This window comes from Ictalurus furcatus, chromosome 22 (genome assembly GCF_023375685.1).
Source record: "Ictalurus furcatus strain D&B chromosome 22, Billie_1.0, whole genome shotgun sequence".
In the NCBI taxonomy this organism is placed as follows: Eukaryota; Metazoa; Chordata; class Actinopteri; order Siluriformes; family Ictaluridae; genus Ictalurus; species Ictalurus furcatus.
The window spans coordinates 10,804,186-10,931,510 of NC_071276.1; the positions used below are offsets into that span (position 1 = coordinate 10,804,186).

A 127,325-nucleotide genomic window follows, 5' to 3' on the forward strand; every position below is an offset into this window, starting at 1 on the left:
TGATTCCATGTGGAATTTTAAAAAGTTTCTCCAAATGTAGAAGATATGTAGAACATATTTTACACCCACGTTTGCAGACAGATATTCGATATATGATGTTGGAGGGCTCTGCATGTCATGATTCCTCGCGCGTTTGTCCCATGGCTTTCCCCCCCGAAACCCGTTTTGAATGATGACATTGTGCTGCAGCTTTCAGTCTTGCATTGCAGAAGACTTCTTGCTACACTCGCAGCAGCCAAAAAGAACCAAGCATCCACACAATATAAGCAATAAATCAGTGTTTATTTTACCCCTACTTCTCCACCTGGTAATGTTCCATTATTTCATTCTACATTAAAATTATAGAAGAAACATGCAAAATAATGACGAACACATATTCACTGATGCAAGAATTATTCTGAATGACTAAGAGAACAGCAAATGTGAACGTTTACAGGTTATTTTGGACACTTAGATCATCCAGAATGATCTGGCTGACTAGTTTATAAGCACTATTTGTTTCACTGTAGTCAGCCAATTATAAAAAAAGTTATATAAATAAAGGAATAATGGCATTACAAATAACTCACTGATTATGTGCATTGATCCAAACATTTTACCAGTTTATAACGTAAATGATTGTATTACCTATTCATGAGATATGTAGCTAAGTTAGAGTCCAAATTTCAAAATCTTTATTTATAAAATTGTGTCAAATTAAGCAGCTCCTAGATGTAGTTCCTTGTTTTTACCCCCACAATAAGGTTTCATCATGTTTACATTTCTGTGCAGCAACGATGGGGGTGTGCCTGTAACATGATTGACAGGAGGCATACAAAGACATCCAGTGAGATCAAGGTTTTATTTATTTATTTGTTTGTTTATTTGTTTATTTTTTAATTTATGTAACTTTTTATGAAGATCCTATTCATGATGAACTCTGCATTTCTAAGAGTTATGTTATATTTTTATGAAACTGCATTCCATATCTTTATTATTAATTAGTAATTGTTAACATAATGCATGATATAAATAATGTTCATAAGTCATTATTTCATCACATTAAAGAGAACGAGCCCCTATACATTATATGTATAGTGTATTCTGAGACCTAGTTTTATGTTGTTGTTTTTTTTTCTTTAATTAATAGTACTAGATGAATTATCAAGAAATCATACTATCAAAACTTTACAACTTCTAAATGAACTTTTGTTGTTGTTGTTGTTGTTATTGTTGTTGGCATAAATTAGTGCAGAAAAAAATTATACAGAACTTCAGTGTAGTTTTAGATTTAATGAAAATATGAGTAAAATATGAGTAAAAAATATGAATAACAAATTGGAAATGGTATTTTTAATAAACAATTTTATTTAAAATATGCCTCACTTTGAGCTCACAAAAAACTCATAACATTAACAATATATAATTTCATATGTCTCTCAATAATCGACATTCAGTTGCATGTTTTAAAAAATAAATCTACGAATGTTACAGTGGGTCTACAAATAATCCATACAGCAAACTGGAAATGTATTTCCTTGATAGTAATGATATAAGATATTAGATATAAAATTATAAGATAATTATGATGCATTATGTTAACAATTTAGAAATGCGTTATAAATAGAGATAGTACCACTTTTACTTTTTCTGTATCAGATATTTAAGTCTTGAGTATCAGTCGATAACGATATTTGATGTTGATATTGATATATTGATTATTGTTATTTGATACTGCTTTCTTTAAAAACTACTAAACTTTGAAATATTTTTAACTGAAGCACGTCATGGAGAAACTCTTTCACACAAATATCACTTACATAGTAAATATAATCAATTAAAAAAAAAACTATAAAGTCAAATATAATAAAATCAATCCTAACAAAAGAAAAACAAAGTGTCTTTATATGTAAACATTTCCACATCCAAAAATACATTTCTTTTCCAAATTCAATTAATTTATGCTGTGATGCTACAGGATCTGATATCCGATCCACTATTTTTGCTGATATAAGCCCAATACTGATACTGGGTATCGGATCGGTACCATCTCTAGTTATAAACGTTGCTATAAACTGTAAGTCCTTTGCAGAAGTAACAATAACAATGTGTACAATGCTTCATTAAAGAATTCTAAACATATTGCTAATGTATTGATGGGGTCATTATATATACATATGGCCTTCAAAGAAATTGTTCTTTGAAATTGTTATTTTATTTGATCAGATCGTTTCAACAATTATGCTCATGTTCCTTAGATGTTTCCACATTACTTGGAAAAGTAAGCACTATAAAAATATTGACCAGTGAACCTTTAACAGATATACTGTGATACCCAGAGTGACTATTGTGTTCGGCAATCCTTGAAAAAGTAAAAGAAAGCCAAATTTTTGTGCTTCTGAACTCTTTTTCTGCACATTACCTCTCCTCCAGAGAGAAACGTCTGCCAATGCTTTGACTCTCCCCATTCTGGGCTCATTACTAGAGCAATGACCGTGACTTTGACAGGACCCAGAAGGTCCAGACAGTAGGGGAACTCATGAAGCGGTTTGAATGGCCTGTGCACGTTCCATAAAAGCCACAACTCAGTGTTTTGGCACAAAAGATAGCTGGCTCACATTAACCAGCCCCAGTCTAAATTATCTTTAGACCATGAAGAGGTCCAAGGAGATACGCACCAACGCTACTGAGTGCACAACACAATGAAGGTTCACTGCAGATGGCTTTGGCACAGCAGCAGCTCCACACTAAAGCTCGAGATCTGGAGCTCAGGGAGATTCAAAGGGGTGAAGTCAGAGGAAGTGTTAATAGGCCGGACGTCACCAGCGTTGCTGGCCAGCTCCTAGCAGGGGGGAAGCAGGCACGCGATTGGAAGCTGAGCTAAGCTAATGGTGTAGGGAGATCAGGGGGCTGGAACTGGAACAGGAGCTCCTAGCCAACGTTAGCAGGAGGATGGCTGCTCGCTGTGGTTTCTCAGTTGCCGATGATTCTAGTTTCAGGTGACGTGCATCATGCTCTATTAGCGCTCTCTTCCGACCACAGTTTTCTTTGGCACGGCCAGCGGGTGCTGGAGCTCCAGGCAGGATGCGCAGCTTTTCCACATGCACACACATTACTTCCACCTACAAATTCAAAAGACAGACCCACACACATAAACTTAGCTCCTCTTATTTCATTTCAGTCTCCACACCAGCACACACACACACACACACACACACACACACACACACACACACACACACTGGACACAGAAATGCCCTTTTAAACATCAGGCCATCGTGTGGGTTATTGGAACAACAAAATAAAAGTTTGGATTATTGACATCTAAAGTGAGATCTGTAATGCAGTAATATCTGCTCCAGATTCTAACTCCTTGAGGTATTTCACAACTTTCATCTCCATGGACACAAATACAGCAACGATAATCCTGGAATAACACAACCGTGCAGTATATGTTATTAAAGGACATGCAGACAGTGTCTCATGTCGAGATCTGCAGAAATGACTTGGCTCCTTGTCTGAAACCAAAGGACAGATCAGATGTTGGGTGTATTTCTGCTACATTGTGATGGCATCCACACACTATGCTATGACCAGAAGATGTGGTCAGATGGTCTGGTATGGGATACCCCTATCCTCCTTTTCACTCTTCAGAATGAAGGAAATTTCCTATGTGAAGATGTCATGTTTGTATTTGACATCGGAACCAAATGGCCGTAGACAGCCAGCCGCAGTGGTGTGACACTTTCCAGCTAAGGGCATGTTGTGTCATCAAAATGGACAACATGGAAATTTACAGAAGTACAGAAATTATACTGATACTAAATTTAGTTTAAGACATTTTACCCAAAATATATTTACTACCTAAGCAAATATATGCAAGCTGCCACAACACCTAGGTCCCTGGTTCAATCCTGAGCTTTAAGTTTTGTTCATCATTTTCTGGTTTTCATCCTATCCAGTAGTGGACGAACTACTTCCTAGCTGTGAATGAGTGTCCAGCAATGGACTGACATCCCATCTCATGTTCCTACCTCATATCCAGTGTTCCCTGTATAGGCTCTGAATCAACCATGACCCTGAAAAGGTACACAGTGAGGAATAATGCTGCATCTGATGTGAAGTTGCAACTTGTAATTCTTTACCTACAACTGAGGCCCCTCAATTTGAAATTTCAACTCATCAACTTAGTCAAGGCGTAGTCTTCTTAACTACCAGTTCTTTCCCTGTTTACGGAGTGGCATCAATCAACATGGCCGCAAACACTACCATATATAAAGTGTCCCTTCTTTACTTTTAAATTAGTTTATAGCAGTATTGGCTTTAGACCAGTTATTATAAAGACACAGTTCTTTTTTTTAAATCTATAACACTGACCATACTTATAGACAACATCATAAAATGCTGTATTGAAAAGGTAATCGTCAACATTAGAATTATCACCAACATTAGCCGGCTAGTTTTTGCTAATGCTACATGCTGTTGTCATCTGGCTAGCCTGTCGTTAAACTACTACCTACTATCTTCTGTTGTTTCTGTACTGCAATTTCAGTCTAAAATGTTGTATGAATGTTTTAAGTTCACTATAGTAGAACAGCACCAACAGCCACTCAGTCCTGTAACTGTAAAAGTGCGGAGTAGCTTTTTATGAGCTCTGACAGAGTGAGCAAAAGACATGCTTTTCTCAAGGCGTCCATGTTTTTATTTTTTTTTCTTCTCCACTTTGCACTTCGAACTTGTTGAGGTGGGAAATGTCATTATTACAACCTGGAAATTACCACTCACAAGGCACCACAAAGACACGATAAGTCTGGAACTGGTGACAGGTCCTGGGAGTTTAAGGCTTAAGCATCCATTAATCTCAAGAATACACTTAAAAAAATAACAAAATTAATTGTGTCGATTATAAAACAATGTAACGATTGTATTAAATAGATCTGTACTATAGGAAACGATAGGCATCAAAGCATCAAAGGTCTGAACAGTACATATGTTAAAGTATTCGAATACACATGGACGCGGAGTCATGCAGTGCTGCAAAAGTAGATCATATGACTGACATCAGCGATAAACCAAACTGGGATGAATGAACCCAGTGGAAAATCTTTCAATTTTTTTGGGTTTAAAGTGACTGCAACGGTTTTCTGGGGTAGCATGTAGCGTGTCTGTTTACACTTGTCAAACTCAGTGCTTATATATTCTTACCAGGCGTGTCAAGAGCAATAAATAACATGGCTGTGACAATCTAAGACAGTTGTCTGAATGGCAGCATGTGAGATGTTTGGTCAATACACTGCCTCCTTAGCAACTATTTCTGAGGCTAAATGGAAGTGAATTTCATGCTCTGGCTGGATCCCAACACTCACAGCCGGGCACGACTTCATTGCACCAAGCATAAAAATAATTTATCCTGGTTGGGTTATGTTGCCAAATCTTTTAATCACCATGAAGTCCTTTTTATATGGGCTGTATTTCATTTTCCTTTGGATATCTCATAGCAGGTTTTTACGATATCCTCCTTTTGCGCCACACATCTCAGTGATTTATAATAGACATATTGACATTTGAGTCCACAAACCAAGATGATGATTTCCAGTCTTATGAATCATACCACTGCTAGACAATTTATTTTTGTTTGCAGGTTATTTACAGGGTAACCCGTGTGGAATCTGAATTTTTTCACCGGAGGATATTTTCATACGGCGTGATCTGATTTTAATGAAAGTTGCTGTCAATCTGCGAGCGCACTTTGTGCAATTTGGTTTATTAACTGTAGCAACTTGCGACTCGAACAAGTCTCATAATGTTCAAGAGAGACGCTACATTGACAGGCGGCCCGTCAAGATGTTGCTCTTGGCTGAGCAAGCGTTTCTCTCTGCTTGAAACGCTTCAGCTCCAGGAGAAGTCCATTCAGAACTTCAGCCATGACTGTTAGAAATAATGCCGCTCTGTCACTTCATTTCACACTTCTTATATTTCTTCCTATATCCATTTAGCAATATTGCACACTGTATATAAGTTCACACCTTCGCTTTGCATGCATGTACGCTGATTTATGAGACGTCTGTCTGTGGGGACGAACATAGTGGAATATGGAGTGTATGGAACATGTAGCATTTACGTATGTAATTTAGGACGTATTTGAAAAACATATCTTGCACTTATTTAGGAAACGTAGTCAAAAGGCTCTCAGTGCTATTAAGTAGCCTTACATTAGGCACTGGCACTTGCTGAAATCACGTGATTAACGTGGCACATATTATTTACATTCACGCGGCAGCCATGGTGTTTGCTGAGAAGGATAATTTGACAGTCCGATAAACCATCAGACAGACAGATAAACACTCGGCCTCATCGCCACAGAGATCTCCCTGTCAGCCTTACTGAAGCCCTTGTTCTCGGCTCCATCCCCACGGCCACGGGGCAATATTTAAGCAGACAGGCAGAAGACTTCCAAATATTGAACAACATTTCTTTTTTTCTCCATCCGTACCTTCTTTTTCCTCCCTCCTGGCTCTGCTGTTTTTCCCTTTTTTTGGCCGAGCCCACAAATCCCAAACAAACAGGACGGTCGAGGAGCAGGAGAATGGGCTGACTCATCAGAGAGAGAGAGCGAAAGAGAGAGAGAGAGAAAAACAGAGAGAGACCTCTATGCTCTGAGTGATTGGCTCTAGACAACTCAGTGGTGACTATTATTCTATACAGTACTAACCGTTACATCATAGGGGTTAAAGAGGTTATACATTAATATATATATATATACACACACACATTCGTCATGCAAATATGTAATGATGGAAAGTTATGGTTGAACAATTGCTCAAATGCTGAGGGACAGTCAAAGATATGATTGCAAGTTAGCGAGCCAAAAAAGTCAATTATGGCTGTATCAAACTATCTCTTTAAGGCTGGCTTTATGTTGTGTGATTACACCATTTTTTTTTAAAGATGATTACTTTTAACAAAACATAATCATCCAGCCTGAAGTAATATGGTGTTCTATCCATTAGTATATTCATTTAAATTTTTCCATCATCACTATCGTACTTGTAGCTGTTCCATGAGTTCATTAACAAGCATCATAGCAGTGGAGGTTTTAACCAGATCCATCCATCCATCCATGCATTTTCTGTTCTGCTTATCCTACACAGGGTCGCAGGGAGCCTGGAGCCTATCCCATGGACTTGGGGCACAAGGTGGAGGGGACACTGGACAGGGTGCCATCCCATCACAGGGCACAACTGCACACCCATTCACACACTACAGATAATTTAGAGATGCCAGTCAGCCTACAGCATGTCTTTGGACTCGAGGAGGAAACCAGAGTATCCGGAGGAAACCACCAAAGCACAGGGAGAACATGCAAACTTCACGCACACAGGGTGGAGGCAGAAATCAAACCCCCAGCCCCAGAAATACAAGGCAAACGTGACAAGCACTAAGCCACCATGCCAACAAGATTTTAATCATAAAATAAAACCTACCACAATTTACCCTGTATTTATAAATATAAATATTTATTATATATATGCGGGCAATTTCAATACATTTACCTCAGTTTAATATTGCACAGCATTATACCGCACATAACAACTGGACACATCTGCACTTTATCCCAATTACAGTCGGACTGTTCCTGTCACCCATCCTTGTATCCTTACATTATATTTTTATACCTTTTAAAATACTTTCCCTTTTTCTAACTGTATACAAGTAAGTTCTGCTCTATTTAAATTCAGACAGTCATAACAAGCATTTTCACTATGTGTTGTACCGTGTATGATTGTGTGTGTGTGTGTGTGTGTGTGTGTGTGTCTGTGTGTCTGTGTGTGTCTGTGTGTGTGCGACTAATAAAATTTGAATTTGAATGTTGTCGTCAGATATTTTTGGTTGACATGGCACTGATTGTGATCAAAAGTTTTCATTATATTTCAAACCCAAAACAATACAAGCATGTAGGGAACCATCACATCAAAACAAAATAGGGGAATGGGGCAGCAGACATATCAGACAAGATGTTGGATCAATAGAAAAAGAGACAAAACCATTCCAATGCGTAGGAAAGAGTATACTCACTGCTAAGTTATATGTGTAATGCACTTTCTTTATAAAGTCCAGTATGAAAAGAATTTCCAGGCTTCAATAGTTGCAGGTTCAACCATATTAAGTAGTGCTGTTGTACATTTAAGATTCACTATTTTGAGGAGACTATGGATCCATTATGTGGTGTAAATCAATTTTGCAGTACATTTATATATATATATATATATATATATATATATATATATATATATATATATATATATATATATATATATATATATATATATGCACCCCTGGAGCAGAGAGGATTAAGGGCCTTGCTCAAGGGCCCAAGAGTGGCAGCTTGGCAGTGCTGGGGCTTGAGCCCCTGACCCCTGATGTATGTATATATATATATATATATATATATAATATATGTATATGTGTGTGTGTGTGTATATATATATATATATATATAAGTATGTGTGTGTGTATATATATATATATATATATATATATATATATATATATATATATATATATATATATATATATATATATATTTTTTTTTTTTTTTTCATTGTGAAGACATCAACCTGTATTAGGAACATAATCAATTTGAAGCAAAAAGGCTAAAACCGAATTTACACGAGTCCACAGATCAGAAATAACCAGACATTTTTTAAAAAATAACCAAAACCTCCCAATCCTAACACACAACCAAAGAATTATTTTACAATGTGGTTTTTTTTCAAGACAAACAGTGTAAACTGTGTCTAAGCAGGAAACATTTTTAACAGCGGAAATTATGGGTATCGTCCCATGTCGTCCAGCAACGGTGATAAAATCCACTGTATATTTTTTCTAAAACTCATTGACATCCATGTATCTGTCACCTCTTGTCACCCACTTTAAAGACACTGAAAGTATCACTAGCAGAACCCCAGTGAGGGCTTTATTTTCTATATAGAATAAAATATCGATTTCGAGCTTTTGACGTGTTTCTCTGAAAATCTAGCTAAACATTTCAGCACACATGAACCTAGTAACAGGCCTTGGATTAAAATGCACAGTGGGTTTTGTAAAGCTGAACTAATCAGTACCAGGTGGTCTGGCTAACGAGCTCTATACGCTGCATGCTGCTTACAAGGAGACGCTTTAACCTTTAGCTGTGAGGAAGGAAAATCAGACGCTTCGACAAAGAAACAGGATCCGTAATGTCTTCACTCATCAGTCACACATGAAAAAAGTATCACCATGAATGCAATAAATATATATATTTATTGTAATGCTTGTAATCACTAAGTACTTTTACAACCTCAACCTTATTGAATAATGCAGTTTAAATCTAAAGTAATATTTCAAATATATGAAAAAAATATTATCTAAAAAAAATTGCGTAATTTTTTTTTGTGTAAATTATCTTTCAGGTGGTACATTTATTTAAATGATAACATTTTAATGGCTTTATGTATATATTTTTAATGTTTAATTTCAATATAACGAACACAAATTTCTGCACATTCGGTGCACTGCAGTTTTTGCAGTAATTGCTTGTCTGTTTATTTAGGCATGGATGTCACTGCTATTCTTTTTTTTTTTCTTTTCTTCTCTTGGTCTTCGGGGGAAAGGCTAATATCTTGTGTGTCAATTCACAGCAGGAAAACTTTTCGATCTATATAAGGTGATTCATGTTGGAACTTCTTTTCTAAGAGAAAAATAAAAAGAGAAATACATTATTTATGAAGATATTCCCAGTCCAATGGTTAATTGTTTACATTTTCACAACTGCTTTGAAGCGTCTACTGTAGCTCGATCTGTATTAGAGCAAGTTTTCTTTCCTTTTCCTGTAATTTTCACTGCTTTTTATCTTTTGTGACAGAGAAACTGTGCAGTGATATAAAATGCACCTAAATAGCTTCACACTATTTTTTTTTTTTTGGCCCTTAAAAAAAAAGAAGAAAAAAGAAAAGAAAGCGGTATCAGCTTTGATTAAGGTACTTCAAAACTGTAGCCACCTTTTATGTGGCTGTAAACTAAATGTTCTATTTCCAGCGGCTGTGTGTAAAGTTTTTCACGTTGAAACGCTCCTGGGCTGGGTTGCAGGTCCCTAAGTGCACACTCAGCCTTTTAGCAAGCAGTAATGAAGTCAAAACCCACAGCAGAAGTCGAATGAGAATTAAAGGGCTCAGGAAGCAAGAGCGGACCGAGATCTTTGTGCACACTGACAGCAGACAGAACTGGAGGTCTCTCTGCAGGATGATGGTTGTTGGACAACTATTTTGCCAGGACATCTGGCCAGTATACAGCTGGCAAGTAAGGAGATATTATAGTATATGTCTGCAATATACTGCTCCATCTATGTGCTGCTCTGTGTGCGAGCAGATTTTCCTCAATGTTTCTTTTATGTATGCTGTGGACCACAGAATGTGAACAACATCCAGCTAAATAAGCGTCCACGATGCACGGTTATAGTAAATACATTCAACTTTATGTTGCCTTCTGTTTGTTTGAACAAGATTTTTATTCGAGACAAAATGTCTTGGTTAGGTAATGCGCATAAATAGAGAGCTATATTAAATGCAGAAGCTATTTGCATCCGAGCAAAAATAGACAAAACAAAGGGCACTAGATTTGCACCCTGTTTAGTCAGTCCAAATTCCTACACCATAGCTCAGTCTCCCTCTATTACATGATAGCCACCAATCTGCGAGCATGGGAGCTAAGACTTGTTAGCGAACTTGGATAACGACATTCATGTCATGAGAGAATTCAGAAAGACGTGTAGGCTACCCCTTATTTTGTCTGGCACTCTTAAAAAATAAAGGTTCTTCACTGGTTGTTTACAGCACCATAGGTTCTGCATTTTTCATTGCATAGGGTTCTTGAGTTGAGCTATATGGTTCTTTTGAGATTAAAGAAGTTTTTTATGGTTCATTATAGGTTCTTCAGATCAGTGTATTGGTTCTTCAAGGTATCATCTCTTAACAGGTTAAAGTAACCCATATAAGGTTCTTTGTGGTCCTGGCATCACTCTTAAGAATCTTAGTTTGGTTCCTTAAAGCACTAACTAAAAGAGAACTTATGATAGTATGGTTCCTGGTGGCACTACTATGAAGAACCCATTTATGGTTCTCTAATGAACTTGAGGGGAAAAATTCCTTTGTGCAAGGGTTCTCCTATTGTATCAGGCTGAAAAAACCCTTTTCGGTTCTAATTGGAACCATTATTTTTTAAAAGTGTACATTCACATATTAGCATTCATGATCAGTGATGGAAAGTAACAAGCTACTGTACATGTACTCTCGTTACAGTACTTGAGTACATGATTTACTGTAATGGTGCTTTTGGAGTATAATATAATCATAGTACTTTTAATTTTACTTATGTGAAATGTTTTCTGTTAAAACTCAACACTTCAGGCGCTAAATAGTTAGTCAGCAGCAGCAATATCTGAGACAGTAGAGACAGATGAGCACCCCTGACCCATTTTATAAGGTGTCTTTAGTTTTAAATGTATTAAGGGAAATATCATGATAATTATCTGCAAATTATGCAAGTTAAACCTGTGGAGATCAGCTATTAACTAACTGAGTCTGCTAGACTAGCTAGCTAGCTCTTTTGACATCTTACAGTACAAAAGCTCTGTATTAAACTGAACATGTCTCTACATTGTTCTGTAGCGATTGCCTGTTATGTCAAATACATATCTAAGTGCTGGTACAGCCTAACACTCAGGATAATGTATGTGGAAGGGGCATCTTTGCAAGATAGCTAGCGGTGTAGCTTGAAATATGTAAAAGTTAACAGGAGCTAGCTAGGAGCTAATGAACATCCCCGAAACCCCAACAGCATTTGGCTAACTAGCTAGCGACCTAACTTTGTTGATGATCTCGGTGGCTTTCACTTCAACATAGATCATTTGGTTGTTAGCATAGTTGTTCAAATGTGCATTCAGATACAGAACATTTTTGGGATTAGTTGTAGACATGGAAAAAGTAACTGGTAAACACTCAAGTAGTTTTTAATCAGATGGCATTACAATTATTTGCAAATGGTGCATTATCATAACGCTGACTAGCCTGTGAACGAACCTGGTGTGGTGACTTAGTGGTTAGCATGCTCACCTCGTACCTCTGGGGATGGGGGGTTGAATCCTACCTCTGCCAACGCGGAGTTTGTATGTTCTCCCCCTGCTTTGGGGGTTTCCTCCGTAGACCAAACACATGCGTTGTAGGCTGGTTGGCATTGCCAAATTGTCTGTAGTGTGTGAATGTGTGTACAATTCTGCCCTGCGATGGGTTGGCTCCACGTCCAGTGTGTCTCCCGCCTTGTGACCTGAGTTCCCTGGGATAGGCTCCAGGCTCCCTGCAACCCTGTGTAGGATAAGTAGTATGATAAATGGATGGATAGATAATGGTCATTGTTAACTATATTATTAGCACCTAGTTTTAATTTTGTGATTCTTTTCTCATTTGTGAGTGTGTTTGTAACAATTAAAAGTCTTAAGAATAAAAAGTATCTAAGCTAGTAAACTGACTAAAATGCATAATAAAAATGAACAAGTAAAAAAAAAAAAAAAAAAAACACAGTGAAAAGAACCAGTAAATGAGAAATGAAGGAGTAATAAAAATATATATTTTTTGTATTCAGTCGGAATTTTAACTAACCAGATTAATGCATTGCATTAATGTTTGAGGTTTTTTGTTGTTGTTGTTGTTGTCATTTCTGGGGATTACATATCTGCATGGTATTATAAACATCTATAATACTAATAATAAAAATAATAATAATAATATTAATAATAATAATAATAAGGTAGAAAACTAAAACGGTTAACACAATATATCTTGAGCTTCCTCGACAAAGAGAGAAATCTTGCCAACACTTCTCCAGACACAGCCCTGAGGCCAAATCACCCTGAACAGCAGCTTTGGAACAATACATGTGATCATGGTTTGCCAATGCTGCTTTTCGTGTAGAGAGGAAATGCAAGGCCTCTAGGTGTGACTAAAAGAGGATAGCATGCTCCAGAGCACTCAAGACCCCAAGTTTATAAACCCCAACCCCTCTCCCATTTTCCAGCTCCCCTCTGAGATATGAGAAACACGCACACACTGCTGCTATCACTGTTTGATTCCTCCTCTCGCTCCTTTCCTCCTTTCCACTTCTTTCATTTGTCTGCCTGAATTACAACAACCCCCCCAACCTCCCCCCTCCATTTATGATCTCCTTTAGGTCGTCTCACTATAGTGAAACCACGGGCTCCCGACAACCAAGCAAGCATTGCCACTTTCTCTAAACGCAGTGTCTCATTAAGGGGGAATGTTTGCATAGGCAAAGTTAGTATTTTTAGTGCATTTGTTTGTTTTATGCTTTCTGTGTTCTCACGGCAGAAAGATAGAACGCGGGCTTTGAGCAGCGTCGTGTTAAAGTCGGAGTCCTTTTGCGTTTTCATGGCACTGTAGGGAGGAGAGTTGGGGAAAAAAAATGTTTTCTTCGCTTCTCATTATGAGTGTTTCAGAGAACTGCAGAGAACGCCACGCTGATGGCACGCCTTTGGTCGCTTCCAAAATTACCCCTCAGTGGGCTCTGTGATGTGGCGTTTTCCTGTAAACAGGTTTGAGGATGGGTGTTCCATAGGCTTGGAAAAGTAGGTTTAGTGCAAACTTTCTCCAGTATGAGAGCCAAACTTGCCTCCAGGCACTCCCTGCAAGGCAACAGTACCCTTCTGCGAGGGGCAAAGAGCTGAAGGTTGTTTGTGACCCAATGAAGTCAAAGCTGTTACTGCGATAACTTCTGAGCGCCTTTGTGAGAAGTGAGAAGTCAGAATGCTTAAGATTGGCATTACTCAGTCTGAAACCCAGCTCATTGTTGAAAAATGAGTGTGTGAAAATGATAAAAGCCATTTGTAAGATAGTAAACTACAGACAGTGATGGAAAATATTTAATTAATTGTATTTTGCTGCAAAAGCAATTTGCGATTGCGAGTTTTTTGTGCTTTTTTGGGGAGAAATTGCACAAAATTGTTTTGCAGTCGTTCGCAGTGATGTTTGTTGGTAAATGAAACCTTTTAACTGTACTCATGTTTGACGCATGTGAATCGAAGGGGGTGATGACGTCACATGGCGCGTTGTGATGATGTCACATGGTGCCCAAATCTGACGAAAAGCTGCTGTACATTAAAAGATTGCAAGCTCCTATGAATGTTTAAAAATTATTTTTAGACCTTCAAAGTACTTACAGATCTTGAAGGTTTCTCATCTAATCAATAAAATGAGCTTGCACACCTTTTATATACATTTTTGTTTACAGCATCTAAGTTGTAAAAAAAAAGCTACTTCATTGTAAAAAAAAAAAGCTACTTCATTGTAAAAAAAAAAAAGCAACTAAAAACTATATTCCAATTTATCATCTAATGTGACCTTCTTATATTACACAATGTAGCTAATGCTATAGTTATCCATATGCATTTGAACATGGATAAGACTGCATTATGGATCTTGAGGATCAGCGGCCCTAGCCCTATCTCATTAAAATATTTCAATATACTGGAGTAAGCATACAAAAACCAGAGGGTTTTTTTGTTGTTGTTGTTGTTGTTTTTTTGCCTGGTTTCAATCAACAACAAAATTGAGAATAACTGGCTATACACTCACCATCCACATTATTAGGAACACCTGTATACCTGCACATTCATGCAGTTTTCTAATCAGCCAATCATGTGGCAGCAGCACATGCAAAATAAATAAATAAATAAATCATGCAGATGTGGTCTTCTGCTGTTGGTTTGATGTGTTGTGCATGCTGAGATGCTTTTCTGCTCACCACGGTTGTAAAGAGTGCTTATGTGATTTACTATAGACTTCCTATCAGCTCAGATGAGTCTGCTCATTCTCATCTGTACTCTCTCTCATCAACAAGGTGCTTAACTCCAGCGTAGACTAGCATCACTTCCAGTAGCTAACGTAACTGGTTAGGCAGTAATTCTAGTTAATATTAAATTGATTTATTATTCTATTATTTACATGATATTTTACTTCTGATTAATTCAGTAGCAACTACATAGTGTTAGCTGTGCATATGCCAGGCAGACTTGGTGTTTTTAGGCAGCACTTGCTTATAACAGTTTTAAATTGATAGTTTTGACATGAAAACAAGACATTACTTAATTTCACCAGTTAAAAACATTTATATTTTTACTTTTTAAGACTTGAGTACATTTAAAAGTTCCTAGTCCATTTTGACACATTACCTATACTTTCACTTATTAGTATGTTGTTGTTTTTTTACCCTTGACTACAGACGTTCTACAGACAGTAGGTGGCAAAAACATAAATATATGAATGAATCTAATTTGAATCCTGAGACTGTTATCATGAAAATACATGTAATCTTGCAACTAAAAGAGTGTTAGTTGCAATATCTGTTCTACTTTCAAGCAATGCATATTTCAGATTCTTAGCATGGCCTTCACAATTATAAAATTTATTTTCAACAAATATGAAAACAATTGCTGTTTAAAAATAGTCTTGCCTACAATATCGAAGGACCACAAGTTTCCTTATAGTACATGCAATTTTGAAATAGTGGATCTGGTCATTTATGACAGTTTGTGGTTCAGACAAGTAGCTCTTTTTCATGTGAAAAATATGTTGTGTATCCAGTTGTTATCACCTGATCCCATGACAACATGATCATATAACAAGCCAAGCCTAATGAGTGGGCCCCTGGCTTCAGGATCAGAGGCTTCTGGTCTAGAGGTTTGGTCCCGAACCATCCGCAACATGAATATTTTACTGCTGACCCACTTTTCAGACATGGCGACCTTCCTGACAGAAGTACATGGCCATGTCCATTCTAGAGCCAAGTGCATGAGTCACTCCAGTAGACACTAAGAAAGTCTGGGTGGACTTTAGTGGCATAATAATTAGAACATACACTACAACTAGACCTATTTTCTCAGTGGTCAATTGTTCTTGACTGCCGTACCACGCTCCCATATGTATATAAACGTGTAACACTAGAACATATACTTTATATGTAAAAACCATAAACGTTAAAGAAGAGAGATAATACATCCTGAATGAACAGGAGCCTTTCCAAGATGCTGAAGGCTTTTTGTGGGAAGAATCACTGCATTAAGTTGATCCAGCACGATTCCTCCTGTAGTGAGGAAACCACAAGTGATCCATGTTACTCTGGCTTCGTTTGCCTATGTGTCTATGCAAGTTTACTCGGACGCCTGAAACTCAATGGGCCAGCAGGCTTTTACTTCGCATTTGGTAAATGAATTCCATTCCTTTAGTTCATACCATCACCCAACCAAGGAGAAACATATCGTCTGTGTGGTGTAGCTGTGCAGGCGCCCCTGTCATTGGTGAATCAACAAAACAAAACAAAAAATGATGCAAGTATATAATTACTATGTAAGTTATTTCTGAGCATGTAGATGAAGCAGTGTCACCCTGCTTTTCCTCTACACTGAGGCTGAAGAAAGAACAGGTCATGTTGACATTTTGATTTTGGTTACACAAGCCTTGATATAAATGACACAAGTACACACTAAATAGATGCCCTACTATTAAATGTATTGGGGACACAGTCTGGGTCTGTGGATGTTGTGCTCATTCGGTTTTCATTTCAAAATGAAAATGGGAAACAAGGTTTCCGTTTGATTTTTTTTGTGTCTGTGTTTCTTGGTGCACAATAAATGATGGAATTAATTAATTTTTTCCACTCAATTAACAAAATAATTAAATATTGATTTATGTTTAACTGTTTCTACAGATATCCCCAAAGTCACCATACATAGGGGAAATTAAATTGTTAAAATTATTCATACTTATGTAGTTTATATTATATATATTTTTCAGATGGTCTTTAAGAATGACTTTGACAAAAGAAGAACGAATCGAAATGATTCTCATGGCTGGATCGAGAAGCTGTCGCAAGGTTGCGATGGATTTTAACAGGAAACATGGCAAGCACATCACACATGACATTGTTGCCAAACTTAAAAAGACTGGACGTGTTGTGGACCAAATGAGAAGAAGTGGATGTCGACGAACATCCACTGACGAAGACACAGCAGACGTGGTGCTTCCAAACATAGCCCTCTGTGTATGGAGACTTTTGGGACACCCTGCAGTTGTACAGACTAAGTTCGAAAAATTATTGAATATGAAAAAATGCCCACTGTAGTACCATGTCTAACAGCCCAAATCCTTATCCTGACCAAGATTATCCCTTCAAATAAAAGGAACAATTATTGTACCATTATAGCTCTCACAGTGTTATAATAGGCATCATGATCAATCATTTTTGTTTGCTTTTGTTTGCTTGCACAACTCTACTGGTCTCAATTTAAAATGAGGCTGAGGGTGGAGGTCAGACTCTGCAGTGTGGTTACATGAACTCTCTCTGAACCCAGTGATGAGCTCTAAAGTCAGGCGCCCACCTTTCCTTATGTGGTTACCTTGGTGCACTGAGATCTATCTGAAAGGAACACACCAGTAGGCCACTGAGAACTGTCAAATTGCATGTTATTTTGTAGCATTAGTAGTTATCTACAAGAATAGTTCAACATCATCATGGAATAATGAGTGTTGGTGGCGTGTCATCATTGGATCAAGGTAGGGGAATTGTTGCAGTTTATGAGAGTATTATAGTGTAGATTATGGTTTAGGCAGGTTGACCTAAATTTAGCTGACATTACAAAGACATCGATCTCATCAATGGATGTAATGGTTGTTGGAAGGAACGTGGCTGTGTTGAGTTTGTCCCTACACACAGTCTCTTATTTTTCACCTGTATATCTTAGAAAGAATATGAGCAGTGCACCTGATTTGGTGAAAGTTAGACAAGCTGTTCTGTGCCTATTGCTATGTGTCCTTGAATTTGGCCAGTCATTGAGGGCCGTAGGCGGCCTGTTAAACGGGGGTGGTGTGGATCGTCCCAGCAGGCCATTTGACTGGACAGAGCCGCCTCTCTCTGGCCTGAAGCTGTGCTGGCCTAGGCCGAGGGGAGAGGAGCGCTCGCTGACTGATTATGTCTCTGGGAGAAGTACAGCCTGGGGAGCCTATTAGAAACACTCGAGCCAATGACAACACAGACAGACGACACACCTAGACTACCACCCTCTTCCATCACCTTACTAGATGAGTCCACTTATCAGCCAGAACATTTGTCGTTTTCATATATTTCTGTTGTTTTCGAACTCTCCCTTTCGCAAATATTCGTAAACGCATATACAAGGACTCCAAAAGCACTTATTAAGACATTTTCTCGAGCAGATTTTTAAACTGTAGATTCTGTGTTTGGTTGCCTAGAGGAATATTATGTACCCGGCCCCTTCCCTCTCACACAGTAGTTCCTGTGGCAATGATCACACATTGTGTCTCTTGTTGTAAATGTAATCAGGAAACACTTAAACAATAGGCTTCTGCCCTCCCACATCAGCAAGCGGTAAAAGAAGGCGCTTTGTTTCTAAAATAAGAACCGTTTGACATTTGAAAGTCAGCACGGCCCATCGCTATGAAGTTCGCCGGCGGCTAGAACATAGGCCGGAACCCTGCGAGCTATTTCCAGCATCTCTGAAAACCCGTTATTGTAAGCGTGTAATTACAGGCCTTGACGCTGCACTTAATTCCCAAACAATATGGTGTACTTATACACAAGGCCGTCAAATTACGCTCAGCCCATCATCCAGAAAGAGCTGTCAGGATGTGGATGTTGGAGCTGCCTCGCAGTGGCCGCCAAATCCACACCACCACCCTCGATTCTGCTTTCTCATTATCCCAAACCCTGCTCCAGGCCTAATGAGGATGATGGAGAGGAGGAGGCCTCAGCGAGACCACAATGAATTTCACAACTCTAACAATGTCCTGTCTGCAAAACAAGGACTGGGCTGAACAATATGGGTCGTTGTTTGAGATGTTTGTTGTATTTCGGGTGATAGTGATTACACAGAAATGTTGTTAGTTGGAAAAAGGGCTTTGCACCTGTTAAAAAAAAATGATAAACGAATAGAAATTGTATTAAAAGAAAGAGTCACTGCATAATATAAAATCCCCACACATTTCTACACACAATAAAATCTCACCTTAATAAAAATCTACAGTAACCTCGAACAACAGAGTTTTTATTTGTTTAAAAATGAATGCCCCCTGGTAGAAATAAGCATCATTCCTCAAGGGACTCATTTTTAACAATGCATAGGAGGACAGTGGCAGTTTTTTTAGGTTCTTTTTCTCGTCTGAAAAGTCAGTTAATGTGTTTACTTTGGAACCCCCACATCATTTTACCCTTCACTTGCTCAACTGTCAGGCAAATGGAATTGAGTCTCCCCCAGTCCGGAGAGGAAATGACAAATAAGTACTTCCAGCAGACTGGAAGAGGCAGCGAGAGCAGGACACGCGTCAGTGGCTTCAGCACAGGAAATAGGAGGGACACATTACAGTGTCACACAAAGGATAGTGTGTTTCCAGCACAGTGCCATGTGCCCAGCTTGTGCGAGGCAATTGGGACGAATCTTTTTTTTCCCCTCTTGTGTCTTTTCTTTCTTTCTTGGAAGTTGATGAAGTTCCCAAATTGCTAAGTAACCAAGCAACAAGACCCTGTAATTTCCCCCCATCCTCCGTTCTTCATCAGACTCTGGTGTCCCTCAAGAGACTTTTTCTAAAGAAACTCTGTTTGACAAGGCCACTATTTTATTATTTTTTTTCCTTGGTGCTTGATGCTCATTTTGGCGAGACAGTCACCTCTGCGCTTTTAATTGCTGGAAATGTTAGCAGCATCTGGGTCTGGTGTGCGTCGTGCTCCTTTGGCTCAGCCCATGTCCGTGCCACAGAATCCAAAAAGGCTGCCACTCATCATTAGGCCCCGTGTTCCCAGAAGAGGTGGCCATTTCACGCATACAAGAAATTATGCTGAATTTGATAATATGATTATTTTCTCCACACACCCTCAGGGAAGGAGAGGAGAGGGGACTGGTGGAATTATATGCTATGTTAACTTTTATATGCTGAACCCATCTATATGGCTGCGAGACATGTCTGAAAGCCTTTTTTTTCCCCTCTCCTTGCACAACGGTTGCTCCATATTAAGATAGAATAGGGGGAAATAAGATCTCATTGGAAACTCGTTCAACTTAGTGCCTTCGCTCTTCTGAAAATTGTCCCAGTATAATATTCCTTGAGGTATTTGAGTATGTCATGTATTTTCAGTGGTATCACACCAGAGCTCCCAGTTTCTTACCATGGAGGTTGAAGGCTGAATCCGCAGTGTTTTTCAGAATTTTCCGAAAATTCTGTGAAATACAGAAATAAGATTCATTCATGGAAAAACCAAATAAACATCATCCAAATGATTGTCAAAACCACTTGGTACACCTTGGTTTTGCACGCACAGGGTAAATATTTATAATTTCCTCTATAGCGTGTGATTAAATTTGGCATCATGATCTGATTACATAGTAGGGGTGGGGGAAAAAATAGATTCTGAGAGCATTTTGATTCTTTTTTGATTCTGCATGGATTTATAGATCTCCATAATCAGATTTTTTTAAAGATATAAAATATAATTCAAATACAATGTGAATCAAGTCTAAAATAAACATATATATATATATATATATATATATATATGTATATATATGTATATATATATGTATATATATATATATGTATATATATATATATATATATATATATATATATATATATATATATATATATATATATATATATATATATATATTTTCTTGACACAAGTCTAGATCTTACCATAGGTCTAGTAGCAAGCTCCATTGGCCACGTTCTCTGTGTAGGAGGGATGACATTCTCTCTCACCCCTGACAATCACAGTGACATTAACCAGTTGTAGGAGTCTCATGTATATGGAAGAGGGTAGATAGCACTTTCCTCTGAGGGGGTTATGGTATCCTGTGAGGCAGTAAGAGCAGCAGTTTGAATAGATGCAATTGGCTGGCTTCATTCGTCTCAGAGGAAGCATGTGTTAGCCTTCATCCTCCTCAGTTGGTTGCTGATGTTTTATACAGGAGAGCTGGGCTGATTGATAAAATTGGGGGTGGGGGCAGGGGTTTGGGGGGGAGTATACTCATCAATCATCATGAAGCAAGTGCAAAATTTCCACATAATTCAGAAAGGGCAATGTGAAATACCAGGTCAGGTCATTGGAGCCAGAGTACATCATTTTACTTTATGCTTTAAAAATAAACTGGTCACAAAAAAAAAAATGCAGACTCTAAATACATTGAAAACCATTTCATAATCGCATGATTTAAAATCGCATTAAATCATAGGCAACCCCTATTACACAAACATAATATCTCAAAACATCCCCATCATTAAAACAAAAAAAAAAGACAAAAAACACCCAATCACATTCTGACCTGTTTTTCTGCCACCAGAACCGAGGGAATATCCGCTTGGCAGGCCAGTGGTTTCTTTACCGTTAATATGCGGATAGGAGGACAGCAAGAGGCTATATGTGGATGCCATCTTCTGTAGGAGACCACACAAGACAGCAGCTGTCTCATGGAGATCCAGCAGTCAGATGACTGGCCGTGGCCATCGTGATGCCATGTGAAGGGCGCTCGCTACTTTTTGAATGCAGGCATTCAAACGAGGATTCCAGTGGGTCCAGCATCCTGCTGCCATTTCAGCAGCGCCAGGGACTCTTCAAGGAAAACATGAGTTGCTGCCAAAAAAACTTACAAATGCATGCAGGGAAGTATTTCTAACACTTCCTTCTGAAGCATGTACTGACAGTGATGTCTTGATTTTTTTTTTTTTTTTTTTTTTAATGGTTTTGATTAGGCGGGAGATTGTGCTGTTTTGGACCATTTCTTATGCTTTTTAAAGATGTATTTTAGAGTAGACTGTTGCTTCGATAAAGTGATGAGATTCCTGGGATCATAATTACTGTGGCTGAAACTGTCAATCATGACCAATTTTATTTGTTAAATATTGACTAATTAAAATCAATATTTATTCAGAGGGTCTTTATATTCAGTTAGAAGAGAAGATATTTAAAAGTAAAATAATATAGCCTGCATGCATTAGGACTTAGGACTTATTTTTCCTTGCATTGGGAACAATCATGTGTAATTGCTGTATCAACATTACAGAGTGCTCAAGGAGAAATGAAACCACATCACTTTTGATGTAAACTCACTGGACATAGCTTTCTTATTTAGCAAAAGCTACTTAATACACATTTTACATCAGCTGTTAGCCTGGGGCTAATACCCTAAATAACTAAATAACTCTCTCCAAATTGTGTTAATTTGTATTGTTTGTGATTTCATTTTGCTTGATGTGTCTTTTTCCCCCTTGAATTCGCATGTATAAGGAAACTTGGGGATCCAATAAAGGATGGACTTCATATTTTTAAATGATATCACATTTTGTAGTGTTACCTGATATGTTTTTGATGAGTTTGCAACTACGTACAGTGGAGAGAGCAGTAGGGAAAATGCTTCTATTATGCATTCTTTTCCAATTTTCATTACAAAATATATCATCAGCAATAACTCGAGTGAAATGAAGAAGTTTAGAATTTCTTAGTATTTGGTATGCCTCCAATTTGCTTGACAAATTGACAATGTGCACTCGAGTATGGACTCCACAAGTTTGTGTACACCCTGATGAGCCATGTTAGATCAAATCCAACAAAGTTTGCTTACATTTATATAGTGAAATTTATGTATATGATTTATATTTCCTTTTCATTTATATTTTCCTTTAATTTAATTTTCCTTTCCTTATTATTTTTTTTTTTTATGTTCTGTTTATTTCCAGTATTAAATGAAAAGACTGTATGCCAATGTATGCCTGGTCTTCTAGTACCTCAAATCACAGCTATGGTTCAGACAGCATCTTCCTAGTGTGCAAATGAGTGCCAAAGTGTAAAGTGCAATGAAACTCACACCAAGAAAAGTTGAAAACATACCATTGTGTATGTCCCTTAAGGTAAAACCAGGTTTGGACTTCCCCTACACCAAAGTTACATGAACCTCACATCTGAATAATGTGGCTTTTAGACATGTTTTCACATGGGGACTTTTCATATATATACACACATATGGTATAGTGCATGTGTTTTCATTCACAATTAATTTATTTTCACAGAGGTAGCACATGTGGGTTTATGTTTCAGATTCTTTTTCATATGTGATCACATATTATTCACATGATGTCAAAATGTTCACATGTGATGCATATGTGATTTTTCCATAAGGGATCATGTAATATCAAAGCTGTTATTGTGCTATCGATAAATCAATGTTCAAGCCAAAATGACCAAATAACCAAATACACCTTACCTAAAATAACAAAAGTCAGCATACGGTAACACTTTACAATAACAGTACATGAATATTAAATGCATTAATAATTGAATTAATACTTACTTAAATATGAACTAATGTTGAGTTAAGGCATGTACTAATCTGAAACTAATGAAGAGCTAACCTTAACTACGATGTGATTCTTATGAATTCATACGCGAATTAAGACTAGCTTAAGTATGTTAGTACATGGTTTTTAAGTAATTATTAATGAACTAATTAGTTAAGTATTAATTAACATTGGGTAAACTAAATCAAACATGCTCTATAAGAAATAATATGAAAAGCAAACAAAAAATACAGTAGATGCAGTAAAGCAATCAAAATAAACACAGCGACATCTGGAAAATAATCTTATAGAACACTGGTTTTAAATGTTAATAGGTAATAGTGTCTGATAAATGAATAAATTTCACCCTTTCACCCTTGTATAATTTCACCCTTGTGGGTAATAGAGCAGTGACCTCAACACCCAGAGCACGTATTAGTACTACAGTGGGATTTGAAGAGAAATGGATGGAGAATGACGCAAAATAGGTTGAGATTAAATTATTTGTGTCGACTATTAGTCTTTCTATGTTCGATTGAGGAGGATCAATGTAAATTATGAAAGTAATCCTTCACCATCCAATGATATTTGTGTATGCAGCTGCATATGGTAAATTCTATAAACAATTTGAAATGATGCACATTCAATTCACATTCTTTCTTATAGAGTGTGTTTGATTTAGTTTACCCCCTCCATGTTAATTACTGCATTAACTAACAAACATGTACTAACATTCATGTCGTTATACATGCATGAATTCATAATCACACCTTAAGCTCTTCATTAGTGCATGCCTTAACTCATCATTAGTTTACGTTTAAGTAAGTATCAATTCAGGTATTGCATGGTTATTCATGTACTGTTATTGTAAAATCGTATCCTATCTGGTATACCGTTAATTGTGGGAGGAAATCAGAATAATGCTCATCAATTACCTATAATACACTTAATTTCTCATTTGCCAAACTGGCTAATGCACTGAGTGACACTGAGGAGAACTGACATCAGCATTGTCATCTGAGGCAAACTTTTGCGCAACAAAAAGGTCTACACAAGACTATGGAGAAGACAAACAACGCTGTGGAAAAACAAACAAGACCACATTGTGTTCTGGCTGTGCGGCCTTATCTCCATGTGTTCCTGTTTGTTTGTGCTACTGATCAGAGGAATGTGGGTAAAATGCCGTGAAATAATAGGTGAGACGCTGTTTCTGCTGTCTGTTTCTGCTGCGCTGTTGTTACTGCACAGCACAGCTGTTATGTTCCTTATGGTGCCAATGGGATAATCTTGTCAAAGTATTTAATCTTTTTTTTTTTCTGAGGCATAGTTTATCATTGAGTTCTAATGCTGAGAGGTTTGCAGAGCTGATTTGGTAATGATTGTATGGGCAACAAGTAAAGGATTACAAGGAAATAGGACGTGCTTTCACATTGCTATAACTTTGTTAACTGATCCTAATCATGAATCAGTCTGATCTATAGCGACCATTTCATTTTATCCACCTTATTTTTAGATGCACAAGTGATTCACGTGTGTGTGTGTGTGTGTGTGTGTGTGTGTGTGTGTGTGTGTGTGTGTGTAGACACAATGATTAACAGAGTAACAGTGTGACTTTTTGGAATTAATTTCCATGACATTTCCTTACAGGGGCCACAGTGCCTTAATGGTTAGTATGTTTGCCTTGCACCTCTGGGGTTGGGGGTTCGAATCCTGCTGGGGTTGGGGGCTTCCTCCCCAGGTCTAAAGACATGCTCTGTAGACTGACTGGCATTTCCAAATTGTCCACAGTGTGTGAATGTGTGTGTGAATGCACCCTGCGCTGGATTGGCACCAAGTCCAGGGTGTCCCCGACCTTGTGCCCCAAGTTCCCTGGGATAGTTCCAGGCTCCCCTGTGACCCTGTGTAGGATAAGTGGTGTGGAAAATGGATGGATGGACAGACAAAAGTGGATGTTTAATATCCCATTAACTATTTTATCTACCTAATGCAAGTCTTTCAAATTGTATGTTTACTTAACTTTTTAGGCAAATGGTTCCATTTTGAAAAGGGGTTTGAATAAATTATCATTATTGCCATGCTTAATTTTCTGTTTCTGTAGCCAAATCTGAAGTGGTGTTCTATTTAATGTGCTACAAAGGGTCTATAATTCCATTAAGCAATGAACATATAAGTATTGTTGAGATGGAGAGATATCAGTGACAAGAAAACATAAATGATTCTCATCCATTCTCATATATATATATATATATATATATATATATATATATATATATATATATATATATATATATATATATATATATATACAGTATGTGATATTGCCTTCTTGTGGTTTTCTAATGTTTGCTTTGTCTATAGCAACAAAAGAGACTAATCAGGTTAAGTAATATCTTAGTTAGCAGGTGATATCAGCTCTCAGTTAGCATGTTGGCTGCCAAGCTAAGGTATGCTAAGGTAAGCTAATTTTAAAGCTGTTTGAAGCGATTATTTGAAAACACTGACACAAATAACTAAAAAAAAAAAAAACACTTAGCAAGAGTTAGCTAACAGTTATCAGCAGTTATTAAGCCATCATTTCCAGTTGTAATTTATCATTATTATTAGTGTATTTTCCAGTTTGTTAACTTTAGAGAAAAAAAAAAAAGAAATCTTATATTTGAAATAAACAATTCGAGTACATCAGTATGCTGAAATGATAGCGAATAAATAAGGATTATCAGCTAACTTGTTGCTAATCTGTTGCTTGGAAACAGATCCGACGTTACTCATTTTATATCCAGAGTAGAACGTAACCTAATCAGTATTATTTTACTCTTAAAACATGCTCACTGACTTACATAAATAATGCCAAGAACGTTGAATTAAATGAACTCCAATTAGGGCAAATGTCACACGAGTCTGAAGATTTCAATTTGATGGCAATTGAGTCCATGTGATAATCACTTTATGGTGTGATTGCACTGCAGATACAAGTAAACATGGGAAAGGATTAAGCAATGCTTTATGGTTGTTGCATGGGGTACACACTTCATCAGGTGAAACAAGCGATCAAGAGAACCCAAACATCTGCCTGCTGTGGCACAGTCCGTGCACTCCAACATTAATCGAACATAATTGCTGCTTAAAATCTTAATTTTTTTTATTATTGTGAGATCTGACAGCACTGCTCAGAAGCAAATTGGGATCATCTTCCATGACCAGCGAGGATTTGCAGATTTAAGCCAGAACTAAGTTTATTTCCTCCATGCGCTTTTCATCCCCGCAAACAAACCGTTTAAAAGGATCACCCGAGACACCCGCGATAACCACATTACTGTAAGAGAGAAATAACGCCGCCCGCATGAACATCCTCATTGGCACACTCCCCCTTCCTCCTCCTCCTCCTCTTCACCCCAGTCTAATTGTGCCGAGGTTCCCGATGGGTTTAGATGTTTGACACTGCGAAATGCTCTTAAATCTTCCTCGCTCTTCTCTCCCTTATGCTAGGCCCTATCTCTGCTGAGAAAAGGGGGCTGTATGTCGAATTTGTAAATTTATCGTTTTACAAAATGGCGCGTTAATTGGGTGCAGACACGGTCTGATTCGAAATGCTGACTTAAGAAAAAGAAGTTCTGATTTTTAAAATGAGTTTGGATAGCTGCATGAGTACCTCCTCCCACCACACACACACACACACACACACAGAGGCCCATCATCCACCCTCCTCTCCTTTTTGTCCTCTCTTAAGGGAACTGATAACAGGCATTCTCTCTTGTTCCTGTGGGAAGATGTTTGCCTCAGTACCCCACTGCTAGGATTTACCAGAGCAACTTATTCCATAGCAACTCTGGAATCTCACGCAATCTGTGATCGGTTAATGACTGATGCTTAGTAGTGCCTACTCAGCGTGGCTCAAGGTCCCTTTCCAGAACCTTCACACTAACTGTCCCTCAGTAGTGGAATGCACTTCCAACCTCAATCTGGACTGCAGAATCTGTCACTATCTTCAAAAAATAGCTAAAGACCCACCTCTTCCGTGAGCACTTAACTAACCCCTAAAACGCCAACCCTCACATTATCCTTTAAAAAATAAATAAATAAATAAATAAATGGAAGTTACTCTGGCACTTACACCTCTACTCTGCACACTTTGCTTTTCCAGAACTCAATTAAAAAATCTTGTATTGTAGCACTACTTGTCTTGTTTTCCGCTTGATATATCGCTTTGCTTGTATTTCCTCATTTGTAAGTCACTTTGGATAATAAAGCGTCTGCAAAATGAATAAATGTAAATGTAAACAACTAATTCTTCTTTATCGGCCAAAAAATCTTAGAGATCAAACAAATACCATTCGTTTTGAATATAATAAATATCCAAACCTTTACATACTCTATAAATACTTTGGAATAGTAATAAATACCAACATCAAGTACTGTATTAAAGCATTAAATATTTGATAAAAGGCCAGTATGTCAGTGTCTGGTTGTCTATAGCCTAAGGTACACTGAGACGGACACGAGATTGTTCCCGCACTCAGTCCGGCACAGCCGAGAGAAATCAATTAGGCCTACATCTCTGTAGACACAGCTGGACCAAACCCAAATGGTGTCCAGAGAACTCCCAGTGTGGATGAGACAGCATTTTTGTTCAAAAAGGTACACTGGTACATCAGACACTACATCTGTGGGCAATCAACACGAGTGCCACAGTCAGTAACGATTGAACTGTAATCACTTATACTAGTGTGTTGCCCTTTCAGTCAGTTAAATACCGTACCGTGTAACGAATGAAAAAATACCCACCATAAGTTTTTATTTATGAGGATGCAATAAATATGCAGATAAATGTCTTTCACAAATGTGATGCATTTTCAGAGATTTCCTCCAATGAAAAGAAAGGAATTCTTAAATGACTTATTTGGATGATCAAATGAAGGCATCCAGTCATATCCAAATAAAATGTTTGGATAGACTGATGGATAGCTATTATTATTTGTATTTTTCAGTATTAAAAATGATTAATTTCATGATTGAATTATATCTTATAGTCTACAGTTATAGAGAAATTAGTGTCCTAAATCCATACAAAGAATTCTTAGTGCAACTTATTGGGTTGAAGACAAAAACATCTGCTCTACCTTCCCCTCGAAACCTCTTCTAACCCTAACTTGTGACAGCAAAGCAGTAAAAAGTGTAATTAAGTGACTGCCAAAGAATTAACATACTCTAGAGATCCTTGGCATTGAACAGTTTTGATGACAAGTGAAACCTAACAGCTCATAAGCCTGCTTTTTTTTTCTAATGTCAAAACACTTACTCTCACAAAAGTCATCACTTATTCCTTTTTGTTAATAGCGCTATTCATTTCTTATTGCGGTCCTTAAAACATACAGTACAATGTCTACCAATGATGTTTCAGACGGCTTGGCAATAGTATGCACAGAACACACTGCTAAGCCTGTCTTGGACCTACACCACTGCTTGCATTTCTGTACAAGGTCATTTTGGACATATAATATTGCTTGTCTGGCAAAGCAAGGGCAAAATCAATGGTGTGTATAATGATATAGTGTGTAATCCATGTCCATTTGATAGTTATCACGGCCCCATTAAACTCGAAGACATAGCCCACAGCACTGCGGCCGGAGAAGTTGCGCAATGCCCGGGATTCTGTAGCGGCACCTTTCCATCCTGAGTAAACAAGCCACAATTAATCGCAGTGTGTAAATTTAACCGAGAGGCAAAAAGGCCACCTAAAGCCTTGCCACTAGACACCATATTGGCACATCGCCACACCTTATTTTTACTCTGACCTTTTCTGTGATTAGCAGTAGTGAGATTCAGCTGGCAGCGCCTACAATTCAGTCCAGAGCCAAGCTGAAAATATCAACGGTTTCTGTTTTCACTTGAGATTATTGCAATCTTCGAGCATTTCAATGTTTCTGTTGAGTACAGCAGGCATTGTGATCATATGACATACACAGGCATGTATATTGATAGCTCTTCAATGTGTACTTAACACATTAGTGTCACTCAGTATAGTTGTGCTTGGGTATTATGAGATTGGCCTCCACTTTACAAGCCTGAACATGTCTGAAAGTGTTTTCGCCCACTTGCTGGTTTGCCCGCTTCTAATTTCCCATAAGTCCTCTATGGACAATATGTCCTAAGCAAGTTTATGAGAAAAGTAGTGCAGCAAAGCTAGCAAAAACTTCAAACTATGTCCTCAAAAAGCTGATCCGGGCATCTGGCCCCTTGTGCAGGCATTGGGGACTTAAATCGGTGCAAACGAACTGATTATTTAAGCGTAAAATGTGGTTTGGGCCAGGTGTGCGCTCTCAAAAGTGTGGCAGAAGAAACGAGTCAAAGCACGATTGCGAGGGACAGGTCGTGGCTGCGGTGAATGGGGTCTCTGAACCTTCCAGGTGCACAGGAGTGTTGACTGATGGAAGCAGGCTTCGGCACTGGCGTGAATTCTCTACAAGAACCCAACAGGGCCTTATTCGCAAGGGACGCTCAGCCACACTTTGACTTGTTTTTTAAGAGCACATGTTTCCGAACATTTTTTTTTTCTTGTGGCAAGTTTTGTACGAAGTACCGCATAGCGTGTATGTGTGTGTGTGTGTGTGTGTTTAGAAACCATCCAACGGGGTCTTATTTGGCAGCAGGAGAATTCAACTACATCTTTAGCAAGCACCCGTAGGCGAGTTTGCACTGTGCATCTCTCTGCACACTTGTAACCGCTCCCACACTTGAACAAGCAAGTGTGTGTGTGTTCGTGTGTGGAAGTGTGAGCATGTCAGTGTGTGAATCCCACTGGGTTCCATAGTCTGCGCCGAGCTCCACTTTATCCCTTGTTGTTTTGTGACTCAAAGGCTGCCGTCCTTGTCTCTATTTATGCAGTCCTCGTTAAAAAACCAATACACCCTCATTACGAGCAATGCACGGGTACGTCAGGCTTTCAAGCAGGTTCCACTTAGGTGAAAAGCTGGCTGATAAGAGACGTAAAGCTGGTTAAATCCATGTATACAGCACTTGCTCTATGTGCATGAGTCTCACTAGCTCATTACCACATATTGTGAAGATCTATACCTTCAGAACGAGTCAAATTTCACAGTTGGTCTTACAGAACCCAGGTGATGCCACTGAAACCTCACCAGGAATGTGGTACTCCAGCAGAAGGGATCTCTTCAGACCAACTCCGAATGATATTCTACTAGGAATGAAAATGAAAACAGAATCTTTTATACTGTATGTTCAGGACCAGAATGTTAATTTAAAATCTCTGTTATCAGTAAATAGCATTTTCCTTGTATCACAAAACAAGACACTGAACTAGACTATTATTTATGTGTTAGCGCCAAAGCATGTCTCACCTGCTTTCTTGCTTTCTTTCTGTGTATCATTTTATGCACATTCATGCTGTTCAATGAATATTTCTTCAGAGAGACTTCCTTTAAAAAAAAAAAAAAAGGAATAGTAATTACTGTGCAATTTACTGCTCCATGACAGTAAAATTAAACAGTAAAAGTCTGTGTGCGTGTGTGTGTGTGTGTGTGTGTGTGTGTGTGTGTGTGTGTGTGTGAATAATACAAAAACTAAAGGTCTAAAAGCATATTACAACTTATTTTTTTTTAATTGTTTAAATATGTTTTTTCTTACCTGTTTAGGAATGTAATATTGTGGTTGGACTGTTTTTTTTATCTTCTCTTTTTGAACTCTATCAGGATGGACAAGATGAAAAAAAGAAGAAATGTAGATAAAGGAAGGAAGAACAAGATACAGAGGAAACCTTAAGTGTTGACCTCTCCATACTTTTCCTCCTGCAGAGCCGTCCTTGCCCTGGAGCATCCCACCACTCCTTCTGAGGGTGCAGAGATCAGGGGGCAAAATGTTTCCGTGTGTTGTGGTGTTGCTCGCCTTGGGCCATGCTGTGATTTTCACCTCAGCCTCCTCCTTAAAGCTCCCGCCATGTCTCTCCAGCAGATATATTCGCAAGCATCTATGCTCGTAGCTTGATATCGTTTCAAGAGCATCGTGCTGCTTCTTGTTGTTCTTGTTCAAACCGCTCGGGATTGTTTTTTGCCAGATGTGAAGCGTAGCCCGGATTCAAAGACAAGCAGCTGAAAGGAAGTTGTTTAGGAAGGAAGAAAGGAAGAAGAGATGTGTGGAGGAAGGGCTGTTCATTGGACGGCTGTCTTGCTGCGAGAAAGATGCAGGTTAAGTTACAGGATAGATCCATAATCAGTGAGACCAGAGACAACTGAATGAGGGAATTAGAGGCCTGCTGTGCTGCCAGCACGTCTTATCTTTAGCTAAGAGACATGTGGAGAGGCAGCATGCTAATTGCTGTATTTTACTTCCTGCATGAGCAGGAAGCATTCATTTAGACAAGTGCAGTGTCCTTTAAAAGTGAAGAAGGGTATGTGTCTGATTTTAAAAAAACAAAACAAAAAAAAAAAACAGTGGTGTGGACTTGGGCGTTTTTTCCCCCCTTCTTTTAAGTAAAGTGCAGTCAGTATGATTGTGTTATCACTTACACCTACAGTATGCAATGATTTGGAGCTCATTCATAATTAGGAAGAATTTATGATACAGTTTGGGATATTATTTGAACAGATAATGTGTTCTAAACAGAGATGAATATAGATCAAAATATAAGACACACTATAATTTTTTAACATTATTATTATTATTATTATTATTATTATTATTATTATTATTATTATTACTACTACTACTACTACTACTACTACTATATTTATTTATTTATTTATTTATTCAGAAATTTGCCAGAAAGGTTCACAGGGTCAAATATGAGGCTCAAATAAAGATCACAGAGGTCCTTACACTGCAAAAAAAAATCTTTTGAATATGGACAAATACATCTAATATTTCTTATTTTGAAATTATTATAAATCAACTACTGTACTGTACTGTAATGCTTTTTAGATCTTCATTTCTAGCTTTACATTTTCTCAATCTTTCTAGAAATAAATGCTTAACATTAGAAAATGTCCTGCCAATAGAACAAGACTATTTCAAGCTTGAAATTAGTAAGGAGTGTTTTGTTTATTGTAATCTAATAATAGGAAATACTAGATAAATTTGATCATATTTTTACTTGTTAAGAAGTCATTATTTGCAGCATAGGAACTGCCTGGTCATAGTGGTTTAAATTAGGCAGCTAATTTATTTTATTATGGGAAATAGTACCACCTATCCATATAGCCATCCATTTTCCGGACCACTTATCCTACACAGGGAGCCTGGAGCCTATCCCAAGGAACTCAGGGCATGATGTGGGGGACACCCTGGATGGGGGCCAGCCTATCATAAGGCACAATCGCACACACACTATGGACAATTTGGAAATTCCAATCAGCTTACAACGCGTGACTGGAGGAGGAAAAGTGAGGAAACCCCCGAAACACAGGGAGAACATGCAAACTCTGCACAGACAGGGTGGAGACGGGAATCAAACCCCCAACCCTGGAGATCCGAGGCAAACGTGCTAACCACTAAAAATAGAACTGCGTGAGCAGAATTAAAAACAGTCCAGTGCTGATCTCTATTTGAGACTAATTATGATCTCGGGTGATGAGGTGAGGAAAACTTAGTGAGGAGAATGTACACACCGTTCTAATAGTGCTGGCATTTCTACCCCAGCCACGCCCACTTCTGATTAAAATCCAAATCCAGATATGAATATTTGGAGCACTTACACATGTATACAAATACAGATTTGTATGTACCATTACATTACAGGTATACCGCAAAGGGGTGAAAATAATCTCGGTTTAAAGTGTCATCTGTCATGTTTATGATCATTGGTTGTACACTTGGTTGCACACACCTTGTGTTTCATAGCCCTTGTGTTTCTTTTGTGCCTCTCTAGCCATCACACTGTCCCTGTGACATCTGCCAGAAGGTCTCCAGAGTGTCATCTGGTTCTACTTTACCTGTCTATGGCCTACAGCATGCCCAGAAGCAACATTCAGAAACTATTCTCCTCTGCAAGCTAGTGGACGTTCTTGTGAGGATGTCAGCACTATACTCCTAGAAAGATCATGGATTGTAGACGGATGGCTCACGTCAAGGCTGATTTGTGCCCAATCCCAGGAGAGCCTGGCCTCGAGAAGCCGCTGTTTGCTGTCATGATAAAAGCAGGTATGTCATCAAAGCCGTATGGAATGTTACAACTGGTTAGGTCAGCATCTATCTCAGAAATTTCTCCTAGCTACACTGGATAGAGATATCACAGCTTTCTTCCTCTGTCAAATGAGCTCCTATGAATATTTGTTTGTTTCCCAGGAGAAAAAAAAAAATCTGGAAAATATTAATCACCCTTTTCTTTGGATGCTTCCTGAGGCAAGAAATGGTATACATTAGAGACATGATATGCCTTCCCTTTTTATTTATCATCATTTACACATCATATTTAATAGAAATGAATGACAGTTAGAATGAAGCCCAATCACCAACCATTTTTGAACTTTATGTGTAGGAGTTTAACACACATAGCTCTGCTAGTGCAAACCACTTATAATAATAATAATAATATAATAATAATTATATATATATATATATATATATATATATATATATATATATATATATATATATATATATATATATATATATGTCATTTCCTTGTTTTGGCATTTGTGCTGGCGTTTGAGAGGCGAGCGTTTTAATTCAGGAAGACATAAGTGTTAGTAGGATTATATTTACATACTCTACCCAGATTACCAGTGGTATGGTTGTCACAAAAGATTTAAAGTAATAAGACAAAGAAGTAATAAAGGATGTAGTTTATTTTGCAGTCAACTTAATAAAATCCAGGCTTGTCATTTTTTATTTTATTTATTTATTTATTTTTTTTTTTTGCTGCTGCTGCAGTTTTATGTAACTTATCAAGGATTTAACATTGAATAGTTCAGGTATTGATTGTGAAAACAAGAGCATTTCTTTTCATTTATGTGTTTGCCATAAGACATATAGAGCATAATGTTAACTAAACTGCACTCTAAACCGTCCAATATTTTAATTACTCCAATTATTCAGCAGCTATAACGCAAAATTAATTAACACCAAATGTTATTTAGGTTATCCATTCCCAATACTGTATATCCTGCATACTAATGCTTCATGTTTCCATACTTTGTTGCAATTTAATTACTTGAGTAATCAAGTATCACTCATTAAATAAGTATCATTAAATGCAACAAATTCACTGGCTTAATTTGGAAGGATTATTTAAGCCACTTCTGAGCCTGTGAATCCCCTATTCGTAAGTGGATTAATTAATTTGAATCAATAACTGCTCTCTTGCTTATCTGTAGCTCTGGAGATCCAAACGGGAGCTTCTTCTACTCAAGTCAGTCGTTAGGGTTATTGGTGCAGATGTTGTTGTTGTTTTAAGTCACACAATTAAACAATATCAAGCTACCCCTTTGTGTTGTGAAATAGTATTTCTGTTTTATATGAATAATTGTCACGTTTATTAAATTGCAGGCTGCTTTTTTTTTTCCTTCATGCAGGTTATTAAGCCGTTTACAGGATTTCAGCCCAATACCATGCAAAGTGCAAACATCTGAAACGATTCTCATTCAGAAAGAATGTGTTTCTCTGCTGATCAACATGAAAATGTGGAATAATATTTATGTAATTAGCGAATGCCAATATTTCATTCAGGCTTTGTTTACATATTAGGAAATGATGTTTGCCGAATGAGGCTGGACTTTCTGAGCGAGGATGTTTTAAAGCATATCAATCAGAAAATATATTGTATATATAATAACTTTGTTCTCTGTCTTTCACTGTGGCCATGGTGAGGAATCTGTGCAGATCGAGTTGCATTTCTGTTTGCATTTTTCAGTGTGTTTTACTAGTGCACACATGGAGCACATGTGCTGACATAATGATCTGACCCGGCCTTCGATCCAGAGCTAAAGAATGGCAGCACATCACTTCCATTTATTATTTAATAATTTCCACTTTAGAGAAAGTGCACTATTTCTTTTTGTATTATTATTATTATTATTATTATTATCATTATTTAAACTAAAGTGATCACATTAAACGTCACAATAACACGTGATGCAGTTTTCTCACAGACAGCTGCTTTGTTAATGAAAGCTTCAAATAATTCACTTTATTCATAAATTAGCACTGTGCTGAGAATATTAACCCAATACGAATTGCCAAGCAAACTGTCTGCCACCTCAGAAATTGAAGGTGTATGATAGAAATCAGTGAGGATCACATGCCTGTACTGATATCAGAGCTGCCCAGGTAGAATGACACTAAATATAATTCAGTGTGCCACTGAAAGGATGGATAACAGATGGTTTACAAGATCCAGTCTGTGTTTGCAAGGGTTTATGTTATTAAGTTGTCACATCTGTGCAGGACGGCATGTTCTGTGTTTATCGCTGGGAATCAAACAAAGTGTTTGTGAGTGAAGAGAGCATGAAAGATGACAAAAGTAAAGGAGATTGTGAGGTAAGATGTGTCCATGATATTCACAATATTCGCAGTCTGTGCCTTGAGTTCATAGCTAGTCCTTCTGCCATCAGTACTGCAGTTCATTTGTGTCAGTGAACAAGCAAGAGGAAAAAAATATCCTCAGACAATGTCATGAGATTCTCCCACAGTGTTTGGCCTGGCAGCTGATCGCATGCCCGAGTCGATGGCTCGGAACAGGTAAACTTGCTGAGAAACCAAAAACAGATGTTGTGCTTTAAAACCCCTGCTTAGATGTCTAATGACTCCTAAAGTTAAGGGCCATTGATCTGGAACCACTTTGATTTGCCAGCAGAAATGGGGCATCGCGCTCATAATGAGAGGCATTACCTAATCACGATGGGTGTCGTGGAAACAAGAGCTTCTGAGACCTCCTTTATGTAAAGAATAAATCACAAGTGTTGAGTGTGTGATATGCAGTGCAGAAAGAGCTGGCAGAAGAAAAGAATAGAGACTTGCACATATATTTGTGTCATCTCTAAGCAAGAGGGGAGTGTACAAGGCAAATGAATGTGGTTGAAAGTGTGTGTATAAGAACATAAGATCATAAATAACCCCTTTATTATAGCACTTCAGAAAGAAATATTGGTTAAATCTGGCTATCCAGCTAATTAGCTTCTGTGTAGAATTTACTATCGTCCACTTTATGTAATACTTATCCTACACAGGCTCATGGGGGAGCCTGGAGGATATCCAAGGGAACCCACTGCAGGGCTCTATTGCACACCCATTCACACACTACAGACAATTTGGAAATGCCAATAGGCCTACAACGCATGTCTTTGCACTGGGGGAGGAAAGTGGATTACCCAGAGGAAACCCCCAAAGCATGGGGAGAACTCCTATGCAAACTCCTATTTGGTAGAGGTGACATTGGGTAAACCTAAGGTCCAGTCAGAGTTAGCCATCTGCTTTCATCAGCACCAACCACCAACACTGAAATGACTTATTTCCTGCTCACTCGGCCTCTTTGTTTCAGAGCAGCTGTAAGGGAAACTGCATCTAGCTAGCATTTTTTAACATACCACCACAAGATATTTGTGCACAGACAAAAGTGTGACCCAAATTTCTAGCCCTAGTGCAGTGGGCCAGTTCCTGTTGCCAGGATGATGACTGTCAATCAGTGTATGAACGGACACGCCCACACAGTTCTGATCAGGCAGAACTGTAGGTTTCGTGTGTGAATTATGACTACAATCCCGGACATACTACATCCGCCATGTTAGCATTGTAATGTGACCTTCGACGTCATCATAAACACAAAAATTTTAAACAAGTGAACAATTTATTTGAGTGTTGTTAAACAACCACTGTTTAACCAAGGTTTAATACTTTAAAGAGCCGAATGTCTTCCGCCATTTTTTTTTTGATCTCGTCCGCACCAGTCCCGTAGCATCATGGGATTGTTTGACTCGCGTAGTGTCCATCGGTTGCGTACTGCAAAATCTCTCTGGAAGCAGTACGCCATCTGAGTATTTCTCACCTACTGTTTCTCGCCGCCTGAGAATTCGGACATACCACCCCTCTGGCCTACTGCTTTTCACCTACTATACAGAAGGTAAGTATACGGTTTCGGACGCAACCAAAGTCTTCAGGAAGCTAGATCTCTAGGAACACTGTTCTAAAGGAACTTTAAAAGGTTCCGTTTAAAGGGGTTGTCCGGTCAGAAAGTGTCAGCTGCACAAAATCAAGCTCCCGCCCACTAGTCTTGGAGTTATGTGAACTCTGTGTCGCAGCTGCTCCATACCCCAGGAATTAAAACTCCCAAAATCCTCATCCTGTAGCCACACCCACATCCCAAGGTCCATTCTTATCACCCTGTTCAATTTAGATTTTTTTGTCATTCCTCATTTATCTCATGTTCATATTTATCTCATTCCGATTAACCCTTTGCTAAGTGTTTGTTGTAGTCACCTAGACATTCTGTATGATTCTCCATGATTCCTTGTCACTTTTGTTTTCTTGCCCACGTTTATAGTTCTGGTGTTATAGTTTTAAGACAATTTGTGCTTAGGTTTTCATTCATTTTAAGCATATAGTTTACCCAAAACTGCAGCCAGGTCATCTCTTTGTAGTGCCTCTTCTATGTAAATGAGCTGATAATGATCCACATCTGTGCATTTTGATTCACATTAACAAATTGCATTTGATCAAAAATGCCTATATTTCACTATGAAGATATTGTGATTCTCAACATTATTTGGGATTTTTATTATTTGCTATACTTGCTACACTTGCTACACTTTGATGCTGATATTAATTATTCAATGGGATGTTACAAATTTAAACATGCTCAGACCAAAGGTGAGTTGGGTCATCATGCAGATACGGCAGTTTCTCTTTATCTATAATATAAGGTTATCCTAGTATGTGGCTAGATAGCAAGACTACAGAATCGTTTTTGATTGTTTTATGTATACAGGGAAATAAGCAGGGTATAAGGTATAAGTATGAAATCAATTAAAATTAAATTACACACACACATTCACAATCATTAGCTAAGCCCATTGCCTGGCCATCATAATAACAATGCACTGTGAGGAGTAATTATTCAGTTATAGCTCTCCAGGTAAGAAAATCAGACATAAGAGCTGGAGTCGAAAAGTGTGCATGAGCATAATTTCAGAAAATAAACTTTCCCCTCAAACTCTCAGCAGTCAATTGACTAGGTGACCTTTAAGTGTTGCCACTGCTGGATTTAAAATTGACAGCGTGAGATGTTAATTGTTTGGAGAGGAGAAGCTGGTGAGCCCAATGCAGAGAAACCAGCATTTTCTTTTCTTTTTTTTTCCCTCTTCTCTTCTTTCTATGGTGTGGTGAATTCATGTAGATTTCTTTCCATTTGTGTAAGCCTTGGTCAAGAAATTACAGTCTGCTCCCCTCACTGTGCAGCATGTTTTCACAGATTAGATATTGTGCAGAAAGATGCATTATAGAACAAGTAACACACGATCTCCACCCCCGTATCTGCCTTTGATCTCATGATGCGCTTCAACGAGAAAGCTAATGCAATTATGGACTAACACATACACTTTTCAACACAAAAATGACTACAAAGTGCACGCCTGTGCAGGTGCTTGAAAAAAAACAACTAAACTAAACAGGACTGTTTCTCAGCAAAACAAGACATGATCTTTGCCAAACCAGTCCCTACGAGGTTTTTCAAGCACCAGAAAGCATACTCCCACTGGTTTTTCTGTGCTGAACAGCCCCCTGTGTCCACTCTCTCTCTCAGGAATCATTTGGTGGTCACATTCTGCACATAATAGCTAGCCCTTATAACAGGCTTTTAGCTATTGTGCGATTTTTAGTGACCCTATTTTTCTGTTTGAGTGGCAGACACTTTAACCTAACAGACCTTAATGCTGGTACCCTCCAGGGGAGGTAATTGCACTCTATATCCATCTGCCCTGACCTCTTTCACCCTTGCTGAGCTCCACCAAGAGCTGGCCTTTTAGCAAGGCAGCTGGACCAAGGTTCGGGCAAAAAGGCAGAAAAACTTATTTTATACAATGAAACATGACGAGCTCTGTACTGTTATAATTCTAAAACCATGAACAGACTGTGTTGGAGTTGAAGAACACAAAATGTCTTCAAGAATCTATAAGAAAATGTTCATCCTTTAGGGTTTTCTAGACATTTTTATTGAGCGGGTTTTAGATCTGGATTTAACCCTCCGTTACAAATCCAAGGTGCAAGCATAAGTTCTTGATATAACATTGGTATATTGCTAGTTTGGTTGGTCTGGTTTGGTTTGGTTGATTTTGAACACATTTTGGTTCCAAAAAGTTACCAGAACGCCTTTTTGGCCAGATGCATGTGTAAAATGGTATCTTCATGACTTGAACTGAACCCTTAAAATTCCCGTCCTGTATTTTACAACAGGTTTTTTTAAGGTTCACTTACACTGCAAAAAAAGTCATCTTAGCAAGTGAAAATATATTGAATATAGTCAAATTTATCTAGTATTTCGTATTACAAGATTACAATAAACCAGATATGAGATCATTAAAGCTATTTCTGGACATTATTACTCATTTCAAGCTTGTAGTTTTCTTGTTCTATTGGCAGATAATTTTGATAATTGGCAGATAATTTTAGATCATTCTTTCTAGAAATAAATGCTTCAAATGAGCAAATTTATCTGCCAACAAAACAGGACTATTTCAAGCTTGAAACAAGTGCAAATGGCTTGAAATAGTTTTAATAATCTTATATTTGGTTTATTGTAATCTTATAATAAGAAATACAAGATAAATGTGACTGTATTCAAGGTATTTCCACTTGTTAAGATGTCATTTTTTGCAGTGCATTCTGTTGCCCCACTTTAAGAAAAACAGGGTAACCAACAACTAACTAAATACAACACACAGTAGTTCCTAGGACAAGCAGAATTTGTGCCAGAGCTTTACTTATATATTGCCTGGTGGACAAGAAGGTTCAACAATAAGAAAATACATTTGGTTTGTATGTTTAAACTTAATGCAGTTCATGCTGATGGGACACACCTCAATGGTTTACCATACCTCAAACTATCTGTCTTAATAGTTAGTGGATTAATTAGTGTGCATGGATTCAAAATCAGGAACAGGCAGGTATGTGGAGACACCAGTGGCTAACACAGCACCCAGTCACATCATGGTTAAACATATGGAGAGTTTACCGTATAGCCAAAATTTTGACCAATTACTTGGTGCCTTTTTGTCAAGGACACAATGCGATCACACATTAAGAACTTTATTAGAAGAGGATAATGATAATGACAATAATAATCTTTACACTTAGTCTGTAGTAATGAACTTAATTAGTTACTAATATCATCTTACATTATTACATTATGTTAACTACCACTTTTTAACCTAGTCGGTTAGATTTCTGGACAACCATAACATGGGTCTAGGAAAGCACGCTTGAGCTTTTAATTACTTGATAAGCTTGAAAATGCATTTATGATTTTCTATCACACTCACACCCGTGTTGCAATGTTGTCTTGTTTTTGTGTTTGTATTATGATCATGAATATCAAGCCCAGAATGTGGTAGCCTTGTACAGTATGTAGACTGAACAGCAACCAATGTGATGCACAGATCTAGCATGGGCTTAAAGCACTCTTGATCCACAGGTGGCAATTCTGAGTATTCTGAAGACATGAGAGTGAAAACTGTGCAGCTGTGACCCTCCTGTTCGTGTTTTCCACCTCTCCAACGTTCCTAGTCCCCATGCCTTCATCTGTCACTTGGGACGCCTGCCGTGCCAGCGTCACGCCAACCATGGCAAGATTAGAAAATTGCCTAAATGGTAGGGTGGAAAGGTATAATTGAAAATGGCAAAGGGGGCTTAATGGGGGCAGATGTTTGAAGTGAGCTCGCTACACTGTTAAGTATTGCAGAATAGAGGCAAGGCAGGCCTCAGAGGGCCACTGCGCACAACGATTACTCTCCATGTCAGGACTCCAGGACAACGGCATGCTAAGAAAGCCTGGCAGACAGTGCGCAGACAAACAAGAACGGCGCTTAATCATGGAGATTACTGTGCCGCCACTGCTGCCATGACAGGAACTAATTGAGGGAATGCGAGACACCTTCTAATGAACATCTAATTAAAACCAACTGCATGTTCCAAGAAAGAACTTGAAGAACTTACTTAGGAAAATAAGACAGGCGGTTTCTTTCATCGCTATTTATTTACTTATAGCTTGAGCTGAGAAAGATGGATGATGTACAGTAAAGGAACTGCTGTGTTTCTTTTATCTTTTCCGAAAGAAATTCTCCAGTTCTGACACTCATTTAAGCTGAACAGCCAGTAATTTTTTTTTTTTTTTTTACGTCTGTCCCATAATTTTTTCCACTTTTTCTACTTAGAAGTTAAATATCCTCATGGTTCCATAATGATTTGTCCAATATCACTTTAAAAAGAGCTGACAGTCGGGTCAACACCCTAAATCTCTCCAATGAGTCCTTTGTTATGTCAGTGCTAGTATGGGGTTCTGCTAAACTCAAACTCTATAGTTAAATTATACCATAACTGAACCTCAAATTCCCAAAACGCAAAAAAATGAATCTGCTCTCTTTGTTTTCAGTTGTTTGTATTGGGATTGCAGGGACTGAAACTTCAGCCGAGATCATTTCCCTGATTTATGTTTGTCTGTTTTATTTGTCTTCATGGAAAGGTGTGCTGACGATTGTACTTTTCCCCCCATTGATTTCCATTGACTTTGCAGAATGCTGGTGTTGGAATTTTAGAAAACCTTCGTTTCATTCCATTCTATTGAAAATGGAGGTTCACACTGGATTTTTCTACACACTTTCTCTTACACTCTCTCATGGTTTTTTTTTTCCTTCCACTCATCAATGCCAACGCTGCAGGAGCATCTGAATTGCATCAGAAAATGACCCTTTACAGCCAGGGCATGTGACAACATTATTAGGAACATTATAATGTGAAGGGGATTTGGGGCTAATATGGATGGCACTGGTGCCCATTTAACTGTGAAAGGTGGACATAACAGTACCCACTCTGGAGACATGTGTTAAAGACGCGTGGGGTTCTCTAACTGACAATTTAGTGGTTACTTCTCCATAATTGGGATATCACCATGCAATTTTCCTCAGAAAACATGTCATAGTTTGGCCTGGTTATCGTTTTGCTTGCCAGAGCCTTTAATGCCCTCTCAAACAACTTAACTCTTGCATATTTTGCTTGTGTCAATCTGACCTCCACCATTTACTCTGGTAAATATACTGCATTACAATGTGCATAACTTTGTTACAATCTCTATTACTTGTTGTTCGGCAAAAGCATGTGGTGTATAAATATTTTTTCTTTTAAAATCAATCCCAAACAGAACAACATACCTCTTTCCTGGCCACAATTGAGTTTCAGTGAAATGAAATATATAGAATTTTCCATCTTAAGCACGAGTTGTTTCTTTGTGTTGTGGGACTTTAATTCAAGGGTAGGCTGTTGGTCTTGACCACTAAATATTGGGTTTTCCCATCTATTTTTCTCGAGTACAGTCCAAGACAGTTAGGGATACTGCATTCTCTATCATTTAGAATAATCTGCAGACAAAGAATAACAAAGTCAGTCACTCTGACCTATTGATGTGGCAGTAAGTATACTCTAGACCTCATTATAAGGAGAAAATTTACACACAGAACATCATTAATAGTATATTATTATTACTGTGTGTAATGCTTAGTGAATTTCTATAATCTGTGATCAGTAGTAGTAGAGATTATTTTGGCACATGTCACAATATATTTACTCATGTTGTGGTCAATGGCTTTTGTAGATGTAAACCCAATTCTTCAAAGTAACCTTATAAAAATACAAAATAGTCTAAACATATAGAAGCCTATAGCCTCATCTGATTTTTTTGCTCTACACAATTTGATTCATTAATACTGTTTTATATATATATATATATATATATATATATATGTATGTATATAGTAATAGGCTTAGGGTAACAAATCTAACCAGCATCACATTTAAAGGATCTAAATCTGTAAACAGTATGCTATGTGCCTGGAGTTTGTAAATTTTTTGCTAATTGTAACCTGAACTACGTATCTGCTACACTGATTTAGTGAAAGTTGGCAAGTAGCCATTAGCAGAAGCCTTAAGGTCTAAATCCAATTTTAATTTCACACCACAGCTGCTTTAAACGATGACTGACACTGCTAGTGTAGCTATTAATTGATAAACACAGAAATGTACTTTTAAATGAGACTTGCTTAATCAAACACTTTTCGAATTTCACCCTATACTTAACCAGCTAATATGTTTGACATGTCTTTTAAATCAGTAATAGTTAGGGAGGCTGTGATTTTAAAAAGGATGCCTGGAGCCGTTCTCTTGCTGGTTGGAGAGAGAAATAAGCCTCGTGAGTGATGTCTGTCTAGAAGTGTCCGCTGGATTGAAAGCTATTATGGGAACATTTATTATGACACCTAAATTGTCAGATGCAAAGCATGGCCAAATGCACCATGAAATGGACCTGAGAAGACCTCACTCTTCACACCCCATCTGTTCTCCCTGCCATGCGATCTTCTGAGCGAGAAGATAGAGCTGCCAAGAGTCCAAGCTGGAGAGAAGCTGAAGGCTTTACATATGTGAAGATGCTATATACTGAACTTAGCTGAAAGTACTTAGCCAATAAAAGTAAGTTGAAGGGAAAATACTGTATATTTAGAATAAAATTTGCGCTGTGTTTTTAATGATAAAGTCTTCATCCTGCTATGTGGATTGGATCATTCCAGGTCAGGATCTATGTTTTTTTTTAATGATTTTATTAGCTTTTACTGAAGATTCCTTGGATTCATCTCTATAAAAATCTCCTACCTGCTGTAGTATGAGCACATTTTGCCCAATTATTATTATTATTATTATTAATTTTTAAAATCTAGTATAGCTCAACCGACACCTGCTTCCCTCCTTTTACCAAATGTAACTCTTAGCATATAGACCAATCCAAACCGGATTTACGGCTAGTATTATTTTCGGAAAAAAAAAAAACTCCATTGTCGATGAGTAATAGATGGATTGATGTTCAACGTGATGTGTAGTTGATTTGGTAAATAGAAGAGCTGGCATGCACTGCGGCACATGTTAAATATAACTGCAGCCATCCTTGCTAATTTTCCAGCAAGGTATTGCAATGCCATGATTTTGCTTGTTTTTCTGGGTATTAGTGTTTTATTATAAACAGTTCCAGGTGAATCACAAATTCTACATTCTAACCAGTAGTGCTACAAAAGGTATCTTGCAATTAGAACGTTGCTCTACTTAACGAAACATATGTAAAAGTTTAACTCATCATGTGTCAGCGTGTGCACATTCACGTGATTTTGTGCATAAACTACATGATATATGTCAGTTCAATTGAATTCGAATCACTAGAATCAATCTATGATACAGAGATGACCTCAGGGGCAGGCCCTTCACTCATTCCCCTTGTCTAGATGGGAGGTGAGTGCCTCCCATCTAATTAGGAGATAAAAGCTGCCACTTACCATGGGCTTTAGGGCTTGTTCAGACGCACATACACAGATACAATCGGGTTACCATGGCCACTTGCCAGTGCATCCAGATCGCAGTACATCTCTATCAGGACTAAAGGAACTGCATCTGCCTCGCAGCATTATGCAGCCAGGGAAAGGCGGTATTTTTAGCATGCATTGTGTTTTCCTCTACATGCCTATTTAGGTACTTTGTGCAAAGCAAGGGATATCAGCATTAAAGTCATGGACAGCCCTATTAGAGGTGATAAACATAATATTGCTGTTATTGTGTTCTATAATCATGAATACAATGATGAATAAGATTTTATTAATTAATATGGTTAACTGTTGATAATGTATAATGTCAGAAGTTGACATTTTTACCAAAGGCTGTATTTTTTTTCTGACATTAAAGAGAGAGAATCATAGCAGAGAGAGAGAGAGAGAGAGAGAGAGAGAGAGAGAGAGAGAGAGAGAGAGAGTAGGAACACTTCCATTCATGTAGCAGCAGGAAGGTTGTCATCAGAGAGAGGATCTTGGTGCCAGCTTGTGGCTGTCTGTGGATGCTGGCAACTGGTGCAGTAACGAGGGGGGAAAAATAGGCCGAGCCACCAGCAATAATCCTGCCTTCAAAAGATCCAGATGGCTAACCTTTCAGTCAAAATATTGTTTTTGGAGGGAGGTGTTCAGACTCCCACCCCTCTCTTTCTCTTCTCTCTCACTTTCTCTCTCTCTCTCTCTCTCTCTCTCTCTTTCTGTCACTCTCACCTGCTGGGCTTTATCAGATTTTGGGGTACTCCCCAAGAAAACAAACAGTACTCATCCGAATGTTCTGGAGCTCTATGGGTTTAAGTGGGAAAAGTGTATTTGTTGGGGACAGTGTGTGTGTGTGTGTGTGTGTGTGTGTGTGTGTGTGTGTGTGGAGGGGTATATGGGCTCCTCTCAGTCTCCTGGGCAGGACACACACAGAGCGACTCTGTGTGGAAAAGAGGGCCATGACACAGCTCACACCACTCATGGATACACTCCATGGATAAAGAGCTCTCCATGGGCTAACACACACACACACGCACACACACACACACGCACACACACACACACACACACACACACAGATCAAGCAAGAGAGAGAGAGCGAGAGAGAGTGTGTGTGTGATTGAGAGAGAGAGAGAGAGATGTTAGTCATCCTCAAGAATTAACCATTGTTCATATTAGCCATTGTTCAGCAATTACTATATGTCTGGAATAACATCAGTATTGCATTGGAAAATTCATGCCAACAAATAGTTACAAACACTATGTAATATTTTGCTGCTATTTTTAATAAACCCAAGCCTCCCAAACATTAATAACCAGCCAGATTTTAAGACATTATTTTCAGTAGAAAAAGTTGCCACCAGGTTATATTGTGTTACACCACATTAACTTGGCACTAACAGCGCTGTTATAAAAACAGTTGTAAATCACGCTAGGGTCCACATGAAGCTGTCATTGGCTTCATCAAGATAATTAGTCCTAATTTGCTGTTGATGATCTAACTAAAATTCGAATTGCACAGGAGGCGTCCTCTGGAGGCATGCCGTTTTGGACTTCCTGTTGCTCCTGTGTCACCTCCATAATGGTGGTCAACCTTGTGCAGCTATAAATTATACTATATGAGGCTGTACACATAGACATACACTCACACACACACACACTTATACACATACACACATGCACACAAACACATATATATAAAAATTATGTATGCTCCCCCATGCTTACACTCACGCACAAAACAAAACCTGCTCTCATTTGCTCTCCTTCTCCCCTCGAGCACACACAGGTCGAGTCAGGGTGCTCCACTGGGGGAGCCGCGGTGGCTCCTGTGGTCGATGGCTGGGGCGTCTCGGCCTGTTGTGCGTTGCCACAGTCGCTCTCGCTCCTCCAGAGCTGTGCAGACAGCCAGGCTCCTGTGAGCTGCTGCAGTTGCTGTCCCTCTGAGTGGAACACACAGAACGGACTCACAACTCCTTGACTGTCATGCTGGCCATAACCCTGACCAATTACAAGCGCAAAGCGACGGAAGGAAAGACAGAGCTCTCCACTAACAATGTTTAGCAGAATAGAGCAGAATGTTTTCTGAACGTTATGGTTTTAGAAGCGTTCGGTACAGTGTTTTCTGAGTTGTTGTTGTTGTTTTTTTTTGAGAATGTTTTATATATATATATATTCCTCCAATGTTTTGGTTTAGTTGTATGAACATTAACACTAAGGTTTCCATGTCTAATTGGGAATGATATATGAGCAGCATTCTAATAACAAGCAACCATTACCGCAGTAGATGTTTTTAGAACATTGCAAGAATGTTATTTTGGGAACATTGCATGAATGCTATTTTGGAATGTTATAACTTGTTAAATACGAAAAGATTAATAATAATGTTGTCTAGCTGGGTTTTAACTAACCCAAGGATATAGTTAAGACAGTTTATGGCTCAAGGGTTGCAGAATTCTTTTTCTCTCTATTGATATGCCTTTCTCTCTTTCTTATATTGGTTATAAATAACGTACAGGGCATGAGTTCATGCTATCGACAGAGCATTTCAGATAGAGAGAAATAAAGGGGAAGACAACACGGCATTTAGGATAAAGAGCCTTTTTACCATTGAAACCTACATTTTGTTAAAAAGAAAAAGAAGGTGGAAGGGGTTTTGAGAAATGAACGTTTAAGATTAATATCACTGAAATCTTGCCTGCTTATCTTCAAAGATTCCACCTACAATCCTGTCACTTCCTAGAGCTGCACTCTGTCCCCACTGTTATTACAGTAACTGTACAATTTCATGCCTTTTTGTCCTGCATTTTACAGCAATTACATCCCCATTACACTCGTGTAACATTAGCCACCTATAACAACAATGATTCCGTCATACTAAAACAAAACCACCAATGGGCTGAAATCCCTTGGACACTGTAAATACTATTACTGGGTCGATACAAATAGGATGGTCCGAAGAGAATGGGATTTCCCGGACCCACTGGGAATTCTTGTTTGATGCGGGAAAGGCGAATTCCGCGCGGTTCTGCTATTTCGGGGAAAGCTGGACTATAATGAATATTCCTTTGGAAAGTGCATATGAAGCCGATGATAGGAAACAGTGTAAAACAGTAAAGCATGCACTTTCAAGGGTAAATAAACGACAACCGATCAATGTGACATTGGATAGTTGTGGTTGGAAGGTTGGCATACCTAAAACGTACAAAAATAACTAGCCATATGGTAACATATTATAATTTAATTGGACTAACACTGTCTATCAACCTTTCTGAATGCTGAGGATGAATCATACACGTATCCTGGTTAGTGGATTTCACAGAATGTGGATTTGTTTCTTTCTGGCATGCTTTCAGTTGAAGTGGGATAGGGGTGAGCAGTAATCCTGGGCATGAATTCCACTAGTGACAAAGGTCTGGGTGATACTGATACCTCTAAAGTACTAAATATACCCTTTGGCCTGGAGTGGCATGAGCAGGTGGAGAATGGGCATTGCCAAATGCTTGTGTCTCTAGACCCCAAATCTTACAGGTCGCTTTTTTTGGCACAGGGTGTGTGTTTTTGCGGGCTGGAGGGTGGGGGTATGGTCTTCATGTCGAAGTGTGTGTATGACACCCTGTTCAGAGGCGAAAAAGGATCAGGGGAGACAACCCAAATCGGGTGGTTACCGTTCAAAGCCAGCTGGTCTGGCTTAATTAATGCAGGACATTTTTTTGTGTGTAAAATATTGTGTAGTCTAGTGAATGTTTGATTAACCTGGCCCACAGCAGGAACTGGAGGGTGTGACTTCCTGGAAAAGCACAAAAACGACACGGGTGAGTTTTTCTCCCCCAACTTTCCCTTTCCTCCTTCCACTTTAGTTAAGCAAATTGTGCCCATGGAAAGTTTTGGGACTCTGTTATAGCTGGTACAGTTATGTTGATAGTATAATTACTGGTATTTTGTCATTTAAATATTATTCATATTTAGGATTGTACTGCTGTGAAGCAGATGCTTAAACATATAAGACAAAATAGGTATAGGTACATCAAGGACAACATTAAATTATTCAGTGCACTGATGGGATGCCATGTCATCATATATTGGGGTATGTTATTATATGTTATAAGTATTCAATGTATTAATCTAGCATGGATTTTGCATATTCTGAAGTGAAATGAGGCACAAGACATACCACAATCATAAAACTTCATTAGCTTGGAGAGAGAGAGAGAGCGAGAGAGAGAGAGAGAGAGAGAGAGAGAGAGAGAGAGAGAAACACATGAGAATATGAAATATTTATGAAAAAGTGTAATAAAATGGAATCACACAAGGGATCTTAGCCTACATTTGTTGTATCTAACATGTTCTAGGAGCCAGAATTAAAACTAAATTAATGTGATATTCACACAAGGATCTCTGATCATCTAAGCGTACAGTATGTCTATGATAAGATTACACTTTTTTTTTTTTTTACAGTCTTGAAAAACCTGCATAAAATCCTTTGGTGTTTTTTAACTTTAGAGTCAATTAGTGTGATGATAGCAGCCTCAGTGACTGTGGCAGAATCTGTAATATTTTATATTCTAGAAAGTTCTGTGACATGGAGCGCCAACCAACATCGAAAAATATATTATAACTTATGCTTAGTGTAAATATCGACACGGATAAGTCCGAAAGTATTTTGGAAATAGAACATATAAATCTAAAAATAGGTTTCTGTTACGTACACATGTGCGGAGCACAGTATTGTTCATTGTTCATAGCATCGAACATTCTCTAGTCTTTGTATTTCAAGGAAAGCTGTTGAAATAAACGTTTAGGAGTGGTAAGAGTGGCCTAACATGATTTTGTGAACATTTCTGAAGGATTTTAGGAACGAATTAAATGTTTGTAATATACTGCACTATAGCAAAATCAGTGAAGTGTTATGAATGTTTCTTTTCTACCAGTTAATAATGGACTTAATTTCATGTGAACAAGTGATGAAATGATTAAATAGTCTTCATGCCAAAAAAGAAGAAGAAATGCAATTAAATAAACTCAATAAAAGTGTGACAATGAGTTATGATATAAATCAACAGAAAACAAATATTAATATCAACCCACCCTCCACCCCCACAATCATACATAAGATTCATTTACAATCGCAAAATTATATTTCTGATGCAGCATTTTTTGGAAGAAGTGCCACTGACGAGATCTCTGTCATCTAATCCCTCTCTTCCTGGGTGTTCAGGCAGTGCCGTGTCGCTTCCCCTAGGAGACTGAGGCAAAGCAACTATGACCCAGTTTACAAAAGCTCCCCTGCTCCTCATTTGAAAACTCCCCCTTCCCCGTCACACAAATCTTTGATCAGAACGGTGGCTGGGGAAGAGCGCTGTTGTTTTCTTACAACAAAAAAAAAGGTGCACTCTTTGCCGTCGAATCCTTTCTCGGCCCTTTGAGTCACTATCTGGCGCCTCAACGGTAGCTGTGTAGAAATTTTGTTTGTGTTTGTGTGTGTTCTTACCATTTTCAGAGCTCTTTTCAGGCTTGTATTTTCAGAAATTTTCAGCGACTGAGAATGCTTTACTAGAACAATAGTAGTTCTAGTATTAACTACTGATTATACAAGCAAGTGACCAAGACAGTAAAGCTGTAGTGATTTCAAACTCTGAACTAAAACCTGTCCTTTTTGAATAAATACACCATTAATCATGAAACCCTGTTGTTGAAACAGAAAGGAACCCCCACGTCTATTTATATTAATCCTAGTCGGCGTATGGCTTTTGCAGTAGTGACCATGTTGCCTTTTGCAGATCCAGAAGCCATCTTCTTAAGTTACACGGCCCATATTATAGTCTGTCAAGTAAGTATTTCATATATAACATATTTAAATTTCTAGTTAACTATGACATATTAAACACATTGAAACAGTCATGGTGATGAAGGGGAAAGAAAAGTAACTTTCTTCCATAGTATTGTAGTATGGTTGCAATGACAGCCATATTACTGTAATTCTTTTGTCTCTGTGTGTTCATTCATTCATTTATTAATTATTTCATTCATTCATTCGTTCATTCAATCATCACTAACCACTGGTCAGGGTCATGGTGGATCCGTAGCCTATCCCGGGAACACTGTGGAGGCAGGAATACATTCTGGATTTGACAGCAGTCCATCCCAGAGCACCATGTACATATACATTTATTCACACCTAAGGGCTATTTAGAGTCACCAGGATGTTTTGAGAGGTGGGAGGAAACCAGAGAACCTGGAGGAAACCCACAAACATGGGGAGAACATGGGAAACACCACACAGACTGTAGTCCCAGATCAGGATCAAACTGGGCACCGTCCCACTGCCCTCTGTGTTTTTTTTTTTTATTTGTTCATAATTTAAATGAAGCATTCCATGCCAGTGGTATATCCTAGGCCCCAAGTTCTTTCTTTCTTTCTTTCTTTCTTTCTTTTTTACTTCTTTATTTCATTCTTTCTTTCTTACAGTTACAAAACATGACACTTCAGCACCTTTTGATCTCAGGCTAATCTCTTTACCTGCCTGATGTCTGATCCTGTTTGAATAAGAATGAGTCTAGGGTGATTCTGATGCCACAAAAGTGGTTTAGACGGCGCCTGGTTCCGTAAATCTGCACTGCACTGCGTAAAGCATGTCTGACTGCTATGTCACGACATGTTCCCTATCCATCTACGTTCACCATGGGAGAACCTCTGTCGCCTGTGTGGGAGGAGAGTTGAGTTTTCCTAGCAGCAAATGGTCCCAGATGGCTTTAGATTCTTATCGTTAATCAAGGGTGAGTGGATCTCACCGCAAACACAACTCCAATTTATTTGAACAGCAAATTATTGGACCTGGCAGGGTTTCGTAAGGAAATCCAAAGAAAATCTTTACAAGTGAATTAAAAAGTACCTGAGTCGCTAGAACAAATACACAAACTGTCATCGTAAAGTCTGTGACCTGCCATGCTCATTCTGAGCATGCCTATTAGCGGATGGCTCAAACACTGTTAAACGTGCATTACATGCAGAGAGGGGTTGTGTTATAATATCCAGTGCCATGAGACTCCCTGTAGTACATACATTCCAGTCTCACGGGTCATAGGGAAATAAGGGCGCAGTGTCATGGCCTAGCAGGACTTAGGGCTCAAGGTAAGAGGAGCTACATGAGACTGGCTCTTCACCATAGACTGAATTATTTAGCAGAGGAGTTTTCTTTACCACCTGAAGGGTGTTGGGAGCAGCTGGGTTAAAGCAGCACAATAGCTCCTTATATACTGTATTTCACTGCTATGCTTCTGCGGCCAGCCAAAGAAAGGGAGAAAAAGAAACACAGAAAAAGCAGAATAAGAGGTAGACAGAGAGAGTGAAAAAGACATGAAGGGAGGGGGGAGACTCAAATATGAAAAAGTAAAATAGAAGCAAAAGCAAACAGAAGGAGGGTGTTACACATGTTTAAATGTATTATAGCTATCATTCAAATGTCAGACAACAATAAATGGCAAATTATTAAAATCCTCAAAGCAGCGCGTTTGATTTATTCGAAACAGTCCATTTGCCTTACTGTGGTCTAATTTTATAGCACGCATTCCATATATATACTGTCTGTTCCAGTAAGTAATGTATGGCCAGTTTTGTCTATTTGCCAGGACATGTAGGTTTTTCCACTGCATGTCCATAATACACAACATCTGTCGGGCCGCTGCACAAGCTCAGGAAACACCGGTTGGCACCCAGAGTCTAGAGACAGAAAAATGTGGCATGTTGGCATCTTTTTTAGTGCCACCATTATGAAAAGAAAAAGAAAAAAAAAGAACTACTGACACAATATAACAATTGTGCAGATTTCACCTAGCTTATGACTTTCCAACCATTCAAAAGAGGAAAAATCATTAGAAGCGTTTTTCTTTTTCTTTTTTTCTCCCTGCCTTTCTCATGTGAAGCAATCAACGGACAAGGGGAACTTTGAGTCTCGGGCTAAAATATACAAAGAAACCACCGTACTACACTGAGAAGAAGGGGAGGAACTCAAGAAGTTGTAGAAACTTTCCTTGGGAGCATTTGTATGTCTGGCAGGGTCAGATTTTTGAGAGTGTGATGCGCAAGGTCAAATACGGCAAAGTAATATTGCTGTTAACAAGACGTTTTTATTTACTGGAATAGCCATAATGCATTAAAGTTCCATAATTGCAAGAGTTTGGATATAAACTGTACTTTTTGGCCAAGCCAGTATAGTTGCATTTAAAATTACTTTCAGTCTATCTTTGTTTGGTTGCGTCATTTCCATTGGTCGTAATACTAGGCTGAAACTAAGGGTTGGGAAAGCACTGCTTACATGACAGTACCTTCTCTCTTATCTTAGAGACTATCATATACTTGTAAACATTAAACAGATTAGCAGTCTGCTGTATTTTCATAAAATCGTAAGGACGGCTAACGAGCCATCATCGAATAGTAACTGTAATTTTACAAAATATCCAAATAATTCAGATGAATAGCTATGAATGGAACAGCCGCAGGACCCGAGGCAGTTTTGGGATGAAATGGAGACTGTCTAACTAAGAGAACTTCAGACTTATTTGCCTGATGAACCCAGACTTTCAGTCTCCATAAACACTGGAGTCCTCGTGACCTCCTTTTGCACTTCAGAGATAAGCTGGAAATAGATACATGCAAACCTACCATCTGGACCAAAGTTAAGGTGAACTCAAAGTTTATATTAATATATTAGTTAAGACACATCAAACATAATATTCATTCAGCATACACATTCAACACATTCAACATAATACTCAATAGGAGTGATTATCACTAGGTCAAAGTATATTTGTGCAGTTTTATAAAGGTTTTAAATGTAAAGTTTGACTTGGATGTCTTCGAGAGTTTCCATATGCATATATTAGCCATGTGACAACAGCAGCAGCAAATCATTGCCATCATGCTGGCAGCTCTCAAAGAACAGTGTTGTCATGAGGCATGTCCATGTTTTGCCAAGTGAAGGACAAGCACTGATTTAAAGAGTGGTAGCCTGAACGAGCTGCCAAGACAGTGATCGCAATGTGATTTTATTCTGTTAATGAATTCACCACTGTGCTGCTAGTTCTTTGTTTATCAATAGAGACAAACTGTAATGTCATTGCTGCGAACCACTGTTGGCTATAATGGCTGGCAAAAGGGGAAAATTGGGAAAACAGAAGTGCTACTAGTTGAAAAAAAAAATAGGCTTACATTATTCATTCATCCAAATCTTAACCACTTTAACCCAAACAGGCTGGACACAGAATCCTATATATTTTATCCATGCTTTAATAATTTGATGATGTTATTTCTTAATCCCAAATAAGGCCCCGTGTTTGAAACCCATGGTTACATTTCTCTTTTTACATACTATATATATAATTCCAAAAAAGTTGACGCTATGTAAAATGTACATAATGCAACAACGCAAAGATTTGCAAATCTCATAAACCCATATGTTATTCACACTAGAACATAGAAAACATATCAAAGGTTTAAACTGAGTAAATGTACCTTTTTAAGAAAAAAATAAGGCCGCAACACGTTGCAAAAAAGTTGGGATGGGGGCAACAAAAGGCTGGAAAAGTAAGTGTTACTAAAAAGAAACAGCTGGAGGTTAATTGGCAACAGGTCAGTAACATGATTGATTATAAAAAGAGTATCTTAGAGAGACAGAGTCTCTCAGAAGTAAAGATGGGCAGAGGTTCACCAATCTGCGAAAAACTGCATCTACAATTTGTGGAACAATTTCAGAATAATGTTCCTCAATGTAAAATTGCGAAGACTATGAATGTCTCATCATCTACAGTACATAATATTATCAAAAGATTCTGAGAATCTGGAGAAATCTCTGTGCGCAAGGGACAAGGGTGAAAATCAATACTGCATGCCCGTGATCTTCGGGCCCTCAGGTGATACTGCATTAAAAACAGGCATTCTGTTATGGGCTCACTGCATGGGCTGAGAAACACCTCCAGAACTCATTGTCTGTGAACACAGTTCACCGTGACATCCACAAATGCTGGTTAAAGCTCTATCATGCAAAGAAGAAGGCATATGTGAACATGATCCAGAAAAACCGCTGTCTTCTCTGGGCCAAAGCTCATTTGAAATGGACTGAGTGGAAGTGGAAAACTCTTCTGTGGTCAGATGAATGGAAATTTGAAATTCATTTTGGAAACCATGGATGCCGTATCCTCTAAACTAAAGAGGACTAAAGAGGAGAGGGACCATCCGGCTTTTTATCAGCGCTCAGTTCAAAGCCTGCATCTCTGATGGAATGGGGGTTGATTGAACTAATTAGTTGCAAAATGTTTCTTCAGCTGTTAGTAACACCTACATTTCCAGCCTTTAGTTGCCCCGTCCCAACTTTTTTGAGACGTGTTGTATCCATCAAATTCCAAATTACCTTATTTTTTTCTTAAAATGGTACATTTCCTCTGTTTAAACATTTGATATGTTTTCTATGTTCTATTGTGAATAACATATGGGTTTATGAGATTTGCGAATCATTGCATTCTGTTTTTATTTACATTTTACACAGCGTCCCAACTTTTTTGGAATTGGGATTTTATATATATATATATATATATATATATATATATATATATATATATCCTGATTCTTAAAATTAGCTGTATCTCAAATGCCATGGAAGGAATAAAACATGTTGCATGGATTTTCCTCTTATAGGAAAATAATTAACAACAAGGTGGTGTAATGCAGTCCAACACGAAGCGGATGTGTTTTAATACTCTTACACCACAGGAATTTGCCAACACTAACAATTTTTATTTATTAAAGCATAACATGTCCTACGTTGTAAAATTACATTTTAGTGTTCACAAAAAACTTGTTCCTAACCTATAGCAGTTACAAACACTGACCCCTTTACCAGCCTCTCTCTTTTTCTCTCTATTGAATGTAATAAGACAAAATAAATGCAGCTTCTCAGTGGCTACGTTTACATGCACATCAAATTCCATGTAAAGTCTATATTCAGGTTTCAGCCGTATTCTGAATATGATGTTTATATGCGTACAGGCATCAGAATATTCTTGTATACACCTTTGATGTAAGTATGTCTGAGTTGCCATTCCTAAATACAGGGCCTACAGATAAGCACCTGTTAGCACCCACAATTCCTTGCGGACTGAGCATGCGCATATATCTCCTTTCAGTGGATTTTCTGAATAAGGTGTTTACATGCAACAAATTTCCAATTAAAAAAAGACATATTCTAGGGTTGGGAATCATAATTTGTCTTAATCTGATAAAATATTGCCAAATTCCGATTAATATCAGAATATTGATATGCATTTAAATGTAGTCACTGTTACTAGTTACTCAAAAGAACAAAATCCTCTGTCCTGACGACTTAAAAAATTGCTTAATCTTTCATGGTTATAAAGTGTGGACACTGGAGACTCCTTTCATAAAATGTTAAATAAACAATTCCTTACAAGGAATCTTGTATCTTATAATACTTTAATCCGTTTGTGGAGAGCCTGCCATACAAGCCGTTATTATAAATAAATGATGACATATTACTATACAGTACAATGACCACATTTATATAATCCTGTGATCTTGCATCTGGTTATACTGTCATTTTAATGCAAGTCATGCTCCATGTTTTGCCAGTCACCTAGTATTCAAGTTTCTATGAATTTGCCTCCAATGATGATGATGTGTTCTGAACTGGCCATGGATTTGGAATATTAGACTTGGAAAGGGCTGAATAAAGAGACTTCATCCAGCTGCTTCTGGCTGCTGCATGTTACAAATTGGGTTTCAAAGGCAATTACACAAAATGTATATTCCCATAAAACATTAAAGTTTAGGTATGCTATTTCCTAAATACAACTATACTACCTGATTATAATCCAGAATGGTTGCAGTTATTCTTCATTTTGTTGACTACTCATTTTTGTATTCAGGGCACTGTTTATGAAATTTGAATGGGAAACACAATCCCTAACCCCTTAAGCGGTCTAGAAAATTTACTGTCAGTCATAGCTGCCACTATATTTTTGCTATTAAGTACAAATGAATCGAGAAGTCAGGTCACTGCACAACAGGAAGTGCAGCGATGCTCTTGATAACTACCAAGATTAGACATGATTAGACATGTAAAAATGAATACATTTAAATGCATCTGCATATAAATTTGATGGAGTATCTTATATTCAGTGTTTATTAAAGCATAAAACATATTAAATGCTGCTTTTAGCATTAGAAGAGAAATTACCACATTATTGAATGTACTTGAGGCTGATATTAATTAAACTATTTGCTTTTCTAAGAGGTTGACTTGATAGACAGCATTTGGAAAGCTCTAGACTGCCCCTTCTGGCTGAGGTGTGTATTAAGCTCTCGGTCAAACATCTTTAACTCATTTAACAACTCCCATAAGACAAAGACTCCAAAAAACACCATGTATAGATCCTGGGCTTATAACAAGTCTAAAACTTCTGAAATTTGGGAAAAAAAAGAAAAGTGTTTTTATCATTGGGTCTAGCTGTATAGTGGCAGGGTCTTGGGGTGAGTGGGACAAAGCGCAGGTGTACTGACAAGGGAGATAAAGACTTCACAATTGTTCAGTTAACTAGAACACCACAAGACTTTTATTTCCCAGAGCCTGAAATGAGAGCGACGACCTGAACAAAAGCGTAGCTGGTGTTGCAATGCTCATGGTTCATCTATAATGAATCAAAGGGGTAGTATTGATGTGCTGTTTGCCCAACAGAACATGTAGATTACCAAATTGCTCTTTTGAGTTATATCATTGTTATGAAAGTACAACTTCATCAATCTATCTATTTATAAAGTGGTTTAATTATTCAAATTATTATCTAAATTATTCAATTTAAAGGAAAGAGCTACAAGTGTTAAGCTGTGGAGACAACCCCAGGCATGATTTGTGTACACTTGCACCCTTGGAAAGAAGAAATACTGCAAATTAATAAACAATTAATACACTGATCACCTTTATCCTGTGAAGAAACATTTCTATCCTGATGGGAGTGGTCTCTTCCAGAATGACCCCGCCCCCACCCACACATCACAAGGTATTTTTTGAAGTATTAAAGTGATGTAAATCCTATGGCTTTCATAGTCACCGACTCCAAACCTAATTGAACACCTATGGCAGATCTTGGACCGACAGAACTCTCATAAAAATAAATAAATAAATAAATAAAAACCACCAAATCATCATCATCACAAATTGAGGGAATATCTTTTGTAAGAATAATGTTCATCTCTCCATTACAGGTCCAGAGACTTGTACAATCTGTGCCAAGACCTGACACCTTAACAAGACACCCGATGTTGGTTTTTCCTTTAATCTGTAGCTGATATAAGAACAAGTGGGGAGGGGGAAAAGGAGAGAGAGACAGAAAGAGTGAGATGTGTGATCTGGCCGTTCTCTCCTCAGTGCTGCACTGCTCAGTGTGAAGACTCTGATTTGAGTGCTTGACAACATTATCAGCTTTGACAGCCAGATTGCTTTTCACATGAGCAGATTATACACATGCACATACACACAGTGCAAACACACGCTTGATGATTTCTGTTTGCCAAGAGAAATGCGCTGATGTTTATCATGTTCTAAGGAAATAGGAGCCTTGTTCTTCTTTCTTCCTGTAACAAAACCCATTTAGAAATGTGATGTTAATAACACGCACGTGATGTTCGACGACTGCTCGGCTGAAGAACAATGCAATAAGACAGTAACACCTCCAGTGGTTCACAGTGGCTAGATCTAATATAAAAAACGAAGGCACTTAAATATGATATTTTAGTCACAAAATGAACAAATGAATGAATGAATGATTAAGAGGTGTTAAAAAAAGGATCGTTCAAATAACATTTGCCATTTTTTGGTCACTGGAATGCCGGCTGAAATCTCACATGATGTTAAACAAATGCATCGGTGTGTAGAGTAAATGTCTTATTTAGTATCAAGATACATACAGTATATAGGTATTAATAGCATATGAGACATACTATGTGGTGTGCAATTCATAAGCATATTTCAGTCTAACAACTGGGCCAATTTCAATATTTAACCAGATCATTTACTCTGATACTACAAATAGTCTAAACATACAGGCATGCACGACAAAACTGGGTATTGTTTACCTCGTTTTTATTTTTTTAGTGCAATTTAGATCAGGGTTCACCAATTTAACAAATCCTACATTCTGCAGGGCATCAGATAAATGAGTAAGATAGACAAAAGTCCACAGACCTGACCATAATAAATCTGTACAAATTTTGTTTACATGTACATGGACATTTTTCATCCCCAAAAGTAGAAGCACCCGAAGCTTGACAGTGAGCCACATTTAGGCTACATTACATAAATGTTCCTATGAGAAAGATACATACCAGAGTACTCATAGGAATCAAGGCTCTGATGTAGGATCAGTAACACATAGTCCACACAAAGAAATATCTAAGGATGTTAAATCTGATCCCGTTTTTAAGGCTTCCCAAGACTTCATTTAAAAAAAAAAAAGAAGAAAAAAACAACTGGATAAATAGATCATAATTGTTTGGGCATAAAGGTAGTACAATATTTATCTCTCAAGTGTACAAGACAGCATGTGTACACAGAAGAACATCATAACACTTGACAAAGCATGTTGAGTCCAAATTGTGAAATTTGAGCATGGCAAACACAGTTCTTCTCACATTGATTCCCTCTAGGTCATTCTCACCTCATACATATGCATAAGACAGCTCAGCATTTTTTTTTGTAGTCCCCTCTCGATGCTGAGCAACCTGAACAGCACACTTTGGTCCTACTACAGAAACATGTTGCAGGCATAAATGAATTTGTTTTGTTCCTCCTCTTCTTTCCATCTCCACCAGATGCCAACCAAGACAAGCGCGAGCGCACACTGAAATCCAAAAGGCGTTTCTAGAGTGGCTGCATGCGTGATCATCTGGAGGAGTGAGTGATTGAGCTGAAGGAACTGCGAATGTGGTGGGTGAGACTTAAAGTTTCCAAACTTGCAGAAAAATCAACTAATATCTGCCTTACATCAACGCCTGTGCTTTACAACCCATGAAACTGACAGAAATGTCATTAGCATTAACACTTCAGGTATACATTATAAGTCTGTTTTCATTATTGTGAGCTTTAAAGCAGTTCTGTAGATGCTGCAACCACAGCCCATTGATTTGAATCGCGTGAAGAACGAGACGAAATGCTTCTCAAGTTCACTATGAGTTGGGACCCAGAGGTGGGATCCCATGTAAACTGACCCCAGCAGGTCCGGTTGCAGTCTGTCAGGCAGATTACCTGCTTTGATTAATTCATTAACCTGTTTGATGTTTTACCTCTGACTTGAGCTTGTCTGTCGCCGAACTACAATAGAAACACAGACCTGTTGTGAAGAAGCTGGATGTAGTAATGCAATATTTCTGTGAAGAAATATAGAAACAGACGTCAGTGTTTCGGGATCTGAGGAGGAACTGAAAGAACTACTATAATCATGGTTTCTGTTCTCTCATCATCCTCTCAGCGGTACTATACAATCTTAATATAACTAAGTCTGAGCGCACTGGTCATGTATGAAACACTCCAGCCTGTTAATTGATCTCAGCATGAATTGTCTTCGATATATTCATTCAGTGAATGTTTTCGAATCACACCATGCTTGTTCATGTTTAGCATCTGTGTCAGCTGTAATCAAAAGAGATAAAGGAAACCTGTTGAAAGATGACCGGGTTGGGGGGGCATGATGGGGTGATCAAAACAAGGACCTGGATAATAATAATAATAATAATAATAATAATAATAATAATAATGAGTGTTAATGTAACACTGGGGATTTTGTTGTATAGTTTAGTAGTGATTATAACAACGACGAAAAAGTATGCATTATACAAATGATTACTGTCTCTCTTTTGTCGGATCTTAAATTGAAAGGTATGGAATGCTTAGTGGCTAATTAGAACTGGGCCCTGATGTGGTTAGTATATTACTGAGATAAACAATAAGGTAAACAATGTAACTATAGCTACACTCAAAGAAAGACATGGTCTTTAAACGAGTTTTAACACAGTAGGCTACTACTGTAGATTTCAGACGTCACAGATAGACGACTAGAGGTACAAAACAGGACTCCAGTGGCAAGATAGTTTACCTGTTGAACACACACACACACACACACACACACACACACACACACACTATAAATACAGTAATTCTTTTATTTTTACTTTCTCACACTCTCAGAAGTACCTGTCCCTGTACCACTCACTGTACCTGTCCTTGCTGTTGGTTTTGGTACCACCAAAGGTACCTGTTTTACTTTTAAGTGTATTAGTGTTACCTGAAAAAGTGCACGTGGTGTACCTTTAATGACATTTAAATATCCTGTGCTATACCTTAAACTATATTTGAAGGTATGGAGATACACATTACAGGAAGAAAAGATGTACCATCTTTATTTGTGAGTGTGTACACTTAATGGACCTGCAGTTAAAACTTCTGCGTCAGTTCTGCGCTCTTCAGGCCTGTGCACGAGAACAACGGCCCTGTTTAATCCCAAACGAGAGTAAAGGTGTCCGGAGTAGGCTTCACGCTCTTCACCAGGTACGAAACAGAGATAGAGATAGGGATAGATAATAAGGCGTTATTACGCGTGGGGTTTTTTTTTCCTTCATTAAAACACGGGAGTGATGTGAGCCCGCCCCCACTTCATGAGTAAACCCGATTAGTTGTCGTGGCGCGGAGAGGGCGAGGGAGAGGCACGCGCCGCTGACTGAGGGGGAGAGAAGTGCACGAGCGGAGCAGAGCTGAACATCCTTCAGCTGCAGCCTGTACCGGTAGACGCGAGAGAACGGCGCGAGACACACACCAGCTTCACGCAACGCGACGCGACACGACACAACACTCCACGCCGCCGTTTTCATTTCACACAAAGCGACACTCTTGCCCGCGTGGCGAGTTGTTTTGTTTATCTTCTTTGTTTTTTTTATTTTTGTTTTTTTTTTTGAGTTTCTTCCCCATCCGTGGTGGATTTAAAAAAAAAAAGAGCTAAGTGAAGGTCCCAAGTCCACCCCGGCTTCCCTAGACGCCTTTCCGCGGTCTGTCACTCCGGCGGGAAGGACGGACGCTCCACCGGCCACAGTTCATACAGAATGAAGTAAGTAACGCCACATGACAATCACTATGGCAATGTTTTCGCGTCCATACTTGTTACGAAGTCACAGTTTGACTAGTTGTGTCTTGTCCCTGAAATGTTTGTTTATTTATTTATTTTTTTAATTTTTATGTTACACTATTCTATAGATCACTGTGGAGGAGCTAACTACGACTCTGCGCGTGCCACTTCCAAGTAAAAGTTGTTAGGCTCGCGTGAGGCGACCGTTACATTTCAGTTCTCACGCGACGTTAGCATTTTAGCACAAAATAGAGATTTATTTCTCCACAGAATACAGGCGCAAGATGTTGTACTCTTTGGAAAAGACTCAAAGAGGGTTTCCCTTGTAGTTCTGACAGATACAACTACACAAACGCCTTATAAAAAGAGAGTAAACGGGAATTGTGTCTGTAAAGCCCCAGTGTAGCGGGATATAAATGTAGAACAGCGCCTTTAATGACCTTATTATTAAGAATATAACGGTGACAGATGAACGGGGTCACACACACAACACAACACACAGTGGTGTGTGTCTCTGCTCTGCTCACATCTCCTCTCTTCTAACTTATTGAAGCTAAAACACTACACTTATTTCTATTATTATTTATTTATTTATTTTTAATAAACGAGTGTCTGTCATGACTAGCTGAAAACTCCAGAAAGTTCTAACTTCACATTATTACCTCAGATTTATTTTTACTCTTGGTGCATATTATTGATGCTTATTATTACTATAGATCTGGTGGTGAAAATATATATATATATATATATATATATATATATATATATATATATATATATATATATATATATGTCATGAAAGAGCTAATTAATTTATTATACACATTTTAAATTTAAAGTTTGAACCCTTCCAAGTTATTTTAAAATATTTGTCTACGCTGTAAGGACACAAATACTGTCGTTTCAATTACTGTAACAATTCCATTTATTAAAGAGTTTTTTATTTTTTATTAATGTATTTTGCAGCTCATTACTATTATTATTATTATTATTATTATTATTATTATTATTACTACTACTACTTTGATTGAAACAAAGGTGGTCACATTGATAATTTATATTTGAAAAAAAAATATCACTTGGAAAAAAAAGTATATAGTGCACTTAAGGCTGATTAAGCACTTATTGATTTAAAACAAATTCACCGCATAGCTATGACAGTATTACTAAATGTAAAAAAAAAAAAATAACAATAAGCTTAGTACATTAACATTTCCATGTCTAAAAGTGATGGAGAATGTTCGAAATATGTCAGCACATTGAGCTGAAGAAGTTATTTTGCTTGAAATTCTGTCTGCGAACCCTAAAGTTCATAAAATGTGTTCTTCCTCTCTGGGATTAAACTCTAATATAAATATTGCTCGCAATAAGATTTCGGTGTGTCTGTGTTGAGTGTGATTTCTCTCGTTGCCTTTTACACCTTTAATTAAAATATCACTGTTTGTATTTAATAATTAAAAAGGGTTTTACGAGTAATATATGATACGAGTTATGACATCGTATGATCAGGAGATCAGTATGAAAAGTACTTTTGAGCGTTGCAATATGTTTATTTATTGAAACTTTGTGCAACACGGTTTGGCCATAAGCATACAGTGTATTCTACAGTCTGGCCTCTTGAAGAGATGATTATCTTATACTTTAATGATTGGAATTATATATATATATATATACATAGTGGTTTTAGTGTGTACTATACTGTAAACTGTGTGTTTATTAGACAAATGTGACCTCAGACACATGCTCTGTCTACACACATATTAAATGCAATCAATGAAGCCGCGCTTTGTGTGTGTGTGTGTCTGTGTGTGTGTGTGTGTGTGTGTGTGTGTCTGTAAATGCAGGCATGTTTGTCTCACCTGTTGTTCTCTTGGGATTTAGTATTTGGCTAATCTGCCCAGCAGGAAGGTGAACACACTCACATGTTAATATGTTAACATGAAGATATACAGAAAGCTCTCTCTCTCTCTCGCTCTCTCTCTCTCTCTCTCTCTCTCTCTCTCTCTCACACACACACACACACACACACACACACACAGAGGTCCTCCTCAGACCTGTCGTCTCCGGGAAATCACTAGGGATTTTGCCAGTGTCGATTCACAAAACCAACAGTGACAACAGTTCCCCCAAAGAGCGGGATTAGCTCCACACGTGTCACTAGGATTGGCTAGAGGACCTAAACCGATTGTCAGGGGCATGGAGCACACCGTATATATATATATATATCTGTCTCACAGTACTGTAACACTGTACCACCTGCTGGGATTTCTGTTGTTCAGATTTTGCAGTAGCTCCATTTGAAATGATTAATTAATCATCTTTTAAACTATTGGAATTGTGCTTGGAGATCTAATTAGCGAGAGGAAATCATACAGGCATTCCTGTTCAACTTGAAACGCTAACTTGCCATCATCAGAATTAAACGATTTAATGGCCCGCATTATTACGCTTTAGAGTTGAACTTAGGAATAGTCCATACATGTTTGTGAAGGGCATAAAGAGTTTACAAAAATGTTTCCATTTGCAATTTCAGATTGGCAAGATCTAGCAGTAATTAGTAATTAGAAGTAATTGCACTTTTCTTGCCCAGAGGTAAGGAAATCAGTGTGTCTTGCAGTTTTGTGACTGCTTATTTATCTTTTGCACAAAGGGGAGCCTTCTTATAAAGTGCTTCATGGTGGCATGTGTGAGTAAATGTATTTGTTAAACGCGAACGATTTTCACTGTCGATTGAGCAAAATTTATTCCGAGTGCCTTGCCGTCACTCTATGATCTTTGCCTTCGAGGTTAGCGAATGTTTATTTTTAATGCTTACGCTCTGAGGCAAGCGCGTATGTCTCAGTAAGTTTCCAGCGCAAACAGGTGATTAAGTCACTCTAAGAATGAAAGTAAACTTTTTTTTATTAATTATTAAAGCTTGTTTACAGGAACTGTTATTGAGATTTGTTTAAATTTACTTGTTTAGATATTTTTTTAAATGATATTTTTTGTCTAATTGCTTTAACATACACGCAAAGCGAAGAAGCCTGCTTCAGACCTGTAATTTTGCACTCGAATGGGGTAAGACGCGTCAGCGTATAAGGAAACGTACCCAAAGTACAAAATCCTGTCCTGCTGACTTTCGTCTCTGCGTTCGCCTCTATCTAGTAATTAACAGTGATGCCTGGCGATGTTCTGTCAGTGTAACAGGGAAGAGAGTATATGGGTTTTGTTTGGCAGTGGTGTTTGCGAGATCACCGAGGAATTCAACAGCCTTTGATGTCTGCTTACATTGTAAAACATATTTCAGAATATTTCTGCATAACGTTGCGCTGAGCGACGCTTGTTTTGCGAAGCTCCACCATGTGTTATGGGCTCATTCTCATGCTGTACACCATTGGGTGGAGTCCTGTGAGGTGGTGGAGGCCAGGAGGTGGGGTGGGCGGCGTGGTTGTGCAGGAGTTTGGTACATTTTTGTCTGTGTTTGTGTATGCGCAGACAGAGGAGAGCTGTGAAAGACGACAGGGCCGACTTGAAAGAGGCTGTGTGATAGAGAAGGCGGTGCGCGTATTGATGTGTGTGTGAATGTGTATGTGGTTATGAAGACAGCGTGACTCCAGTCTTCTCATCCTTACGACGCACGTCGAGCACTGAACCTCGCTGCACTAACAGTATGGCCGAGGTTTCATTCTAAATAGCACTGTAAAGTATTGAAGGAACCTCCTGTTCGCTCCTCGGATCACCGTGTCACGCACATGCACGGCACTGTGTGGTCTGAAAAGTCGAAAACTCCTGGCCTTCCTCAAAATGATGTCCAAGTGTCCTGATTATGCACAGTTATGGGAATGGAGGAGAGAGAAGACCAGGAGCAGATAAGAGAGAGAAACAACAGAAGAATGTGTTTAAATATTGGATCACCCCTACATGGAGAAGCTTCTAAGTAGATTACTTTTTTCCCTCTTCAGCGACATACACATAAGTGCTCACGATCAGTGCGAGCCTCCAGTAATTAAAGGCGCCAGGTCTCCTATTTGAGGCCGTATCCGTTTGTTTTTGTTTTATTTTCGGTTGCAGACCCTGCAAGTGAAATAAAACCTAGCGTAAAAACAGATGACATCCCAAATATAACCTTGAAAATGCTCCCTGAGATTCTGATTTCTCTGTCATTCTGACCACTTGGCGAAACCCACCCAGGACTGCAACAATTCTTTTATATGTTCAGCCTAAGTGTGTTTGTCAAGTGCACTCTTCAGGAAGGGAGACTCTAGGTGAAGCACTAGCATGTCACAGTACTATCGCAGTGCTGGCTAATGCCCAAGAAATGCTGAAAAATAAGAAAAAAAAATGAGATGCAGAAGGAAGTGTGTGTGTGTGTGTGGGGTGGGGGGGTGTTGATGCTGAAATATTTTCCAGCGAATGTAATTTATCTTTGTCAGTGGGGGCAGCATAGCCCTGTCACTCTGTAACATCCTCTGGTGGGAGTGAAGGAGGGGGACAGAGGGCCCTCTGTGTCCCGGCCAGGAGCAGCATCCATCTGAAAAGCCGCCGTCAGACTAGCGCTGGGATATTTTTAGTAGATCCTGTCTCCACAATGGGCTCGGAAGGTGGAGGCCCTTGAGCCGCTTTTTCAGCAAAAAAAAAAAGGGTTGTGACGCAGTTATTTTATCACGCACTATACTCTCGTTAGCCAGCATTGAAAAACACTACTGAAAAAGCTCTACTGGGACGAAACGCGACGGCCGTGAATCGCCATTTCAGTTTGAGTGTAGAGCTAAAGGGTAAAGTTTTTGTTCCGTTCGCGGTTGAGTTTTCGGCAGCGCGGGCACTGCATCAGTTCAGGCTTTCCTCTGTTTTTGCAGCACACACCTGTATATATTTCCACAGTCACCTGCGCCTTTATCAGCGGCACCCTGTCATCCAAGCAGGGGGCTGGAGTGGCACGAGAAAAGGATGCGCAGCAGTGGACGTGCTCCGAGAGTGGGGCAGAAGAAGGGAGTGAGAAAGAAAAGGAAGGAGGAAGAGAAGGAGTGTAGAGGCGTGTGAGGGGCTGGCGTTATGACACTTCATGCCTTTGTGTTTGGGGTGGCTGCTGTACAGGGCCCTTCAACAGGCTGTCACCTCACGGCCCATCAAATGAGCCTGCTTCTGCTTCTGCTTCTGGCTCTCTCTCCTTCAGGCTGCTGCAGCCTTAAATCCGCACACAGACAGAGCAACTTTCATTTATACTATACCTGTTTCATTCCAAGAAGTTTTGAAAATCATTAAAAGTGTTTTATTTTCTTGGAATAAGTTATGTCAGACTTTCTCTCTTTTGTAAGTGATAAACTGGGGAAAGTCAATACAATGAGCAATGCAGCACTATAACAGTGTCATAAATGACTTTTCTGAGGCGTGGCTGTCACCTGTACTTTTATAACACTGTTTAACGCCATTGTTAAGGTAACAAGTAGCTTATTAGATGTTGGAATCTATGTACTTTTCATTACTTGAGTCTTTGCCAAATAGAAATATCCTTAGATTTGTTGTTTAATTTTAGTGGGTTTTTAAAAAAAAAAAAAAAAAAAAACAATAGGGCACTAATTTTTTTTTTTAGGAAACCTAAATATCAGTATACTTTCCACTTTTTTTGGATTCAGAAAATTGCCGAGGAAGAGAGCAGGCCCTTCGCGGTGTGGATTTGACCCGATCAGTGCTGACTTGCACTCTGTCCTTCAAAACCATTGTTTTCAATGCTCCGCACCCATTTTCTTGTCCATCATTTATTCCTTTGCTTTGTCTCACCACGTGATGGAAATAGACTGGGCAAATGGGCTTATTAAAGATGTCTTCCTTTCTTTCTTCCTTTCTTTCCTTTTCTTTTCTTTCTTGTCCGCAGCACCGTGTGTTTACTTTGATGTATGACTTTTCTTCCAGTAGTTCCTCCAAAGTGCAGCCAATGATGTCATTAATTTTATTACAGATGCACTGTCTGGAAAAGCAGAGAAGGAAAGAAGGGGGAAGAGAGAGAGAAAGAGAGAAAGAGAGAGAGAGGAAATGTGCAGTGCAGTTGTATGCATAATGAATGAGAGGAGCACTTCATTTGAAACTTCAAGGTTTGCTGGGAGAGCAGCAAGGAGAAGAGAGAAGAAATAGAGTGATTAGAGAAAGAAAGATCAAAAGAAAGAAAGAAAGAGAGAGAGAGAGAGATGCGAAAGCGAGAGGGACCTCGCTTCTCTCTGAATGAGTGGACTTGCGGGGGTGGTTGTGTTCACCTGCAGCTGCTCCTGTAGGCCCCAGTGGAAAAACAAATAACCTTGTGTGGTTACAACCGTGTGTGTGTGTGTGCGTGTGTGTGTGTGTGTTCAACCCTGACAATCTTGGAGCTCCTATGTCAGAGTGCAAGTAACACGGGCATGGTATTAAGCTTGCTGGCTTGCCCGTGGCCCGTACTTCCTAAACAGCGCTGTCCCGACAGAAATAGCTCAGCCGTGAGATTGACTTTTCTCCCCTCGTGATCGCCCACGCTCGGCTCGTCCCGTGGCTACCTGTGTGAGCTCACAGCATTGTTGAGTTAAAAATGGCCGCTGTATTATTTTTGGACCAGAGCTGCGAATCGGTTTATAAATAGCAGAGGAAGTGAGGGGATACATGCCGAGACTCTGGCTACCTTAGCAGTTCCACTGACATCCAGCACCCGTGTCTCTCCCTCTCTCTCTCTCTCTCCCCTTCTTCCTGTTTCTCATTTGCTTCATTTGGTCTAGCTCATTTTTACAAATATATTGTACAGTTTTCCCCAACCACATAAAACACTCCTGCATGTGCGGAAAGAGGCGTTAATAAAGGCAAGCAAAGTTCTCGCGTAGACTCAATCAGCTCCATGTTCACAACATGCCTTATGTATATACATGCATCATTTCTTTTATTTCTTCATAAACTCTGTGGACTGAAATACGCTTGCTTAGTTGCTCACCCGCTACCTATACGCTAGGTGTGGGTGATGTGACAATACGCTGCGGTTATTGCAAGAAATTACATCACGTTATGCTTTTGCGAACGCATTGTGGGGATCATGTGTATATGTAGAACACTGCAAACTTCTTAAAGAGTTTTTCAGCCAGTTGTAGAGAGCGTGAAGGCAACAACCTCATGAATAAAATATTATGAAGCTGATTAAACATATGGTTCGTACAATTTGGCGCTGCTTTGTTGGTGCATTGCGTGTTTCACAGCTCGGCGGCAAGCCTCCACCAAGTAAAACCAAAGGTTGAGATACACACAGGTTTCCGTCTTCAAGCAGCGTGCTTTTGTGTGTTTTTGTCGTTTACGCCCACCCCAGGAAAACAATATGACGGAATATGATGTAAGAGTTGTGTTTTTACTCTGAGGAGATTTTAAGATGTGGCCTAATATAATTTTTTTTTTAACTGAAAATGAATGCTCTTTACATATACTGGGTGTAACGCGCTTTGTGAGCACATGATTTCGTTGAAAACACCCGTATAGATTCACACGATCTGTATGTGTCTCCTGCAGGGATGTTCTTTAAGCCAATGAATCATAAGCCAGAAGGACAGAGCGACAGTGACAGCCAGAATGATAGAGAGACGGAGTGGACAAAGGCCCCGCGCCCACTTCCTGTCACCTTTGAAAGACACACTTCTGACTAAATATACACAACGTTCGGTGTAATGTTTCAGGTCTTTTGTGGAAAAGAAAGTTGTACTGAAACAAGCATAGCGTTTGAGCTCTTAATCTTATCTAATCTTAACCATCTAGTGCATCTTTAGCAACAAAGATAAAGGCTCTATGGATGTTCATAGTAATTAGGCAGTATTTTAACCCTCCCACCACCCCAGCCGTCTATCCATCTCACTGTCTGACTCTGTGTGTTAATTAAGCTCATCACTTGCAGAAAGCACACGATTTTCCGTACCAGGGAAAGTGCTTTATTTTCAGTTTTTTTTTTTTTAAATCAGAAAGCTGCCATGCAGCATGTTGATGACCCATTTCTCAGATTGTTCAGAAAACAAGAGCACCGTGAAATCCACGGGGATTACCATACACGACAGAGCGCACGCAAGAGAGATAGCGAGTGCGATAGAAAGGGGAGAACAATTGTTCATTTTCGGTGGGACGTGGATTTGATTTATTTCAATTGCCTTCCTCTTCCTTCTCAATGCTATACGAGAACCCTCACACACATACACACACACACACACACACATCCAACCCCTGTATCTCCCTCCACAAATGTTAGCACGGATTAGCTTCCGCTGTTGCAATAGCCCCCTCGGTTAATTACATGTGTAATGAGTTGTTTATTTGGGATAATGCGCAGCAGGAGCGCTGGCCCAAACGCTGCAGCCAGGAGCAGACCCAGGCAAACTGAGGCAGAGTGAGGGATATGTCGGAGGAAAAGACGATAACAGAAATACTGGGGGGAGAGTTATCAGTGTGAGCTCGGAAGGAGGATCAGTGGGGTGGGGTGGGGGGGTGGGTGTTGGAGTGAATAGTCTCTCTTGCATTCTCAGTCCCATCCTGGAGTCAAATGACCTCAGGACTTTTCTCAGGGTGGAGAAACTCGGAAAAAAGGAGGGCCAGTAGCTCGGAAAACACACTCATGTCAACAAAAAAGGGAAAGCAAAGTTCACAGAAGAGGGAATGAGGGATGTGTGCCCAGCAGTGGTGTAAGGGAGTGGAAAAGACTGTGGGTGCGAGTATAGCTGAGGGAGGGAGGGAGAGAGAGGAAGAGAAGGGAGAGACGGGTTCTGCTATCATTAGCCGAAGGGGACAGGCGAGGTTATGTGAACGGTGCAGCTGGAGAGGGTGCAGAGGGAATTGGTGCATGTCTCTGCGCTGAGTGGCTGAGGCCTTGTGAACCGGCTTCCCTCCCCCTTCTACGCAGCATGCACTTTCCCAAAGCAAACCCGAAAAAAAACAAAAACAACAAAAAAAAGTAGCAAAGATGGAGAGGATAAGCTTCTGGAGCAGAATCCAAAACACACATACATACACACTTGATTTATACACCATTAGCTGTAGGCACTTGCCTCTCCTTGTTTTCTTTCCTCTTGTTATCAGCCGGATCAAGAAACACACGGTATTCAGCGAGAGCTAGCGATTAGCGTCAGAATAACAGTAATTAGAAGGGTCATTATTTTTGATACCCTCCTCCAAACAAAGACGTAGTAGCCTTCTTTCTCTCTTTTTTCATTTCAACCATAAAAAAACCCAAAAAAGATTTATTTATTTATTTATTTTCAATTTGCCCTGTTTTGCTCTGCCTTGTTTTTTTTTTCACTGGGCCATTATGGAGAAAATGAACGAGAAGCACAAGCCAGGCTAATCAGCAGAGAGCATCAGACAGGCTAAAAGACCCAAACTTTCCTTGTCACCCTTTTGTGATTTCACGCAAGAAAACAGAAAGGGGGAAAAAAAACACGCCTGCCACAGCTGCGAGACACGAGAAACACACTGGAAAGGAGGCTATGCAAATGCGAACAGGCCCGCCACCATATCCACCAACACATCATAGTTCACAAGCTACTCCTACAAAATGGCAGAATGGACGCTCGGAGAGGAAAAGTGATATAAAATACGTAATAGAAGTGTTTTATTCATGCAATAGGAGGCTCTTGTAGAAGGAGATGTACTTTAATGGCAGTGACGGTGTGTTCACTGACAAATGTTTCAAGGAAAAATATATATATATATAATACACCTTACAGACTTTTCAATATCAGTCAGGTCATGCCTCGTTTGCTATATGCAAAATAGAAGGCCTGATAGATGGTGTGTGTGTTACTGATATGGAGGTTTGAAACAGACTCAAGTCAATTCAAAATGCTCAGTGCCGTATTACAGTCTCATTCTGAAGTGTTAAACATCAGCACAGTGCATCAAATCCAGCCAGCGTTGCTCTTCTCCTTGCTCCCCTCTTGAGCCTTTAGTTGTTTTTTTTTCTTTTGAAAGTTTGGGTCCGGTTGATTCGCCACAGCTGCGTGGACTCTTTAATCAGACGCTATCTTTTTGCCCGTTTACCCCGCCACCCTTTCGCTGTCATTCCCCCCACCCCGCCTGTAGGCCTTCCTCATCCCCTAACGCATTTTAATTGGTCGCGTTCTGTGACAAATTACGAGGGCTCGCTTTGATGAGGTCGGCCCGAGTTGTTGCCAGAACGGAGCGTGCCCGGCGTTTGCGGCATTTGCTGACTTCTCTCACCACTACAAACACGCCGTGGAGCGGAGAGGAGAGAAGGGAGGAGGGTACGCCGGTCCCATAATGAAAGACTAGGGATCGGGTCGGCCCCTGGGGGAATGCCATATTCCTTCCTTTACACTTTACACCACGGGTCTGGACGTATCTATGCCTTTCTTAGTAAGTCGAGAGTTTATTCTATAATTTTTAGAATAAAAACAGTGTTATGATCTGGCTTGGTCAAGTGATGAATAATGAGTATGATGACATGAAGAGGATATGGGCTTAACTGATTTTTTTTTTTTCCCTCATTGCTAATAGACAGGAAATTACATATTGAGAAGAGCCTTACACATACTAAATAAGGCATAGAGCAAGAATTGAAGGACACGAGGAAGAGAGAAAGAAAAATGGCAGTCATGTTGCTTGTTTAGACAAACCCCAACTGTAACAATCAGAGTTAAATGATGCGAGAGATCAACAACGCAGCAGTGCTCTCAACAATCAGCCCAATCAGCTTGTGGTAATGCTGAAATGACTGTGACATCATGTCGGAAAACCGGAGGTGGAGGGATGACTGTATAGCTTCTTTTTTTTTTTTACAGAAGGAGAGTTTACAGCCTCTCTTTCCATCCTCTCCTCAATCTGGGTTACTTCATTTCCGTACAGCACTTTTGGGACCGAGGAAAGAGAGAGAAAGATAAGAAAAAAAAGAAAAGGCTCAGGTTGAAGTTATAAAGAAGATCCTTGTTGAAGTGCCATGCCTTTGTCTATCTTACAGTCGGTGGCGATTGACCTACGAATATCCTGCGACTCTATGATTTATGGTTTGCGTGTTTCATTTAAAGTGGTAGTTGTTGGATATTGCCTTGGACGTACATTTCTGTACACTTATTTTCATTTTGAAATATTTGACCGTCAGAACCGGCTTCAAAATTACTGAAAGTCAAATAATTTGCTTACAGAGGCGAACAGAAAGCTTGGGCTTACACTGATAAAGGAGCAGGTGTTACAGTCGCTCAGTTCAAATGCAACCGTTCGAACTTCTACGATTATACTGGATTACACATTTCATATGAATTCCTGCTCACGTGGAAGAGATTTTATGACCCAGGAATGTATGTGTAATATTGTCAGATTTATTGCAACTAAAGCAAAACTTCTGGTAAAAGGCACTTTTACCATCTTTACTGAATTACTCAATAGGAGAAGAAGAAAAAAAAGAACTGTGCAGTGACTGAACATGCTGATTGATCGGGATATAAGAGGAGGTTGCTTAACTTCCCTTTTCTCCCTCTCTCTGACTTCTTGGCCAGGCATCAGAGGGAAGAAAGAAAAAAAAACTCAATTTCTGTAAAATGCTTCAATATCAAGTGCCTCAGTGGCTTACTGTACATATATTTGCCTCATGAGAAAAAAAAACGAAGAGAAAGATATAAAGGGGAGAGAAAAAGAGGAAAAGAAGAGGCAGAAGTGAGAAGGAGGTACTGAACGTTGGCACCCGCTCTCAGTCTCTCAGCCGCGTTAGCCTCTGGGCTTAATTGAAGCCAGGAGGGAACGTTTAATAATTGCTGTCAGAAGATCAAATTTAATTCTCTTTTTCACAGGACCGCTGTAGGGTAGGGTGAAACAAATTGTCATCGGAGAGCTCCAAATGAACAAAGCTTTTAATTAGTCTGATTAGAACGCCGAGGTGGTGAGGGGGCCGAGGAGGAAGCGCGCGACAAGTAAAAGCGCGATGAAATAATCAGAGGATCATCTGAGCCTGCGGACATGCCGCAGCCCCTCAATGTCCCTCCGACCCCTGAACAAGGCTAACATCATAAGATGCTCTCATCCTCTGCTGATAACGTAATTGGCCGATGTTGCCAGGCCTCATCTCTTCCAAGTGACACGGCTCAGGGCTGTGTTAGTGCAGGGGGGGAGATTACTCACCAAGCTCCTGCTTGTATTTATTCCTATCTTTTCTATTCACTGTTTCAAATGTTTCGTGCAGCTTTGTTAGCTGATCAAACCTGAACCCATCGTCCTAACTTTTCTACTGTTTTTTTTTTCTTTTCTTTTTTTTTGTGCAAGCCTCCAGCAGTGCTATGGCTGCACCTGGATCTGGAGCCACTGTGCATGACGTGCTAGTGGTTAGACATTTGCTGATAAACACAGCTCTGCTCTTGCAGATGTGTGAGGAGCAGAACTCAAACGCCCGATTGTGGTTCTTTAGTCAAATCACCAATGCATCACTATGTTCCTGTAAAATATTACCATTAATTGCAACTTCAGTGGGTTTTTTTTTTTCCTTCTTCTCCTTGATCAGGACCGCAGTGATTTCTTTCCCACAGCCCATGGCTTTTCTTACCTTCTCCTTTTTGTGCCCCCCCTAATAAAACCCAACCAACCTATACAGTTTGTACACTCATATGTCATGCTTCCACTGTCTTATGAACTCATCCACATGTTCAGTCACGTGTATGGCATACATGACTTAATATTTAGTCATTTTACTTCAAACACTTCCTTTGTTCTTCTTGGAACATTTGCAGGATATTATTTTGCATCCAGAAAACTGTCTCAGGCGGACAGTGACACGCTCCGTATCTCGGTGATGAGCAGCTGCTTCATCCCTGACACGTGTGTGTATCAAGCCACGTTGTCCTTGGGTGGCTTTGCAATGGCTAACTGACAGACGGCTCTCACCTGGAGTTTGACTCGCGCTGGGCCACACTCACTGTTTACCGAGCGAGCAAGCGACAAGACGTCTGTCAGCACCCCTTCATCCGTCCACCCCTTTTGCTGCTTTGTGTGGACACATGTCCCCAGTGCAAGGCCATATTCCAGGACTGATCATTTCAGATAGATAAATACGACACGTACTTTATTAAGCTCAGATCATCAAGAGAAGCTTCTGAATTCACCTTACTTTTGTTTTGTCTGCATTTAAAAACAATCGCTTGAACTCAACAAGTCCTTGGATGCTGAAACAGACTCAGAAACTAGTGCAAAGCACAGGATAAACATGTCACATCTTCTGCTCATTTGATAAAACACTGGGCAGCCTGGAGCTATTTTCTAAAGAGAGGTTTTTCTTCTTTAAAAAAGAAAAATAAAAAGTCCACAGCTGATTGTGAGAGAGACAGGAGTGAAACATTGCAGTGGAATAACCATGAAAGAACACTCTGTGTGGTGTAAATGAAACCTCTCCTTTTCCATCGAATGCACTAATCTTACATAGCAACTGAAAAGACCTATTCACCAAATATCGCCCTGCGAAGTGCAGTTCATCCATAATTTCACATATTCGCTAATCAAGCCACATATTGTGGCGTTTCTCAGGGTTTTTTTTTTTTTTTTCGTGCCATGGGTGAGATATTTATGAGTGCCATAAAAACAGTAGAGGTGTGTAACGTTGAGACTCAAATCCATTGGTCATATGAATGCAGTGATGTCATTTAGTAAGTGGAAGTCTTGGAAGACGGTTCGCGCATCGACTTTGTCAACTCTGCTGCCCTCTTGGCCCAGAATCCTTCGCTTCCAGCACTCGCGTCAGAAAGTGGCCGTTTGGTTACGGTCAGCGGTGGCGGCGGCGGCCTCAACTCTCTTTCTTTCTGTTCGTCTCTTCTTTTCTGGCCGGGAGAAGGAAGCGCAGGAGTTTTGGTTCCCATTTTGTGCACTCTGGAACAGTTTAGGAAAGGAAGCACCTTTACACCTTTGATTGTCTGTGGTTGCTGAAGTCACGTCCTTCCTCCAGGCTCTGTGTTTGTGTGAGTCTGCGTGTGTTTCCTGTTGCTCTGTCCAGTCGTGCTAGAAGGTAAGACCAGTCCTGAAATACTGGTGTATGAAACGGTGTATATTATACTTATTATACATATTAGCATCATGTTCATCTTTTTGCTGCTAAACAACATGGGGACCAAAGAGAATTCATGTACTCGATTTATCTTTATTGCAGTATCTCAACGTTGCTTAAAGCCCCCCCCACACACACACAATCTCCTTAAACTCAGAAGGTGGTAAAGCGTCATGCTGCGACAGCCCACATTTCCGAAAGCCCGGTTCCGCCAAGCCGAATCTCCAGTTTAGGTCACTCATCCCATCGCGTGTTGGATGGACAGCAATGGTAGCCATTCGTCAGAGCTCGTATCTCCCCCAAGCAGCCAGTACAACGCTCAAGAGTCTGTGCATGTAATGACATTACAGAGACAATAGGCCTCCCAGGATCCACTCGCTACGGCCCGCCTGTCTCCCCGTGCACCATTAACTATCGCTGATAAACAGCTGCCTGTCTGCAAATAAGTGCATTAAATAAAACCGACTCTAAGAAAATAAACACAGTTACGGAAGGAAGAAAATGTGCTTCAGGGATTATGCAAGAAGAGGAAAAAAGACTTCCAAGTGTGAGCCTTGACTAGAGATTGTCCTAACACGCAAATTATTCAGGAAGAACCATTGAAGACGTTTTTTTTTTTTTTTTTTTTTACTGGTCTCTTCAAGGAAATGGGAGTTTATTTGAAAAGTGTGGGGGTTTATTTAATATATCGCACACCTCCTAAAAGGTTTACTTACTGCACTGTAATATGTTATTTCAAATCTCGGCGACCACATTTCCCTGTGAGGATAGAGGGTACTTGCCTGTTCTCAAGCACATGCTATTACCAAATATGTTGCAGATGTGCGGGAGAGCGAGGGAGACGACCGTGGTGACAGTGCAAGCTGAGACGGGGAAGCAGGTATTCGGCATGGCCGACACAGGATACCACTGGAGATTTGATCATCCAGATTGAAAGGTTTCGACCTCTATGTGCTGCGTATTAGGACTGTAATGCGATACAACACCAACGTGTAGCTGCTGCAACGACGCTTCATTACAGCTCATTAACCAAATACACTGCTCTAATACACGTAAACGCGGCAGCCTGGATCTGATACGCAAGCACAAGGAATCATATTCACTCTTTTAAGACTTTGACAAATACAATTGAGTGTCATTTTCTTTTCTTTTTTTCTTCTTCTCCCTAAGTGGAACACTTGGGAATGAAACGACCCAGAATCGTGCCTGCTTTTGTTCGTACCCGTTGCCCTTTTAGCTCCAGTTCTCATCGAGAGAGGGGAAAATGGAAAGAAAGAGAGAGAAAAATGCCTAGCAGCTCATTACATCTCTGTGCTGGCGCTCTTTTTCTCTTTGTCTTTCTTTTTTCCCCTCTCCCTCGCTTCCTTTCCAGCATTCTTATTTGTGGCAGAAGAAAATAGGCGTAGTTAACAGATGGGAGGGTCAGCAGCAGCACTTCTCTCTTTCTCTCTCTTTCTCTCTCTCTCTCTCTCTCTCTTTCTCTCCAGAGAGACCCACTCATCTCTCTCTCTCTCTCTCTCTCTCTCTCTCTCTCTCTTTCTCTCTCTCTCTCTGTCATCTTCTCTCATGTTTCTCCCATGTTCTCTTCATGTTTTACTCGTTTCTGCTGTCCTTGCAGTCACACTTACATAAGGAGGCAGCTTATCAAACTAAGCTTCCATCGCTGTCTTATGGCATCCACTATGACCTCTCTCACACTAAGCCAAGGATCTCACTCTTGGCTCTCTCTCTCTCTCTCTCTCTCTCTCTCTCATCTTCCTCCTCCTTCTCTCTCTCCTCATGTGCTTTGGACATGGATTAGTAAATTGGCTTAACAAATTGGCGCTCTCTCTCTCTCACTCTGTGTGTCCTTGTCTATCTCTATCTCTCTCTATCTTTGTCTGTCTGTCAGTCTGAAACACACACACACACACACTGTCTACACACCCAGTTACACATACACAAGCAGCACTACATAGTGCTTGTTCTCATCAGGGATCGGTCTTCCCAGTGTCTCTGGGTGTGTGTGTGTGTGTGTGTGTGTGGTTGACAGAGTTGTTTTACCAGGTGTGCTCATGTCTACACAGTAGTTCATCGTTCTAGTGTAAATTGGATTGCGCTCATCTGTGGTAATCTAAAATGATGATAATCATGATGTGTCTGTGTGTGTGTGTGTGTGTGTGTGTGTGTGTATGTTGGGCTTCAAACGCTAACTGTTTTACAATATTACTACCCCTAAAGGATTTTTACTAAAACCCAACAAACCAGGAAGAAGAAAGATGATCAAATTAACGCGAGTGTTTCTTCGAGTGATGCAAACATAAAGCACGCTCTCTGATTTAGTTAGCTGCTTAATCGTTCGAGCTTTCGGCTAGGCCAAGCACGAACGAGACCGGCGAACACGGGCAGCTCGTGCCAGCTTCCCGACTGCATCTCGGTAAATATTTACCAAGTAATCTAGTCATTATCACCAGCTTGTCTGCGGATTGTTTTGCTCCTTGTTCAACAGTAGTCCTTCAGACAATCACCATGCTAGCTTTAATTTCGTCACGCAGGTGCTAAGACACGCTCTTGCTAACAGCTCGTACAAAGCGTGACGTCGTCGCCGGGTATTAACAGAGACCACAGAAGACAGACGCTGGCTGGTTATTAACAGCACTGAATTTTCCTGCATCTTGCAGAATGCGCGTCTTTGACGAATAGGTTTTGACGCCGTAATGAGAGATTTTAATAACCGGGTGTAGAATTTTATGAAGTAGCCACAAGGTGCGATGTTACGGAGAACACCGAGACAGAATTGAACGCTACAAAAGCGAAATAATCATGGCGTTCACCTTGGCGACATAGACGTTCTCCTTACAACTCTGACTCGAATGCACCATTTTAACACCAAACAGGAAGTACTGCGCGAGTTTTCGCCTGTGCGAATGTCTCATGCTTAAGTTTGTGAAATCTGCTTATCAAAGAGCGAGAGAGAGAGAGACAGATATGTAGACAGAGGGGAAGACAGAGTGACACATCTTTCACACGTAGCGACATCAATGCCTCTGACTCGTTCTGGCAGCCGCCTGGAAACGTGTTTTCAGAAAGAGCTGAAAAGAAGAAGGGACGAGGGAGGAAGAAGAAGAAGAAGATGGGAAAAAAACCAAGAAGAAGAAGAAGAAGAAAGTGAACGATGGAGGGGTTTTAATGCGACGCCGCTGACAGCTTCGCTGCATTACACCCAGCCTAAATAATGGGATGCTCATTTGCATAACGAGGGACGTTATCACCTCTACTGTCAGAAGAAAACACAACAACACTTCTGCTGCTCCTCCCTGAGATGAATTGGGTTGGCCTACTTTACAGCGCCAGGGAGGTGCACTTGGCATACACACACATACACATGCAAAAGATAGCTCGCACTGTTCGTGTTTGCCAGCTCATTTAATACATGTACGTCTCGAAGACGAGACAGTTTACGGAGAAGCCAGGTTAGCTGCTCGAGTCAGGGCAGCTCGTTCAATCCGAGGAGGTCTCGGCGTGAGAGATGAGCCGTGAAGTGATTACAGGATCACGGCAGAGATAGACTTACCAAGTGTGTATTGCAGGACAAATTCGAAACAGACATTTTTGGCATCGGGCCTCTTTTTAAGACCTGCAAATACCAGAATTGCTTTGGTAAATCAGTCTGCTTTAACCGGAAATCAACTGCTGTATCACATGCAAAGGAAAAAAATTCATTCTTTACATCATCTTTCCCTTGAGTCGTTGTCTTGCAACTTGTAATACATGTGGTAGCGTTTTTCCGAGACTAGGAATCGTTTTTTTTTTCCTCTCTCGGAAACTAGATTCGCGTGCTGTTCAGCACGGCATAAATATTACATTGTGCGTGATTAGAGCCGTTAAGTTTGTGTCACTTCGTAAAACCTTGTCAGAAATCTGTGCGACTGTGGAGAGAGTGTGACAGTGCTGTCTCCCCTCGTAGTCAGAGCACCGAAGTGCTGGCTCTGATTTGCATGATATCGACAGTGAAAAACAGAGCGCTCTCGCAAAAAATGTTGACAGATCCTTTTGTCTTTATTCACCATCCCATGTGCTGAGATTATGCTTCTTTTTTTTCTTATTCTCGACTATCTGCCATAAAGCTTTTCTATGTTTCTCTCTCTCTCTCTCTCTCTCTCTCTCTCTGTCTCTATCACAGGTACAGCTGCTGGAATCTTTGAATTGAGTGGAGCAAGTACAGAGAAGAAAGCCTGGTTTGAGGAAACACAACAAAAAAAAAGCAACAAAAAAAAAAGAGAGTCGAGGCCATAAAGTCATTTGGTGAAAGAAGAGAGTGAAGAAAGAAACGGGACAATGGGGAGAAAAAAGATTCAGATCACGCGGATTATGGACGAACGCAACAGACAGGTAAGGCGCACCAGGCACCAGTAAGACCGAATTCATACGTTGTAACAGTTTTCAGGAGTGGCGTGCGTTCAAACTGAAACGATCCTTTAAAAATAGCCCCAGCGGCTCGCAACACCCTTCATATGGCCCGTGGCCGACGTGCCACCAGCTGTAGCTAATGGCAGTGGAAGATTATTTTAGCAGGGGTGGGTACAGAGTGGGAGGGGAGCACAAACAAACAGACAAACAACCTCTAAGGCACGCAGAGAGAGAAACTGGGAGGTGGGCGGATCTTTGGGGCCGTACCACTTGGCCCAGTAGTTTTCCTTTTACAGATCAGGTTGTAGGTGGAGGCCGATGAGATATGAGCCCTCAGCATGACATCACGCAAGTGGCCTATGTGGCCTTTCTACACTTATTGTTTTTATCTTTTATAACCTGGTATTTTTCCACGTGTCCACAGATTCTTGTCTGTAATGACGTGACCTTCAAACACAATGAAATGACTGTAATCGTTATGATCAGGGGGAGGAATTATATAGCCATAGCTAAGTTTTGCTGTTGATCCTCTGAATGATTTCATTTGAATTTAGGATTAAATGTAGGTTACTAATAGGGAGTCTTTTCATGACCTAAACATTCAGGACATGAGACACCAGACAGTCAGGGCTGCAAACACAGACAGATATCATATCTAACAAATTCTGTACTTGTATCGATTATAGTGGTGCCAGTAACATAGGTACTTGTTTTACAGCAAGATCAATGAGCTCTTCTCTTCTTTGTGCGTCTGATGTTTACGCTCGGCGGCTGCCAGAGAAATAGGAGTTTAAAGGTGCCTTCAGAGGGCAATCTGTCAAAGGCAGTGAGGTCTTGAGAGACTATTGGTACTTATTGTGACTGTATGTTTTATATATATATATATATATATATATATATATATATATATATATAAACGTACCATTTTGTAACTTACTGTAGCCAAGCATTTTGATGGCATGGAACGGGTCCACACTCCAGTTAACGACTGCTGTCTGGACTTTGGGAAGGGCTGATCAATTATTGAAGGCGGAACGAGGGGTCGAGGAGGAGTGAGGGAGAGAAGAGGAAGAGGAGAGTGGAAAGTAATGGGTGTGTCAGGCGGCACAGACGGCAGGGGAACGGTGGCATTAGTCATTTGGCACTCGTGGGTTGAGTGAGTTCTCCCCCCTGAGGAAACCAGAGGCTCACATGCACATGGCGGAGAAGCAAAGATTCACACAAATGAGTCAAAGCCCTTATCATACCAGCAGTCTCTTCGTGTTTTTCTCTTCTGACTGCTGGGGAAAAATACATCTCTAGTAATCTTAGAATAATTTCACAACACTGTTTAGAAGCCCTGCTTACTGGCTTTATTTATTTATTTATTTATTTGAAGATTAATACAGTAAAAAAAAAAAGCTTAAGTGAGACTCTTTCAAAGCATTGTTTCTTCACCATATGTCACGCATACAATAATCATTTCTAATAGATGTGTTGAGATGATACAATGAAGTAGAAGTGGTCAGAGCAGAGGCGTAGTTTCTTTGATGAATAGCCACAATAGATGAGGAGAGAGAAAGAAAGAGGAACGAGAGCAAGAAGGATGCATGGTCTAGGTCAGGATGTTTTTGGGGGAGGCTATCGTATTGCACAGAAAGCATCCTGTCCTGGTGTTATCACTGCTCTCTTTCCTTCTTTCTCTTGCTGTCCTTCTCTTACTCTCTCACTGTTTCTCCCTCCCCTCCCTCAAGATCAGAGATTGATACAGGAAGGACACCTGATGAGAGTCGATGCCACAGCTTTCCGGGACTTGAGATCAAGAGGGAGAAAGAGAGGGCAAAGTGAAGCAATAAGAAAACCAGAGAAACTTTTCGGATTTTATTTAGAAAAGAGGAAGTAGCTTCACATCTTATCACTAATATGGTTTTGTTGAAAATAAAACTAACGATGAAACTATAATGATAGTGATACCTCTATAGGAATGGTAAAAAAAAAAAAACAAACAAACAAAAAAAAAAACCTGCAGTATTATCTTTACACTGTCAAAAATTATTATTATAATCTGTACGTAGAGGTTGTGTGCAGATGAGGCCTATCAAAGATCTTTAAAGATAGCCGTCCTTCCCCCAACAAGATCTTTGACTGACTCTATCAAAGTACAGAGTTGTGTGTGATACAAGGAAACTATGAAGACAGACATCACAAGACAAGAATGAAGGACCTTTGACTCACAACCCTTTTTTTCTCTCCTCCCCTCTGCTCTCAATTTGTTGAAGTCGTGGCTGGGCCTTTGCATATTTTCACTTCCCCTTTAAGGAAATCTTTCCATACCAAAGGAAAATAAACAGCTACCCGCTTCAATGGTGTTACCTTTGGTGCAACATTCTTGAGATGTTTGCAGGGTTTTCATGCAAATACCATCACATTCAGTGTTTGATGTTCCAGTCCCCACAGTTTTATCACTGAGAGAAAAAGTTAATGGTTAAATTTGTTTAATTTGTCACAATAGCTAAGTTTTCAGCTGGAAATTCTACTGTAAATAACCCACCCCCACCCCCGCTGAACCCCCCCCCCCCCCCCCCCCCCAAAAAAAAAAACCCCAAAAAAACCAAACAAAAACAAGCTGTAATATTGAAAAAACATGGTTATAGATGTCTTTTTACATCATTTTATGTCTTATATCACCGTTGTTTGAGTGGCAAGTGTATATAGCTGGCCACCCTGCCTGCAGTGCCTTGCTTGCAGGCACCAGACCCTCATCGCCTTGGGCGGCCACTTGGACCCCCCACCTCCACCACCATCAAAAACACTTCCCCAGAGCATCGCCAGTTGACTGACTGCCCAGACGGCCACACAGGGCATTAGTGTGCGAGGCCTGGCTACTTGCCCTCCGGCCACTCAAACACTTTCCCCGGGCGCATCAACATGAAAGGATTCCCTGTGTGCTAAAATGCATTAGCCACCATGCTAACTCGCTACCCGTCTCTCCCTCGGTAAGAATTCTCGATCCTGCAGCAGTTCATTTTCATAAAGATTCTCCGAAACAAAGGGCAAATGAGAAGTTCACATCGGATCACAGCTGAATCAAATGGAATCATTCTAAGTGAGGTGCCTCGCTGCCAGTCGGGAAGCAGCCGCATCGGAGTCGGCTGTAATTGGGCCTAATGGAGGGTGGCTAATTCAGGGTTGTGATCCATCTGGCCAGGTGGTGAGACAAACTTGGGTCAGGTCAAGAGAGGCCAGGGAGGAAGTGGCCTCTGATGGCAGTGGGCAGGATAAGGGATGTCATTAGTCATAGAAAGGATAAATGGTTTGCAGCTGACCCATTGTGCTTCAAGAAGAAGAAGGAGAAGACATTTTTGGCATGTTAGTACAGAAGTAATGGAGTTACTTCATGCTGCATTGCGTTTGGAAAAAATGAATCTTCATTGCCAAATCAATTCACATTGCTAATTGTACTTTAGGTGTTGAGATTTTGGGGTGTAACCATTCAGTCTGGATCAGCAACACCACTAATGCTTCTTCTCGTAGCATTTCCAGTTTATTTCTCCCAATAAATTAAGATGCTGGCCCCAAATGCATTATGGCATTCTCACAAAGGCCTTTCCATGGCATCTCCAAGACATAGCTTGAATAGAAACCTCGTCTACATAACACAACACCTTAACAGGACAAATAGTGTTAACAAGTGATGTAAAATTGGAGAAAGCCACAATAATTATCAATACTCAGTGTGCTTATAGCTTAAACATAATACAAGTCCTGAACATCTCACATTATCTGTTTATCTATCTCCCCTACACATGATCATTTCCCCACCACATTCAGATCTAAATGATTTAGCTAAGACTTTCAACTTTACCTTGAGTACAGTTTCTCTTCATCTGCGCTCCATGATGGAGTGATGGCATTGAGCTAGAGCCGGATCTCAGCACTCGTGACAACAGAGACATCTCTCCAATCAACAGTGGTGAGGTGTGAAACAGTTTGAGTGAAATTAACAGCAGGAAAATAATGAGGCCCTCTGGGTATCCCGTCACCCCTACTCACCTTCCTCCGATTCTCACCTTGCTCCTCTGATCGTTTCCTCTGCGTCTGTCTCCTCCAAAAAAAAAATGCACCGCAGTTAGTTCTTCTTCTTCTTCTTGTTCTTCTTCTTTTCTTCTTCTTCCTCTTGAAGTCCCTTTATTTCAACAAATTCTCCAAATTACTCTTCTTTGAATTGGATCTCCGCAAGTTATGTACTTCCTCTTGCACGAACTGTTATTCTTTCTTATTATTGCGCGCCTTCCTCTTTTAGCCCACCATTTATATTTGATTTTCACACATTTCCTTCTAGTTTACGATTTACATTATTAAATGAAAAAGGAGGCATTGGCAGTTAGGCAATTAAGACACATTATACTGAAATGTGTTATATCAAGCTAAATTCACTCTATAGAGCTCACCCTTAATACTTTAATCCGCTTCGCGCACATTTTCTTGTGCACTTAGTAGTGCCCTTTCTCTTCAAATGTGGGTCATCCAGAAGGGTATAGAGATGGTGTTGAAGTCAGCATAAATAAAGGCACATAGTCATACAAAAGGCTTCACTGTCGAGCTTAAGCGTGCACACCTCCAATTAAGACATGTGTAAATGGGCAGTACAGGAGAATGGGTCTCCAGGGTCTGCGTGCAGTATGTGGATGATCCAGCGTGAGGGACACAGGGGTGGGGGACAGCACGGTGACAAATGACTACTCGTCCTCTCTGTCCACCGGCAGAACTCCCCTGGGGAAAACAGCAAGCCCGGGAGGCGGGAAGCAGAAGCGAAGCCATTGTGAAGGGGAAGCCATCAGGCACTTCCTGTTATGAGAGGAAATACACAGAAATGTGCTTCCTGCCCCCGTGTCTCCAACCCCCCACACATGAAGGGCCAGGGAGTCAGACTGTTACCGACCTCGTTTCTTCTAATCGTTTAGTCATTTGGTTTGTTTTTCTTCGTATAGCCATCCTTGTTAACCCTTTAATGCATGACCAGCGCTTTGTACATACTTTAGGTTGTTAATACATATGAACAACATTTGATAGGGTTAAACCATCAATCTATTTTACAAAATAATAAAGTATTTTTTGTTAGATTTTGGTTTTGTTTGTCACTTATTAAATAAATGACTTAGAGGTGGGGGGTGAGGTCATAGGTCAGTAGTACCCTGAGGTGTACATTTAAGGGTTAAATGTGTAACCAAATTCCTCTGTTGTCGCTTATGTTAGAGCTGGTGATTCTTCTATATTACATTTGGTAATTTCGAGGGATTGATCATGCCTGGCCAATTACATGTGTTCCAGCTCGTGTCTATGTTTGTATTTCACACCGAGGTCTTCAAGCCAGCGTTAGCAGTAACCCTTCTTGCAGCTGATTTTGCACAGCAGTCTCTTGACTGTTCTCACTCACTAACTACGTAGTGGAGAAGGTGCCATAAGTGCCATTTTCAGCAATTAACGCACCGACTTGCTGAAGGCTCCAGAGCACCCGGAAGACTGAGGCATGATGATGTGGGGGCAGCTTGAACAGAGAACTGGAGGAAAGGAAGACAATCATGTAGTAGGTTCTTGCGATCTGCACAGCATGGAATGGCTCTTAGAAGGGCGCCAGATGATATAATTTGTTTTAACTCCACAGTGACATGGTCATTTTATAGCATAAGATTTTTTTGGAGGGAGAGGGGGGTCTACAGTAAGTGGTAGCTCCAGCATAAATGGTCTCTTACTTAAGTTTACATCCATCTCTGCTGTGACCAGAGGCAAGAGATGAGTGAGGCCAGGGCACGCTGTCTGAAGGAGGCAGCAAAGATTTTCTGATGTTAAAAGAACTCTAGTTCTTACACACCAGAAAAGCCAGAAAACTCAAACCTGGGCCACGCTTTCTTCACCATCTACATAATGATTCAGCACCAGCATCATAAAGAAAGTTCACACATTCGGTGGGCTCCATGGCACCAAGTTTCTGTTAACGCTCTCATCATCATGGCCTATTCTTCACTTGAAACAGAACTGTCAAAACAATCGATGGTGTTCTCCAAACTTTGCCTAATGAACACCGCTGATGAGACATAATCAAAACATAATCACTTCCTTTATGGCTGAGCGGAGAGGAATGACAGCAGGCCATCGACAAGACGAGTAGAAGTAACCATAGAAGTAATTTTATTTTACAGGAGCTGTCAGTGGGTGAGGCCACAGGTATCTGCCACTGCACAGTACTGTCACCAATCGCATGGCATTCCTGTGAAGAAGAAGACAGGTGTGGGTGCGTGTCAGGGTGTGTGTGTGTGTGTGTGTGTGTGTACTGTGTGTGGGTGCATGCACAGACTTAAAATCATCTGTATCTGAAACGCTGTAGATATCAGATCTTGATTTGGGGATCTAATTAAGGTAACGCTTTGTTAAAGGTTTTGTTAGTTGTGTGGGTTATGTCTGAGATGAGAAACATGTTCGTTTGTAATCTTTACTGAAAGATTTACTGTCACAGCTTGTACATTTGCCCTTTTATCAATCTTTTACAGATTTTATCACTGTGTGATAATCATGCAAATAAATAAATCCCACAAGTTTTAATATAATATTACCATGCATTAATCCCACCCCTTGTTATCTAATTGCTTTTGTTTGATAGTGTTATCTAGCAAACCCTACTTGGGGACATTCTCTGATGTTTGCTAGCTTTGCTGATGAAGTGTTCTTGATATTAGCTAGCTAGATTTGCTTGGGTGTACATACGTTCATACGTTTGCTTGGGCGTAGATACGTTTTGCGTTTCAAAATGCAAATAAGCTTGCCCACACTAGCAGCTCTGAATTATTAACAGGATAGCTTATAGTCTATCAGTAATACGTAGAAGGATCTAGAAAAATGGACACATTTTAAATGAATGCTAACAGTTGTTTGTACATTCAAGCCAAATATTTATGAAATTGACACTTATTACACAGGGTTATATTGGTTAGGTAATTATCAAAGCTATTTGGCCAATTAGCCACAATATTGTGTTGAGTTGTCAATCTAGTAACGTTATACAGTGTAGACATGTGTGCTGTTTGTTTTATATTTAGAGGAACGCTATATGCAGAACTTCCAGTCAGTTTCAGTATGCTTACAGCATCACAATGAAAAAGGAAAAAAAAAAGACGGAAAGACGGTAAATGCCCTATAACGCTACAGCAATCGGTTAGAGAAACTATAGTGTTATTTTTTAACACATTTGTTTGAAGTATAGCTCTCAGTTGGCACTTTACCCTCCAAAAATGGTACTTTATTTTAAGATACATGTTACGACATAAAGCCATATTGTCATATTGTCATAACTTCACACCCCAGGCTTTGTTGTGAGCCCATACACAGTATCAGACAGTATCAGACAGTATCAGACAGAGTTAAATATGGCACAATATGAAGTGTAGAATGAGACGAAAGTGGACCAAGTGTTAGCATTGGTAGCAATCTACATTAAAGAAGCACATGTCCACTTAGATTACAGAACAGTTAGAAACTAAAAATGCAAAACTCGGTCCTGGTTCTTCTGAAATGTGCTTAACATTTCAGAGATCCTGAGTGCCTGGTTTCCTAAAAAGTTCCTGCAGTGGAACTGTGCATTATATTTGATAGCATTTTCAGTCTGGGCCATATTCTGTACTTGTGTATGATCAATTTTGCACCAAATGCGGCACAAAACTGCATTCTGGTCTATGTGGTCCCATTGAGGCCATGTTTGTGGCCCTGCCGTGGCAGGCGGATTCTAGTGAAGGCATTCCACAGCCGCATGTGAGCCAGATGAAAGAGTGGGCCAGGCCAGGGGTCATCGCTCCAGTGCTACCTGAAAGAATCTTTTGTTTTGAACTTGAAGAGTGGCATGGAAGAACAAAAGGGGGAGTAATGACAGTGTGTGGAGCTCCATTTTCAGCACATATGTGAAAATGCGAAAGATTGTGTGTGTGTGTGTGTGTGTGTGTGTGTGTGTGTTAACATGTACCCTTCTAAATGATTTAGTTCTTACATGTTTTTGAACTAGTGAGCTTATAAACCTTCTGAATTTTTCCTCTTGAGTGCACAACTGCTGATTATCTCAACCTCCAGTTTATGACAAAGGGCCGGACTCATTTCTTCTTTTCGTTTAAACAGTTTTTATTCATCATCAGTATTGTGTTTTCAGTAGTGGTGCATTTCTCTGGCCTGACCATGTTGAAACACGCACTGGGGGATGTCCAGGGGTGTATATTTTTAACGTTACTAATTTTATAGATGAGAACATTTACTGAGAAGTTACATGTCAGCACTCTGAGCAGTGAGAGATGACAATCTTTCTCTTTCTCTCTTGGTCTCTCTCTCTCTCTCTCTCTCTCTCTCTGTCTCTCTGTCTCTCTCCCTCTGTGTGTGTGTGTCATCTGTCTATTTGGTTCATTTAGAATGAGGAATTTCAGCTCTATGCATTTCCTATCCCAGAGATCCACCTTGCCTTAAATATAAAGCACACTAACAAATGCACGATACAAAGTTGAATAAGACGTTAACAAGTGATTAAAATTGACGAAATCATTATCTCTTCACAATTATACAATTATACTACGGAGTGTGTCTTAAGTTGTTCACTCATTTACCACAACACATATTAGGCAGGACAGCAGAGGTTCATCTGAGGCATTTTAATGCTTAAGCATGTCCTAATAGCACTCAAAGTTTGACTCTTTCTATAAACCCGGATTTTTTTTTTCTTTACAAGAGATTCTTTTCTTTAACCTTTGCTTGATATATGAGTGGAAAAAGTCTGATTATGCCAGCGTCTGTTTTCCCAGACATTTTGGATGAACAAAAAAGAAAGCGGAAAACATTGATTTTCCAACAGTAGTGTTGTTCAGTGCAGATCAAGAATGAGAGAGATTCAAGACAATATTCTCACACTTTTCCAACTTTGTGTAATGCCCTTTTTTTTCTCATTTTTTTTTCTTCCTTTCTCTCTCTCTCTCTCTCTCTTTCTCACTGTCTCTCTCTCTCTCTCCACCCTGTCACAATGTAGGTGACATTCACCAAGAGGAAGTTTGGACTGATGAAGAAAGCCTATGAGTTGAGCGTGCTATGCGACTGTGAGATTGCCCTCATCATCTTCAACAGCACCAACAAGCTCTTCCAATACGCCAGCACCGACATGGACAAAGTGTTACTGAAGTACACAGAGTACAACGAGCCTCATGAGAGCAGGACCAATTCAGACATCGTGGAGGTGAGGAATCTGCTGTACACCAGCTGGCCGAGACACGCGCAGCTTGTACAAGCTGACTTGAAGAGAAACGAATAAGCAGAGAGTGATAGATGTTGTGGGTTTGAATCTATTCATTGGGGAGATAAAGTACTAAATCCTAAATATCAGCCCCAGTAGCAGTGCATCTCAGTCGCATGCAAAGCTTCCGCCATGCATGTGGAGGAAGAACGAATCGTAGTGTTACTAGAGGCCATGCCAGACCACCGCTACTGTTTTAGCAAACAGACATTAGCCAGTGTGTATGACACAAGCGCCTTGTATCCCGCTTGTCTCTGGCCACTTTGTGTCTCACAACAGTGATCGAAACAAGCTAAAGCCTTGGATAAGTCTCAGGCCTCAGAGACATGCTGTCTGCTGGTTGCTGCGCCAGCATTGGCCTCGTTCCTGAAACCAAAGCCGGGTTCAGTCCGAGCTAAACAGCCATGACAGAGGCCAATCACGAGGCAGACGTCCAGTAGCAAATGTTAAGCCCAGCGTGAGTAGCTTGCGCAACAAGCTTTCCACACAGACGTGGCCAAGGACTCAAGGGCTTCTGAGGCACTTAAGGATTTATGGGAAAAGATGCTGTTTGTCCTCTCTGGATTGGTGCAAGTGTCAGCCAGAGACACACCTTAGCCTGCCCTTTTTCCCCAGCCTCCACTCAAATACGGTTATAATCTAGTGTTCTTTCTGATTGTGCTAAGCGTTAGCACCCGTGTGTTGATTCAGGTGAGTTTCCAGTATGGAAAAAGTATGGACCTCTGCACAAGACTGGAAATGTACATATAGATAAGGAGCGTAACGGAAGATTTGGGTCTGTTATGCTATTTTAATCTTTGTAATCATTAAAAAAAAAAAGTTTAAGCTAAATCTTCCACTTGCTTGTTTTTTTTTTGTTTTTTTTATTCCAAATGATGCCTGCTCTGTAAGAATGTAAATAAGCTCCTTCTCCTTATAAAAGCTCGAGAATTATACAGTACTCAAAATTAACCAAGAACTTCTGTAGCACTAGAATGATCCTTTACTTTGTCATTGATTCCGACTGCTTTTTTTTATGTTAACAATTTTTCACCCTCTCTCTCTCTCAGAATTATTGCCTAAACCCTCCAGAGCCACAGCACGCTTTCCCTAAGTCCCCTCTCTCATCTCCATTTCACACAAGCCTGTGTATACAAAAGCTTTTTTTTTTTTCATTTGTTCAATATTGCTGTAAATGAAGAATTTTTTCCCCCATTCTTTGTTCCTTCATACTGTATAGTCATAATATTGCGACATCCTTACACACTGAGTGAACACTTAGATGAAATGTATCTAGAAGACCAGTGAGGAACAGGTACTGTAACTGTGATTCTGTGACAATCATTTCATATTCTTGATCAGAATCATGCTTGATTTCGATCTTCATTCCATACGGAGACTGGATAAAACCTACCGTCTGCTTTATATTTCTAGCACATCAGTTCTGCTTGCCAAGTGAAGACAGTAGACCACTACACTCCCTTAATGCATTATAGACATATGTACCATAGACTTTTAATCTTGTCTAGACCTAAACTTCAGCCAGGGAATGAATTATAAATTCCTTGAAACCAAAGTGCATAAGTGCCTTACTATCCATTAAGTGGTAAGATAAGAGCAGATCTGCTAGCATTAGACAGCCGTAGGCTACATCACATTTAAATACAATAAACGTTAAACAGCCACCACAGAAATAAGTGATCGTGCCATTTTGGGCCACTTGACTTTACATCAGGCTGTCATGCCATTCATGACTGTTCTTACACGAAGCACAAGTTCCAAATTGGCCCGAATTACACGGTGTCTGAAATGTTTGCTTTGATTTAGTGAAATATTGAGACAAACACCCGGAATTCCAAACACTGGTGTTTTGAGCACACATTATGAAAGAGCCATAATTTCAACCACCTGAAGATAATCTGCTCAGATGTAACGAAAGGAAAAGGGTGTGAAAAAAAAAGAACAGTGCACTTGTAGAAGAAACAGGAGTTAGTGCTAGCTCCTTCTCCACCCTGGCAGATTTGTGCTAGTGAAAATTGATTGGGAGTGTGCCTGAGGCAGCAAGCTAACTGGATTTGCGAGCATGCGAGCTCCTACAGGGCCCCCATTTGGCTGCTGCTAGGTTACATCACGGCCGGGGGAGACGGGGTAGCGGGAGGTCAAGAGGAACAAAGCAGACTCACTGTTGCGATGGCAAGATAGGGCTGAAACCTTCCTTCAGCTGGGCTTCGGGAGGACAGCTGGAACTGGGAGGTGGGTGCTAGTTTTGAAGAGGTAGCGCTTTTTTGATGAGGTATACTTTTCTTTGAATAAAAGAAAAGGATTGAAAGACATGCATCTGCAGCAAACATATACATCCACACCCTTGTGTATTTATATCCATCAGTAAATATTCTGCCTTATATAAATGAAAGAATCCACGAAGGCTCATATAAGCATCAAAAACAAGCTCAAGGATAAAACATAGTTGTTCCTGTCTTTGCCCAGCATGCCTTGGAGGGTGCAGTGGGAGGATAAGGAGAGGCAGGGGAGCCGGGCACAGCGTGTGGGCGTCTCGAAGAGCGGCCTGCTACATTAGCAATAAAGCTCCATGTAATTAGCATGTCTTCGGCTGATAATTAGCGTCGCTAGGAGAGTGGCAGCAGCAGGCTCTGCCCGGCCTCTTTAGCTGTGTTTGCGAGGGGCTGAAGGCCCTACTCCCTCACCCCAGCTCTCATCAACACGCTTTTCCTCTCTCCTCTTCCTTTCGCTCGATTTTCATCTCAGCTCTTCAGGGTCAAGCCCATTCCTCTTTTAACTCAAACGTCTGCTCGGCTAGCCTCTCAATCCAACATGCTGCAATAAGAGCCTGTATACGGCGCATAAAGAAAAAGAAAACGAGACCGAAAAGAGCTAGGCAGATAATTTGCTCCACTGCCAACAATTTATGTCAAAATGAGTAAAAACCAAAGCATCTTTTTTTTATGCATTCCTGCAAAAATGTTTTATCACTCATAAGAAATGGAAGATATGCACTAAATGTGATGAATCTACGGAGAACCCACACTGACTGAAACTTATTATAGCAGTGCCAACTCAGAAAAGGAAATCAATGTTCCTAGCACTGTCAAACCCTACTGGAGATGGGACTAACGTAGTTGTGCTTTCTTGTATTGGTTCATCTCAGGCAAATTGTTTTCACTGGCGAATTAGTTTTTTTCTTTTTTTTTTTTCCTTACAAAAAAAAAAACCCAATTAAAAGTCTCCTGCAAAGCGACATCTGAGGCTCGACAATAGGTGGGCAGGTCCAGGTAATTACATGTAAAGTTGCAAAGAAAGACCAAATTACAGGTGCTTACATAAGGTAAAATTAGTTTGTTTCAGACTAGCAGGAAGAAAGCAGCGCAGCACAGTTGACAAAGTGGGATGTCAAATGTTGCGCTGGCACAGATACAGTAAATGGTTTATTTGGCAGCAGATGAAAAACTCAAACAGACAGCTAGAGTTCCTATAATGACAAGTGCCAGGCAACGCTACCCGACATGTGAGGCGCATTAGAGAAGAGCCGAGGCAGGGCTGGGAAAATCGGAGGGTTGTTCCGCTCTTTTCCGGTATGAATTAGCGATACTGAAGGCCGACAACGTCGCACCGAACGTGCTCAGCTATCGGCGACGCTCTTCAAAGTCTTCCTATCCTTTAACAAGGCTTCACTCTAGGTTCAAGTTTAATTGGCTAGCTTTTTATTATACGGTCTTTATTAGGATTCATTCGACATGAACCTTTATCACTTCATTTGTGGGGTTCTTTTCCTAATGCTCGAAAACGTGAGATAAGTCCATAAATAAGAGGATACGGGAACAGCACAACAACCTTCAGCCGTCAGCCCTTTCACATGCACATCCGCATGAAGCCAGTGGACATCTTGGGCCAATCTCGTTTCCTTCCCAGATTAACCTAATCTGAACGTTCACCTCTTAATCTTGGCTAGCACCATCCTCCACGTGCAACTTCTGAATGGGAGAGAGCGAATAAGCGCGGCAGAGGTGTTGAGGGAACAGCGTGTGAGAAAAGGAGAGGTCGGTAATTATTTTCAAAGGTCATTCTGTTAATGACTACCTGCCCGGCTAATGAGATTCCGCAAAGCTCCCTCACGATGTTTTGCCCTCGTATGGTTCTCCGTATGGTGAGACGTGTGAGAGAGCGCATGCAGGGCATTCGCCTCCTCTACACTGTCGCCTGTCTGAAGCCGAGAGGGAGCGAGGGAAGGGGAAAAAACAAAAAAACCTGCACAGAAGCGTCAACTCAGGTTCATTAAACGTCTTGCAGAATGCTTAATGTTGCCAAGAAACGCTAATTAATTGGAATGATTTCAGTTTAATTTTTTTTCTCAAAGTAGCCGTTATGACTTAATTAAAAGACGTTTGGCTTGTGCGGGTGCTTGCACATCAACAGCCTGCTAGAGCACTCTACCTCAGTCATCTCGTTCACTCTTTCCTTACTTACTTGTTTGTAGCGCCGACATCAGAAGCAACGTTCGCCCAGAGCAGTTCTCTCGCAGCGCCGCACATGAAGGACCATTCATTCTGCTTACAAAGAGCCGCTATACGATAACACACCAAAACATCCATGTTAACTCCAACTGCTCTTTTAAGCTCCAATCAGATAAGCTGAAGTGTTATCATGATTAAAAGTGAAATACAAATGCTCCTGTCCTTCTCGCCTGTTTGAGGCTAGGTGTGAAACAGCGAATAGCATGCATTTAGTTTATGGATATTAGATAAGATGAAATATGCGCAGTCACTTTAAGTACCCTTTTTTCCCAGCTGTGTTTTCTTTTCCAGTGGCACAGTGTTGCTGTAACACCTCCAGAGCAAGGCTTCTTAAACGTTTTGAATCCAGGGACCACCTTTTGATCACATTTACAGAACAAATAGGGCAAATATGTACCATGATATTCATTTATTCGAGCATTTATTCGTCCCTCATGCATATACCAGATATCACAGACCCCTTGAGAACCATAGGAAGAAATCCTATCTTTGAGAACCAGAGAAATCAAATAAGATGGAACAATACAAAGTTAGTAGTACAGTAATACTTAAATTGGTTTTGATGTCCAGCTTATTCACCAGTGGGTTTTCTTATTTATCTTTTATATCTCTCTATGAAGATATTATACAGTTCCACTGAGCAGAAACAAGCCATGGTGCTTATTATTCTACAAGTCAGATCAGTTTGTGTGACGTCTTTAGACTTTCAAAGCATGGCTGATCAGTCAGGGAGTGAGGAGTTTCTTTGTGCTCTTCAAGCCTCCCAGCCGTCCTCATCTAAAGCTGTTTGGACAGACAGCAACAGAACAACTTGTTGTACTTATACCTCGTGGCTGATGAATTCTTGAGGGGCATTTGCATGCTCTCTCTCTCTCTCTCTCTCTTTCTGTGTGTGTATGTCTCTCTCTTGTTTTCCCTAACCGTCATCTGATTGGAAACAGCTGCAGAGCACACGCAGCAACACTTTAAAAACGAGTGCATTTCAGATGTCCAAATTGGGAGCCCCTTCCACCACCACCTCCTCCTCCTCCTCCTCCTCCTCCTCCCTCTCGTTCTTTCTCCCTCCCACTCACTGTGTGGTGTGTGTGTGTGTGTGTGTGTGTGTGTGTGTGTGTGTGTGTGTGCATGTGTGTGTGTGTGTGTGTGCGTGAGAGTCTGTGTGTTTTTTTAGTGTTCTTCCCCTAATAAATGCCTCAAAAAAACCAGTAGTGGCCTAAAAATAGCAACCAACGATGCTAAATTTAGCGCTTGGCTTACTGCTCTGGCGAAGCGAATGGAGAAGAATAGGCGTGGAGAGACAGGGTGAGTAAGCAAGCCTCTATTCATTCAGCACCCGATGAACTGCTGCCCTTGGCCAGCTAAGGCACAAGACTCAAATCCCCCCTTTCCCGTACCACCAGACTTCAGGGTGCCAATAAACATTTGATCGTCGGGATAAAGGTTCTTTATAATTTACTTCTGTTTTTTTTGTGTGTGTCTGTCTGGGTTGTTTTTTCTGTTTTTTTCTCTTTCGTTTGCAGTAACAGTGAAGTAAAACACTTTGATTTCGTTAAGAGGGCAAAGATGTCGTCGTATATGACTTTTTTCCCCTTACGCTACTGAGTTCTTGTGGAAAGAAAGGGATGTTTCTAAATCATATTGTCTCTCCACAAAGGCACCAATCAGTGAGAGCAGAAGAAGGAAGAAAAGCGTGGTATATGTGGAGGGCAGACACAGAGAATGTTTCTGCGATATATATACCAGTAATCAAGCATTTTTATTTATTTATTTCAAAACAACATCAAACGAGAGTCACACCATCCTCATGCTCCCTGCGAGCGCGGGCGGAAAAACGAGCGGCTATTTTGGGCCGTGGGTGTAGATGGCATTCAGCAGCTCTCCGTGGGCTCCCTTCGGGCCTGCCGGGTGTGGAAACACAAGGTCATGCCAGAGAGGTCAGGTGCCTGCTCATTGTTCCTCAAAGCTCTCAGCCCTTTCCTGTAATGCAGCTGCACGATAAGAGGCCATGCAGTAGACAAAAGCTGATAACTGATCTGTGTGTGTGTGTGTGTGTGTGTGTGTGTGCATGTGTGTGTGTGCATTTTCACACTTAGGAGAGAGAACCTTAACTCGCCAACTGACAAAATAAGAATCACAACATGTTATATATATATATGTGTGTGTGTGTGTGTGGGTGGTGGTGGTGGACGGGGGGTGTTAGTGGTTGAGGAGGTCGTGTACGCACGTCTCTTAGCGAATAAAGAAGAAAGTCAGTATCACAGATGCGTAGCTAATAGAAAGATGACCACACTATACGCACCCCTTCATCCCATGACTACTGTAGGGTGCCACTGTGTGGATTTGGGATGGATCGTAAATGATGAAAGACTTCACTGTCTTCTTGTTAATGCAAACGCAGCGAGAGGACACGAGATGCTGCTTTTTACACCCGTCAATCTCAACCAACAGACCAGGCCGATGTTCTGTTTCAATGACATGGAACAAATATTATTGTGGAGCAGTGATATCATACGGAATTATAGATCGTGATATATCTTTACTCGGATGATTCTTAATGCACAAACCATTGCCCTAAAATCATAAGCCTGTGATACAATCCATACCCTGAAAATACGTTAAAAGCCCCAAACGATTAAACGATTCCTCCAATCTCCTTCTCCAATCGTTTTAATGCACATGGATGTGTGTATGAGGAGCAGCTGTGTTCTTGAATAGAGTGCCACTTGGTTCGCTATTGTGCCATTTGTCTGCACAGTCCTATACTGTATGCCTTTGTACTAGGATTAGCTCATATTGAGCTGCGCCCAATGACAGAATTTATCTGTGTGCCTGGATTTTCCTTGAGCCCGACCCCATCCCAGCTCCCCCTATAAACCACAGACAGCTGTAATTACATCCTTAAAGTGCGGTATTGCTTCAACTGTGGGCTGATGGGTCTTAAGCTCATCTCTTTGATACTAGATTTCATTGCATGGAGAGGCTCTGTCTGTGTGTGTGTGTGTGTGTGTGGTAACCAGTCGAGACCATTTGGTGAATTTAAAAGCCCTTCACTTTTTGTAATTGTATAAGGAGAGTCTTTATTGTAAAGTCTTCTCGCATTATACCAAAGGGAGGTGGTTTGATGCACATATACACGCAAATTCTCATCTCCATCTGTAGTAGCGTGTTCAAACCGCACTTAACGAAGCAGCGGCTTCCCCTGCTCCCGGCCAACCACCTGCTTCCAATAAGCTGCGACCTCTCTCGTTCGCTCTGAAGGGGATCTCATTTGCTCGACATAGCAGGCGCACTGGATGATGCCTAGCTGAATGTGTGGGCCAGTGGGTCTGCTTTGAGTCTTTGTGTGTGTTTGTGTGTGTTGATACGTGTGTAAAAGCGTCCCGTCCGCACATCGAGTTTAAGCAAGGTACCATAAAATGATGTGTAATAGAGTGTGTGGAACTCGCCACCCTCGCACACCCCACTACACACACACACGACAGAGGCGGGGCTACTGAGTGGCATGAAGTCATTTTTGCTGGCCTAATGGGACCACCTCAGAGTCGGCGGCTTTCTGCATGAGTCTATGGTGCAGAGTGGAAAAGACTTTCTGGTCCACTACATGCTGAATAAGGCAAACCACCCGACTGCTGAAATATGGACTTCATATGAAAACATTCTCATTTTTTTTATTTTTTTCACATGACCTGCGAACACAATTTTATCAGAGAGCCAGGCTCTTGAGTATATTGGTTTGCCAGAGATCCAAGCTACAGTTATGAGATTTCACCAAAAATAAATAAATAAATATATATATATATATATATATATATTAGTATTCGGTGAGCTTTTATTTCACTTGGTTTTGAAGCCTTCAGGGCCATGAGCTTGTTTTTGTTCATGCAACATGGTCTGAACATGGCAACATGGCTCAGCTGCTATTTCCACTAAGGAAAGCTGTTGAATTTGTTTTGTTGTTTGTTATTGGCTTGTCTTCCTCGCCTTCATAAACACGCTGCGAAACGTGGGCTTCTCTCCAGCCCCAGACCTCTCGTCTGCCAGAGTTGCCCCAGGAATGGAGGGCTCCTTTTGTATGGTTCTCGCAGCTAACCCCAAACCTATGGTGCCCATCTACAGTAGACTTTAGTCCCCCACATTTCTGGGCCCGATTCCAGCGTGTCTGAAGGTCGGCCGTGACTGACTGAAGGCTAACACAGCAGATAGAGGATAAAGTGGGCACACGGGAGGCTGTCTGGTGCATTGGTCTGGGGTCTGATCCTTGAGTGGTTTGATTAATTCATCAGGTCTGCTATTGAAATGGCGAAGGATGTTAGAATGGGGGTTAAGCTTATTAAATGGTAGCTAGTGGACGGAAAACGTTTCGAGTACAAACGCTATAGACAGCAGAACCCAGTATGACATTTGGTTTGACAGACATACACACATGCATGTGCACGTGTTAGGCTGAAGGTTAGAGAAGATGAGCGTATGTAGGCCAATGTAGCGAGGCAGCATCGAGAGGAAGCTGTTTAATTAGGAGTGTGCCTCTGAAGGCTTTATTTTCACTGTCTTTGTCTCCCAATTTTTTTTTAGCTCTATCCTCCCGTTTTACCTTCGGTCTCTTTCTTCCCTCCACCGTATCGGCCCCCCGAATCCCCCTCCTCCCCTTACAAGGCCATTTTCCGCTTTGTTAGATTGATTACTCCTCATCAATAATGTTTTGGACGGTGGATCATGCAGCTTTCATCTACTGAAGCTATTAAGATGTCAGACTAGGAAATGATTTCTCCACTCACTTCAGGTACAAAGAGGGTTCGTTCTCTGTAGCGGCTTATTTTTAGTCACACAAACTGGAAACGCTCAAGGTGGAGAGTGGTGTGTTGGGAAATTGATTTATTTGTCAGATAGTTTTTTTTTATTTTATTTTAATCAAGTTTGTCTCATTTAATTTAACCTGCGATTACACGTGCTACATGTGCCGAACATTAGACCGCTAGAGATCGAAAAAAGGGTAGAGAGAGAGACATGGAGCGAGAATCAAGAGCCAGCGAACCATCTATGGCCATCTTTTGGATCCAAACTCATGATTGGCTCGTCCCCCCAAGCTACCCCCCAACGCCCCCCCTCCGCGCAGCATGTGTGTGTGTGTGTGTGTGCGTGTGTGTGTGAGGGCTGGTGACAGGTGTGGGCGCTCTGACAGGTGCACATGTGTGGAATGAGTGGCATTGCAGGCGGCCCCCATGGTGGCCCCACGCTGGCTCTTAAACTGCCAGGCCCTGCATGAAAGCTCCGCATGCCAGCATGACCTCACATCAGTGCAACACTGCCTCTTTACCCTTCACTGCCATCAATTCTCCAACACTACATTCCCTCCATCAGTTCAGTCCCTCACTACTCTTTAGTGCTGCAGCGAGCCTAAATATCCCTGCATTCAGCCACGGTTCAATTTAAAGACCACCTCGTGCTAAGAGACATCATCATAAAGAAAGCATGTTTGTTCAAATCTGGACTGAATAATGGTTCAACTATAAAATAGTGCTGAACATTGCTGATCTCCACACACTATAATTTGTGTAAAGGTAAGATAAAACATTGAAAAAATAAAATGAAAAAGTTTCCATTACATAACACGTGAAAGTGGACTATTTTCATTCTTTTCTAACAGCAGATTGTTCTACGTGTGTTTCGAGCAGAAAATGAATCCTAACTCATCTCATTTCACTTTCTTTGTCAGTCTTCATCAAATCTTAGCGACGGCAGAGTAAATTTAATTACGGGGTTTGTGATGTAGACAGGCAGATGAAAGGGACGCTGTACGTCCGCGTAAGCGCGTGCGAGCGCGCTAACCATGCACGTCGTTAGCGAGCGGCTGTGCCCCCATATACGCTAATGTCTCCTTATTATAGCCTCTTGCGCTGTTTTTGATGAAGCGTCTCGAGCCGTGTGTTACGAGTTACTTTGTGACAGTTAGGACTTCTTTTAATTCACAAGAGGACACTGGCTAATCGTGTATACGTATAGAGACAGCCAGCGGTGAAGGCGTTTAGGAAATGAATGCGAAACAATGCCAGATTGTGTATTCTGTTTGTGCTGAACAATCAAAACAGGGTACAGTACAGAGCCACGGTTTTTTAGGTTGAGTTCGCCATGAGAGGAGAGGGTTATTTCTACTAGAAGGTGGCCATCAGGTGGCTGAGAGGAAAACTGCTGGCTGTGGATCTACTCGGGAATATCCAGAATTCCATGAACCTGCGAGTGTTTGATTCTTATAAATCTCAGACTTTTTTTTATGTCTTTATTTCTACATATGCACGTACCATGTTTCATTCGTTTTCCAAAATATTTTGTCATATACATTTAATACATACGTTCCCTACAATATATACGACATATAATTATACACACTATATACACAGTTTATATGGACGTCCCTAGTTAAACTGGTTCAATCCGACAAATAAAAAATTTGAGTCATTCATTTAATACTGAATCATCAAAATTATTTTAAAAATCATTCAAAAAAAACCCTCCAGTGATACATTTCTGCCCCACGTTGACATTTCCTCCACGTCTGACATTTGACGAACATTTGAACACTGTGTTTACAGACGTTGAGAAAGAAGGGCCTAAATGGGTGTGACAGCCCCGACCCAGACGCAGACGATTCAGTCGGTCACAGCCCCGAGTCTGAGGACAAGTACCGCAAAATCAACGAGGACATTGACCTAATGATCAGCAGACAGAGACTATGTGTAAGTACCTCCGTCCATAAACACCACTCTCACACCCCCTTTCTCTCTCTCTCTCTCTCTCTCTCTCTCTCTCTCTCTCTCTCTCTCTGTCTCTCTCTCTCTGTCTCTATGGCCTTCAGGCGTTGAGCAAGAAGGAGAACAAAGGCAGCGAAAGCTCGGTGCTTGAGTCTGCTCTCGCGCTTACTCCATGCACAGAAGAAAAATACAAACTGATTAATGAAGAGTTTGATCATATGATCAAGACTCATAAGATCCCTGTAAGTACAGCAGCTACACTGGACACCTGAGATCTCACCTGGGCTGAGATCTAACAGCCATGCCATCTTGCTATAATAGTGCTAACCACTCTCTCACGAAAGCTGGTCATTTGACTTGGAAGAAGCTTGTGGTTAGCTACAGAAGCTAGCATGCTGCTAACTATTCCTACTCCGTGCTTGCTGAACTGAATTCTGTGGTTTGAGTTTTGTTTCCGTCACCAGTCATCCTCAAACAAGATGAAGAGTCTTGACCCCGTATTCACAAACAGTTCTTTGTGTGTGATGAGAATCTTAACACGACTTTTCGAAAAAAAAAAAAAAAACGTCTGTTAATTATATTTAGTCAAAAGTGCCTTTTCTAACCTCACCTACAGTCCAGTTATGGTTTATGTGAAAGCTGACGCTGGAGGTCAGCTTGAAAGTCGCATGTGTTTCTTTCAAATTCTCATCAGAGCATGTTAACTGAGAGCGCACAATAGGTCATGTGTCCGACAAAACTATGCAGAAAACAGCACCGCACAAACAGCCGCACACATTCCCACAGTCATGTACACACACACGTACACACTGAGGAGGACTGTTACGTGAGAGCTTGTTTCTCATGAAATGAACAGTCTCCAAAGGCCTGACGAGGTTTTGGATGAATTCTGGGAATCACTGTTCAGCTCTTGAGGAACACCCTCAAGCCCCACTCACTACACTTGGATATACCTCTTTATATTGTGAAATAAAAGCATTAAATGAATAAATATCAATCCCAGTTCTAAAAAGATATCTACCATCTATTCTAACGGTATCTCTCTGGACAGTGTAAGCAGTTCAAACAGTTCCTGGGTGTCTTATATGAAACAGTGTACCAAAGCTTAGGTACTATAGAAGGGCACACGCACACACATAGCTTGTGACACGCAGATAAATATGACACACTCATACTGAGAGAGTGGTATAAGGTGGAGACTAGAATAGTGGCTATTGTGATGGCCGGTTTGCTCTGCGGTCACAGTGGCTCGGCCATGTTCTCTGGGTGAGCGGCTTGAACAGGAAGGATGGCACCATGCAAATAACCACCTGCAAAAAAATGTAGCAAGACGTAGTATACTGAGAGCATGACAGACAGAGGGAGGAAGAAACGAGACACTCCGCATGATCTCGAAAGCACAGAAATGATAGGATTCGGAGTGCACTCGTGGATAAATTTAGTAGTAAAACAAAGGGTTATTCATGATACTAAAAACCCGAAGAGTTGTTTGGGATTTTTGTGGAAAAATACGATAGGGAACACCTTAGACAGAGGGAGGAGGGATAACGAAAGAAAGCAAAACTGAACACATGAGGGAAAGAGGAGACCTTCTACACAGAACGAAAATATTTGCCCAGCTCTGAGCAAATGATTGCTTCAGCCTTGTGGAGAGAAAGAGAGAAAGATGGGGAGAGAGAGGGACAAGGCTCTCGTCTCCGGTTTCTGCCGGCTGATGCTCCCCCAGATGAGCACTTACGGACCCTTAGGACACATGGCTGCAATTAGGCGCTATTTTCTCCTTATGAAACACAACATGGAGGAGAAAGAGCTCACACTTCTCCTCTCCTCAAGGTTAAGCCACTCATAGAGTAATGTGGTAAATGAAAGAAGATCAGATAAGATTGCTCTCTCTCTCTCTTTTTCTCGCCAGCCTTCTATCTTTCTCCTCAGTTTTCTGAATTTTACTCTATCGATATTAGACGTGTCCGATAATGATGATTTTCCCTATACTTTCTTTTGTCACTGGCAACGTTCAGTGTAGATCTGTGCTACTTTATTAACTATAGGTTTTCCACATGTTTCAGGCCGTACCCCCTTCTAACTATGACATGCCAGTGTCTATCCCAGTGAGCAACCAGATCTACAGCCACCCTGGAGGATCCCTAGGCAACCATAACCTGGTTCCACTATCCCATCACGGCATACAGAGGAACAGCATGTCCCCAGGTGTCACACACAGACCTCCAAGTGCAGGTAACACAGAGACTCACAAATACATACTACACATATACACAGCTACGTGGCAAATTAAAGGAAAAACTGCTGGGTCCATGATGCAACATTTCTATCCTGATGGGCGTGGTCACTTCCAGGATGACTCATCCCCACATCCACAGGGCACTAAAGCTCACTGATGGTTTGATGAGGATGAAAAGGATGTAAATCCTAAGCCACAGCCCTCAAAGTCACCACATCTCGACGCAGATGGAGAGATTTTAAACTGACATGATTTTAGACAGTGCTCTCATCCACCATCATCAAAATCGAGGGAATATCTTTTATAAGAATGGTGGCGCTGTACTGGTGACATGCGATGGCCGAACTCATAATGGCGAGTTTTCCTTTAATTTGTCACACCTCTTTTTTTTCAGTCTTAAATTGATGACTTATAATGACTTTTAACCTGGCTACAGTTTGCCACTGATTCCTTTCTATACAATAGGATACTATGATTATTAAAAAAGAGCACGTTACTAATCCTGCATATACATTGTAAATACACCTACTGACACACACTCACACCATCTAGACCCATTTGCAGTTTTCTTTCTAGGTTTCTCTCTGGCTTGCTAAGGTAAAGGCTCTCACTCCTTCAGTCCTGTCATTAGCAGTCATGCTCTCCTGATGCAATCAGCCGCCCATTACAGGAGGGCTGGCTAAATATGAGCTTTGGCCCATCCCGGTGCGCTGCCTGACCACAACCGCTGCACTGCTGATTTAAAAATAAAAATGTGTCATTTTTCTTGGATGCAGAAGCCTGGTCTCTCTGGCCACAGCCACCAACTCCCCCCACCACCACGCACACACTCACACACACACACACACACACACACACACACACACACACCCCAGCCACCCTAAGCATACTCTTAACAAAAAAGGGCAGTTTCTTGTTCACGTACACTTACACACACTCTTTCTTGTCACTGTGGCTTTTTTTTTTGGCCTGCCCACCACACACACAGAATAGGCTATGGCTGAAGATGAAGCTTAATAAATCATGTGATAGGTCAGAAGGACGGTTTTGTGGTAGGATGTGAATGTCAAGTTCAGTGAGGTTATTGAAACACCTCCCCCTCTTTCCTCTCTCTTTTCCTCTGTTCTAGGTGGTCTTATGGGTGCCGATCTCACCACAGGCCCTGGCACCAGTGCTGGTAAGGATGGCATCCCCACCTTCTACAGTATGTCCCCTCTTGTCTTTTACTCACCCACAACTCACATTTTCTTCCAGCTTAAGCAGACTAAAAAGATTTGAGGAAGACCAGGCTTGTGCTAATGATTTTCTTGCAGTCGTTAACATTCACATTAACAAAAAACCTAGCATACCTGAAATAAATGACGAGCGTCATCCGTTATAGAAAGTAATTACCGTGGAATGAGTTTAATGTATGTTAATGACAATCATTTTCAATACTCGGGCCATTTTGTTCTGGATAAATAACAATTGTCGTTACTGTATTATCGGACACTATGAGGCTTGGGCAGGGGGGAGGTAATCACAAAGCAAAAAACATTTTGTCCGAATATGACTTTGGCGGTTTGGCGTAGTCTTACTTGCATGCACCATGAGCTTAGGGCTTTAGTCTCCATGGCAAGTTACATAAATACTAGTAGCCTTTTAAAACAACATAATGTCACGGGCCTTTTTTTTTTTTTTTGACCCAGAATCTAATTCAAGCAGAATGTAGCAACATGCATATCACTTGCATATCAAGGCCCCTTCGGGTTCTTGATTTCTTGTATGGCATAACTACTAGCATATGTTTGGAGTGCAAAGAAGAGTGTGTATGCCCATAAATAGCTTTTGGAATGTGTGTGTGTGTGTGTGTGTGTGTGTGTGTGTGTGTGTGCATCTAATCCACTTTAAAGGGAAAGTTATAGTGCATGTGGATACATACTGGGGCTTTGACTTGTGGTTGCCTCAGAGACAGCTTATGCATGCATATGTGTGTTTGTGCATGTGTGTGTGTGGGTCTGTGTGTGTGTGTGTGGGTGGATGTGTATATGTCTGTCTGAACAGCTCAGCAGTGGTCACCACAGAAGCATGGCTATATTCTATATAAAAATCAGACAGTAGATTCTTGGAAACTGACATGGTGCTCAGTTTAGCCCAGCTGGGTAACCTTGTCTGGCCCTGCAGTGCCCCCAGGGCCAGTGGAGAGGGTTGAGGCCGAGGTCCCTCTGTCTATCTTCTCTCCTTTACTGTCCCTCTTATACAAAAGTACCTCTTATGGTAGCGGCTCTACCATCCACATTCAAAGTCTTCAGCTGTCCAATGCAACCATTGTGTCCTAGAGAAGACGAACAGAGGGCGCACTGTAGCTCCGATACAGGCCATCCGATTGGAAACAAGAGCCAGGGAGAAGTCATGAAGTGCTCAAAGACGTTCCATTCAAGTGTCCTCCAGATTAATGGGCCACGACTAGGCATACGGGATGAATATTCAGTATTTTTTTTTTTTTTACTCCAATTCGCTCTTAGTCATGGCTGAGGTTTTTCATAGCGTGGCATGCCAGCTGTTTAAAAATGCTCCCTGCAGTCTATTTGAAGAGACACACTGTGCGGTTAAAATGGCATTACAGTAAATGATGAATAGCACGAGAGAGTCTTAATCACAACTCGTTTGGAAAATGGAACAATGTCTCTGGCTTCAGCTTTTGCCATACAGTGTGTTTACTATGACTTGATCATTTTCCATTCATACAGTTCTTTACGTGCCAAATGTGGCCTTGTCAGACAACCACAACTTCTGCGCAGTGGAGTGTGTATGTGCGTTTATTTCAGTAGGTCACATGTTGATCAGGCATGGAAGAAAGGTCATTTAGACTGTGGAAAAACTATCCGTTTCGCATCCTATGAACACATCAGGGAGACGTCACATTTTGGGAACAAATAACGATGTTCCTCATCACCCATGGCTGATGAGGTGATGTTCACTCAATTAGCAATTGTACTCGAATAATATTGCTTTAGTGGGCAAAGTTGGGCCATGGTTCAAAACCTCAAGGCCAGTGGAATATACATCTAGACAGAACAAAAATCCAATATAGTCCATTACGCCAAGACAAAGAGTCAGCACATGTCCAAAGTGTAATTATCCATGCTATCATGGCCACTAGCCCCTGTAGCCCCTTACAAGGAAACTCAGTCCGTGTGCATTAACAGTTAGTCCTCTTCTGCGAAGGCCCAGAAATAGCCTCAGGCTCTTTATCAAAGGTACACATCAAGTCATTTGGGCGGGTGGAGGGGACTGCTGGTATCTGGCCAGCTGTAATTTTAGCACTTCCCCATTGTGAGTGAGATGGGAGAGTGAGAGAGAGAGCCTACCGTTCACTCACAGAGCAACAGAACAGTTTGAAGGTCAATGGCGTGTTGCATTTCTGCGAGATTGGTCTTACATAGCCAACTGTTCTCCAGCTCGCCCAGAAATTTCTCGCTCGGAGCTTAGATACAGAAGTGGTGCAGTCCTATAACATCGTTTCAATTCTTAATTTTATCTGTGTTTGAGCTTTTAAATTGGCCCTCAAGAACGGTTTGATGTTTGACAGTGGATTCTAACGAAAGGACAGAAACTTAGCGGTTTGGTATCGGTGTGTTACTCACTGTGTATTTTTCCGTTTAAAGCTTATGTTAAAGCTTAGTGCATATTGACTGTATTTTTGTTTTTTCATCTTTATATATGATTGTCATTTGCAATAAATGACTTTAGCTGTACCACTTTCATTCAAAAGCACAAGTAGTAGCTTCAGAACAATATTCACAGCACTCATCAGGTGGTGTAATTGGAGTGCTTCATAAACACTATATGATTGTTTTGTGTAATAGCCGCCCCCAATTTGAATCTTTTGCACATTGTGAAATTTAGCATGTCTCCATGACAACCAGGGCAAAATAGAGCAAGGCAGGTACTCTACTCTAGAGGAACTGCAGAACTTTCAACTGTGTATATTTCTATAGTGTGTATGTTTACAAGGCTGACTTACAATGCATCACATTTTACCTAAACGATTTAAAATTATGGAGGTAGTTTTAGGGTGAATACATCTGTTATTGAAAGGGGGGAAAAGGATGTGTTTTGTCCCCTCTATCTCCCTCCCTCTGGGCAAATCCTTAACAATGATCTGTGGTTGTTGAGTCTTCAAGTGTTCAGAAAAGTACTAGAGCCAGCTGCTTGCAGCCTATACTTCACTGTATGAAAGGAGGCAGGAAATACATCACTGCAAATGGCACACACACACACACACACACACACACACACACACACACGCTCCTGGTTCCCAACCCGCCTCTCCCCCCTCATTTTCCTCGAATCATACAAATTGCGCTTTTCAGACTTTTCATTTCAAAACAACAAAAACCATTGCCTTCAAATTAAAGAAAGATCACTGCGGAGAAATTGCCGAGGACAACATCTGTGTCTCGTTTTCCCCTTCAGCGTATGATTAGGAAGTTCATTTATGTCTAACGTATAATTCCTGCCCCTCTTTTAAGTGGCAGCAAGTGAAAAGGGCTTCATGTTTTAAGCCACAAAGAAAATGGGATATCAAAAGAAACAAAGACACCATAATTCTGTCTCTTTTTCCAACTGTAATATATCCCTCTGGGTTTGACGGAGTCGATGAACTAACAGTTGGTGTAGCAGTTGTAAATTAGCTATTACTAGTGTTATTACTAGCTACTACTAGTATTATTACTAGTATTATTACCAGCTATTACTCGTATTATTACTAGTATTATTACTAGCCATTACTAGTGTTATTACTAGCTATTAATAGTGTTATTACTAGCTCTTACTAGTATTATTACTAGTGTTATTACTAGCTGTTACTAGTGTTATTACTAGTATTATTACTAGTATTATTACTAGCTATTACTAGTGTTATTACTAGCTATTGCTTGTATTATTACTAGCTATTACTAGTATTGTTACTAGTATTATTCTAGCCATTACTAGTGTTATTACTAGCTATTACTAGTGTTATTACTAGCCATTACTAGTATTATTACTAGTTTTATTACCAGCTATTACTAGTATTATTACTGGTATTATTACTAGCCATTACTAGTGTTATTACTAGCTATTACTAGTGTTATTACTAGTATTATTACTAGCCATTACTAGTGTTATTACTAGCTATTACTAGTATTATTACTAGTATTATTACTAGCTATTACTAGTGTTATTACTAGTATTATTACTAGCTATTACTAGTGTTATTACTAGCTATTGCTTGTATTATTCTAGCCATTACTAGTGTTATTACTAGCTATTACTAGTGTTATTACAAGCTATTGCTTGTATTATTACTAGCTATTGCTAGGAATTATGTCTGTTGCTGGTCATTTATGGACACAGATTCATTTATTCTTCATTTGTAAATGATGGGGCTTTGAGTCAACATTTCTTTAAAATCATTTATGTCAGGCAGACAGCAGGCTTTATGGTGACTGGGGAAAAACACGTGGAGATATTCCATTCTACCCATCAGAAATCTTTTTTTCTTTTGTGATTTTTAACCAAGTAACGGATGTTACATTGTCTCCTTATATTTGATTAGGATATCAAAAATCTTTAATCTTATCTTTAAGAAAAATCTATAAAATCTATAATCTATCTTATATATCTATAAGAAAAAGATTTTTTTTAAATCTTTACGTTTATTTGGTCATAATTACATTGAGATTGACACACGTACTTATAAATATACTATTTACGACCTTTTTTATTTTGGCCATTAGATTTCTCAGAAACTAAGGGTTAACAAGTTTTCTCTATTCACCAACCACCTGCCTCGTTACCGCAAAACCACAGCAAGAAGAAATGCGACTCTCTCTCTCTCTCTCTCTCTCTCTCTCTCTCTTTCTCTCTCTCTCTCTTTCCCTCTCCTGCTCTCTCTCTCTCCCCCCCCTCTCATTCTCTCTCTTTCTCTCTCTCTTCCCCTCTCTTTCTCTCTCCCTCCCTCTCTCTCTCTCTATCTCTTTCTCTCTCTCTCTTCCCCTCTCCTTCTCTCTCTCTCTTTCTCTCTCTCTTCCCCTCTCCCTCTCTATCTCTCTTCCCCTCTCCCTCTCTCTCTCTCTCTCTCTCTCTCTCTCTCTCTCTCTTCCTCTCTCTCTCTCTCTCTCTCTCTCTCTGGCACACACACATACTCATCTTTTCTAAAGATAGCTGATGGAGGCTATTTGCTTTCAGAGGTGAGGTTACAGGGTTTATATGGAACAGAAATGTTCAGCAGGGGTGGACAAATCATAAATTCGTTGCTAGCCCACCAGGCAAGTGAAAGCTCTAGTGTACTTGCCCCATCCCATGTTTTTGGTTGTGTGGAAACCTAATGAACTAGGCTAAAAGGGTAGGTGGTGTATTTTAACTCCAAAGTATGACGAGCTTAACTAGCTAAGAATATTAATTAAAACAAAAACGAGCGAGTTCTCGAATCCTGTGCTTCTACACAGTCACCGTTTATTATATCTTGATAATGTCAATATCCTGATAAAAAAAAAAGATCTATGACTTTTTTCTGATTGGTTGAGTTTCTGACTGCTATATCAGCAGTCCACTAAACCCAAATGTATGCTGGGTGATTACAAATGATAATAAAAAAACATACCCTAGACACATCATCTGTTTGTCCAGTTACCAAACAGGTTTCTCATTCACTCATATAAGGTCCCGCTGATGTTTTCTTTTTTGTTTTTGTTTTGCACTGATCTTATATGTGACCACCGAAATCCAAGTCAAAATAATTCATTGTATTAAAAAATTTAAAATGAAACCACATCTCTATAATCTTCCCTTGCTCACAAGTGTTCGAATTATGAGACCCAGAGGGAAGGAACACTGAAGCGGGTTATGTCTGATGAGAGATAGCTAATTCCTTGTGGTTTTCTGAGAGCTGATGGATAAGATGTGTTCTGCGAGGGCTTTGTGCACATGAATGACTGCTTAGTGGCTGTGAAAACTAGGGGAAATGATGAAATCAAAAGCTCGCATTTCAGGTGAAATATGATCAAAGGTGCAATACCCCGGAACGGGTCAGATGTTTCTTTAATGGTCATGCTTGGTGAAAGGACTATGGAAATAAAAATGATATGTCAAGACATGCCTGAAAGGAAGCTTTATTGTAGATGACTTGGAAAATGGCGCATTTTAGTTGAGGTTAGTAAGTCAAATGGAGCCTGATTAAAAGTTGTGTTATAATGAAAGCTTGATGTGCTGTAGTTGGCAGATAAGTGTGTCTGACTCTCTATTTCTTTTTCTGTTAGGAAACGGCTATGGAAACCACCGTAACTCTCCTGGATTGCTGGTGTCCTCTGGGGGTATGAACAAGAACATGCAGGCCAAGTCGCCCCCGCCAATGAACCTGGGCATGAACAGCCGAAAGCCTGACCTGCGCGTGCTCATCCCGCCAGGAACCAAGAACAACATGCCTTCGATCGTAAGTTGCTCTTCGGTATTTTACCGTTCTTCTCGAAGTCTCTAAAGCACTTCTAAATCTCTTCCTGTCCTCATGAGCAGTCACTAGTTTTGTAGTTTCATAGCGAATACAAGACCTCCCTGTAGCTATGCGCATAGTCGTCATTTAGATTGACCAAGCGCCTCCCTCATCCAATGACACTAATTCTGAATTTATCACCCTCCCCTCTTTACTGCCATCAGTCTGAGGATGTTGACCTTCTATTGGTAAGTGGGACTGTCACTCAAAACAGTGACCCAGACTAATAGACATAAAGGCCATCTGTCATCCTCTAACAGCTGTCACATTTTAATAGATGGCGATAAGATGTACCTCAGATTTGAAGACGTTAAGTGTAATATACAGTGGACTCACTCGCATACTCATATGATAGTTCATCAGCATATAGAAAACCCTACAGGTAACTTTTGTCCTCACTTGACCAAATAAACACCACTCGGCGTTCCTTCCTAAAAAAAAATTAAAAACGCTGTAGTGAGAAACAAGTGAGACTCCTAGTGGTGGTTTAAAGTAAACACACCCTCTTTTCACCTGGTGCTGCCCACCAAATCAGTTTGACCCCTCCATCTCTGCTTCAGCTCCATTAAAGCTTCTCTCTAACCATAGAACGAGGCACACGAGTGCATTTCTACCTCATCAGTCATCATTCTAGCAAAAAAAAGCACAGCCCCACCTCCTGCTGTTGCTGATCCTGTTGCCTTGGAGACTGTATGGGTTACTATAGCGACAAGGCGCCCTGCGGGCGGTTGTAAATGATAGTTTGCGAGAGTTTGGTGGTTCTGCGTGTCAAGTGATTCATTTCTTCCCCACAAGTTTGCTTGCTAGCCAGCATCTCCTGCCTGTAATCATGTTTGTGCTTTCTTCTACTTTTTGCCACAGAATCAGAGAATAAACAACTCGCAGTCCGCACAGTCACTGGCCACCCCTGTGGTTTCTGTGGCAACACCCACTCTACCAGGCCAGGGAATGGGCGGCTACCCATCAGCGATCTCCACCTCTTATGGTACTGGTACGTAGAACACCGCAGAGCAACAAAGTCATCACTATCATAAAAAGGCAACAAAAAACTTTATCCGTACAAATGTTATTTCACTATAACTTTTTACTTCGGCTCTGAGTTTGAAAAGAAATGATTATGGTGAATTTAAAGTATACAGACTTGTGCTTTATTTGAATGGATAGCTATAGAAAGTGCAGCTGCATTTCTACACACTGTGTGTATGATCAAGAGTGAATGTGCTCATCACACTTTCCCGTATTTTTGTCATTTGTAAATCGACAGACATTATTCTTACTTTGAATGCAATGCTAACGTTAAACTTATCTTGCGAATGTGCAGTTTGATAGACTTTGAAAGAATCTTGAAAGTTACTCTCATGAAAGTCTACCTCTTCATCTGGTAATTCAAAGCACGTGAATACGTAAACGATGTAGATACCTAACGTTGTTCTTCTGTTGTTTTCTGCTCCAGAATATTCTCTAAGCAGTGCCGACCTGTCATCTATATCTGGCTTTAGCAGTGCCAACACCCTGCACCTGGGCTCAATGAGTGGCTGGCAGCAGCAGCACCTCCAGAACATGCAGCACTCTGCCCTCGGCCAGCTGGGGTGAGCTTTAACACACTCACACACACATGCACACAAGAAACATTATGCACTCCTGCCTGTTAGTTTGTTATGCTCTGATGATGTTCACTCATCTCTGATTCACACATTTCTTAGTCGCATTTTTTATGTGTTATGTCTTCATCATGTGTTATGATGTCAGATATATCTTAAAAACAGTTAGGAATTATTGAGATGCACTGTGCTTGTAGTAGACCTCCACTGTGTTCAATAACAGATTATGGTTAACATACAAATGCTAGATTTGTTGTAGTACTATCCACCAACTGTAACAATTCCTGATTTAGGCTTTAAAATTTGAACAGAAGTAGAATACACAGTTTTACAATGAATAGTTAATAATGTGTGTGTGTGTCACTGTTAATGATTTGTGAGTGCGCGGGGCACTCGCCATGTTCTGTAACACCCCCTTCGTCTCCTTTCCTTCCTACAGAAATTGCACTAGCTCTCACTTATGTCAGGGTTCAAATCTCTCCCTGCCCTCTACCCAAAGCCTGCACATCAAGTCCGAACCTGTTTCTCCTCCTAGAGACCGCTCCAGCAGCGCCACGCCTGGTGGCTATGCCCCGCCCCCTTCCCATCCGCAGCAGCACCAGGCCCAACCCCCGCAACAGGCTCCACCCCCGCAGGGCCGCTCGCCAGCCGACAGCCTGAGCAGCGAGGGCAGTGAGCGCGATGAGCACCGGCCCGATTTCCACTCGCCCCTTGGCATGGGCCGGCCCATCCTGGACGAGCGCGACAGTCCGTCTGTCAAGCGAGTCCGCCTTTCTGAGGGCTGGGCTACATGATAAGCCACGCCCCTCCACCTCAACAGCCCCCACACTTGACCTCGGTCCATCATCACATTCACACGTTCTCTCAATCTGCTCTGATGAATCGCAGCCCTCCAAGCTCTGTGAAGTCACACAATGTAAACAGACAGGAGGGCTTTTCTTCAATTTACTTGTTTTTCGCGCTCTTCTTCAAAGAGTGTCAAATGTACATGTTGTCGTGATTGATGGGTGTCAGGGAGGGAAAGGGAGGTAGGGGCTAGCATTAGACGGTTAAGACAAGGTTTTAGCGGGTGGGGTTACTATGCATAATTTTTGCTGTGTGTGGATTTGACTTTCAAGACTTAACCATATATGCATATATATTTACACGTGTGTGTAGGTGTACATATATGCATAGTAACAAAAAAAATCGTCAGGTACTCTCGAATTTTTTTTGTAAAGGTATTTACAACTTTCCTCAGCGACATTCAGCCATGGGAGAAGCTCAGCTGAGGGCCAGCGCCGACAGGCTAGCACTTGAGTTGCTCTTTGTGTACAGATTTAGTTCTCTTCGCCACTCTCTGCAGAATGTTCCCTCGCTAAATGTATGTTATGATTGACAAAGTCATGTTGCAGGTTCAACGTATTGTACATAGAGGGCGGGCGGGGACAAGGGGGACGGGTCGAGGTTGCCAGACATTGGACATTGAACTCAAACGGAAGCTTTTATGCAAGTTTTTTTTGGAAGGATTGTACAGATGTACAGCCCCTTAGGCTTTAGTCAGGGAGAAGGAGTATTTTAGAACCTCTGATGAATCAAGCGCTTTTTTTTGAAGAAATGGGAGTTATTCGCAAAAATGTCAGTAGATGAAGGACCATACCTTAAATTAAGAGCCATGTTAGTTTATTCTGATGAAATCACACACCTAGGACTTGCTTTAAATGTTCAGTATTAAAAAAAAAAAAAAAAAAAAAACAAAACAAGAAAAAGAAACAATTGTATGATACTCTTGCTTATATTTTCATATAAAAAGGAATACAATGCAAAGCATTTTTGTGGCGTTTTGTAGTTTATATAAACCAGAATGAGTTTTGAAAGCTTTGCCTATATGAAAAATGATAGTTGTATAAGAGTGATTAATCTTGGGCTTTTCAAAACTAAGCCATGACATCTGAGAACCCTTGCTTTGCTGATTTTTTTTTCCTTCATTTTGTAGAGTTTTTTTTTAATGTGTATTTCTAATAATATTGAATAATAATATTAAGATTCTTTTAAATATCTGTGAAATTAACATGCTTGTGTATAGCTTTCTAATATATAAATATATATGATAATTATGGTCATAACATTTTTTGTCAGTGTGAGATTACATAAGTACAGATGTTTGTTTTGTCTTTTTTTTTTCTTTTCTTTTTGCTCCATACTGAATCTTTCATGGAAATCCCAGTAAGAACATTAGATTCAGTGTAAATGACACAAACAGCAATTGTCATGAATATCTAGTTTTGGAAAGATACACATCTTTGAGTAGTAATGGTATAATGACACTCAGGTGAAGAACGTGTATGCTCCCAAAGTAAGCACACTTACTATCGGATATATTTGCTGACAGTTAAATTCCCATTTTGCAGTAATAAAGATCCTGTTCACTTACATTTATAGCAGAATTGAGCATTTCTTGTTGCGATAGCAGTGGTCAGCCTGCTTGTGTTTATATATAACTTTCAGTGAGCACAAGATATTTATCCCGATGTGTGCTTTGGTTAGGAAGAAGCACAACCTTTCTGAAATGACAAACCTTTAGTCTGTGAACCAAAGCAGATGCTGTTTAAACTCAAAACAAGGAGTCGATAGTTTCACTTGAATTGACATTGCACTGAAAGATTTAAAAGAGAAGTTAATGGGTTTTTTTTTTTTTTTTGACTAAGGGATATATCATGTTATTACGGATTCATGGTTATGAGGAGGCATTTGTTGTGAATCCTTGATCACGTGTGTTTTGCTAGTTTGTCCCATTACATTAGCACATTTACCCGTTTCCTCTGATCGTACTGAGATCACTACAGCGTCATCGTTTTGATTTCGCATGAATCAGAGACTGGACATTTGTTGAAACCTTTTCTACCAAAGACATGGAGCAGTGTTATCTTGGCTTTGTTATATTCCATTCTCTTTGGGATTTGAGAAGGTCATATTTCTGAATATGTTGTTTTGCTTTATGTAATTTACAATAATACTGGTACCTCATATTCACCCTCACAGTACCTCAAAATACCATTCAACCAATTCTGATGAGGAATGGGCTGGGGGAAAAAAAAAACAAATAAAAACAAACAAAATTTATTTAAAAAAAAAAAGAAGAAGAAGAAAAAAATAATCATAAGAACCTAACAAATGTACAGTATTGTGACTCAGTATGCCATCGTTTCTTCTATAAAATCTCGCATTATGTACACATATGACTCCCTGGTTCACCCGTTTTGGTTTGCTGTTCTTTTTCCTTAAAATATTGTTTCCATTAAAAAAAATGCAAATAACAAAAAAAAAAAAAGTTAAAAAAAAAAAATGTAGTAACAAATGTAGCTTGTATAAACCTACATTGGTATGGTGGAAAGGAAGTGTGTTTCTCTCTTTTTGTTTTCCTTTTTATTTTTTTTATTTTTATTTTTTCAAACCAGGAGAAAGAGGCTTTCAGCGGCATAAGCTGGACTTTGTCGCCACTTGAAGACAAGATGTCATTAAATTAAAAAAAAATCACATCTCTGTATCTCAAGGGACTTGATTCAGCTGTATGTAGTGAAAAATTAATGTATGGATATTAAAAAAAAATCATTTTCTCCTGCTGGGATTCAAAAAGGTATTTGTATTTTGCAGAGAACTCAGTAAAGTTACTGGCTTTCTTAGTTACCACTGGTGCTCTGGTCTGGGGTTTTTTTGTGTGTGTGTTGTCTATTTTTTGCCTCTCATTACAGTCATTTTCAAATTTAATACAAGCAGAAAGGGTGATTACGATTCATAACAGTGTAGATACGATACAGATAAATCTTAACTCACAGTTAATTCTGAAATGATATACTGGGAAATACCATGCAGGACAAAAGATTCAACATTTTACCACCGAAAAAATAAAGCTTAGCTTAAATTACAAGTGAACATTGTTTCTTATTTTATTTTATTTATTATTATGCTCCTGCACATGAATGTAAATGAAACAATAAAAAACAAGGTTAAATGAAATCACCGAATATTAGCTTTAATAAGATGTCGTACATGGAACGAACTCTATATGCTCACTAAGTCATTTTATTAGCAGACAGTTCAAAAAGCACTTAAAATATACTGTATCTTTGAAGATTTGTACTTTATATAGGCAATTCTTATAATCATATATGAACATACAAACTGTATTATATGTACAGAAACGTCCTGCCCTCCAAAATAACAATATTCAAGCACCATGAATGTGTACTTTACCTATAAATGCTGATCTGTGTGAACGCTTTGTGGCTTTGCATTCCACTCCCTGGTTTTTCCTGGCAGTGCTCCACTGCTTTTAATATCTCTCAAATAACCTCGAAATCTCTCTGGGAGCAGGAGAAACATGCGTATTAACACGTGTTCCTCTAATTTGCACTCATCAGCTCCTGGAGCGAGTGTGTTCTACCTCCGCTCCTCAAGTGTACAGGGCTGCAGAAAAGCCACAGGCCTCTTCTCGAAGTCGGCGTTCTTTACTGAGCGAGCACCGTAACGTACTGTAAAGGAGAAAATACAAATATGACTCAAGCAGAAATTGTGTGATCTGTTCAGTCATCATGGAGGATTTTGCAGCTGTGGTGCTTCAACCTAACGCCGTGGTCAGGGACCACACAGGGGATGAGTAGAGCTTTACCACCGGCTGGTTGCCCACTATTGGCCCACACACACACTGCCACATGTGTGGGCATGCTGGTGGTAGACCAGAAGAAAATGCCTTCTGTACATATCTGACCAAGTCTTGTTAAGTAAAGTCAGATCTTAAATGATTGTAGGCGTTGAAGCCCAGGCCTCCCTTACAGTATTGTGCATTTATTGTGCATTTTTAGTCATGCATCACATTATATAAGCATTTAACTTGATGAGTTAATAAATAATACATCAAAAGTGATCAATGAAAAAAAAATTACACATGTTCTTCATTACAAACGTGGCAGTGATGGCTTAGCAGTTAAGACTCTATGTTACTGATCAGAAGGTCGGGGGTTCAGGCCCAAGCGCTGCCAGACTGCCACTGTTGAGCCCTTAATCAAGGCCCTTGACCCTCTCTGCTCCAGGGGCGCTGTATCTGACCCTGCGCTCTGACCCCAACTTCCTAACATGCTGGGACATGCGACGAAAAGGATTTCACTGTGCTGTAATGTATATGTACCCAATAAAGACTCATTATCATTATCAAAGAGTATGAGAGTAAAAATACTGAAATCAAACCGTATAAACAATCACGTATTAAAGGAAACCTCTGGCATATAAAACATGTTTGTATTCACATATTTGTGAGCTGCTTAGCAATTCCGGTGCTAATTTGTTGGTCGATGCAGTATTTTCATTATTCCTGTGAAAAGTTAGCGATAGTGTACCATGCTGATGTCACGTGGAGACGTTGCTAGCACAGTTACATTGGCATTTAATAGGAAATAAAATTTTGTCATATTTTGTTGTGAGCTTATTTTCTCACGCACCATTTTCCAGCAAACATTCAATGTTATATTAATCTGAAATCCAATGTAGATGTAGTGGAGGCACCAAATGCTGGACTCAAAGTTCCAGAATGCAATGCAGCTATACGAGTCATGGTTTGTTAGCCATCTATGATGTGACAAGCACAATGGCGTTGATGTGCGGTATCAGCATGAACGTTGAAGCTTTGGAAGATGATCTGTTTGAGCAGTCTGGGCTCCTGCGGGTCATTAAAAAGTTTTAAAAGTCTGAAATTTGAATCTCCTGATTATAACAAGCACAAGGCCAACAAGGCAATTACAATGTCTTAAATATGCGTATTCTTTTCTGCTAGGCATTACAATTTGAGATGAGATATTTAATCTGATTGAAAAATATAGGTGTTTAGGCTGAGTCACAACTCAACGCTGTTACGTAGTCTTGTTTAGGTACGTGACATTACGTACATGCTTCACCAGAGCTTTGCGAGCGAATTCGGTGTAATGGGGAAGTGCAAATTCAATTCTCTGTGGCTTCAAGATGAGCGGTTTTGGAGATGTTTGGCATCAACTAATAATAAGACAAGAGCAATTCATGCCGCAAGACTTTTAAATTGGGTAGAATGGGAATTAAGACATTTTAATCTCATAGTAAATCTGAGAAGCACCAGCACAACACTGCTAGTCAAAGTAGCGTACTATCAATGTATTCCCATGTTGTCGCTAGTAGCAGCTCTTTTCATCAGGTGAACACTAAGGCAAACACTACTGTAAAACAGGCTTGTTAGTTTTACACCATCAGAAAAACTGGAGGCTGAAGTGCTGCGGCTTCTTTACGCTATAAACTGGCACCATTCCTAATCACATGATTAGGATAAAACCAAATCAAACCATTCCTAATTCCATTCCAAATCAAATGACGAGATCCGTGCAGTTTTTACAGTGATGGTCCCCAATTCTGAGTCTGCAAAGTCATTTACTTGTACAGACAAAAAAGCATATACAACCAAATTTGAGCTTACATCTGAAGTAAACAGGAATCTGTTTGTTATTATATTCGACAAAAACATAAAGAAACCAACTGGACCTCCACTTGAGATACTGGAGCACTGATGAAACGGGCACTTATTTTAACTCCCGCTGTATTGAGATTGTGTGAGCTTGTTTTTATTTTATTTTTTTTTTTGTGTGTGTAGGTCTTAAAAAGCCTTAAATTTGACTTTAAAAAATGGCAGAGTGTACTGGTGAGAAATGAAGACAATCCTCACCTGGACAGACAAAACGACTAAAGTGCTGCTGCATTACCCCCTTTTTCAGTACAGATGAAGCAGGGGTAAATGGTCTGCACTTATATAGCACTGTTTTAACATTAGCGGTTCCAAAGCACTTTACACTGTGTCTCATTCACCCATTCACATACACACTTACACACAATGGTAGCAGAGCTGCCATGCAAGGCGCTAACTTGCCATCGGGAGCAACTTGGGGTTCAGATCCTTGCCCAAGGATACTTCAGCATGTGGAGTCATGGGGGTCGGGAATCGAACCCTACGATTAGTGGACAACCCGCTCTACCACCTGAGCCACAGCCGCCCACTGTAAATCCCACTGTACCACTGTGAGCAGGTGGTCAAATGGCATTATGGGTAATGTAGGAAACTCTTAAGCAAAATGAAAAAAGACCAACTTGTCAATAAAAGATGTTGAAACCAAAAAAGTTCAACTTAGAATTTAATCATAAAATTTTTACTACTGAAGATCACATATTGATATGCATTGAGGTGATAGTAAGGACAACAATTTTGTGTTTATATATATATATATATATATATATATATATATATATATATATATATATATATATATATATATATATATATATATATATATATATATATATATATACCTCAGAATAATGACAGCAGTGTAATTACAGATACAAACAGGACATTTTATGTAGCAGTCCTTTCTGAGCTTTAGAAAGCAAAATGATTGCTGCAAGGACAGATCATCTCCAATTGATGTAATTGTCTTTAACGGGAAACCTTGTTACAAATTTGACACTGAACCAATTTATTAAGCTGCATAAGAGTTTTTCAGCTCTCCAAATTGTATGATACTGTTATCATATAATTAGCATGGACTCTGCATGGATATTAGCAGTATTATGCTCTGAACTTTTCTCCTTGGCACGACCACTGTTAACAGATGGCAATAATCATGAAAGGAAATAAAAATAGTCAGTGTAACATACACGTCTCATACACTTATTCTGTTTATAAAACATCTCCATTTGATTGTTTCAAAAAGAATTTCATGGCTGATCTTTCTGATTGATATTATAGTAGTAATGATAATGACCATGATGACCTTGGCGTGTACTTTAAATCTTAGTAAAGCTGCTTTTCGTGACATTTAGGTCTTTAAAACAATAACCAAAATTAAACTTTACACACCACACACTTCCACTCCACCCCTTCCTGCTGGGGGAAAAATTAGGAGCAAAGTTTTGCTAGTCAACCAGCATGGCCATGGCATCTTCCAGTTTGGATTTCATGTTGGTCTTACCTTCTTTTTTTTTCTTCCTTTTTTTTAATGCATATTTTGCTGCACCCCTCAACACTTTCTCATGCACACACTTTTGTTGGTTTAAACTTCGATCTCTTTGACATAGACATGTTCAATGTGTAGTTTTCAAGCTTCATTAATTGTCATTTTGATGCATGCAGTCTGGTGGTTAACAGAGTTAATGTGCCAAATGATACAACACCACAGCAGAATGGTTTTACATAAGAAGCCTATAATTCAGACTAGATTTCCAAACTGTTTAAAAGATATCCAGACAACTAATGTAGACTAATTCCTACATGTGCTCCCTACTGAAAAATCCAGTTCAGTTTAACCAGACACTACCTACCAAAGCACAGGCAGAGCTGGTCAAACTGATAGACCACCTTTGCCAGCTGGTAAGTGCTAATAGAAAGGAAACAGTTCCCGCTACAAATGCTACATCGTATACAAGCTGTATTAAGGCAAAACACTGAGGTGATCAGAAACTCTCAAACATTTATCGATTAATTTAGTCAAGCAATAACAAAACTGGGAAATAACTTGCAGTTAGCTAAGATGGTTTGATCTGTTCAGCAACTGGTAGTTGATCAGACTGAACTGGATTTTTCAGCAGGGTTGTCTATACAAAACATTACACGATTTTATACAATAGTTAATTCCGGTCCACTGATTTGATTGTGGCCTTCCAAGAGTGCTGATTTTTAGTATAACGGCCCTGTATAACATTTCACTGTGTATCATTCTGGCCTCTCTGTGTTCACTACATAAAATTCAATTCCAGCAATACTTTGTTACATTGAAACTGTTACTACACTTACTTCAGGCTGTTAGTCAGTCTGTGCGTTGGCATGGCAACATGCAACACTCTATCCATACTGTAAACTCAAAAAACTGTGCAGCAGTTTGCCTTGAAAATTTAAGTTAAGTCAACTTTTCTTTGGGGTTTTTTTTTTTTTTTTTTTTTTTTTTTTTTTTACAGTGCAGTTGTGGCTTCTTTGGGAATTATTTTTCTTTGGTGGAGCAAAAGTAAACAAAATATTTGTCCATACTGTGTCTGAAATGTCAGTTACTCAATATTAATTCCTTGTATATACAACTGTTGTGTAAAAGCAATTGCATCATGCTGTTGTACTGAATATGAGCTTGGCTGTGTGTTCAGTACAACAGCACTCTTGCTCATGCTATATTGCTTAAGCATTCATTCCATTAAATGGAACTGGGGTTTTGGTCTTTTCCTTGTATGAAGTTCCCTTTTTTACAGGCTGATGATGTTCAGGGCCAAAAAGTTCCCAAGACACTAAAATGTGGTGTATTTTAGTGGTTGTTCCCAGAAACGCCTTTTTCCAAGTAGGTTGTTGCTTAAGTACCCAATTTCCACTGATTCCTAGTGCGACCACGAACTGTCGCGTCACATGACCCGTCACATGACCCGTGTTCCGGTTTACGCGACTTCTGATTAGGCTCACCTGTTCACGTGCGTTGTGATGTCTCTCCTTGGTCTGTCTACTGATCAAGTGGCTGTTCTACATTTGAGTTTGGTTTGCCCTTTCAACTTGGCAGCCTCAAGTCTTTTTGTTTTTAATTTTTAAATAAACCTGACATTTGCATTTCACCTTAACAGGTGTCTCTAATGATGGTTCGGAGAACTTTGCCCTATAACGTCCCTCAAATCTCTGAACAAGTTAGTGCAAGTTTGCATAAAGGTCAAATAAATCGAAGGTTACGGGAAAGTTGGGAGAACGTTCTCTAAACCACAATGCGTTGCATGTCTGTAAAGAAAGCTTCCCTGAAAAAGCAAACGGGAAACCTTGATTAAACTATTAAACCTCAAATGAAACTTTTGCGTGCTTCTACATATTTACGTCGCTTACCCTGTACAGTGGTTGCTGGTGAGGGTGTAACGCGCCACATCACCACGAGGTGGAAGCATTGCATAATTTTTCTCTACTCGTAACATTATTCATCACTAGAGGGCACTGTTGATCCAAAGTTGTATTTTAATATTTGATGAGCTTTAGTAACCTGTTTAATGGTAATACTGATAGCAAGTTTCCGGAATGTTGGTAGATAAAAACCATATTAATGTTTACTAGTTTAAAATGTACATTTTCACTAATTCGAACCCTTGAAAAAAACGATGAAGGCTCTGTAGAGCGTTAGAGCAAAGTGTTTCCCTATCCGAAAGGGTTAGAACCACATTAGGAATCCAATAACCCTTAATTATCAAGTGAACCATTTATTTATTTATTTATTTAGTTAGTTAGTTAGTTAGTTAGTGTGTGTGTGTGTGTGTGTGTGTGTGTGTGTGTGTGTGGAATAGAAAGGGACTACGTGCAAAAAGTAAATAATGGTTTAATTAGAATTGAAGTCAGGGTTGGTTATTTGTGCATACAGCCGAATTAAAGTTTATTTATTTGTTTGTTTTTGCTTGTTTGTTTGTTTGTTTTAAACAGCCTACCTAAAGTGTACTGTTCGAGCAATTACTAAGACAAGCTGCCCCCGTTTGTTGGAGGCAAAATGACCCAAACCAGAAGAAGAAGAATTATTTTATAAAGCATTTCGGAAAATAACTGTTGGTTCATAAATGCCCGGATTATTCTCAGTGTAATTAAATAAGTCCAAAAGTTTTTGCTCTGATATTATTCTGAAACACACACACACACACACACACACACACACACACACGATGATCAGTACATAGCGTTTAATTAATATTTGTAAAACTTCGCATCAAATGCGTCTGAAAGATAAAGAATCATTCCAAGATCATGTAATTCATATTCGAAATTTTATTCATTTTTCTTGCACGGAACAATAATTTCACGGGGGGAAAAACGCCATTAGCACACTGCAGCTGGCGCATACAGTGATCTTGAAAAAGACAAATTATGGATAGTGAGCAGCACTTAATGAATTTATTAACTTCCACTAAAACACTGAAATGCATCGCGACAAAAACGATTTTTTTTTTACAAAAACAATTCTTCATATGAGGCAAAAAAAGAAAAGAAAAAACACTCTAAATGACGTACAAAATCAATCTTTTCTGCTCTCGTTTTTAACTGAGTATAAAATACACCTTTAACAACAAAACATTGAAATTCTAGTCTATCACAGATCAGAACTAACAACATGTTTGTATACAGGCTAAGTGTTAAATGAAGTCTATGGCAGGAAGATTATTTCACTATCATCAGGCAAAAAACAAACAAACAAAAGAAAACAAGAAGAACAAAGTGAACGCTTATAGCCTAATGAATATTCATGAAACACCCAGTACAGGCTAAGCCGTTAGAGAGCTAATGGGTGTACACTGCAATGTAAATCAGTTGTGTATAGGCTCTGTAACACACACATCTAGTGGAAGTTATCGTTTCATTTTGATGCATCTGATAAAACTTGTGAATTTAATTTCTGACAATGATAATCTATATGATGTGCAGCGAACTTGATTTTTTATTTTATATTATTTAAATAAAGCACTAGGATAATAATAATATCAGCACAAGAAGTAACGTGTTTCAGATGTTTGATGCTCTTCAGTACTGTTACATTTCAATCACAGGATTTTCAGTCTTCATTTCTTATTAGTCTGGTATTATCAGTTAATCAGTTATAATCAGTTAATCAGTTAATCAGTGTGCTGCTTCTTTAAGAATTGAGGAGGAATATTGATGGAGATCATTACAAGCGCTTTAGAAAAGATGTCGTTCTGATTTCCTGCATTATAACCCGTTAGGGAAAAAACCTAAGTGCTCGGAGGAACGAATTAGTAAACGGGCACGTGACCTAAATGCGCGAGCACGTGTAGGAATTTTCGCGTACAATGCAAGGAGCCTAATTACACCCAGTCCATAATCTAAACTCTTGCTGGTTTTTTTAATTATTGTTATTATTATTTCTCAGTGACGTTTTGTAATTGTAAATATTTACCACGTTGTATTATGATATTTGCTCTGCTCTGTAGACTGCACGTCCCGGTTTAAACAGTTCTTTTACACGTGCTCTTTCATCTTATAAAATTTCATCTTGTTTTAAAACACTGAATAGAGTATAGGTTTGTAGAAATATCTATTATTTAAAACCTAGCTCACCCTTACTTATAGAAAACGAATAATAATTATAAAAAGAAGGCGATTTGATTTTTTTTTCACACTTCATGTCCCAATTTGAAGTGATGGTTAAGTAACGAGAATTGTTGCCTACATGTTTTCTCATTCCTTGTGTGAGATTAAAAAAAAAAAAAAACGGGATCAATTTTCACACTTAATAAATATTAGTAGATGATCCTGTTAACAAAAAAAGCCGAGGTGCATGTTTGTATGGGAATATTAGGTGTGTTCGGCAGGAGAAAACAATTAACTCGTGTAAAAAGTGTGTACTAGGGCGGAAGTAAAAAATTGTTAGCGCATGTTTAATCCCGCTAATAGCCTACAAAATATTTGTACTTAACAGTACCACCACCACCAAAAACAACAACAACAACAACAACATGAACAACAACAACAACAACAATAATAATAATAATAATAATAATAATAATAATAATAATAATAATAATCTTTAGATATATTACCCCATTTCCCCACTAGACACTAAATTTCTCTTTAAAAATGGATAAAACACGCCGCATGTTTTTACATGAACAAACCACTAGGTGTCGCCAAGCATCGCGGAACTGCTTTCCACTGACCCAGATTTAATTTTCCTTAATTTGAAATAAAACTATGACGTGTTCAAATAAAAAAAATGACAGCTTTAGTTGCTGGCCAGTTCTGCCATAACTGCACGATATATTTACTTTTAAATGACTGTTGCTCGTCATACATTTGACCTGATGACCAGAGAGCCGCTGTGCACACCAACGCACAGAGATCTCATAAGCTGTAACATACAATTTTAATAAAATATACTGCATCTAAAAAGGTCACCTGCAAAGAAATAATATTTTGCCAAATAAAAATGTTATCATATAATTAGACCGAAAATATATGACACCAGTAACGTTTGTGATAGGCAACAATAAAAAACAAAAAACAAAAAACAAAAACGTAAACATGATAACAGCATGAACACACGCACACACACACACACACACACACACACACACAAAAGGCTTATCTGTATCTGCATGCATATATTTAGCGCGTGCATTTTGCAACCTGAATAAAGTGTTAAAATAATATAGACTTGTATTTCTACTGTTCACATATCGATTTCCAATCCGGGTATCTGTCCTACGTGATCTCTAAACGAAATTACAGTGCACTATTTTTCCACGACTCAAGAAAAGACCAAAATAAACCAAAATTACATGTTATATTGCTGTCTGAAAACGACTAAAACGGTTAAAAAAGTTTTTTTTAATTCTGTTTTTCAGAACTACAAAGGATACCTGTATGATATTTCATTCAGATTCATATAAATTATTCCGACTAAGAAGAAAATATAGTCGAGAAAATATACCCTAGAATTAAATAATAATTAATAAAAAAAAATAGTCATCATAAAAACTTCCCGATTGAAATGCGACCTTGCGCGACAAGATGGCTTCATTATTTAACAATAGCTGTGTGATTTCATGACTATGACTTCCTGTAGGCTACTAGAAAATAGTGAAAGCAGCGAAGGAAATGGTGAATAAGACTTTTAAAGGTAGGAGAAGCATGAGCATTAAGAATTCCCAAGCAAACATATCAACATAGTCTACTAATTTAAAAAAAATAACATGAAATGTGGCTGAATAGCCTATATCAGGACATGATCTGAGTGACTGATGCTCGCAGTGGTCGAATTGGTTAAGTTTTTCATAATAGTTCAGTCGCTTTTAAATTCTTTTATGGCTGAAAGACAAGTCAGTGTGTGTGTGTGTGTGTGTGTGTGTGTGTGTGTAGGCCTATATGCGGGTGTCTAAGTACGTAAACTACATGGAGTTATTAAACTGAAGTATTTGGCTAGAATTAAATGTGTATGCATGTATGTATGTCTATGTAGCATATTGTGGGGAAAACCGCTGAAAAGATATCCCTCATCCTCGTTTTGTTTTAGCTCATTTCCCCCCGCTTTTTTAGGTGGGACAAGCGCCTTCCTATTCTAATTGCATTGTAAATATGCATCACCATGATAATGGGGTCGCGCGCAGGCGTAGCCCCGCCGCTCACGTGCGCTTCACAACTTCGGGCCCTCTCACTGCGTGTAGATGGAGGACGGGGTCAGAGGATAAACTAGCTTACAAGTAAAGTTCAATTTCTCTCGGTAACAAACAAGGAGACGCAACTGGGCTTGTCCCGAAAATATGCATGAGCCTAGCAACACGCGTGCATATAGGACAGCACGTGTCTCGAGCCGCCTGGGATGAAAATCTTTACGTGTGCCCGTCTGGCCACTTCTATTGGGTGCCACCTCAGCTGAGCAGCTCGGAGCAAAGGTGCATAAACTGAAGAGCGCTTAGACACGCACAAAAAAAAGTTCCGGAGATGCGTGTTGCCTCGAGTGTCAGCGTGCAAAAGGGTAGATTATTAATGGGCGGCGGACACTAAGCGTTGGTTTTAAGGGTAAGTGTGACGCAAAATGATGTGTCTGTTCATATGAAGTTAAATGCCTTAGTTAAGGATTGAGCCTGCAACCGATGACTGATTACTGATTTCTTGCTATCAGAGGATAGGAAACAGAATCATTATCCATCCTGTGCGGTGGAGCTATGAATACTTGAGTCGTCAATACATGCGCTGTAGTCAGTGCATTTGCATACGACGTGTAATTATGCAGTTATAGCAGTCTAATACAGCTGGGGTGTGCAGACAGTCTGTTTCACACAGACTCCTTATACGATTGCTTTTTTTAAAAAATAGATTAATAATAATAATAAT

General features: G+C 39.9%; 1 protein-coding gene across 6 annotated transcripts; it reads left to right on the plus strand.

Annotated features, from left to right (window-relative positions):
• Positions 1–48,592: 48,592 nt before the first annotated feature.
• On the plus strand, positions 48,593–115,764 carry mef2cb (myocyte enhancer factor 2cb). Of its 6 annotated transcripts, none has more exons than XM_053653776.1 (11): positions 48,593–48,786; positions 59,849–59,963; positions 80,310–80,518; positions 89,568–89,771; positions 100,924–101,067; positions 103,149–103,317; positions 104,451–104,525; positions 110,605–110,777; positions 111,696–111,825; positions 112,288–112,423; positions 112,875–115,764. In XM_053653776.1, exons 3-11 carry the CDS (start codon positions 80,465–80,467, stop codon positions 113,227–113,229), a joined length of 1,440 nt encoding a protein of 479 aa, XP_053509751.1. In that variant the 5' UTR covers positions 48,593–48,786; positions 59,849–59,963; positions 80,310–80,464; the 3' UTR covers positions 113,230–115,764. The 6 variants fall into 6 exon arrangements, with proteins under 6 accessions (XP_053509751.1, XP_053509755.1, XP_053509753.1 ...); XM_053653780.1 differs by lacking the exons at positions 48,593–48,786; positions 59,849–59,963 and adding exons at positions 61,461–62,133; positions 101,187–101,324 and having other exon boundaries at positions 100,924–100,983; positions 104,451–104,498; XM_053653778.1 differs by lacking the exons at positions 48,593–48,786; positions 59,849–59,963 and adding an exon at positions 61,496–62,133 and having other exon boundaries at positions 111,696–111,819.
• Positions 115,765–127,325: the final 11,561 nt, after the last annotated feature.

Bases quoted from the DNA above. Each gene is read 5' to 3' on its own strand.
- mef2cb (XM_053653780.1), top strand. From the start codon at position 80,465: ATGGGGAGAAAAAAGATTCAGATCACGCGGATTATGGACGAACGCAAC. The intron at 80,519-89,567 runs GTAAGGCGCACC...GTCACAATGTAG, and splicing joins TGGACGAACGCAACAGACAG to GTGACATTCACCAAGAGGAA. The intron at 112,424-112,874 runs GTGAGCTTTAAC...TCCTTCCTACAG, and splicing joins TCTGCCCTCGGCCAGCTGGG to AAATTGCACTAGCTCTCACT.